This window comes from Papaver somniferum, chromosome 7 (assembly GCF_003573695.1).
Source record: "Papaver somniferum cultivar HN1 chromosome 7, ASM357369v1, whole genome shotgun sequence".
Classification (NCBI taxonomy): Eukaryota; Viridiplantae; Streptophyta; class Magnoliopsida; order Ranunculales; family Papaveraceae; genus Papaver; species Papaver somniferum.
This window is the reverse complement of record NC_039364.1, coordinates 213,532,215-213,676,393: the sequence shown is the minus strand read 5'-3', so window position 1 is coordinate 213,676,393 and position 144,179 is coordinate 213,532,215. Positions and strand designations below refer to the sequence as shown.

General features: G+C 37.0%; 1 protein-coding gene across 1 annotated transcript; it reads left to right on the top strand.

Annotated features, from left to right (window-relative positions):
• Positions 1 to 43,569: 43,569 nt before the first annotated feature.
• LOC113299517 (60S ribosomal protein L13a-4) lies at positions 43,570 to 45,519 on the top strand. Its single transcript, XM_026548535.1, has 4 exons — positions 43,570 to 43,920; positions 44,039 to 44,155; positions 44,252 to 44,339; positions 45,095 to 45,519. The coding sequence occupies exons 1-4, from the start codon at positions 43,649 to 43,651 to the stop codon at positions 45,236 to 45,238; spliced, it is 621 nt and encodes a 206-aa protein (XP_026404320.1). The 5' UTR covers positions 43,570 to 43,648; the 3' UTR covers positions 45,239 to 45,519.
• Positions 45,520 to 144,179: the final 98,660 nt, after the last annotated feature.

The window sequence follows — 144,179 nt, the reverse complement described above, 5'->3', positions numbered from 1 at the left end:
GCGAAGTGAATTTTGATTCTTTTCAAAATCTCATTCCTGTGTGGTCTTATTTTTCCTTCCTAGTTAAAGGTCTTATTATGCCACCTCTTGTCATTGCGACAAAATCGCAGGACGTCCTTGCACTTTCATGCAAAAACCCATTGATCTTGCCTTAACTTTTTTCTTTGTATTATTGCCTCTCCAGGATAGTTGCGACAATATGACAGGCCTAAATTTTCTTGCGAAAATAAAGCCTCATGACATTGTCGTCTTGCGACGAAATCGCAGAACGTCTTCGCACTATCATGCGAAAACCCATTGATCTCGTCTTATCTTTCTCTTTAGTATTATTGCCTCTTCAGGATTGTCGCACAAATATGACAAGTCTTAATACCCTTACGAGTAAAAAGCCTCATGACATTTGCGTCTTAAGACACTTTTCAGCTCCCTTATGGAGGGTGACGCCCTTATCTCCCCCCTGGTTGACCCTTCAAGGAGGCGTACCTCTACCATACAAGGTTGGGTCCTCCCATCCGGTCTTAACAACAACCAGTTATTTTCGCAGCCTCTTATCCCTTTTACCTATAGGGCTTATGGTTACGATACTGCACCCTAAGTGGGGTTTTCTTCGGGCCGAGTGAAGTATAAGCCAAGACTTGTCAAGAATGGCAAGGTACGCTCCAGACGCCCCTGGCACTCTTGACTCAACCGTGTACCTCGGCACCTTGGTCAGATTCTGCACTCCTTGGGAGAGTCCTTATTACCTTAGTCGCCCAACCTAAGTCATATGCTTAAGCTGAGAATACAAGGTGCCTCTCCCGTATGGGCTTTATTGACCCCAAATCTCCATGACTCTGGTTCCGGTGGCGGTGTAGCCTTTTCCTGAGCCATGCAACAGGTACCCCCTTATATGACGTACTTTAGGTCTTACATTTGCCACTTGCGAAATTGTATTTGCGAATTAGGGTGTACGCCATAAAGGTTCGCCCCTTTCTCTTTTGTCATTGTTCTCTGATTGTCTTTTGTATAATTCATTATCTCTGCGAGATTCTCGCACATCATCACATCGTATTTGCACTTCTCAATCTCTTTTTTATCATTCAGTAAAATGTACTTTTTGAAAATTTTCGCAACAAATCAACCATTCATACACATCTTATTTTCTGCTACTGCTTCCTTGGTAGTGGTATGTTCACCATTTCTTATTCTGAGCTAGCATTAGTTTCGCAACATTTATTCTTATTTTCGTTCGATTGCATCCACCATCAATCTCTCACTTCTTTGTGTCTCTTTGATTTTGCGTCGCCAACTTTCCTTCTTGTTTTCTCTTCCTTCGCAAGATTCTACCTCAGTTTCGTAACATTTCTTTCCTTCAACCCAATCTCCTTTTATGATTTCTATACCGCTGGGGTGAGGGAATTTGATGCACTGGTGGAAAGTTGAAGCTACACCTAGAATCCCATGTAGCCAAGGTCGACCAATTAATGCATTGTAGGGCGACTCTACGTCAACAACACATAACAGGATTTCAGAAGATATTCCCTTCAATGGAATTCACATAGTAACCTCCCCTTTAGGCTTGTTGGCAGTACCATTAAAACCATATATCTTATATATTGATGGTATAAGATCATCATCTCTCCCTCCCATGGTTTTATAAGTATGATAGAATAAGATGTTCACAGAGCTTCTGGTATCGATTAGAATCCTATTAATTGCCCATGAGTCTTCAGCTTCATCATCTTCATTTTCTTTCAGTTTTGGATTAATTTCTAATTTTACCACTAATGGATTGTCTTGTACTTCTCCACCTTCAGGGACTTCTTCTGCGGTAAAAGAAATAGTATGTTTCTGTCATTCCTCTAGCGGCGAGATTTTCGCAATATTCATAATTTCTCTTCCATCATTGTCTCTTGCGAACACTCTACTCAAAACATTGTCATGAAAATCTTCAATTGCCTTGTATGAATGTACGATAGAGTGACAGAATAGATTTTTTGCTTTTGCACCAACTTCTACGAAGAATGTTTCCTTTTCTTTTACCGTGTTTACTCTGTGATGCTCTAGTGGTGGTGGCGGAAATGGTTGAGATTGTGGATGCCCAACCAGAAAGTGGTTTAGCTTTCCTTGATCTATCATTCTCAGAATAATTCTCTTTACATTTCTGCAATCATTTGTAGTATGTCCATGGAAATGGTGATAAGAACAGAACTCATGACTTCTGTTGCTTGGAGGTGGTTCAGTTTCCATGTTCCATGGTGTCGGTATATTCTTCATCAAAATTATAGCTTCCCATATTTTCTCCACGCTTGCATTTAGAGGTGGCATCTTGATCTCCTCCCACATTATCTTGTGGCTTCCTTGTCCTCTATGATAGTTTTGCCTCTGACCTCCATAAGTTTTTGGCGGCTGATCAAGTCTTTGAATCTTGTTATTTCCACCACGATTGTAAAAATTTCTTTCTCTTTCATACTCCTCTTGATATCGGCTTCCCATAGCCACCAGTTTTTGTTGATTGTTGCCCGTCACCTTTTTTTGTTGTCCTTGCGAAGTGCTCGCCACCGTGTTTATTAGTTTGGGTAATAAGCTTGCATTTTCTTCTTGTGAACTGGTATTCGCAATTGGGTATGATTCCATCTCATTTTTCCTTTCCTCTAGAGCAATATACTCTTCCTGAAGTTCTCGCAGTTCAGTCATTGTGACGGTGTTCTTGACTCTGAAAATTTGGACATATAATAGATTGGTTGCGAACATAACATTGATAAATGACAAGATAAGATATCTCTCATCCACACGGCCAGCCATCTCACAACACATATTCCTCCACCTTTTGGTCGGATGCTTCAGACTTTCGCCAATCCTTTGTTTTAATCCAAACACATCTTCAATACCAGGTCGCGAAGAATTGTTACTTATATATGCCCCCAAGAATGTGGTCTGCAAATGATTGAAAGATGTTATTGTATTTTTTGGTAAACCTTCGAACCATTTCAACGCCTCTCCTGTTAGACTGGATGCAGAATACTTGCACAATACAACATCATGATTTTCCCACTGTAACATGCATCTCACATAGGCTTTGATGTGTTGAATTGCACAAGTTGTCCCATCAAAGATGTTGGTTAATGCGGGCAAATTGCATTTCGGAGGTATTCCTCCTAGTTTTACTTCTCTTGTGAATGGAGTTTTCGCAGCTTCTTCTATAGCTTCATCTAATTGTCTTCTGCCTACTTCTCCTCTATTATTTAGCATTCCTCTCATTTCTTCCAATTCTTTTAAGATTTGTTTATTTACGCCTGAATTTTGATCCATTGGTCTTTTTAATTTCGTCTCCCTTCTTCTGCGTTCATGTCTTTCTTCTCTCGCAAAATTTTGCATTTCTTCTTCATCATCCTCATCCTGTCTTCTCCTGCGATTCTCTTCCTCATCTCTATCTTGAATTCGCAAATGATGATGTCTCTCATTTTCCCCTCCATGATTTTTTTCATTTCTTATCAATTCCATTCGTTGTCTTTCAGCCATCCTCTGTACTCTATCATACTCTTCATTGAGATTACCGTTATTCTGGTTTTGTGTACGCCTTCTTTCTCGATTGTCGTGATTGTTCTGGAGAATTTTCTCCTGAAGCTCTTGTTCTTCCATTTCCGCTCTCAATCTTTCACGTTCGCAAATTAAACGTGCTTGTTCAGCATAGTGTCTTTCAATTTCTTCTTCAATCGTTTGTTGATTTCTTTGAGCTTCTCTCTCATGTAAAATTCTCCTTCCTTCCTCTCGATTCCCTTCGCCATCTTGATTATTTCGTCCCTGACGTTGTCCATTCTCTTGATTTCTATCATTTTGCCTATCATCAAAAGTTTCATTTTGTGGAACGTAACGATCATCAGTCCTTTCTATATCTTCGCGATGTTCTTCATTAGGGTTTGGTATTTTTTCTCGAATATTATTTCCAGCATTAACTGTGGATGAGTTTCGCCTCATCTCTCTTCTAGTCGATCTTGAATATGATCTTGTAGTACTTCTCGATCTTCTACTTTGTAGTCTCATATTTTCTATCCTCAATTCGTGATTTTGCCTTGTTAGATTTGCACGTTCTATCTTCATGTTTTCTTCGTCTCAACGTTTCTAACGCTCCAATTTCATCATCTCCATGAATTATTCCTTCATCTGCTTCTTGATTTCTCTCTACCTGTCTACGGTTCCTGGTTTGCTGCTCGTCTTCTACTTCTTCTGCTGAATTTGATCGCCAAGTGTGTACACTCACTCTATCATAATTTGTTGTTCCATTTTGTACCGGTGTTTGCTGAACTGGCGGTTGAACTTGATTTTCTCCATTATTTCTCCTTCTAGTAGATTATCCCATTTCACTTCTCTCCCTCCCAGCAAGTCTTTTACTTCTTCTTCTAGCAGTTGTCGGTTGTTCCGATACATTTCTCCTTCTAGCCATTCTTTCAATACTAAAAAATTGTAAGAGATTATGTAAGTTTTTCACCAATTACTTTGAATTCTAATAAATCACAATATTAATCTTCAACTTTTTCTAGAACAATCTTCAATCTTCAACCCCCTCCCTGTTTCTAGCGCCATCATGTAGTTGCAGGAAATCCTACACTACACTCCTCACAAGATTTCATTAACATTCAACCCATTTTTGGATTAACAATCCTAATTTTATTGATGAATCTTTAAAAAATCTTAGAAGAAAAGATAAAGGAATCAAGAATAACCTCTGCTCTAAATTTTCTCTCTCCTATTTACTTGCTTCTTACTCAAAAAAGATCTATCCCTTTCCTTTACAACTGAACGGCTATTTATAGGAAATTACATAGTGGATGACAGCTAATCTGTCCTTTATTTTCGGATATGACTTGCGACATTTTTGCAACCTTATAAATATCAATCTCGTAAACTTCCTTATTTTCGCAGGATCGTCACACTTTTCTCATGATTTGGCTTATGTCGTTTATTATGTCGTTTCTGAAGTTGTTCTGCGACACTGTCGTGTTGCGTTGTTAATAATTTCGCTGAGGCATTATTGCTGCGATATTCTGATCCTACAATAATAATCCACGTACCTTTCTTATCGTTCATTTCTACCTAACTTGATCTGTGTTTTAGGTTCTTAAATGTTTAGGTTTGAAAATAATAGTTCGGGATGTTTGGACTACATGGTACACATACCAGGTATGCATAACATCATTTAAAATCAAAATCCAGGTGTTTAAGTACGCATACCCGTTTGCATACTGCTCCAGGATACGGAAATTCGTTTGCAAACCCGTATGCATACTTGACGTCGATATTCGGTAAATTTGTTTTGGTCGTAACTTCTTCGTCCGAACTCGAAATGACCTCATTCTTTTTGAATTCTCTCCCTCTTTGAATTATCTTCAAAATGGTGATGAGAAATACTAAATTTGAATGAGTTGAGGTTGGTCTTTGTCTCGTATCTTGTTTTTGAGTAATTTGCTCCGTTTCGTCGCACTTGTTCTACTTCTGTTGGACTTGGGCACTTGGATTCTTGGAGTAATTATCTTATAAGCTCATTTGTAGCTTTTACAAGAATAATGTTGGTGAATCACAAAGAATGAAGTTCAAGAATAGGCAGTAGTACGCATTGCTATGGGATTCTTGAATGTTCACAATCATCTTATGTGAACTATGATGCATGGTCTTTAATGACTTTGTATGTTCTTCTTTGTTAAGAAAATCTTTTTATACGCCTTTGGTAACCACTCTTGGTGTAAATCCGTGCGAAAAAGATTGATTCTACCTTCAAAGGGAAAAGATTGTTTTTTGCAGTATTAATCTTTATTGGTTTTATATATTGCAATTTGTTATGGGAGATGTGTGTTTGCGTCCGTGAACTATGATTGTCCCATACGTGGTCAAAAGATATCTCCTTCATATGTCGATGTGCAAGTATTGATAAAAGATTGAATGAACTTTTGACAAACAAAAATTGAACCTTTTATGTCATTGTTTTGATGGAAGAAAGGATTAAACTTTTGTTTATAAGGACTAAGTATATTGTATGTCATTGTGAAAATAGTGATGGAAAATAGAATGAATCCTTGTATATTCCGCAGTATTGGTCGATCTCCGATCCACATTTTTGTGCATATATTGTGTTGCTCCATAAGTTTTCTTATGTTTGAGCATGACCAATTGAATTAATCATGTAGCGCCCCATTTTCCCTAAACTGAGTTTAAGACACTAATCCCATAAACAGAGGTGCTAAAAAAAAAAAACAGGTTTGCAGCAGTTAAGTTGGATACAAAAGAGATGAATAAAACACCACAAAAGTTTTCCCCAAGCTAGGCTACAAACAAAGTCTGCATAACTTAAAAAAAAATAAACTCGCTGAAATTAAAACTACTATTCTTTAAAACTGAAAACCTTCAGCACAAGAGTAAACAGACCTAAATTCAAGATAGTTATATTCATAACATTACTAACCATTTACATACGGTGTGTTTGTGATAGATATACATACATAGTTTACAATAGTTATTTACAAGCAAAAGTACATCACCCTTACTGACTACAACCACAGTACTGTCCTCAAAAAGAGACCGACGTTTGCCTCCCTATACATACATATGCCGAAAACACCTTACTCGACCTAGACACTAATCTCACCTTTGCCCAAATCAACACCACTTACATCAAAGTTACCAGCCACTAAAAGTTGATGGAAAGAGTGAGCTAAACAAGCCCAATGGATACTTACACTACTTAAATATAATCATCAAAGTTGGATTTAAAAGAATGCAAGCTTTCCTTAATCAACAATAAAACATTTAATTCACTGAAAATGCACAATCATGTATATGGACAAACCCCTTCTTTGAATTATAATATTGATGCCAATTTCACACCGAATAGGTAATACTGCGGTTTATCGCCCTAGCCATAGTGCTTAAAAAATAGATATAAGAAAATGTGAAGGAGTACATCCAATATACCACAAATGGAAATTTTCATTTCCCATAACAGTCACAAAGGCAAGTAAACACATTTCGGGTCCTTTCCAAGCAATGGAAAGGTTAAAAGATCAATTATGCATGAATTTGTTTAAGCACATCAACATATTTTTGTAAAGAGTCATCAATGGTTACAAAAAAACAATGTAAGTTCCCACCTCAACTCACAACTCAAACCTTAATCGTCGTAGCCCGCCTATCGAATCAAAAAATACCTTAAGCAAACAGAAATTAAGTTAGAAAACAGAATGACTTTATCGAAACTGACCTTTGCAAGTACTACAAACTGAACTAGTCAATAGGTACAGCCTATATAAATCACACTACAAGACACTCAACCCAACTGGAATCGTTGACAAAAGTTTCGAAAAGTTAACAGTTGGAACCTAAAGCTAATTCAAGGTGTATCATGTCAAATTCATAGAAAGCAGAACTGCCAAGATAATAACACGGTCCTTTTAACACAAGCTGACATAACTCAAATTGCATAATTCTAATTGAACATCAAATATCATGCTGGAATTGTTGTTTGAAGGAAAATCCAAAACTTATCAGTAGAGTTCTTAGGCTACATTCAAATTCATATATGTCAAAATCACTGGAAATGTAACTGCCCTAAGTGTAGAACAGTAGTCACTGAAGTAGGAACATCTCGATACGTAATAAATCGACGTGGAGATTTAATATCACATTTTCTTCATCGCACGGAGTCCTATATTTCAAAAGAAGGAACCTTTATTCCCGTTTATCACCTAAAGTGTCCTAAAGATCGAGCCAAAATGTCACCTGACAGTATATGAAAGTTTGAAGTGCTGTCGTGTATTCAAATTCAACAAATTTCATATGAAATCTAAAATTCATGGTATCAAGTATGATTATAATACATCTAACTCCAAACCTTAGCAAAGTTCAATCCCTTTCATGAATCGGCAGTAAGGGATTTTAAAAGAAAACTTCCTAGGAAACCCGAAGATTCTCGGCGTTCCACAATTTCATAGAATTCCCAAATCCCATCTTTAGTTCAAATTCTAATCCTATCATGTTTCAGATTTAAACAGAGATGAAATCCATTCCTAAAGAAACCCTAAGTCATATATACACAAACAAGACAATTTAAGTAACATCAGGAGTAATTGAATCATTGAATAAAAGTTCCCTTGTTTGCAGAATCATTAAACACGAATTCAATCAGTTGAAATAAGTTATACAAACAAGATCGAATTCATATCGTAAATCGTCGACCAAGAACGCAAGGAAACCCCTTTTAACTATCCTTCAATTTTCTACAAAGATCCTACTAATTGACGAGTTCATAATTTGAATTTTCTTTCCTTCTAGGTTGAACACAGAAACTCAACTCAAATTTCACTCTTTTCTTCTCCCTTTCCTCTTTTCACTGTTTTTTTTTCCAGAGCTACGGGCGTTGAGAGAGATTACGAGAGATAAGTGCGAGAGTTTTGACCATATCTTACTTCTCTTGCCAAACGTACCCTAACTTGAAGAACCTATGTGTCAAGATAAAAAAGTCCCCACGTGTCTAAATAGTTGTAGACTAAACTTAAGAAGATCCTATTTCGTAAAAATCTAACACGTTGCTAAGCTAATTTGACACCTCCAAACAAGCATACAAGGCTAGACACTTAACATCCTAATAGACAAAATCTATCCAACCATATGGTTGATTTTCCGCAAACATGGAGATAATAGCAACAATTAGTAATAATTATGCCATGATAAATTAATAACACAAACAAATTATAGGATCGCTACAGATCATTCTCTTGTAATCAGTTTAGTTGTTGCTCTGTAAGTTCTTTTATGACGAGCATGTTCAATTGAATTGATCACTTTCTTGTGGTTAATTTAGTTGTGAAATTCCGATTGAATTAGTCATGGGTTTTCTTGTGGTTAATTCAGTTGTGCATTTCGATTGGATTAATCATGAATTCTTTTGTGGATAATTCAATTGAATACTTTGGATTCCAATTCATGTTTTCATGTGATTTGGCTATGTCCAAAGAAATCCTTCTTTTCTTGTGAAAGTAAGGTCGCCTTTGTTGTTCTTTCGGGAATGACATTTTATGGGGGAGAGTTCTTTTTGAACTTGTATTTAATTGCCAAATCTTTGTGGCGAGTGCGGCTGTGGAATATTATATGGGTTATCTTGTATCTTTATAAACTCCTTGATGAATCCATTTAGCTTCGGCTTTATGATGGCATCTAAATAAGTTGATATGGTATTCTCTTTTGGTCATGAAGTATCTCTATGAAAATTTCATGAGGATCCCACTAGTTTTCGTACCTTTGCCAATTTATATTGACAAAAAGGGGAAGAATTAATATGTAGTGTGATACTAAAAATACATATGGTTTTCGGATCATTATGTAAGGGGGAGTGGTTTTCATGTCGAGATGAAGTATTGACTAAGGGGGAGTGATACATATCACCATAGTATTGTTGTCAAAGTTATGATACAATTGAACTTTGATGTTGTGTAATAATATTATGACACTGTATAACAATGATTGAGAGCATTTGTTTTCTCATTGTTATCGCTACGGATCTTCAACAACTATGATGCTGAACTTACAACCTTTAGGATCATGGAGTACTTGGAAGTGACGAAGATTTCGAGTCGCGTTGAAGATTCCAAGGAGATCAAGCATTTGGATGAGAAGCTACAATTTTTATTTATTTTGTAATCCATATGTGTTGATAGTTTTGTCATTAAAATTGACAAAGGGGGAGATTGTTAGAGCACTGCTCGGTCGAACTCGCATGCTTTGCTATCTCAAGCATGTTTGTCAATGTTAGTGATCAAAACTATAAGTCTTGATTTCTAGCCTATTTATAGATGTCTCGGACTAGGACATAGTTTGTGTAGTTGAGCTTAGACTTCACGGCGCTTATCACTTGAAAACGAAAAACTACTAAGGAGAGCTTGTGGAACTTCATCGACAAAAGGTATGTGGAGACTTAAACTCATCTATCACTTGGAAAGTCTATGTAAGACCGCAAAGTTTTATTTGTGTTTAATTCAACCCATTTGGGTGGAAATCAAATTTTGTCTATTAGTTGGTGCAAAAAATAAATAAATAAAATTAAAATGCAGAAGTACATTCATTTTGTGTGCGGTGCCTTAATCCAAACAATAGGTGCCTTGATAGAGCCACATGCACCAAGACACCTCATATGCACACATGTTGAGTAGGAAACGCATCAGGGGCATCTTGGTAATTCTGTTTCTTGATGTTAATACAAAAATGAGAAGAAAAGGGGGACGTTTTTCATTTCCCTCTATCTTCCATTTTCACTTATTGTTACCAGTAAGGTTCTCTAAGAAACAAATTAATAGCTCTAGAAATTTTCGTCAAATGTTAAGAATTGAAGGGTGTTATAGTTTGAGAATCATCATATTGTTGTTGTAGAGTTCTTTTTAAAGATGGAGATGCAATTGAGGTGGAGGCTTTACAATGGAATTTAGTGTTTAACAAACTTTTGTGGATATTCACTACTTTTGCTAAATGAAGAAATGGGTTCTAGTGATCACCTTGAATTGTTGATTTATGGGTTGAATTAAGTGAAACCTTCAAATTAGGGTTCATGTTGGAAAATTTGGGGGTTCTATCTAATTCAATGCTAAATCTTCACTTCTTCCTATTCAAGCATATGGGTTAGTGTTAATCTCTCCAAATTCATGTTCTATGAATTATTGTTAAATCATTTTAGTTGCATGGATTTAGTTATGTTGATTTATGTAATACATGATTTATTCTCATATGGAATGAGTTTTGATTAATTGGTGGGTTTACCAACGGAAGTTATTGAAGATTAAAGTTGGGATTTGCTAGTCTTTGAATTTTGTATGTGAATCTATGCAAGCATATAAACCATGTATTTAGCTTGTGGAATGCGTGCACTATGGTTGATATTAACTCTTTACTAATGTAATCCATGAGTTTGTTTTGGGTTACGTTCTAAATGCACGCCTTGCTCTTATGTTGATGTAGATGGTTAGGAATTGAACAAATTCTTCATTGAAATTTCTGATTTTTCCATGGAGGTAACATGCTTGATAGAATGTCTCAAATAAATATCAGAATGGCTATGTGGACAGCCTTTTGGGGGGTCATTTCTGGTGCATATCGGTGAGGATTTAGCCAACGGGTTCTTCCTCTATAGCATGTTAAAAGGGCATGATGTTTGAATTTTTAGAGCGAGAGTTATAGACAATAGAAAACTGCATGTCAGAGCTGATTTTCTGAAGGCAGCAGTTTATAGAGTCTTGTCGGATGATTCTTAACCCTTTAGACTTTGAATTAGGTTTTGGTTCCTCCTAAGAAGTTGTATTGGGTTGTGAGGGCTTTCCGAAATGGTGTGGCATGCTTCATTTGTTTTATTACCTTAGGGATTATCGCATCTCACACATAACATGCCAGTGCTGAAATTTCTGGGAAATGTGGTAATGGTTTGAGAAATGAACTTGTTTGATGTTGGCCTTAGTTTTGCTTTATTGAATGTAAATAAGGATTATGGTTCAACTGTATTAGTAGTTGTCTTTATTTTCATAAATGTAGATTTGGTGCATTTATCTGTTTTGCATTTCCTTCAGTGTGGTGTTAACTTGAGTTAACATTTATGTTTATCCTACGCACTGGCCTTCTATATATTCTTACTATGGTAATTTGGTATCTAAATTTGTTCATATCATCGACTGATCTTGAAATGGTTACATTATGGTACTTTGAGTTGGTTTCTCTTTAGCTTACAAAACTAGTTCACCTTAAGGGCGGGACCTTGATCCAAAATGTTTTTTATTGGTTTGATTGTAGAGAATAATGTTGTATTTTTGTCTCATTTTGAGATAAATGCTAATAGACAGTAATAATGGTATCCATACATGCTAGATAATTTTAGTTGGTTAGATCGGCCTACTAGTATGTTTCCTTCCTTGGTAATAAACAGTATTACCAATTGTGCACCTGTTTTAGTGTGCCTTTCCTATCCAAGTTTATGAGCACGAAAAAGATGAGAATGCACAATTTTGATACAACTAAGTTGCATCGGAGTAAGCTTTTTCCAGCTTACAGTGAATATCAGAAACATAGTTCATGTTTCTCTTCGGGAATTTCTGCCCAAAATATTTTCTTCCAAGACGATGATCTTTTCCAACTAAGGAGATATGACCATGTGGAGAAAACGTACTAATGTGATAATTCTCAGAGATAGATAAATCTCTCTTAATTATTTCAATGAGTTTTTCATGAGATTTTCTCATTTTAAGGACTTCCTTATTTTTCACATTAGTGTGATTGTCTGAAACAACTATCGGAAATTCCTGATTGTTTCTTTTGGCAAAGATTTTCCCTTTCCCTTCCTTCTGAAATCGTTCCTTATCAAATCCAGAATTATTTCGATATGGGTGCGGAGGAACCTTTTTCGAGAAGCGATTATCAACTCTTTCCTCCGACTCTTTTGAGTTGATCTTATCGGGATGTGGTATAATCTGTCTTTCTACTGAGGAATAATCTTTCAGTATTTTAAGACAAGAAATTTCCTTCAAAAATTTTACCACCGTATGTTGAAGAAGTATAAGTTTCCTGTCAAGTGACTGAAAATTGTATTCCTTACTATCACCACAGAATCGGTTCAAAGTTTCCTTTGGACAAGATTTCGTTTGATCATCAGTAGATCCAGAAGTTGGTTTCTCATCCTCTTCCAACTTGATGTAGTTAGGAAAACTACCATTATCTTTTTGATCTGTTTCAGATATGATTAAACCGGTTTTGTCACAATCTGTAAAAGTCAAGCAAGGACTTTTAGTTTCCTCATCAGAAGAAATCACAACATCATCATTAGTTAGAATCATAGGACGTGTCTCTTTATCTGTAAGAGATTTACCAAGAGCCTCTAGTTTGACAGTAAGATCCATTTTCTCTTTGGCTAGACAATTCAGTTGAATGTCTTTTTCTCTGATCTCCTGTTTAAGAATATTTGACTCTGTCTTTAAAATGAGTACTTTAGAAGACAGAGATTGTATAGGCTTTAGGAGTTTTATCAAATCTTTATCAGCATCTTCTCTTTCATCAGAGATAGACATAGATGTTTTCGTAACTCCTGGATCATGAGTCAGCGAAGTAGTAACATCTTCAACTTTTGAGTATTCATACTCTTGCATAACCTTAACTGAATCAGACATTAGATTCAATTCTTATAGGTTGGATCGCACCAAACACAGATTGTTAGATCTTTTCGTGTCTGCCTGCTCTGATACCAATTGAAAAGGCGAGGGTACCCAAATATACCTCAAGCTAAAACTTTTCCTACCTATAATTCCTTTATCCGAAAGTGCATTGTCTATGGACTGAATCGAGAAAATACAACTAATCGGTTCACACTTCTTGTGATCGTCTATAGATACAAGATCGAGACAATACAACAACGAAGTATGTTACTTGATAAAAAGGTTCGGACTTAACCAAACACAGTAGGATTCACTTATCAATTAAATAGGAATTAACGTTTGTATAATTTACTTTAATTATAATAAAACAATTATAATGCGGAAATATAAAGTAAATGACACAACAAGATTTTGTTAACGAGGAAACCGCAAATGCAGAAAAATCACGGGACCTTGTCCAGAATTGAATACTCTCATGATTAAGCCGCTACACAAAATTACACCTAACTTCGTATAGTTGAGACCAAGAAACTAAACCTATAGTTCACCTAGTTCCATCTGTATTCCCACGCATCCGACCTTAGTCACGTACTTGGAACAATTCCTTTGGTTCGTATTCCAAACAGTAAAGGAACAACAAATCTGTTTGGTAGCAACTCTATTCAACCAAGTGATATGAGTTGGACAAAGGCTCTTCTGTTTATCTTAACATAAACTCCTTCGTCAGGTTCTTAGTTTATCTTATATTCAATTACCGAAGTAATCGTTTAAGATTAAGCCAACAACACTATTAATCCAAAGAATTGTGTTGATGCCGATCTACTCAATTAATCAATCCAATCTATCACAAGGATAAACCGATTATTAATTGGATCCTCTTTTACCGAAACAAGTATTGTGCACACCAAATATTATTAACCCACAAATCAGAAATCTTCATTATCTTCTTCGTCTTCAAATCTTCTTAGATCTTCAATAATAACCTGCACACAATCACTTGAATCTCTTGTGATCAATTACGCACAGAACGGAGTATGTTAACAATGGATTATCACAAGACCGTCTTTAGAACTAACAACAGTCTAAAGATCCCTGTCGAAACTCTGAACTAGTTTGAGTGAATCTTATATCAGAAGAGAAGATTCTCAAGCATAAACAAACTAGGTGCAATCAAAGTTCAACCACCGTTAGTCAATCAAATCAATGAAAACAAAAGATAAACCGCAATTATCTAGTTTCCCACCAACGATACACGCTAGAGCTTCTCAATCCCAAAGAAGACTTTAAACTGAGTGGTCATAAGAGATTTCGCCTAATTAGGTTACTCTCCTCTCCGAATAGGCGGCTACACCAGTAACAACACAACAAAGAGGAAGCTTGTTATTACGAAGGATTAGTTTGCTAGAAAGGCAAACTTCAAGTATTTATAGACAAGGAAGTTTGGACACCAAGGAATTTCCAAAACCGAAAATATTCTCAAGATATTCATTAAAGAACAATTCGGTTTTCATAATTCCTGGAAATGCTCTGTCCAAAAATAATGATCGAAATCTCTCGGAAAATCTCTAATTAGTAAATGCACATTACTAATTCTTATTTCCCTACAAAATGAAGTTAAATACCTTAATTACAAGATTCTTAACTTATTTATGTTTCGATCCTGGAATTCTCTTCCCTTAGATATTAAGGAATAATTTTGAACAATTAAATAATAAACATTCATAGCACGTGTTCAAAGTATGTCGACATCCTTACTTTGTAAGTTCTCTTTCACACTTACAACCTTGAAACCGATTTGCCACACTTCCAAACAAGTTTAGAATTGGTTCATACGACTTTCAAGAACTATGTGATTGATCAAATAACATTCAATCACAATTATGGGTTTATAGGTTCTACCAAAACAAGTTTCGGTTCTACCTTCCATGTGAGTACTATGCATAGTCACACTAGCTTTCCAAAATTCGGTTGACTAGGTACTAGGATCGGTTCCCCACATATATATGGTATCTAACTTATACGTGTTGCACATGTCCATAGGATCGGTTCCCCTTTGCCTAAAAACGTGTTGCACATGTTCATAAGATCGGTTCCCCTTTCTGCTATAAACCTTGTTGCACCTCATACAAGGATCGGTTCCCCTTTGTGATGTACTGCACCTCTTACTAGGATCGGTTCCCGTTTCCCATATTTGGTCAGACATAAAACCACAAATCCGATCATACCATCTCAGGTGATTACTTAAGATCGGTTTCACTAATAAAAGTCATACCAATACATAATTCAGGCCTTTGTGAATAGTTCTACCAAGAACACAACAAGCCGTGAACGGTTATACTCAATCACACATATTGGTTGTTCATAAGATATGCAATGAATAACAAAACCAATAACGTCTGGCAATTTCCTTTTCGGTTCACAAACGAGTTTATGAACTTACTTCCTTAGAACACATGTAAAACATTGTTCCCTAGGATGAAATACTCACCTCATACCCATACATAATCACAATAGCATTCAAATGATTATGGCGATGTCTTATCTACAAAGTTTAATGGTTAAGCAATAAACCTCGTATTGTATTCCTTAATACCATGTCTATCTAGAGTTCAAATATTCTTCGCAGTTTTGTATTCAATATGCACGACTTTAAAGATACGTTAAGGAATGAAACAGTTCAAGTCAAATATCACTAACCTCAGATGGAAGGATGATTGTTGTCGTTGTAGCTCCTTGCTTCTTCACATCTTCGAGACTTCGCAATACTTGTAATGTCTCATATCCTAATACTTTAAAGCTAACCTATACGTAGTTGACTCTAGTACATAATCAAACGACTCTTACCATGAGTTTTGATTCACTAAAATATGACAACCAAACTTGATATACCAACGCTTGGTGGGTTCAACCGAGCAATGCTCTAACAACAGGAAAGCATACTGCTCTCCGACAATAAATTTAAAGAACTCTATACAGAGTTCAATCAATTTTGTGATAACTCACGAAAATATCCTAACCCAATTAATTTGCAAAATTAGGGTTTTGCGCCCCGCGCAGTATATCAGACCTTGCTGGTCGAGACTAAACTTAGGCAAGCTAGGCAATTGATCTGCCATGGATTAGTAGGTTCAAAATCCTACCCAAAATCAGAAAACAAGGAATAAAAAAGAGGAGCCGCGAAAAAAAGGAGCAGCAGCAAAGGGAGGTGTGGTCGTGCCATAAGCCAGTCGGCGCCACTTGCTAATGGCCACGCCCCATGCTTCTTGACCGTCCCTCTTCTTTTCCATCGACCAATCAGGTTGCTTTAAATACGCCACACGCACACTAGAAGTGTGGCCACGCCCATGCTTGGCCGACCTCTTTATATTAACCAATCAGGTTGCTCTAAACTTGTCACAGTGTTAAAAGAGGCAAATTGCGCCAGATGGTCACAAAGCCAAATGGCTTTCCAAAACCGCGCTAACATGCCAAACGTGCCATGTTGCGCCAATGAGCTGAACGGCATGCCAACATGCCACTCCGCCACGCCAAACGTGCCACTTTGTGGCAGCATGCCAAACATGCCAACGTGTCGTAAATAGCGCGCCTACGTGCTAACCTACCTCCTATTCGTGGTTAATGCCATAACGTGCTTAAATTAGGGTTTTCTAATTAGAAGCACGACTTTGCTTTAGGCGCATTAACCAAAACCCTAATTTCCAGCTGTGGCCCAAATTACGCCGCTTTGGGTCCTACAACATGCCACAAGCCATGTGGAACCCAGGAAACCCTAAAAGTGGCTCCATGCTATGGCCACTCATAGCCGCCCTTGCTCCTGTGGTCGTTCCCATATTATGGCCTTCCATAATTCCTTTAATGTGGTCATGGCACGGATTGCATAAAAACACCGCCGTGTCGCTGCCATGCCACACCGCTAATTAGGGTTTCGATATGCCAAATCCTAATTTAGATAAAGTTGACACGCCAACCAAGTCAAGTAATTCTCCTAAGGCTCTTAAGTTTGATATAGCAACAGGGGCCAATGTTGCCGGAGCCATATTTGGGTCTAATACCAATATTCCAAAATAGTTTCCGCGGCTACGCCAGGCGCCACTATGCCACTGGCATGTTTTAAATATGCCATCATACCATCGGCATATGCTAATAACGCCACTTTGCTATTATCAGATACCAAATGGAATGTGGCCATAATCAACGGCCACCCTTTCTCACGGGCCACAATCTCAGCCGTCCAAATTCGCCACGGAATTGACAGGCATGTGGCAAGTTTTAGGCGATCGGCCAAGACAAGCCTAATAACATCACATGTTATTTTCCTGTGGAAAGTCTCTTGACTTTGACTTACCACACATGGCTATCTGCTACTTAATTGGCATACAATTAATCAGAATAGCTAAGTCTTGCATACAAGACTCGTTCAATAATCTGCTACACATTTTCCATGAAAATGCTCGAGACACCTTCTTCGCTTCCCTCCCTAAGACCAAACCTTCTCCTTCACTTTGTGACCGAAGCAAGACTGGAACAACCATTTCTTGGTTTAGGCCAGGATTGTACAGATTAATCTCTCGAATCTAAAGTACTCCCGTGCAGTGCATTTATTTAAGGTTTAGGCTCGTTTCTCATCAACACACCCAAATTTACCAAAACCAGCAGAAGCAGTTTTCACCCCAAAACAATTGGCGACCACAATGGGAGATTAATCTCTCGGTTGCAATACCAATTTTCAATTTCATTTTTCAATCCCAATTTCAAGAGGATAAAGCTCAGGTCCGGGTCAGCAACAAACCCTGATGCCACCGGCGCTGAAAACGTCATTGATATCAACATTCCTTCCAGTGACATCAATGTACCACCTGTCAGCATGATCAACACCGCGGCGCCGCAGACTCTACCACAAACACAAGCGGCGTAGGAAACGTTCCCTCAGGCGTTACACCTCCGATCACCAGAGCCAGATCCGCTGCCTCCACCCCATTGTTTCTTCAAGTGTGACACTCCCAGTTGTCACCAGAGCTGTTGTCACTCCACCATCAAGACGAGAGATCGGAGGGGCTAGAGGAATCCAACCCCTTATTACCATTGCTGATTTGATGGAAAGACAAGAAGTTCTTACTAAGGCTCATACAGACATGGCCACAACTCAAAAGGAGCGAAACAATGAACATATGAATGATTAGTCAAGGGATTCAGAATTCGGGCATTAGATTGTCATAAACCAAATGTGACTGAACATCAATTGGTGGAGTTGTGCACTAATGCTTTCTGGGGACTCTGTTCACAAAACTATGTAATCTATGATAGAGCATGTGTGTGAGATTCTCTATTTCTCCAAGGTGCAGCGCCGAGATATATTTTCAGCCCTCAACTGTGTTGCGTTGGCGCTTCGACCTTTGCTCTAGGAGCCGCTTCAACATTCTCTCCAGAAGCTGTCGCTTCAATGTTCTCTCCAAAAGCCGCTCCGCTTCAACTTTTCGCTCCAGAAGCTGCTCCGCTTCAACGTTTTTCTCCAGGAGCCGCTTCAACGTTTCTCCTCCAGAAGCCGCTTCTCTTAAATGTTTCGCTCCAGAAGCCTCCGCTTCAGCTTTTCGCTCCAAAAGCCACTCCGCTTCAACGTTTCGCTCAAGAAGTCCCTGCTTCAACTTTTCGCTCTAGAAGCCGCTCCGTTTCAACGTTTCTCTCTAGGATCCGCTTCAACGTTTCGCCTCCAGAAGCCGCTCCTCTTAAACGTTTCGCTCCAGAAGCCTCCGCTTCAACTTTTCGCTCCAAAAGCCGCTCCGCTTCAACGTTTCGCTCCAGGAGCCGCTTCAACGTTTCGCCTCCGGAAGCCGCTCCTCTTAAATGTTTCGCTCCAGAAGCCGCTTCAACGTTCTCTCCAGAAGCCGCCACTCCTTCCTGCCAAGGTTCGTTCCCGTAGCCGCCACTCCTCCCTGTCAAGGATTGTGATCGCAGCCAACCAAGTCTCTTCTGACCACAGTTGCTGCCAAGAACCGATGCTGCTCTTTCGTTGATACCAGCCAGAGCTTCACCATAGAAACAACCACTACAAAGAATATTTCGTCCATGTGATGTCCCAAGCATCCCATCCAGGAGAGTACAATAAGCTTGTATCAAATCACGGAGGCGTGGATTCAAGGTGGTACAACCAAAGTAAGCTACACTTGGGTACTGAAGCCTCCTTCAGGTTTAGAAGTTTAAACGCAGTCACCGCCTTACCAGCGAATGCAATGGAAGCACATCTTCCACGCGAGAAAATAATCTCAACACTCACCACTGTGTTGCCAGGCAAACTGCCTCAACAGATTTTCCTCTTAGTGTTGAGACGTGAAAATTCCTCAACATTCACCAATGTGTTGCCAGGAAAACTGCCTCAACACATACTTCCTCTTAGTGTTGAGACGTGAAAATTCCTCAACATTCACCACTGTGTTGCCAGGCAAACTGGCTCAACACATTTTTGCTCTTAGTGTTGAGACGTTCTAATTCCTCAACACTTACCACTGTGTTGCCAGGAAAACTGCCTCAACACATTTTTCCTCTTAGTGTTGAGACGTTCAAATTCCTCAACACTTACCACTGTGTTGCCAGGTAAACTGCCTCAACACATTTTTCCTCTTGGTGTTGAGACGTTCAAATTCCTCAACACTCACCACTGTGTTACAAGGCATACTGCCTTAACACATCCTTCCTCTTAGTGTTGAGACGTGCAAATTCCTCCACACTCACTACCTTTTCAGGCATATTGCCTCAACACATCCTCCTTTTAGTGTTGAGACGTACAAATTCCTCAACACTCACTACTGTGTTGTCAGGCATACTGCCTCAATACATTATAGTGCTGACGGCTCCACCACCTCAACACTCGTCTTTGTATTCAAGGCCCGCTGCACCAACACTACATGGCACCAGTACTCCGTGGCCAAGACAGAAGCGCGCCAGCACAAAGATTGCAGACTTCTCATGCCTCTTGCCAAAAATCAATCGAATTTTCCTGGTAATCTTCACATATCTTGCCATTTCGATTTTTTATCCTTGTCTGTCACCATCTCATGCTTATCCCGCAACAATGCCACTGTTAAGTGCTAAGCAGTGGACTTAATGTTGATGGTGGTTTTTAGTTCGGGGCTAAAGTTGTAAATTTTCCGCATTTAATATGTTGTCACTCTGCAAAGAGACAGATCCATGTAATAGTGATGAGTGTTCAACCTCTTCACTGGCGCATTTATTGAGCAATTCAATATATTCACATGAAATTTACCCAGAATGGTGCATGTAGCAACAATCCCAGATGTTCTGTAAATTTTGGCGCCCTGCCTATATTATTCATTAATATAAGACTAACTGAATACTTTTCTGAGCTATGTTTCCCGACAGAAACCTTAATATTGATATGACATGACAATTAATGTTCACTCGCAACAGAGTAGCATGAATTTCCCGAAGTATCAAGGTTAAGGTCTTTGCATAAAAGAACTCAACAGGAAAGCATACTTCTCTCCGACAATAAATTTAAAGAACTCTATACAGAGTTCAATCAATTTTGTGATAACTCACGAAAATATCCTAACCCAATTAATTTGCAAAATTAGGGTTTTGCGGCCCGCGCAGTATATCATACCTTGCTGGTCGAGACTAAACCTAGGCAATCTAGGCAATTGATCCGCCATGGATTAGTAGGTTCAAAATCCTACCCAAAATCAGAAAACAAGGAATAAAAAAGAGGAGCTGCGGAAAAAAGGAGCAACAACAAAGGGAGGTGTGGCTGTGCCATAAGCCAGTCGGCGCCACTTGCCAATGGCCACTCCCCATGCTGCTTGATCGACCCTCTTCTTTTCCATCGACAAATCAGGTCGCTTTAAATCCGCCACACGCATACTAGAAGTGCGTCCACGGCCATGCTTGGACGACCTCTTTTATATTAACCAATCAGGTTGCTCTAAACTTGTCACAATGTTAAAAGAGGCAAATTGCGCCAGATGGTCACAAAGACAATTGGCTTTCCAAAACCGCGCCAACATGCCAAACGTGCCATGTTGCGTCAATGAGCTGAATGACATGCCAACATGCCACTCCGCCACGCCAAACGTGCCACTTTGTGGCAGCATGCCAAACAGGCCAATGTGCCGTAAATAACGCGCCTACGTGCTAACCTTCCTCCTATTCGTGGCCAACGCCATGACGTGCTTAAATTAGGGTTTTCTAGTCAGAAGCAAGACTTTGCTTTAGGCACATTAACCAAAACCCTAATTTCCAGTTGTGGCCCAAATTACGCCGCCTTGGGCCCCACAACATGCCACGAGCCATATGGAACCCTGGAAACCCTAAAAGTGGCTCCATGCTATGGCCACTCATAGCCGCCCTTGCTCCTGTGGTCGTTCCCATATTATGGCCTGCCATAATTCCTTTAATGCGGTCATGGCACGGCTTGCATAAAAACACCGTCGTGCCGCGTCCATGCCACACCGCTAATTAGGGTTTCGATATGCCAAACCCTAATTTAGCTAAAGTTGCCACGCCAACCAAGTCAAGTAATTCTCGTAAGGCCTTGAGTTTTATATAGCAACAGGGGCCAATGTTGCCAGAGCCATACAATTAATCAGAATAGCTAAGTCTTGCATACAAGACTCGTTCAACAATATGCTACACATTTTCCATGAAAATGCTCGAGACATCAAATATGTCACAAACTGGGGGATGCTCATCAGGGTATTGGTCTGGCGGTTTACAGCGTGCGGCGTGCAACACGCCCATTATAAAAAAGTGTTAGAAAGCAGGGCAGTTAGTGGCGGCAAGAAGTAGTGGGTGTAAACTAACCAGTTTCCTCCATAGTGGGAACGTGTTTCTAGCATTTACACATGACCCCACTTCTACATCACTCAATCACTCCCACTTTCTACGAGATGAGGGTGCATTCAATATGACTTGTATAAATAGGTTTTACCTACTTTCAACAAAAACAACAGTTTGGTTAACGACAACACAGTATTCGGAAAAATACCAAAGAACTGATGGCTTACATTCTGCAAGCCAGTTCCATATTCTGATACAAGTCATAAAATAGCCACACCTTCAGAATTGACCATTCTGGTCTCAACACCTTCTTCGCTTCCCTCCCTAAGACCAAACCTTCTCCTTCACTTTGTGACCGAAGCAAGACTGGAACGGCCATTTCTTGGTTTAGGCCAGGATTGTACAGATTGATCTCTCGAATCTAAAGTACTCCCGTGCAGTGTATTTGTTTAAGGTTTAGGCTCGTTTCTCATCAACACACCGAAATTTACCAAAACCAGCAGAAACAGTTTTCACCCCAAAACAATTGGTCATCCAAAAGATATTCAATAAAGAACTGGACCAACACATTCATGATTTCCCTTTCGATTATGAAGCAAGTTCATTAATCTACTTCCTTAAACTAATGTAATAATACATAGTTTTCTATGATGAAATCACACTTATATCTTACACATAATCAAGTAACTAAATACAAAGATTATGTTGATGTTGTATTTACGAAGTTCCAAAAGATAAGCGTTTATACTTCGTAATTCAATATACTTCCTTGACACTTTGATCATAATGATATGACCAAGTATAACCACCAGAGTATTATATATATAAAGACTTGAAAGAAACGATATAGAAATGGAACAAGTCAAGTCGTAATTACTAACCTCGAGCTGAAGGATATTGTCTTTGTTGTCTTTAATCCATCTTCAAATCTTTGTGAGTAACTGGAGCACAATATTTCTATCGTTTCTAGCCTAACCTAACGAAGTTGACTCTAGTTTACTTATTAAACGACTCGAGTTTTAGAGATAAATATAAAAACTAAACTTGACATACCAACGCTTGGTGGGTTCAACCGAGCAATGCTCTAATAGATGTCACACCAACTAAGAGTTGCTTCAACTCAATTGAAGACTTTGAACCAATCTTCCTCCCACATATTAATCCTGTATGTGATTTCCTTTTAAAATCAAATAGTTTGATCAAAGGTGTGGAAATCGATAGCAATAGACAAAGTCTAGATAAATTCAAAATTCGGACTTATGCAACCCGAACTGCAGCCTAGATTATTATTCACTTCACAAGTATAAAACCTATGGAATCAAAAAAGTTTGAGACGAATAAAACTCTGATGATTTCTATCTATCTTGATGGATGAAGCAAGCTCAACAAATAATCAAGATCAGGATACACGAGTTATCAAGGGAAGATAACTAGACCTCGCTTCACGAATCCCTATGAAGACTTTATTGTCGCTAAACCCTAAAAGGGTTAGGAAGAGGAAAACTCTATATACAACTAGGACACACCAAAAATTAGTGTCTGGATTCAAAGATCCCAGTTGCTTGAAGTTCCCCTTTTATAGACATTCAAAGCGTAGGTTGCTTTAGGTTTATGCTAAGATAGCTTTGGAACCAACCAATCAATATCCATCGTTAGATGAATCTTTGAATATGATTTACATAAGCAAGATATACACTCTGATTAGGTGAAACCGTAACCGAACCGTGTACAAATACTATGTGCAACATCGTTAGCCGAAACTAGCTGGTTTGAACTTAAAAGCTTAATCTTCATTTTCATGAACACATGAGACATTAACTCTGAGTCACAAACATGTGATCAAATAAGTCTAGTATTTTTAGAGAATTAATCAAATGCTAATTATCTCGTAGAAATAATTTAAACTCGCTTAAAAATATAATTGATATGATTAGTAGGTGTATAAGGTACAAATACCATTCCCGTTCATGAGTCGGTTCAGTCACAGTACGTGAACCGGTTTGTAAACATTTAACCAAACCAAGTTCTGGAGTTAACAAAACTATTTAGGTTTGCGTACCGGTTTGGAAACCTTAAGACTGTCACCGGTTGCGGAGTTCACATAACTAAATCAGTTTGCGTACCGGTTTGGATACACTGCCGAGTTCGGGAATACAAAATTGTTTTAGTTTGCGTATCGGTTTGGAAACTAATCCTGGTTCTGTAACCACAGTCGAAAAATAATTTGCATACGAGTATGCATATCGATATGGTTCACGAGTTAAACAGATTTTCACATGATGTGCATCAAAATATGCGCACCACAAATCTGTAAGTCGATATATAGCTACTCCGCTACTTGTACGAGTACATGTAGTACGGGTTCAGACATATAACAGTTTTCCCTGTTTCTAAGACTGATAACACTGTCTTGTATTTGAATCTATAATAGTTCTAAATTTCTCTCTAGATCAATTTATCACTGTTCCGGGCTATTTTCAAACGATAAACTTGAATCATGATTTTGTTTCCGAACAATAAATTGTCCTTAGCCGAAATTCATCAAGTATGAACAAATGTTCATTAAGCTTGTAGGATCAGAATCTCGCAAAAATAATGTCGCAGCGAAATTATCAAAGGCACAGCACAATAGCGTCGCAGAACAATTTCAGGAAGAATATAACAAACGACGTCAGCTAGGATCATGAGAAAGATGTGATGGTCCTGCGAAAATTAGAGAGCTTGCGAAATTAACATTTGTAAGGTTGCGAGAATGTCGCAAGCCATATCCGAAAATAAAGGACAGATTAGTTGTCATCCACTATGTATGTCCCTATAAATAGTCGTTCAAGTTGTAAAGAGGAGAGATCTTTTTTGAGTAAGAAACAAGTAAATAGGAGAGAGAAAGTCTAGAGCAGAGATCATTCTTGATTTCTTTATCTTTTCTTGTAAGAAATTCAAAGATTTCAATAAAATTAAGAGTTAAACCTAAAATGAGTTGATTAATAATGAAATCATATGAGGGGTGTAGTGTAGGATTTCCTGCAACTACATAATGGCGCTAGAAACAGGGATTGAAGATCGAAAGTTGAAGATTGTTGATTGAGAATATTCAAATCAAGAAAGTGATTAAATAAATCAGTGAATCAGTTAGAAGAAAGATGAATAGAATTAATGAAATGCAAAAGATTGGAGTGTAATATGATAAAAAAACGTTGATTAATGAATTCCATGAAAACATCAAAGGAAGAATACATAAACGAAATTTTGAAGGAAGGAAAGTTATGGCGGTAGAAAAACATCACCCTTGAAAGATTGGGAAAAGCAAAAAATTGCATTCATGGCGGAAGAAATACCAAAAGAAAATTTGAACCACACATTGTTGGTCATCACAGTGCCTATTACACGAAAAGAGAAGGAGACAACAAAAAATCCACAGGAGAATGGATGTTGAACAGAACTTTAATCGATACAGGAAGTTCAGTGATATAATATTTTATCACGCATTCCGGGGAATGGGATTTAAAGATGAAGAAATGTCCAGTTCAACATATTTTGTTCACGGCTTTGGAAAATCCACAACAAAACCTAAAGGAGAGATAGTGGTACGAATTCCACTTGGAGAAATCGAAACACATGTAACATGGTGCGTGGATATGGAATCGCCATATAATATGTTATTAGGAAGACCATGGATACATGCGATAAAAGTTGTGGTATCAACGTTGCATCAATGTATTAAATTCCCCACCAAATGGAATAGGTGAAATCAGAGGAGATGTTGACAATGCGAAATTATGTCATCAAATTGAAGTAAAGCATTATGAAGGACAAGCAAAAAAGAAAAATTTCGCAGCAAAAAATTGGCAAAGGAAGCAAAGAAAGAAGAAGAATTTAGAGTATATATGATAAGGGCAAAAGAAGGCAAAGGAATACCCAGCGAAATTTCGGAAGAAGGAGAAGACCTATGAAAACAATAAAAGAACCAACACCAATGGGAGAACCTAAACCCAGTTACACTGCCGCAGAACCAACAAAAGAAATAAACGTTGGGACTATAGAGAACCTCTAATATTGAGAATTGGAACCAAAATGGATGAAGAAGAAGAAGAAAGAACTGTTAACTTGTTGCGAGAATATAAAGATGTTTTCGCAGGAAGCAGGATGGAATGAGATACCGGGAATAGATCCATCAATTGCATGCCACAAGTTGGAGATTAACAAAAATGTGAGACCATTTAAACAGAGAATAAGAAAAATTGCAACAACTTACCATTCCCAAATAGAAGAAGAACTACAGAAAATGCTTGAGGCGGGAATCATAAGAGAAGCTAAATACCCAGAATGGATAGCGAATATGGTCATTGTCCCAAAGAAAAACAAAGGAATCAGGATTTGCATAGATTTCACTGATTTAAACAAAGCTTGCCCCAAAGATAGTTTTCCGTTACCAGATATTCCTCAAATGGTGGAATCCGCAGCGGGAAATGATAGGGTATCATCTTTAGATGGTACAAAGGGTATAACCAAATCCCTCTCGCTGAAGAAGATCAAGAACATACTGCTTTCTTTGCCCCTAGAGGTTTATATTGTTACACGAAAATGCCATTTGGTTTGCGAAATGGGGAGCGACATACCAAAGAATGGTAGAGAAGGTGTTCGCAAAATGGATACACAAACATTAGAAGTATACGTGGATGACATGTTAGTAAAGAGTAAAGAAGCTAAAGACCATGTACAAGACCTGAGGGAGATTTTTGAACAAATGCGGCAGTATAACATTAAATTGAATCCTGAGAAGTGTACTATTGGAGTTGCATCGGGAAAATTTTTAGGCTACATTGTATCAAAGGAAGGAATACAGGTTGATCCAGAAAAAGTGCAAGCAGTTCGTGACATGCCAACACCAGCAAAATAAAAGATGTACAGAAGTTGAATGGGCTTCTAGCTTCGCTGGGGAGATTCATTTCGCGATCATCAGACAAATGCAAATATTTTTTCGATATACTCAAGAAGGGTGCGAAATTTAAATGGATGATGAATGTGAAAAGCTTTTCAAGGAATCAAAGAACATCTTATGAATACAACTATTTTACAAAAAGCAGAATCAGGAGAAGAATTATTGATCTATCTTGCGACGACGTCGCATGCATTAAGTGTTGTGTTATTGCGAGTAGACGCAGGAGTGGAGAAACCCATTTATTACATTAGCAAAACTTTTAATACTGCCGAGAAGAATTACTCAAAGATTGAAAAGTTAATCTTAGCATTAGTTTATGCATCATTTAAGCTCCGCATATACTTTCAAGCACACAAGATAAAGGTATTAACAAAAGTACCAATTGAATCAGTGATGAAGAATTCTAAAAGATCAGGAAGAGTGGAGAGATGGAATGCACAAGTAGGCCACTTTGATATTAAATATGAAATTTTGTCTTCACCAAAATCACAAGTTGTTGCAGATTTTTGGCAGAATTTCCTTTAGAAGAAGATGAAGCAGTAGAAGAAATGATGGATGTAGAAGAAGACATGGAGATCCAAAAGATTTATTAACAGAACCATATAGATGGGAAATATTGGTAGATGGATCATCAAATGGAGAAGGAAATGGAGTTGGAATTGTTTTAATTTCGCCAGAAGGAATAAAGATGGCTTTTTCATTCAGATTGGAATTTGCATCCACTAATAATGAAACAGAATATGAAGCTGTGATACATGCCTTAAAATTCGCAATAGAAATGAAACTAGAAAATGCCAGGATCACTAGTGATTCGCAGCTAGTTATTCGCCAAATAAAAGGAGAGTATACTACAAATGAACCATCCTTGAAGAAATACAAGAAGCTGGTTGAAGAATTATCAGCGAAAATCCCAAAATAAAATGGAGGCACATTTCAAGAAAGGATAATAGACTCGCAGACGCTTTTGCTTTCATCTCAAGCATGATGACAGATCCAACTGCGAGATGCATAAAAATACAAACACTTCTGTCACCATCAATCAATAAAGAAGAGGAAGATGTGGATGTGATGATAATAGATAATGAAAAAGAAGAACAAATAAACAATGTCGCAGACTGGAGAATGGAACTTCATGCATATTTGGCGAAAGGAGAAACACCAAGAAATAGATTGGAAACACACAAGTTAAAAAGCCGAGCAACGAATTATGAATTAAGAGATGGGTTGCTATACCGAAAATCCTTTAGTGGACCATCACTCAGATGTTTGACACGAGAGGAAGGAGAAAAGGTGCTGAAAATGTTACATAGTGGAGATGCTGGCAATCATAGTGGAGGAAGATCTTTGGCACATAGAGCAAAAATGCAAGGTTATTACTGGCCATACATGCATGAAGATGCAAAACAAATATCAAGACGTTGCGAAGATTGTCAGCGGCATGGAAAGAAAATACATGCACCAGGAGCACCATTGTCATCTTCAACCAGTGTGTGGCCCTTTGGAAAATGGGGCTTAGATATTGTGGGGCCATTTTTACCAGGAACTGGACAAAGAAGATACTTAATAGTCGCAACAGATTATTTCACAAAATGGACAGAAGTGAAGGCAGTACAACATATTCGCGACAAAGATATCTTTACATTCATATTCGAAAATATCATTTGCAGATTTGGAATTCCTGCACAGTTGGTATCTGATAATGGGAAACAGTTTGAGGGGCAGAATATAGAAATGTTACTTAATGCATTCAAGATAAAATGTGGAAAGTACTCCTTTGTATCCACAAGCTAATGGGCAAGTAGAAGCAACAAATAAAACAATTGCAGATATATTAAAGAAGAAATTGGAAGGACATCACAGCATGGTGCGAACAAGTACATAATGCAGTATGGGCTTATAATACAACTAGAAGAGAAGCTACTGGAATGTCACCTTTTTGTTTAACATACGGAGTTGAAGCGGTGTTACCAACAGAAGTTGTTATTCCGACAACAAAAAGAGAAGCTTGGGAGAAAAATCTTAGTGCGGGCTTAATTTTAAACAAACTTGATGAATTAGAAGAAAGAAGAGAAAAAGCTTTACAACATATGGAGAATTATCAGCGAAGATTAGCTCGAGAATATAATAAACGTGTCAAATACGCGAATTTCAACCAGGAGATTTAGTTCTGCGAGAAACACCAATATATCAGCGAGAAAATGGTGGAAAATTAGCGAAAAAATGGGATGGACCTTACATCATTAAGGAGATAGTTGGAACAGGAGCTTATAGATTAATGGATCCAGAAGGAAGATGTTGGTCATAGATTAGACAGACCATGGAACAGGTTGTATTTAAAAAGATATTATCCGTAAGAAGCTTTGAGAAGTTATGGAATTCTGAAAGAATAATTGCAAGATTACTCATATCAAAACAAGATCATGATGTGCGAAATTTTCGCAGAGATAATCACAGAACAATGACATAAAAGAAAGGGCGAACCTTTATGGCGTACACCCTAGTTCGCGAATAAAATTTCGCAAGAGGCAAATGTAAGACCTAAAGTACGTCATATTAGGGGGTACCTGTTGCATGGCTCAGGGAAAGGCTACACCGCCACCGGAACCTGAGTCATGGAGATTTGGGGTCAATAAAGCCCATCCGGGAGAGGCACCTTGGATTCTCAGCTTAAGCATATGACTTAGGTTGGGCGACTAAGGTAATAAGGACTCTCCAAGGAGTGCAGAATCTGATCAAGGCGCCGAGGTACACGGTTGAGTCAAGAGTGCCGGGGGCGTTTGAAGCGTCCTTGCCATTCTTGACAAGTCTTGGCTTATACTGCACTCGGCCTGAAGAAAACCCCACTTAGGGTGCAGTCTCGTAACCATAAGCCCTATAGGTAAAAGGGATAAGAGGCTGCGAAAACAACTGGTTGTTGTTAAGACTGGATGGGAGGAGCTAACCTTGTATGGTAGAAGTACGCCTCCTTGAAGGGGCAACCAGGGGGAGATAAGGGCGGCACCCTCCATTAGGGAGCTGATAAGTGTCTTAAGACGCAAATGTCATGAGGCTTTTTATTCGCAAGGATATTAAGGCTTGTCATATTTGTGCAACAATCCTGAAGAGGCAATAATACAAAAGAAAAAGATAAGACGAGATCAATGGGTTTTCGCATGAAAGTGCGAAGACGTCCTGCGATTTCGTCGCAAGACGGCAATGTCATGGGGCTTTATTTTCGCAAGAATATTTAGGCCTGTCATATTGTCGCAACATTCCTGAAGAGGCCATAATACAAAAGAAAAAGTTAAGGCAAGATCAATGGGTTTTTGCATGAAAGTGCAAGGACGTCCTGCGATTTTGTCGCAATGACAAGAGTGGCATAATAAGACCTTTAATTAGGAAGGCAAAATAAGACCATATGATAAAACAAATTAATTATAAGTATTCAACAATTATTTTTGCAAGAAAGATAATGAGAGGCAAGTATGGGAATCAATACACAAGAAGCATTATCTTTCTATCAACAAAATATTAAAAGGAAAAGTTGATCCAAAGTTGTTGAAAAATGTAACTCTCAAAAGTGATAAAAATAAGACAGTTCAAGAAACAAAGCTAGATAAGAAGCTCAAGCTTCAATATTAATTCAGTAGCAGGAGATGACAAAATTCTTCGCCAATATTCTCGCAAGCTCTCCTTCATTTCGGTTTTGATCTTCGCCATGACTAGCATCTTGATTATCGCCAGCAATTACTTCTTCAGGAGAAATTTCTTTCTCATTCTGATTAACACCAGCAGATACTTCTTTAGAAGGAACCTCTTCTTCATCTTCCAAGAAATTATCCTCTGCACCGCTTTCGTAATCATAATCACTATCAGCAGGACGAGGAACTTCATCATCATCTACTTCTAAAGGATCAATTGATGTAGGAGGAAGAGAGTTGGAAATAAAATGTCATTTACTAGGACTTCAGCCCGGAGATGAACTTGGCGAAGAAGTGCTCTCTGATGATTCCTATCTTGAATATCCTTAAAATAAGCAAGATAATCAAGTCTTCTTTCCGCTCGATCGCGAGAACCAGTAAGAGTAGAGACAAGCAATGCATTTTCTTTGCGAATTTTGGCATATTTAGCCTCCAAAACAGAAATAGAAGAATGAAGATTCTTCTCAGACTCTGCGAAAGATAATACAAAATTTCATTAATATAAAGAGTTCAGAGAGATATGACAAAGAAAAGATAATTAAGGCAGTCAAACTATTATGACTACCTTCCTTTTGCGAAATAAGGTGTTGAATCAAAGACAGACAACTATTCTCCCAACGGTCCATTGCGTCATCAAATTTATCTCCAACTAAACCTTTAAGTCGAGACTGAAGATTTTTCTCTTTAGAAATAAGAAAGGCATTTTTCTTCGCAAGAGAAGAATAAGATTCTTCTAATTTGGAATATTGTTCTTTAAGTTGATTCGCCTTTACACTTAAAGCTATTCTACCTTGAATGAGTGTATCTCTTTCAGCGATAGATGACTCTGTTACTTCTTTAAGTTCATTTCTCAAAGAGCGAAGAGATTGCTCTTGGTCAGCACATACTTTTTGGAGAATACTAAGTTGTTGCGAAGATATCGCCATCTTGTTTAAATAAGTTCGCTTCTCTTGAGATAAGGTTTTATTCTCATCTGATAAAGTTTCCATCCCTAAATTAGCTTTAGTTAAAGAATAAGAAAGACGAGATACTTCATTACTTAATAGATCTTGTCTTTGAACTAATTGGGTATTTTCATTGGTAAGATTATTTATCTGATCAAGAGAATATGAATAGAGGTTATCTAATTGGTTATATTGATCCATCAAGATTTCTTTATCAACACGGGTTTCTTCAACAGCAGATTCAAATTGATATCTCTCCATTATTCGTTTATGGTTTAATGCTTAACATGCGAAAGAGGGATTTCAAGGATAATTAAACATGGGAAGGATAAAACCATCGAAAAGGAAAATTAAAGACATATATAAGAAAATCATACCTCTCAATTCATCATTCTTCTTGCGAAGATTGTCACGATCCAGCAAAACATTCTGAAGCTTCTGATTTTCAAGACGAAGAGCATTACATTCTTTTTCTAAAGCTGTCTGAGAAGCAGCTCTGTCAGAACCCAAATGCTTGCTCATAATTTTGCAAACATTAGACTTGATGGGGTCAGTATAAGACTTCTTGCCATCATCCATAATTTCAGATAAAACTTTGAAAGCAATATTTATCCCTTCCACGGTTTCTTTCGAAAGAGGAAAAGACTTGGGTAGAGAACTGGTAGAGATAGAAGGTTGAGAAATATTCTCAATGGGAAGAGAAGAGGTTTCATTCGCAGAAGGATACACAAGGGGGATTTCAATCATAGAAAGGTCAGCTGAAGAAATGAAGTCAGAGGCAACATTTTCGCGAACTGGAGATAAAGGTTTATCTTGCGAAGATGTCGCAGGAGATTTGGAAGAAATGAGTAGGTGGAAGGGAACAGAAGTTGGAACAGTTTTAAGGTGGCGAGATTTCTTGAGAGGTTTATTAAGATCTTTGTCACCCTGCGAATTACAATTCAGATAAGAAACAGAGGCACCAATATTGTTATTAGAAAAAGATAGTGTTTCTTACTACCTTCTCATTCGCATACTTTCTTTTATGTACGACAACCTTATGCTGTGATTTGGGAGTGTTAGGGTTCTGAACTGTAAATTTAGTGTTGGAGCCGCTTTTGCTGAAATAACAAGAGTATGGGAATCACATAAACAACATCAAATAAGGCAATAAACAAGATCAATTTCAAATATATCAATCTCAGCAAAACTCATAAAGAAGAAAAGAGAAGACTAACCTTGATGAATCCATGAAAAATAATAGCAGGGAGATTGTCTCAAAGAAAATTGCGAACTATGAAGATCTAGTATGAAGATGAAGAAGAACTTAAAAGATTGAAGAAGAAAGAAGAAAAATTGTAATATGGAATTTGCAGAAGAACGATGAAGTTGCAGAGAAAATAAAAAGAAAGAAAAATAGAGTGGGAATGAATATATATAGAGGGAATTTCTCCTCGAAAAAATAAACACGATTAATACGGAAAGATATAAGCGGTTAAAAAGCAACGGTTACAAAAGACGTGTCGAGAAATAAATGGAGGAAAGAATACGTGTGATAAATGCAGAATATGAAGAGGAGAACAGTTGCGGCATTTCTCACATCATTCTCTACTTCGCAGAGAAGATATGAGAAGAGGCAAGATGTAGGATCAGAATCCCGCAACAATAATGTCTCAGCGAAATTATCAAAGGCACAACACAATAGCGTCGCAGAACAATTTCAGGAAGAATATAACAAACGACGTCAGCTAGGATCATGAGAAAGATGTGATGGTCCCGCGAAAATTAGAGAGCTTGCGAAATTAACATTTGTAAGGTTGCGAGAATGTCGCAAGCCATATCCGAAAATAAAGGACAGATTAGCTGTCATCCATTATGTATTTCCCTATAAATAGTCTTTCAAGTTGTAAAGATGGGAGAGATCTTTTTTGAGTAAGAAATAAGTAAATAGGAGAGAGAAAGTCTAGAACAGAGATCATTCTTGATTTCTTTATCTTTTCTTGTAAAAATATTCAAAGATTGTCCAATAAAATAAAGAGTTTAAACCTAAAATGAGTTGATTAATAATGAAATCATACGAGGGGTGTAGTGTATGATTTCCTGCAACTACAAAGCTTAGTCATTATATTTCGAGAACTAATTATCAAGATAAACTTGACTCGAAATTCTTGTCTATGTACAATAGTCTAATTAGTTATGCGACATCGTCTCAAATCATAAAAAAGTAAACATAACTTGAGATATAGGTGGTTCAGTCTTCACTTACCTTTTGTTGGTGAAGTTCTCCAAAAGCTTCGTTTGATCTTCGCCTTCAAACGGTAGAACGTAATGATGACTGTCGTGATCCACTATTTCTCAACTATATTTCTATCCTAGTCCGAGACTTAACTAATTGTAGACTATAAATCAAGATATAGTTTTGACAACTAGATTTGAAAACAAGCTTGAGATAGCAACACTTGTGCGTTTGACCTAGCAATGCTCTAAAAATCTCCCTCTTTGTCAATTTTAGTGACAAAATTATCAATACGGATGGATAGAAAATAAAGCTTCGATTACTTCTTGAATCCAACATGTCTTGATTTCCCTTGAACTCTTCGTAATTTCAAGCTGCAATGATTCTGAACTTGTTCAACTCAGCATCGTTGTTGTTGAAGAATAGATTCCATAACGATAACAACTTTTGAAATTCTCAATCATCGTTATATAAAAAACATAGTATTATTCATTCTCCAAAGTTCAGTTGTATCCCAACTCTGAAGTAATACTATGGTGATATGTACACCTTAATCACTACTTACATCTTTTGTATAATAGGTAAAACCTATAGATTATTGATTTACTCCCCCTCACATAATGATCCGTAAACCATATGTATGTTGATGAAACTACTAAATAATTCTCCCCCTTTTTATCAATAAAATTAACAAAGGTACAAAATTTGCGGGATCGTAATGAATACAACCAAAAGATATGTCAATTTTTAAGGAAGTTTTGATATTCCACATTATTATAACATAGTTAAAATGCAACTCCTCATGTCAACTTATTTAGATGATATCACATAGTAATAAATACTTAGCGCTCATCTAGGAGATTAAAAAGATACAAGCATCCCCTTTCAAATTCCACAACCACACTCCCCACAAAGATATTGCAATCAAGCATAAGTTCATTTATAAGAACTCTCCCCCATTTGATGTCATTCCCAAGAGAACAACATGAGTGACCTTGATTTATAAAAAGAAGGATTTTGTTGAACGTTAACAAATCACATGGATTTGTATCCGAAAATCGAATTAAAATAATCTCAGCGTCAATTACGTACACAAAGATAATTTTGATCGATATGACTCAACATAAGAGAATCTTACGGAGTGTGTCAAGCAGTAAAAACACAAAAGTGTGATCACAAGTAGATCAATGCTGCGATAAAATTTCTCAAAGAGTTTGTTCTATTTTCCGTTTATAAAAAAAAACATAATAGATTTAACTTCTGAGTATATATGAAATATCAGCTCGATTCACGAAAACGTAAAGGCACATATATTTCATAAGACGTTTGCAATAATTAAACCAATAATGATTACATACTGCAAGTTCATCTTCCAACAACTCTAGAATTTAAATAAATAAATCTAAAAACATGAAAGATGAAAAACATTGGAAATAGCTTGTGTAATCACAATTTTTGCTATACCAAACCCTAGTTATCCTTCTCAAAAGTAAGAATAAATTCCCACAAGAAATCACCTAGTATTTAAAATATTTGAAGAATTCTTTATCATCTCCAAACTCTTTATCAACAACAAGCATAGGAACGGAAGGTTCATGAATGAAGGTGTTAGTTCCTGCAAACCTGGTAGGTTGTTGATTAGCAAGAGCTTCTTGAAGTTTGAGAGATTTTTGTAGAATCTTCTTTATTCCTTAGAGCACTGCTCGGTCGAACTCGCAAGCGTTACTATCTCAAGCTTGTTGTCAAGTTTAGTTTCCAAAACTATAAGTCTTGATTTCTAGTCTACTTATAGCTAAGTCTCGGATTAAGATATAAAGTGTATTTGAGCATTAGACTTCACGACGTTCATCGATTGAAGACGAAGAACTACTAAGGGGAGCTTGTGGAACTTCATCAACAAAAGGTATGTGGAGACTTGAAGTCATCTACCACTCAAAAGTCTATCTACTCTATCTCATATTTGAGACAAAAGCCGTATAACTATATAAACTTCAATTATACACATTTGATATTTCGAGCTGAGTTTAACTCACTTACATATTTCTTGAAATATGTGTTGGTAGGCTTTCGCTTTAAGCAAGTTCATCTTATATTCTTGACCAAAGTCAAAATATGATCATGTGAAAATGGCCTTGTAACATCTTACATGATTTGTGTGAGACAGTCATTTGATGTAGACTCAGAATGTTTCGTATTGATCATTCAATCACTTGAAAATTGCTTCGAAGCTAATAGTTTGAAATGGGAGTTTAGAACAAATAACCATGATTGGATATAGCACATTATGCGTACTTATATGCTAACTGTTGCAAGTTATTCCAAGTCCGGGAACCATAATATGCATACATGTATGCGTACTGGTTGGTTAATGAAGTCCGGGAACTTAGTATGCATACCGATATGCGTACTGGCGTGAGTTTCAAGTTTTGGGACTTAACTGAGTTTGGAAGGTATATGTACCCGTTCGCATACTGGCGAACCCAAACTTAGTTCGGCCACTTAGGTATGTGTACCGTTTGCATACTTGAGTAGGTTATGTTCTAAAATTGGTTTGTTCATGAGCTAATACATTTATATAATAAGGAATGCAATCTTTTGCAAACCGTGACTATAATGTTCATGAATTGATCCGAGTGAATAAAAATTGATTTTTCTTAAATTGTGTCTTATATAATTCTATGAGAATACAAACAATTGAACAACTCTAGAACCAGTTTCATTTGAGTCATTTGAACTTGTTATGGTTAAGATGAATAAGGTTGATATGAAAGTGTTCATATGACTAACTTCGGTTAACTATTGTTTAACCAACAAGGTGTACAGGTTTAGGTACGGTTACTCATCATATCTAAATGAAGTCACTTTTCATTTGTATGTAACAAGCTAAGTTCTATCTATCGGTTGAAAGATATTAGCTTGAGTCTAATCAGGTTTTAATCTAAGGGTGAATATTGAATGTTTCGTTACTGAGGTAGCATTGATTGCAAACCCTGATTTGAAGAATATATAAAGGATAACTCTAGCAACTGGGAAACCTAATCCCCACACCTCCTTTGTGATACTAGTTGCGACTATAGTCGATTCTCCTTTAACCTTAGGTTTTTCCAAAACCTTGTAGGTTAACGACTTAAAGACTTCATTTGGATTGTGAAGCCAGACCCAACTATTTTCTCTGTAGTTGCATGTTCCGATCTTGCTGTTTTCTATCATATTGAGTATTATATTCTCTAAGATTTGCTCGAGATTTAATCTCCGATGGGCAAGATAAAAAGTAGTCACAAACATCTTCGTCTCATCGTTTGTGATTCCACAATATCTTGTTTCGCTACCATACGATTAAGATTATTGTGAGGAACAAAACTCACCTTGAGTATTATATTCTCTAAGATTAAGACCGACGTATCAATTGGTTCATGTTCACCTTGATTTATCAAAAGAAGGAACAAAACTCTTAGGTATTTATGTGGGAGACATATTTATCTATTCAATAGACTTTTCTGTGTGAGACATATTGGTTTATCAAGTATTCGACTTTGGGTTGTAGCAACTCTTAGCATGTGGGTGAGATCAACTAAGGGAATCAAGTGCGCAGAGTCCTGCTGGGATTCTGAGGCGTAAGGAACACGACTGTTCCTTGATCAGTGTGAGATTAGTTAGGGATCAACTACATTCCAGTCTGAAGTCAACTTGGAGTAGGCTAGTGTCTGTAGCGGCTTAATACAATGTGGTGTTCAAATCTGGACTAGGTCCCGGGGTTTTCTGCATTTGTGGTTTCCTCGTTTACAAAATTTCTGGTGTCTGTGTTATTTCTTTTCCGCATTATATTTGTTTATTTAATTGAAATGTCACAGGTTGTGCGTAAGTTCAATCTATTGTGAATCCAACCTTTGGTTGTTGAGGAAATTGATTGACACTTGGATATTAGCTTTTGATACCGTCCAAGTTATTTCTTATATTCAATCGGTCTCGCAAATTCCTATTTGTTTAATTGCAAATTGAATTGAGAAATTGAGATACAACTCTTTGATATATTTTCATTGATTGAGTCTCACTGTCTAGTTGATTCTCTTGGAAATATATTGGAGTTTGTCCATACAGATTGCTAAGCAAAATATTGGGTGTGGTTGTTAGACCCCCGCTTTTTCAATTCCCTGGACTTCCTTCTTGGTTTTATTAAGTTATTCAAGAAGATTTTGAAACTTTTTCTGGTTGGAGTAATCCCATCTAGGTTTCTTCTGATTTTTCCTGTTCCTCTTAAAAGATGAGACAAAAGGAAAGGACATCTCTTATTCCTTTTTGGTTGGATAAGTATCAACAACCATTGGAGCATATATTCCACGAGAATATGTTGTGCTTGGAGCCTCCATGATTCGTAAGAATAAAATGGATTTGTGAAACACAAATATATGGCTCAACGGGCAAAGCTTCTTGTGAAAAAGATATGAGTCTTTAAGTAGAAGATATTTACCGTGCAGGATTTCAGAACCATAAAAGTTCACGCACTAGAATACATAAAACCTAATGAAATAAAAATGTCATTTTGATCCTTTTATAGGTTTCGTGGATCAAAATTTCCAATATCATTACTTGGGTCATAGATTAAGATGCACAGATACGAGATGGAGATCCAAGCAATGATATTCAATCTTGATCAAAAGCCCTGATGTGCACAGTTCTTATATCTTGTAAGGGCACATGAGATAAGATGCACCTTTCAACACAATTAGATTGTGTTGAGGTGAGCATTAGATTGCTCACCACTAGATTCCTGCATGGAATTAATAATATCCTTCAATGCGGAACATTTTGTCCGGACTCTTATCTTTAATTGAGATTTTACCTTTTCCTTAGAATCAATAAATCTTTTAGAAGAAGAAGAGTTAACTTTGAGTACCTCAGGATTGGACTTTTGAACAAGTTTAAGCATATTTTCCAAACAACTAGCCCTCTGTTGCAGTTTATTGATATACCTTAGTTTATGTTTGTACTTCAACATTGTGTGTGTCTGTGACCCTCACTAGAACAATAAGGACATGTCGATTTGGAAATTGATTCTGGAATAACATTAGCAACTAGACACAAGGTACCTGAAACATTAACAAAATTTTCTTTAGTATACGAAAAATCCATTACATCCTCAAATGATTTTGATGAAGAGTCATCAATTAAATTATCAAGATTGATATGAGTATTGCTACAATTATCAAAATTGACAATTTCTCCAAAGAATGCTACACTTGAACCATCATCCTCTTCGGAATCATAATGATCATATGTTTCATCAAGTGTTGCGGCAAGACCCTTGTTGCTAGTGTATTTTTTACGATCTGGGCACTCGTTAGCGAAGTGACCGAATCCTTAACACTTGAAACACTATGACATATCCTCATCGTCAATATAATTAGAGTCTCTGTTTTTGATAGAAATACGATTATGTGGCTTAGCTGACGTTTGTGGTTTTTCTCTGGAGAATCGTTTATTTCTCTTGTTAAGAAGTTCTCTAAACTTACTTGTGATCAGTGATACTAAGTTATCAAGATCTTCATCTGAAATTTCAGGGTCAACAAGATCATTTCCAAAGTTGTCAACACTTTCACTTTTGAGAGTTTTAGTGTTTTTCAGTGCCTTAAACGCAATATCCTTTCCAGCTTTGGATTGCATTTCATGATCAAAGATCTTCAACTTTCCAACAAGAGTATTTATGGAAAGAGATTCAAGGTTATTCCCTTCCATGAGGGCATGTTTCTTAGATTCATATCTAGCTGGTAAAGATCAGATAATTTTTATCACAATGTCCTTTTGGGAAATAGTATTTCCTAATGCAAAACAAGCATTAACAATACCAGACACCTTTTGATTAAATTCATAAAACGTATCTTTATCAGACATACAAAGATTTTCCCAGCCAGAATTTAGGTTTTGAAGCCTATCATCTTTCTCTGAGTTATCTCCTTCAAATACGGTTTCAAAGATATCCCAAGCATCTTTAGACTTAGTGCACAAAGTCACATGGTGCTGAATATCCGGGCTTATAGCGTGGATAATAGCGTTTAACCCGTCACAATTATGCTTTGCAGCATTTATCTCAGATTCACTATAATCTATTAACGACTTGGCAACAATGATTCCGTTTTTAATAACTGTTGGCGCCTCGTATCCAATAACTACAAGTTTTCATGTCTCAAAGTCACGGTCTTGTAGACAGAAACACATATGAATTTTCCACCATAAGTAATTTGTGCCATCAAATGCTGGCGGTACGTTTATCGAGATTGCACTCTTGTCCATATAGTTAGACTGCTTCAAACACAGACTTGTTAGGTCTTAACGTGTTTGCCTGCTCCGATACCAATTGAAAACGCGGGGGTACCAAAATACACCACTACTTTTTTCTCAGGAAATCTGTATGGACAAACTCAATGCAACTCCGAGAGTTTAACTCAATCAAGGAATATTATTTAGAGTTATCTCTCTCTTTTTCTCTCTCTTGCGATTATAACGTTTACAAAAACAAATCCGTGAACCTAATCACAAAGAGATTACTTGGACGATACCAAAGACTAATTTCCAAGAATCAATAAAGTCGTATCCAACAAACTAGGTCAGATGTGTCTATTATGACCGATCAACGCACAACCTGTGATATTTCAATTATCAAAATAAACAATATAATGCCGAAATATAAATAACACATACACCAAAAGTTTTGTTAACGAGGAAACTTCAAATGCAGAAAACCCCGGGACCTAGTCCAGATTGAGCCACTACAGACACTAGCCTACTATCAATTAACTTCAGACTGGAATGTAGTTGAGCCCTAAAAGGTATCTCACCGATTAAGGTACAGTCGCGCTCCTTACGCCTCTTGAATCCTATCAAGACTCCGCGCAATTGATTCCCTTAGCTGACGTCACACCAACTAAGAGTGCTTCAACTCAATTGAAGACTTTGAACCAATATGCCTCCTACAGATTAATCCTGTATATGATTTCCTTTTGCAATCAAATAGTTTGATCAAAGGTGTATAAATCGATAGAAATAGACAAATTCTAGCTAACCTCAAAATCCGGACTTATGCAACCCGAAGTGTAGCCTAGATTATTATTCACCTCACAAGAATAAAACCTGTGGAATCAACAAAGTTTGAGATAAAAAGAACTTTGAAGATTTTTATCTATCTTGATCGATGGAGCTAGCTCAACAAACAATCAAGATCAGGATACACGAGTTATCAAGGAGAGATAACCGGACCTGGCTTCATGAATCCCTATGAAGACTTTGTAGTCACTAAACCCTAAAATGAATTTGGAAAAGGACAACTCTAGATACAAGTAGGACACACCAAAAAGTAGTGTCGGGATTCAAAGATCCTAGTTGCTTGAAGTTCCCCTTTTATAGACATCAAATGCATATGTTGCTTTAGGTTTAAGCTAAGATAGCTTTGGAACCAAGCAATCAATATCCAACGTTAAATGAATCTTTGAATCTGATTTACATAAGTAATATATACACTCTGATTAGGTGAAACTGTATCCGAACCGTGTAGAAAGACTATGATCAACATGGTTAGCCGAAACTAGCCGGTTTGAATTTAAAAGCTTAATCTTCATTTTCATGAACACATAAGACATTAACTCCGAGTCACAAACATGGGATCAAACAAGTCTAGTGTTTTTAGAGAATTAATCAAATGCTAATTATCTCGTAGAAATAATTTAAACACACTCGAAAATATAATCGACATGGTTAGTAGGTGTACAAGGTACAAATACCATTACCGTTCGTGAGTCGGTTCAGTCACAATACGTGTACCGGTTTGTAAACATTTAACCAAACCAAGTTCCGGAGTTAGTAGAATTATTTAGGTTTGCGTACCGATTTGGAAACCTTAAGACTGTCACCGGTTCTGGAATTCACAGAACTAAATCGGTTTGCGTACCGGTTTGGATACACTACCGAGTTCGGGAACACATAATTGTTTTAGTTAGCATACCATTTTGGAAACTAATCTCGGTTTCGTAACCACAGTTGAAAAATGGTTAGCATACGAGTATGCATACCGATCTGGTTCACGGGTTGAACAAATTTTCACATGATGTGCATAAAAATATGTGTACCACAAATCTGTAAATCGATATATAGCTACTCTGCTACTTGTACGAGTACATGTAATACGGGTTCAGATATATAAAAGTCTTCCCAGTTTGTAAGACTGATAACACTGTCTTATATCCGAATCTATAACAGTTTATATTTCCCTCTAAATTGATTCGAAACATTCCTGAATAACATTAATGAAAAATATCACTGTTCCATGCTATTTTCAAACGATAAAACTTGAATCATGATTTTGATTCCGAATAATAAATTGTCTTTAACCGAAATTCATCAAGTATGAACAAGTGTTCATTAAGCTTAGTCATTATATTCCGAGAACTAATTATCAAGATAAACTTGACTCGAAATTCTTGTCTATGTATAATAGTCTAATTATATTTTATTATGCGACATCGTCTCAAATGATAAAAAAGTGAATATAACTTGAGATATAGGTGGTTCGGTCTTCAATTATCTTTTGTTGATGAAGTTCTCCAAAAGCTTCGTTTGATCTTCGCCTTCAAACGGTAGAGCGCAATGATGACTGCCATGATCCACTATTTCTCAACTATATTTCTATCCTAGTCGGAGACTTAACTAACTGTAGACTAGAAATCAAGATATTGTTTTGACAACAAGCTTGAGATAGCAACACTTGTGAGTTTGACCGAGCAATGCTCTAACACTAGATTTTGTAACTGTCAACGCAATCAATCATGGTCCCGTGACCCATACTCGAATATTGAACTTTTTAGGACCTAAATGCAACAATGGTCATAAAGTTCGAACCCGCGGTCAAAATATCCCTAAAATAAAAATAAACCAGGAAAAACTTACACAAGATGTTCAGAATTATTGCTTGGTTTCCATTAAACGGGTCAGTGAACTCTTATTGCGTAAAAAAGGGGAATTATAAGAGAGATAAACCAAAATAAATTAATGAATTTTACCTAACCAACATCACTGAGAAAAATAAGGAAAAACAATGGAAAAAGAAAAGGAAGGTTATAGGTGGAAGAAGAATTAATGAAAAGAGAAATAACAGTGCAGTTAGAGCATCCATATGGGTGTTACAGTTATACCAATACTTTTGAAAATAGTATTTTTGTGTTGTTTGGTAGTGAGGATCTGGAAGGCTATAATCTGACGGCGTTTAAAACAACCTGATGCTTGGGCATAATTTCAAACCGAGGCTAAACAGTTTTATACAAAACCTGTAGTAATTTAGACTCCAGACGGTGTTAAACATCATTTCACTTTCAGTGCATGTAAAACACCGCGTTATATTTTAAACTCGGTCCGTCAAATTTAAAAATAACTAAATTCGAATGATATATTTACCATTTGAATTTGTCCTATTTTTTTTTTAAGGCGTCGAAAGCACATCATCTTGTATAAGTTCCATTCAACAAAACAAAGTAGAAGAGTTTTATCTTACTTGTAACGATTACAACTCATTTTACATTTTGCTAGGTCATCAAATAACATTACCTCTACGAAACAACACACATTTTGCAATTCATTAGAGGGATGGATCGAAACAACAAACTTATTAGAGTTTTATTTGCTAGGTCAAACAACACTACACATTTTGCGGTACCCTTGTAATTCATTAGAGGGATGGATTGGTGTGAAAAGAAGTAGGTCATCAAATAACATTACCTCTACGAAACCCTAATCCCATCTCAAGAAAACCCGAACAAACCGGTCCCGGTTCTATTCACCTTTCTTCCTATCAATATAAATTCTTAAGACGTTTCTTGAGTAAGCCCTAGAACACCCTAAAAGCAGAACTTCTTCTCTGAGCTGAAGGATACACAGCGGCAGAAGTAAAAATGGTTTCCGGGAGTGGGATCTGTGCTAAACGGGTCGTTGTTGATGCTCGTCACCACATGCTTGGACGATTATCTTCCATTATCGCCAAAGAACTTCTTAATGGACAGAAGGTTGTAGTTGTTCGATGTGAAGAGATTTGTCTTTCTGGTGGTCTCGTTCGCCAGAAAATGAAGTATCTTCGTTTTCTCAGAAAGAGGATGAACACCAAACCTTCTCACGGTCCTATTCATTTCAGAGCTCCTGCTAAGATCCTTTGGAGGACTATCCGTGGGTTAGTAGTTTCTCTTATAAACCCTAAACCTAGTTTGATTTTGAGATTTGTTATAAACCCCAATCTTAGTTTGATTTTGAGATTTGTATTTGATTTAATGATTTTTGGTTGTTTGTAGTATGATTCCTCACAAGACCAAGCGTGGGGCTGCCGCACTTGCTAGATTCAAGGCGTATGAGGGTATTCCCCCTCCATATGACAAGATTAAGAGGATGGTCATCCCTGATGCTCTCAAGTAAGATCCGGGTCCTTTTTTTTTGTTGCATGATTTAGGGTTTTATTTGATGTGTTTTGGGTGTTGATCTGAATTATTTTTCTGTTTCTAATTTAGGGTTTTGCGACTTCAACCTGGACACAAGTACTGCTTGTTGGGAAGACTATCTTCTGAGGTTGGATGGAGTCACGCTGATACCATCAAGGTGAGATTTCTGTGCTGTATTACATTTGGTTGTCTTCATTTCTTTACTGTTGAGCTTGCATGTTATACATTGCTCGATCAATGGCACTGGTGCTGAAAAGCTAAATGTTTGGTTCTTTTATTCATATATATAAGTAATTACCAAATTGCTTTCATACTGTAATTAGTTTTTGTTTTAGTAATTAAAAGTGTTGTTTGGTTCTTTATATAAGTAATTGGGTTATATGTGAGTCACTTTTACTCTTTTAATCTGTTGCTGGCAACAGAAGAGACATCACTGCTTCTTGCAGTTCTATATTGGTTGCTTTTATTTGAATTGATTTCCAGTAAAAGTGTTCCATGAATGAATTCCTGTGATGCATGTGTTCCAGTAAAAGTTTATAGTAGTTGTTTGAATTGTTTCTTTACCCTGGTTAATGTATCTTATGGTCTGAATTCTATTGTTGATTAGGTCCTGTTTTGGGTTAAGAAGAGTACTAGTTAGTTGTTAAGCTTCTTGTTGACAAAAAGCCAAATTTTGTCAAGATTTTCATGAACACAGTCAATTATTTGATGTTGTTGTGAGTCTTTGTTTTGTTGCTGATTACAATCTTGTTAAAATGCATATTGTTGGAATATCTTGCAGTTTATGCATTTTTAGCTTAAAGCAATGTCTATGTTTGTATGGACTTCTCGTTCTTTGAAGTTGTTAACTGAGATTTCCTGGAAGCTGCTGTAAAGTTGTTCTTATGTTATCTTTGTTTTCAAAATCTTCAGGAACTTGAGGAGAAGAGAAAGGCAAGATCCCAGCTTGTGTATGAAAGGAAAAAGCAGTTGAACAAGTTGAGACTTAAGGCTGAGAAGACTGCTGAAGGAAAACTTGGTGCACAACTCGAAATTCTTGCCCCCGTCAAGTACTAGATTATTATCTTTTTTAGGTTACAATTTTGAGGATTTTGGCTCCTGCCATTTGCTTTCTTTCTGATTTTGAGACATCTCCCTTGTTTGATTGTCGGACACACTTTTAAGGTGGTAATGTTAGTATACTATGGGGCCTTGGTAAAGTTTAAGTTTAAGTTACGTTGGTTCGATTATGAATCTTTAGTGGTTTTTGCTAAAGCTGTTTATAATGTGTGCACCGTACTTTTGGTCCTTGCCGTATGAAAAATTACAGTCCATCAATTGTAGGAGAAATTACGTTATATTGGTTGGGTACTGCTTTTTTAGGAGAATTTTAGTTTGTTGGGGTTACAGTTTTAGTAGTGAAATTGTTCTGTAGCATGACACAGGTACGGATGGTTTTGAAACTTGCTTACTGTTTTGTTTATGTAGAACTTTTCCTGTGTAAAAAAGTTGTATTCCACTACAATGTGCAGCTTATGCTCATTCTATGACAACAATGAGGTAAAAAATGTGATTTTTCAAACCAAAACCAAGAGTCAACTTCTGAAGTTGAGTCTGTTATCCTGAAGCTTGTAAAGATCCAAAGTGGAGAGCTGAGAGCTGCAATAGATGAAGAAATCACTGCCTGTTACAAAATTGTACTTGGAAACTGGTGCTTGCTTTTAGTGGTCAAAATGTAGTTCGATGTAAATGGTATTGGTCATCTGAGATGCGATATATCTCAGAAACATCAGCTGGTTTGCGGTGCACTGATGGACTATATACAACAGCAAAGCACTTTTTGATCTGGCTTGAACTTTTTCCGTTCTTGAGTTCCCGTTGAAATGTCATACAGCAAAGCACTTTTTGCTGAAATAGTTATGGAGGGTTTGGATGCAGAATTTTAAAGGTGGAATTTATGGGTTCAAGGGATTTGGTGGAATTACGTTTCCCTCGGTATGTTTGGTTGTCTGAATCCTTGGAATCACGTTTATTTCGGGGATCACTTTTCCAGCAAATCCTCCATATGGAGTCCGATCCTTCCCCCTAAAATTCGCTGAGAAACTTACCAAGGGATTTATGGACCCATTTTTTTGAACTCTAAATCACACGCACTTATATATATATGCAATTTTAAGATTTGAGGGTAATACCAAATGGTACAAAGTCTTTAAAAAGAGAAAACTCTATAAATCCTAAGAATTTTAACTTAATTACCAAACACACAAGGAATTTATGTGAATCCCAGAATTTGTAATCCCATGTAATTATAAATTCCCGAAAACAGTGAATTCTGTAAACAAACCCACCATTAATGTCCTCCCTAGGATAGTGAGAACCAAATAGTTCTTCGACCTGTGGAGTAGGTGGAACTTCCCTGAAATTCTCGTCTCCGACGTCCAAGACCCAATTAGTTAACATGGATTGTGGAACAATCGAATAAGGGCATGGAGTTGCTGACCAGTGAAGAGCTGTTGTCAATTTTGTAAAGTGGTGATTTATTCGAATGTTTTGGCAGATCTCTATTATTCATTTCTTAGGCCTATTCCTATGCACATGTTTTTTTTTTGAAAGAAAAACCCAAAGATAATCATTGAGAGAAGCCCAACGGCAAAGTTACATAATACATGAAATTCTCTCAGACTCCATCTTAGAGCTGACACAAACAGGAAGATTAACACACCATTTCCTACTACAAAGATTGTTCATAGCGAACTTGGCTAACAGATCTGCCACTTGATTACCTTTTCTATTCTTAAAACAAACAACAACGCTTCCTAGACAAAGAACTAGATGCTGACATTCTCTAATGATATTACCATCTTCCCAAGGAGAGATATTGCAGAGACCATTTATGTTGTCCATAACTTTTTTATTGTCACCTTCTACTATAACATTCTTCAGTTGAAGCTGATATATCCATTGGAGAGCTTTTAAGGCTGCAACAACTTCTGCTTGGGTAATATCTCTCACTCTTTCTACCATTGTCCAGGCTTCCACGAATTGACCTGCAAAATCTCTGATAATTAGAGCAATTCCAGCAATGTTACTATCAGGAAGAACATAAGCATCAATGTTGATTTTTAACCATCCTCTTTGAGGAGGGATCCAACTGGTTATGTTAGTTCTGCTTCTAGCGGTTCTGTTGTGGTTGTTGCATAGCACCTGCACTTGGTTTAGATTATTGTTAGTTTGAATTTTATTCTCCCTGCAATAATCTCTAATTCTGTTGGTAAGACTGTTGGTGGAGCTTCTTTTGTTGTCAAAAACCAGTTCACATCTTGCCTTCCATATGAACCATAGAGTAATGACAATAAGATTAATGGCTGACTGTTTTCTGAAATTTATCCTTGAATTTGTGTCACTCCAGGATTCAATCCACTGTTGTATATCTTGAACATTTGCAAGCTCCTGAGCAACTTCTTGAGATATGGGATTCCACACACTTCTAACAAAGGTGCACTGAAGTAGCATATGAGTAGTAGTTTCCTCTCCATTCATACATCTTTTACAGCTCCTATCTTGAACTTGATAATGTCTAGCCAGTCTTTGATTAGATGGCAGAATATCTTGAGCTAGTTTCCATAAGAACATTTGGCATTTGTGAGGAATTTTGAGATGCCATAAACCAAGCCAGAATTTAGCTTCTTCTTCCTTGCTTCTCAGGTCTTGATTGTGCTCACAGAGAATTGCTTTATAGGCTGAGTTGACTGTGAAATTACCACTGCTGGTCAAAGACCATTGTATTGTATCTTCATGTTGAGTAGATGGCTTGATACAAAAATTTCTCCATCTGCTCTTGTGTAAAACAGTTTTGAAGAAGATTATCATTCCAGCTTTTTGTCTGACTGTCAAAGAAATCTGCAACTTTCATATGCAGAGGAATATCTTCTCCATCATTGAAATTTTGTTGAACTTGCTGAGCTGTATAACCATGAATCCGGTTGTCTCTGAAAGCATAAACTTTTTTGCCATCTCCAATCAGCCAAATATGAAATTTCTTGACCCATTCTAGACCTTTGCATATGCTCTTCCAAATTTCAGTTCCCTTATCAGAAATATCATCTTGAAGGATGTTGTCATGTTTGAAGTATCTAGCTTCCAAAATGAGGGCCCATTCTTTGTCTTTTTCCTGGATAAGCCTCCATGCCAATTTGGTGATGGCTGCTTCATTGTAAACCTTTAGGTTCTTAAAGCCAAGACCTCCCCATCTTTTTGGAATGGAAATAACACTCCAAGAAATAAAGTACAGACCTTTACCATTGTTCTTATTCCACCAGTACTTTCTTTGTGTGGTTTCTAACTGGTTTATTGTTGCTTGAGGAAGGATGAAGCAACCCATCTGAAATTGTGCCATGGAGTTTGTGACTGATAGGATTTGTGTGCTTCTCCCTGCCTGATTGACTAGACCATCTTGCCATTGTTGGAGCCTTTTCTGCATCTTGTCTTGGATGTTGTTGAAGCATTTTGTTTTTTCTCTGCCAATGAATAAATGTATCCCCAAGTACTTTTCTTCAAGAGGCATTAAATTCATTCCCATTACTTGAAAGACATCATTTTTCAGGTTATCATTGAGTCTCTTACTGAAGTGTAAGCTGGATTTATTTAGATTAACTATTTGCCCTGAAACCGTGCAGAACTTGTGAATGACATTATTGAGGCTTTCAATTGAGCTTCTTTTTGCAGTGGAGAATAAAATGCAGTTATCTGCAAAGAATAAGTGAGAAACTGGAAGACTTCCTCTGGCAGGGAAAACTGGGCTAAGGTTCTTTCTCTCTACTTCATGTTGTATCATTCTACTAAAGCCTTTCATGCAGATAATGAAGAGATATGGAGAAAGACTGTCACCTTGTCTTAGGCCTCTTGTTGGAGTCATAGTATCAATTGGTGAACCATTGAGAAGAATGGATATTGTGGCAGTAGAGATGCACTGATTTACAAGATGACACCATCTTTCACTGAAGCCCAATTTCTCCAACACTTTAATGACAAAATTCCATTCCATCCTGTCAAAAGCTTTTGACATGTCAAGTTTAACAACAACTGCACCATGATAAGCTTTTGTGTTCTTCATGTGATTAACAATTTCATGAGCAATGATGGTATTTTCCATCATGTTTCTGCCAGGTACATAAGCTGCTTGCCAAGGAGAGATGATTTTGTGAAGAACTGGTTTTAATCTGTTGGTCATGATTTTTGAAATAATTTTGTAAGATATGTTACATAAGCTTATTGGCCTAAAGTCACATGGGGTTTGGATGCAGTTGTTTTTTGGTATGAGGGTTTGGAAAGTGTGGTTGAGTTCTTTGAGGAGTTTACCATTTCTGAAGAATTCCTGCACCATGTTGATTATGTCTTGACCAACAATTTCCCAATTTTGTTTATAAAAGCCTGCTTGGAATCCATCTGGCCCAGGAGCTGACCATGACTTTATCTGGAAAACACAGTGCTTTATTTCCTGGGAATTTGGGATGGCAGTTAGATTTCTGTTATATTCAGCTGAAATGCATGGGGATTTAAGGTTCATAATCTCTTCATCTTCATCAGGGTTAGATGTGGTAGTGATTTCTTGGAAATGGTTTAGAAGAATTCTTGAGATATCTTCTCTTGTGTGCTTCCATTCTCCCTCACCATTCTTTAGGGAGTGTATTTGATTACACCTTCTCCTATGAACATGTCAAGCAGCTAATTTTGCCATTTGAGCACCCCATTACGGGTATGCCAACTTACCAAACTGGACATATCTGCGTAGGTGCCAAAAATACCACTTAGGCATATACGATAGAGTTTCTAACGAGTGATAGAATATCCATCGCTATATGGTCACAATATCGCTCGTTGGTCATTCCGACGCCAGTGATAGTCATGTTGTCGCTCGCTGGTTTGATCATCACTCATCAGTTCCTCATCCAACGGTGATGGGTCGGAGAACCGACTTTGTTTTACCGCAAGTGCACAGTGTCGAAATTGTAGACAACAACAAATGTGGTTTGTTCCCACGAGGAGTGTGAAAATCCCTCTAACTGATACTAATCAAAAGAAAATAAATATGTAGGATAATATAAGCGAAACAAATCAAATTATTCTGGACGAAAAAAATATCAAAGGTGATGAACATGCTAGGGATTCGGGAATTCCATTGTAGAGTTAAATTCATATGTATCCTATCACAAGAGTCTCATATTACTCATACAGGGCAGCAACACATAGCATCCTATACAGAAGATTTATCGATAAAAGGCTCAACAATAATTTTCATAAGATGTGTTTGGTCTCGACCTAAAAATGGATATCCGAAGCACTAAATATACATGGCATAGATAGTCAAAGAATTATTATAAAAAATAATCAATCAGGTCTAGGATGGATTGTTTAGTATCGAACTATGAATTATACATGGCATAAATCTCAAATACCATCAATGAGACGCTCAAACATTATTAAGCATTAAAAAATGACTTTGTTTTAGAACACAAAATGAAATAACATCTACAAGTTCATCCGTTTCCCCAACATGGAAATCTAGCAAATCATGAAGAGAAGAGAACAATAAAATTGCAAACCCAAGTCTTCTCTGTTCATGGCTCTGTAGCCGCCTCCCAAAAGAATCCCGGTCCGGCCTCCCCTCTGTTATTTTCTCTGTAGGTTTTTATGTTGTCTGCTGCGAAGAAGTGAACTCCAAAGTGAAAACTATAGGGAGACCCATTCTACAGATTTTCTACACCGTAAAACCCACGGGCGGAAAATTTCACGCGCGCACCCAATTTTCGTGAGAAAATTTCTCCCAAACCCACAATTTATAAAATTTGGTTTCTTCCTATCTTCTTCTTCTTCACGGGAATTTCTTCTTCAATTATTTTTCTTTTCTTCCTCCCAACTGTGACTTACGATCAATAATATTGATAGACAGTATAATCACATAAAGATTGGAAACAATAGATGAATGAAATCGAAAGTTAGGGTTTGAGGTGATGTTCTGAGATGAATCGAGATCTTGCTGTTTGTTATTTCCGAAAGATGTCTGAATGATTTTTTTTTTAATTAGGTATTCTGATTGAGAAGATGGATCTGAGATATGTTCTGAGATGGAGATAGGGTTTTGTAATTGTTTCAATCAAGTAGAACATGAATAAAAGTTAATTTGAGAATTAGAAAATACATGGAATAATAATAAAGCTTATTTGAGCTTGGATGATGAACAACGAAGAAGAAGAAGATGATGTTGTTATGAGCGCATAACATGTCATGCAATCAAAAAATGGATGCATAACACATTATCCGGCATCTTTGTTATTTTGTGCGAAATTGAAAATTGATGCATAATGCATCATGCAGTCGAGAAAATGGATGCATAACCTGATATGCATCCAAAATACGGCTGCATAATGCATTATGCATCGAGAAAATTGTTGCATAATATTTTATGCATCGAGAAAATTGATGCATAACCTGATATGCATCCTTAAATATGGCTGCATAACCAATTATGCATCAATTTTTTTTTATGTATGGACTTTGTTATATATAGATGCATAACTTTGTTATGCAGTCGAGAAAATGGTTGCATAATTCGTTATGCGTCTGCATAATGTGTTATGCATCTGTTTTGGAGGCTGCATAATGAATATGTAGTCAGTTTTCGAAAATTTTCCCTAAAACGATGATAACCTCCGACTTTTTCATGAATTTTTTTTTTTTTGATATTGTTGTTTGTACTCGTTGTGTAGCTCTCTTAAAAAGATTTCCAACGATATAAAATTTGTAAAATTCCAAGGCACGGATTTTTAGATATGTTATATCGAAGTTGCGTTGCCAATTATACCCCTGAAAAATTAGGCTGCATAACGAGTTATGCCTGAAAAAATAGTATGCATAACGAGTTATGTATTGATTCTTAATAATTTCGAATAATTTTGGGTGTCACGGTATCTAAAATTAATTGTGGGCCTGCCAATAAGAATATTATTTTTTTTGGGCCTGCGCCTAAGTTCCCCATCTCCAAAATACGACCTAGCCCAATGCAAGGCCCCAGTCCAATACCCATGTCTCGTATCCTTCCAAATTTGGCCATAGCACCTTATGTCCATCCCTGGCTATCTCAGTCTCGACACCAGTTCAGACCCAATACCATTTTCTGTCCGGCTAAGTTTCAGCTCCTTCCAGACTCACTTCCGGCTTCTCGTACACAGTCCAATACCGTGCAGTCGATCACCACTAACACCATTGCTGACTGCACTAATTTTCTCTCTTCATTTCCTCGTGCTCAACGAAAACACATGTACAACAACACTCATATCGTCACCGAGCATCATCAGTTCACCCTAATCATTTATCGTCCATCAGTCACAGCTCAAATCCTTCGTCTCAGCTCGAGCACCCATCATAGCATTTGTTTCCCAAACAGTCAACATTAACATTAACATCGAATCCATCTATATATTTCTTCCACCATCTGTAGTCGAGACAATCACCACTCAAGTGCGATAGGAATCTCCATTTATGCCTGACATACTCCAATTCTGTTATTGCAATGCACTGTCGCGATAATCACCATCTCCATCCTTTCCCATGCATTCTTTCATCATCAGGAACTAGGTCTCGATTAAGCACCTTGATTCTCATTTCTATACAGACCGAAATAGTTGAAAGAAACCAAAAGACACCGGCCGGCACAGGGACGGGCCTAGCAAGGGGCTAACCCGGGCTATAGACCGTCCCTAAATCTGGAAAACAATTTGTTAGGTACACAAACCAGTCGCATTTTTAGACTTAGAACTTGTTTGTTTGCAGCTGACTCGGCGTCTGAATCTGAGTCAACCCCTGACTCGGACGAGTCAGCAGTCAGACCGTTTGTTTTCCATTTTGAGTCAGATCTGACTCGACCTATGACTCAGACATAACCCCTGACTCGGACTCATTTGAGTCAGGTAACAAAATACCCCTGACTCATGGGACCAAACCACTGACTCACTTATTTCCGAGTCAGATGAGTCAGATCTGACTCAAAACAAACATATCGACTCAGATCCAGATGAGTCAGGTGATTTCACTCAGATCCAGATGATTCAGATCCAGACGACTCAGATGAGTCAGGAGTAAACAAACATGGTGTTAGCCCAAGAGTAAATAGATCATTACCAAATTTTAGCCCACTGGCCACAGTCAATACTTTATACGTGTGAGGAATAAGTTCCCCACGCGACCACCCCACTGGTCGAAATAATAAGTCGGGAATGATTTTTTTTTTCTTTGCTTGGTCGAACAATTGGTAACGGAACTTCTCTGACTCAATTTTGTTCGATTTAATATTGACGACATCGATTTGAAGTTTGTAAGAAGACTGCAGTGACGCGCAATTGGAAATTCAAGGTATTTATAGTAGATGTAGTTTTCGTATAGCTTGCCAATCTAGGGTTTTCTTTCGTATATGCTTACAAGGATAATTAGAGGACGTAAAATTCAGCTTCTTACAAAGGATTTAGCTAGTTTTAGCAGGATGTATGTAAGTGATTGTTCACTCCCTAGTCCCTTGATTTCGAATATAGTTTTTGATTGATTATTTGGTATTTTGGCTAAGATAAGCGTAGTGGCTTGAGTGTGGTTCATATGGGTTGCACTAGTGTGACGTATGTTTTATTGCTCTTAGGATGGGTGTCCTGACCTCCTCCTCCTCCCTTGCTTTAGTATTTCTCAGCTCTGTAAATAGCTTTTTGTTTCATTAATACCTCACTCTAGTTGCGAATTATGGTTCACATTTTTGTTTTGTGAATTACTCGTAGTTTTTGCTTCCATTGCTCTATTTTTGAAACAGATCCACCAATGCGTGATGTATTTATTACAATGGAAGGGTCTTCAGACTTTAAGAAGATTGGTTCTATGCTAAAGCATACGACGTTTTCATTTGTTCAACACCTCGGATGGAAACTCTTCACATATATAGTTCAAATGCTATACTTGTACTCACCTACTTACACAATCTTAATGTATACGCAACTTTTTTGTTATAACTTATAACATTTAGATACAAAGTAAAATGGATTTTAAGTCATTTATGATGTGATATCTATTGGGTTCGACACTTAGGTTGTTGTTAAACTTATGGAGCTAAACACTTGGAATTTTGTGAGGTTTATGGTTATTCTTGTTGCAGGTGATACAGTCTACCAATAGCTACAAAACTTGGAAACAGTTTGGGATTTGGTTGTTCTCCAAGATGCATAAGATATACTTGCACATCTGTAAAACTTCTGTTTTCAATATCTCACTAAATTTTTTTTTTTGCATAAGTTTAGCCCTACCCAGTAATAATTTCTGGGTCCGTCCCTGGGCCGGCAGCTACTTGAAGGAGATAAACGTAGAAGTGTATGCTTATGAAGCTTTAGAAATGAGCTGCTCAAAACATCCTTTTATTTGATACGAAGAAATGATGATGTCCGATGCATTTCTTTGTTTCCACAAGATATATAAGATGTGGTGGAAGGACTTGAGTCTTGACACGCCGTCCATTATTCCTCGACTCGACAGCACTTTGCCATCTTATTTTCTAACTTTGTAAGCCTAGCACTTGGGTGGATTTGTGGCTGAAATATCCACTTCTTTTGCTGCAGCAGGCAAGTAATGCTGCAGACATGAGCACTTAAAGTGTACGCTCATAGTTTACTCTAATTCTTTCGTGCCAGGAGATGCCTTGACCATTTTTTGTCACAAATGCTCTTCTTTGGCTATTTATTCTTCCGGATGAAGGGATTTGCTTGTATTTTGTGTAAAAGGTCTAAAACCACGTTATTAACGAAATAGTGAGGCCTGGCTAATATAGTTATGGATATAAAATGTAGCACATACGTGCTTATCAAACGGCTACAATTTCCCCTCTCTGTATCATCTAAATCTTTCTAGAATTTCTCAATCTCTCAATCTTTTCCAAATCTAAAACAATCACACATTCTCTGCACTTCTCAATTTTTTGTAATATTCACAATCTCAAAGTCAAGACAACGATAAAGGTAAAAAGGTAAAAGTCCGGGGGTGCAAAATACAACATCATATAAGATGAATGCATTTGTCGTAATTATGTTTTTTTTACCCAAGATTGTGTTGATGGTGCACAACAACATGGTAACACCATGTGGGATAACATATTTCGCAAATATGAAGAACAAACCATGAACATCAGTAGTCGTGATGCAAAAGAGTTATGAGCTCTTCATTGTAATCAGTAGGGAAGTTGCCAAATATGTTGTTGCGATAATGCAAGCCAAGAGAGGCCGAGAGAGCGGTCTTGTGGACGGTGATGTTGAAAGACAGGTTCGTACAAAATGGCAACGAAAATATGGCAAAAATTTCGGTTTCGAAAGTGGTTATCATATTTTGAAGGTGTTGAACAAATATAATCCAGATGTGTTAGCATCTAATTAATAAGTACCTGAAAGGTCACCATAAAATTATTCTCCTTCAACACCAAATTCTTCACCATTTTCACCAGGTCCACCAAATTCTTCACCAGATACCCCAAGAAATTCAAATGTCAACTTAGTTCTCAACGATGATGATGCTAATAAAAAAATTCTAGGAAAAAACAAAGCAAGACTTTCTAGAAAATTAGCTTAAGAAGGTGGACGCTCCAATGGATTTAACATGACAGAGTTTATGGAACATCAGAAGACTGTCAAGAAGCAAAGAGCGGTTGATAAGAAATTTCAAAATATGGAGAGTAAAAAAAGTCGCCTTTCTCAAGAAAAATTTGTGAATGACTATGACAAGCATGAACCCCCAGAAAAAACATTTGTGGCAAATCGAATTTGACAGGATTCGAGCATAAATTGAACAACAAGCTAGATTTAATAACTACCAACCTGGTGGTGATGACGATAAAAATGAGTTCGATGTAGTAGAACCTCTATATGGCCGATGTATATATTAATTTATGCTTTAATTTGAAGTGTTGCATTTTAATTTGATATGTTGTTGTTGCATTCTACTTAATATTAGTTTGAAATGAAAAGTTGATTAATTTGAAATATTGTTGCAGTCTACTTAAATAAGTTTCACTCATTAACTTAATATTGAATAAAACAAACTACAAAAAAATTAACAGTTTAAACTAAAATGCATAACTTAATAATTACGCCCACCCGCTCTTTCATACTCTGCCCAAAGAGTCACTCTCAGATCTTCTCTTAGTTGGTCATACAGATTCTGGTTCTGAATGTAATTAGTCATTTGTCCATAATTTCTTGCATGCAAGCCTCTTTGTGGTTTATTCTCAGGCCTCAGATCTTCATCTTCATAGTTAGTCCACTCCTTATCGCGACGGGTTTTCCTGAATTACCATGTTATGGAGAATTATGCAAGTGAGCATAGACTTGTGCATTTCACGAGGACTCAACCCACGATATGGCCCATAAATGATAGCGAACTTCCTCTTCAAAATTTCAAAAGCGCGTTCTGTTAGAGCATAGCTTGGTCAAACTCGCATGCGTTGCTATCTCAAGCATGTTTGTCAATGTTAGTGATCAAAACTATAAGTCTTGATTTCTAACCTACATAGCTAAGTCTCGGACTAGGATAGAAAAGTGTAGTTGAGCTCAAGGACTTCATGGCGATTCATCATACAACGACGAAGATCTATACAAGGAACCGTGGAACTTCATCAACAAAAAGGTATGTGGAGACTTGAACTTATCTGTCACTCAAAAGTCTATCTCTTCTATCTCCTACTTCTTATGAGACAAAAGTCGTATGCTATATAGACTAGATCATACACATTTGACATTTCGAGCTGAGCATTCATTGCTTATCTTTTATCTCGAAATCGTGTGTTGGTAAAGCGTTTCGTTTTGATCAAGTTTATCTTCACCTAGTGACGAAAGTCATGAAAAGTTTCAATCACTTTGAGAATTGCTCTGACGTGAATCGGTCTATGAATAACGGCTACATAGCGTCCTATGAGAATGTCTCAATGATTGAAATGAGAGTTTAGATTACATAACCATGTATTCCTTGAACCGAAGTTTTCGAACTTTGTTGATCAAGAGAAATCAGGAGGATTGTGGAATTGGCTTGCCAAGTCCGCGAACCTAGTTCGCAGACTCAGTCCGCGAACCTAGTTCGCAGACTCAGTCCGCGAACTGACGGAAGTTCTCGACCGAGAATTTCTGCTGGGATTTTCCAAAACTCGTTTGTGTGATAAGTTCGCGAACTCAATCCGCGAACCCAGTCCGCGAACTGGCGGAAGTTCTCATCCCGAGAATTTCTGCTGAGTTTGGAAAACTCAACCGATTAACTTAAGTCCGCGAACTTGTTTGTGAACTTAAGAGGTTATGATCTAAAGATGTGCTCTGAACATGAAATATTAAATTACTAAGGAATGCTTTATGCAGACCATGGCTATAATGTTCATGAGACGATTCAATCGAATCGAATCATCTTTGCTTCAATTGTGTCTTGTGTAGTTACATAAGATCTCATAGCATTTGAAAAACTCTTTAGCTAGTTCATTTGAGTCAATTGAACTAGTTATGGTGAAGAAGAACAAGGTTAATATGAAATGCTCATATGGTTAACCTTTTGGATTACTATGTTGAACCAACATGCACGTACACATTTGGGCATGGTTTTCACGAACCCAGTAAACGTCTACCTAAGTGTGTGTGACAAGATAAGTTTTCGATCTAACGGTTGAGAAATATTAGCTCGAATCTAAATCAGGTTTTCATCTAACGATGAATAAGAATTGCTTTGTAACTAAGGCAAAACCCTGATTTGAAGGCAATATAAAAGAGATATCTAACATTGTGCAAAACTAATCCCCACACGTCTTTGTGCTACTAGTGCGCCCGCTAGAGTCGATCTCCATTAACCTTTGATTTTCTTCTCTAAAATCAGGTTAACGACTTAAAGACTTCATTGGGATTGTGAAGCCAGACCGATACTACTTTATCGTAGTTGTGTGATCTGATCTTGCATCTTCTATCGTACGAGTTCAATCGATTGATTGACTTGAGATCGTGAGAGTTCTCCGATAGGCAATATAAAGAAGTCACAAACATCTTCGTCTCACTGTTTGTGATTCCTCGACAATCCGCTTGTGTAGTCAGGAAGGATCGTAGAGAGGTGATTGATTAATCTAGTCTGTTCTTCGGAAATATAAGACCGGATTATCATTTGGTTCCTGTTACCTTGATTTTATATCTAAAGACGGAACAAAACCTAGTATTTATCTATGGGAGACATATTTATCCTCTTATAGACTTTTCTATGTGAGACAGATCTGTTTATTATCAAGTATGTGATTTTGGGTTACAACAACTCTTGGTTGTGGGTGAGGTCATCTAAGGGAATCAAGTGCGCAGTATCCTGCTGGGATCAGAGGCGTAGGAGTACAACTGTACCTTGGATCGGTGGGAGACTGATTGGGGTTCAACTATAGTCCAGTCCGAAGTTAGTTTGCAGTAGGCTAGTGTCTGTAGCGGCTTAATACAGTGTGTATTCAATCTGGACTAGGTCCCGGGGTTTTTCTGCATTTGCGGTTTCCTCGTTAACAAAATTTCTGGCGTCTGTGTTATTTCTTTTCCGCATTATATTTTATATAATTGAAATAATATAGGTTGTGCGTTCGTGATCATCAATTGGAAACCCAACCTTTGGTTGTTGATTGATATTGATTGATCCTTGGACATTGGTCTTTGGTACCGTCCAAGTTATCTCTCTTTGATAAAGACTTGCAGATTTCTATTTGCTTGAGTAAAGATCAAATCGAGAGATTGAGATAACAACTCCTTGAGATACTTTCTATCTAGATTGAGCCTGACTGTCTAGTTGATTCTCTAGCAAAGTGTTTCGGAGTTAGTCCATACAGATTGCTAATCGAAATACTGGGTGGTGTTGTTAGACCCCCTCTTTTTAAATTGGTATCAGAGCAGGCAAACACGTTTAAGACCTAACAAGTCCGTGTTTGTAGCGATCTGACTCTATGGATTAGAAAGTCTCAATTAACGCTTCACCAGGTTTGAAAAACAACCGCAAGAAAAGGTCTGACAAACTGATATCTCTTCAAAAAAGGTTGGATGAACAAATCCGGATCAACTATGGTCCTGTTGCTGAAATTGCGATTCTTAAGGATTTGATATCCGGAAATACTTCCCTTGAAAGGTTGAAAAATCTCAGTTGTTTCTCTCTCATGAAAAGTCATAAGTCAGATTGTAATCAACGACAGGATGTTGAGAAAACTGATATGACAAGGAACCCGTCAGACAATCTTCAAAGCATAGGCTCATGTTGTGGTCCATCCGATCACATACAACAAGTTTGTATGTGCTTTCAAAAGTCTTAATGTTGCAAGTAATATTTGTAAGAAAGCTAAACAACTGTATAACTCCTTAAAAGTTCATACAACTCTACCAGGAAACTCTAAATCAAGAAGTACTAGTAGTATGGGTGCCTTTGCTTTAAGATCTACATCTCCTTTTCAATGGTTTCTTGATAGTGAATGTAGTCGGCATATGACAGGAGATCTCACTTGGTTTGTATCATCGGTTGACTACGAAGGTGGTCCTGTAACGTTCGGAGATGGAAGTTGTTGCTACATTAGCTAAAAGGGAACGATCAAACTAGCCGGTGTTCCAGAAATCCATGATGTGGTATACGTTATCTTCTTTCTATTAGTCAAATTTGCGACAAGGGCCATCGAGTTGTCTTCAATGCTTATGGATGTGACATTGTTGACAAATCCGGGAAGGTAATCTTTCAAGGAACTCGTGGTAAAAACAACTGTTATCTTCTTGATACTCAGTTTAGCAACCACTGCAATTTGACTAAGGTGAAATCTACACATCTTTGGCATGAGCGTTTTGGTTATCGTCTTCTAACTAAGATCATTAACAAAGAACTTGTTAGAGGCATTCCCAAAATCAATGCAAAGATTGAAGGTGTATGTGGTGCCTGTCAAAAGGGTAAGCAAACGAAAGTTCACCACAAATCATCACGAGATATTCTCACTAAAGCTCCACTTGATTTAATTCATATGGATCTCTTCGGACCAATTCAACAACCCACTGTTGCCGGTAAGAAGTATGCTTTAGTTATGGTAGATGATTACACCAGATTCACTTGGGTTGCATTCCTATCTCATAAGAATGAAACTCTGAGTCAATTCAAGATTATTGTTAAAAGGATCCAGAACGAACAAGGTCGCAAACTAAAGAAAATTAGGAGCAATCGTGGCACTAAATTCAAAGACACCAAGGTATTCGGATTCTATAACTAACTGGGGATCATTAAACAATACTCACCACCAATTACTCCTCAAGCTAATGGAGTTGTTGAAAGAAAGAATAGGAACATTCAGGAAATGGCCAGGGTAATGCTCCACAACAAAAACTTACCTTTAAGATTTTGGGGAGAAGCTGTCTTTACAGCATGCTACTTGATCAACCGTCTGTATTTGCGGTCTAAAACCCTTAACACTCCTTATGAGTTATGTTATGGAAGAAAACCCAATCTACACTATCTCAGGGTTTTTGGAAGTAAGTGCTATATTCTGAAAGATTGAGAATAGAAAGGAAAATTCGACACCAAAAGTGACGAAGGAATCTTTCTTGGCTACGCTTCTGATAGTCGTAGTTTTCGAATTTTTAATCTCAGAACTCAAGTCATGATGGAATCTGCTAATGTTATCATCGATGATATTAGTAACTTTCGTCAAGATAATCCCCCTGATGAATTGCCTTCAACAGAGACAATTGAGAAAGTCAAAGAAATTCCAGAATCAGTTGAAATTATTCCAACTGTTACTGATCCTGACATTTTCTAGTGACGAGGAGAAGAGCACTGATCAAGCCATTCCTGATGAACAAGTACGTGTTCCTCCACGACATCTTTGGGTTCAAAGGAATCATGACCCCAACAACATTATTGGGGGAAGGGATTCTACAGCCAAAACAAGAGGCCAACTTCAAAATATATGCAATTTTGGTTGTTATCTTTCGCAGGTGGAACCAAGGAATATTGATGAAGCTCCGAAAGATCCCTTTTGGGTGAATGCAATGCATGAAGAGTTAAATCAATTTTAAAGAAAAGATGTCTGGGAACATGTACCCTGTCCTCCAAATGTCAATATTGTGGGTACCAAATGGATATTCAAGAACAAGTCTGATGAGTATGGCACAATTGTCAGAAATAAAGCTAGACTTGTCGCTCAAGGATATTCACAGATTGAAGGAATCGATTTTGACGAAACCTTTGCTCCTGTGGCACGTCTTGAGTCCATTCGACTTTTATTGGCCCATGCCTGCTTTGTCAAGATTAAGCTGTTTCAGATGGACATAAAATCAACGTTTCTGAATGGAATTTTAAAAGAGGAAGTCTATGTTGCTCAACCTAAAGGGTTCGAAAACCCTGATTTCCCTGATCATGTGATGAAGCTCAAAAAGGCATTATATGGATTGAAACAAGCACCAAGAGCCTGGTTTGAGAAACTCACTACCTCTCTTATTAGAAAAGGATTTTCAAGAGGAGGAGCTGATAAAACATTGTTTACCAAATGGAGTGAGAAAGATGTTGTCACTGCTAAAATTTATGTAGATGATATCATCTATGTATCAACCTCTGAAAAGTTTGCAAAAGACTTTCAAGTCTCCCTTGCTAAAGAATTCGAAATGAGCAATGTTGGTGAGTTAAAAATTTTCTTAGGATTACAGATTCAACAATATAAGGAGGGTATTTACTTATCCCAAGAGAAGTACACACGTAATCTTGTGTCAAGATTTGGTCTGGATAAGTCATCTCCTAAACTTACTCCTATGCCTACTACTGGTAAATTGCACAGGGATGAGAAAGGAGCAAAAGTGGATCAAAAATTATATCGATCCATTATAGGTAGCCTTTTATATCTTACAACTACTAGACCTAATATTGCTTTCAGTGTTGGTTGTTGTGCCAGGTTTCAGGCGGATCCAAAAGAATCTCATCTTGAAGCTGCAAAGAGAATCATACGATATATAAATCACACTGCTGGGTATGGTCTCTCATATACTTTTGATACTAATGCTGATCTTTCTGCTTATTCTGATGCTGATTGGGCAGGTTGTGTAGAAGACAGAAAAATTATATCAGGGGGCTTTTACTATGTAGGTCTCAATCTTGTAGCATGGCATAGCAAGAAGCAAAATTCTCAATCTCTGTCTACATGTGACGCAGAATATATTGCTGCCGGATCATGTTGTACTCAACTCCTATGGATGAAACAAATGCTTGCTGATTATGGAATTGATACTGGAATAATGAAGATATTTTGTGATAACTCCAGTGCGATTCGAATTACTGAGAATCCTGTTGAGCACTCAAGAACAAAGCACATTGACATAAGGTACCATTTTATTTGTGATCTTTATGAAAATGGTATCATTTGTATGGAATTTGTGCCTTCCGAACAACAATTGGCTGATATTCTCACCAAACCCTTAAACACTGCAAAGTTTCAACACCTGCGACAGTCTATTAGTGTTGTTTTGGTTCATTAAAAAGTTTCAGTGAATCTTTCCCCTTTGCTTATCCTTTTCTTTTGGGCAATTGAGTCTGAAATTCCAGTAGGAACATTCCAGTTCAGTTTCTGTAGGATTGTCGTTTTTGTCTTTTTAGTTTCTCTAGTGTTTCAAAATCCTTCTTTTCTTTCGAAATTAAGGTCTCTCTTGTTGTTCTCTCGGGAATGATATCAAATGGGGGAGAGTTATTTTGAACTTGTGCTTAATGGTAATATCTTGCGGGGAGTGCGGCTGTGGAATTTTATAGGGGTTATCTTGTATCTTAAAACTCCTTGATGAATGCATTTAGCTTCGGCTATTAGATTCCATCTGAATTAAGTTGGTATGTATTTTTTCTTTTGGTCATGAAATATCTCTTGTGGAAATTTCATTATGATCCCATTCTTGTACATTTGCCAATTTTATTGACAAAAAAGGGGAGAAATATTGTAGTTCACACTACAAATACATATGGTTTTCGGATCATTGTGTAAGGGGGAGTGGTTTCCATGATCAAGATGGAGTATTAACTAAGGGGGAGTGATACATATCACTGTAGTATTATTGTTAAAGTCGTGATACGATTGGACTTTGATGTTATATAATAATACTATGACATTGTATAATAATGATTGACAATCTCGATTTCTCTCATTGTTATAGCTACGGATCTTCAACAACGATGGTGCTAAACTTACAACCTTTGGGATCATTGGAGTACTTGGAAGGACGAAGATTTCAAGGAACGTTGAAGATTAGACTATGGAATAGGAGCCACTAAAGTTTATTTTTTTTGTATTCCATATGTATTAATAGTTTTGTCACTAAAATTGAGAAAGGGGGAGATTGTTAGAGCATAGCTCGGTCAACCTCGCATGCGTTGCTATCTCAAGCATGTTTGTCAATGTTAGTGATCAAAACTATAAGTCTTAATTTCTAGCCTACATAGCTAAGTCTCGGACTAGGATAGAAAAGTGTAGTTGAGCTCAAGGACTTCATGGCGATTCATCATACAACGACGAAGATCTATACAAGGAACCTTGGAACTTCATCAACAAAAAGGTATGTGGAGACTTGAACTTATCTATCACTCAAAAGTCTATCTCTTATATCTCCTACTTCTTATGAGACAAAAGTTGTACATATAATAGAAAAGTATAGTTGAGCTCAAGGTATATAGACTAGATCATACACATTTTACATTTCGATCTGAGCATTCATTGCTTATCTTTTATCTCAAAATCGTGTGTTGGTAAAACTTTTCGCTTTGATCAAGTTTATCTTCACCTAGTGACAAAAGTCATGAAAAGTTTCAATCACTTTGAGAATTGCTCTGACGTGAATCGCTCCGTGAATAACGGTTACATAGCGTCCTCTGAGAATGTATCAATGATTGAAATGCGAGTTTAGATTACATAACCATGTATTCCTTGAACCGAAGTTTTCGAACTTTGTTGATCAAGAGAAATCGGGAGGATTGTGGAATTGGCTTGCCAAGTCCGCGAACCTAGTTCGCAGACTTAGTCCACGAACTGACGGAAGTTCTCAACCGAGAATTTCTGCTGGGATTTTCCAAAACTCGTTTGTGTGCTAAGTCCGCGAACTCAGTCCGCGAACCCAGTCCGCGAACTGGCGGAAGTTCTCATCCCGAGAATTTCTGTTGAGTTTGGAAAACTCAACCGATTAACTTAAGTCCGCGAACTTGTTTGTGAACTTAAGAGGTTATGATCTAAAGATGTGCTCTGAACATGAAACATTAAATTACTAATGAATGCTTTTTGCAAACCGTGGATATAATGTTCATGAGCCGATTCAATCGAATCGAATCGAATCATCTTTGTTTCAATTGTGTCTTGTGTAGTTACATAAGATCTCATAGCATTTGAACAACTCTTTAACTAGTTCATTTGAGTCAATTGAACTAGTTATGGTGAAGAAGAGCAAGGTTAATATGAAATGCTCATATGGTTAACCTTTTGGGTTACTATGTTGAACCAACATACACGTACACGTTTGGGCATGGTTTTCACGAACCCAGTAAACGTCTACCCAAGTGTGTGTGACAAGCTAAGTTTTCGATCTAACGGTTGAGAAATATTAGCTCGAATCTAAATCAGGTTTTCATCTAACGGTGAATAAGGATTGCTTTGTAACTAAGGCAAAACCCTGATTTGAAGGTTATATAAAGGAGACATCTAGCATTGTGCAAAACTAATCCCCACACGTCTGTGTGCTACTAGTGCGCCCGCTAGAGTCGATCTCCATTAACCTTTGATTTTCTTCTCTAAAATCAGGTTAACGACTTAAAGACTTCATTGGGATTGTGAAGCCAGACCGATACTACTTTATCGTAGTTGTATGATCTGATCTTGCATCTTCTATCGTACGAGTACAATCGATTGATTGACTTGAGATCGTGAGAGTTCTCCGATAGGCAAGATAAAGAAGTCACAAACATCTTCGTCTCACTGTTTGTGATTCCTCGACAATCCGCTTGTGTAGTCAGGAAGGATTGTAGAGAGGTGATTGATTAATCTAGGCTGTTCTTCGGGAATATAAGACCGGATTATCAATTTTTTCATGTTACCTTGATTTATATCTAAAGACGGAATAAAACCTAGGGTTTATCTGTGGGAGACAGATTTATCCTCTTATAGACTTTTCTGTGTGAGACAGATCTGTTTATTATCAAGTCTGTGATTTTGGGTTACATCAACTCTTGGTTGTGGGTGAGATCAACTAAGGGAATCAAGTGCACAGTATCCTGCTGGGATCAGAGGCGTAGGAGTACAACTGTACCTTGGATCGGTGGGAGACTGATTGGGGTTCAACTATAATCCAGTCCGAAGTTAGTTTGCAGTAGGCTAGTGTCTGTAGCGGCTTAATACAGTGTGTATTCAATCTGGACTAGGTCCCGGGGTTTTTCTGCATTTGCGGTTTCCTCGTTAACAAAATTTCTGGTGTCTGTGTTATTTCTTTTCCGCATTATATTTTATATAATTGAAATAATACAGGTTATGCATTCGTGATCATCATTTGGAAATCCAACCTTTGGTTGTTGATTGATCCTTGGACATTGGTCTTTGGTACGGTCCAAGTTATCTCTTTTTGATAAAGACTCACAGATTTCTATTTTCTTGAGTAAAGATCAAATCGAGAGATTGAGATAACAACTCCTTGAGATACTTCCTATCTAGATTGAGTCTGACTGTATGATTCTCTAGCAAAGTGTTTCAGAGTTAGTCCATACAGATTGCTAATCGAAATATTGGGTGGTGTTGTTAGACCCCCGTTTTTTCACGTTCAATATCCTTCCTCAACGCCACTTGGAGTTCGTTAAAATGCCGGTATGAATGTCCCAATGCACCGGCAGGAGGCTGACGGTAACATTGAACCAAGGTTAACCATTTTGGGTAGATAATACCCATGAGTGTACTGATGGCCGTTGATCATGAAACAGACTTGGCGACAAATTCCATACTTCAGATCTTCAAGCAGAGGTGACTTGTGCAAAACATTAATATCATTTTGTGAACCTGGAATACCAAAAAAAGCGTGCCATATCCAAAAATCATAAGAAGCATCAACTTCAAGGATAACAGATGGTTTCAGATAATGACCCTTTATATTGACCGACCCAATAAATAGGGCATCCTTTCCATACCCAATGCATACAATCAAGACTACCCAGTATTCCTGGGAATCCCCTATCCTCATGCTTTCTCAATATTTTCTTAACATCTTCCTAAGTTGGTTTTCGTAAATATGTTGGAAAAAATGATTAATTATTACTTTGCAAAACAATGAAAGGTAAGTGAATGAAGTTGTTTTTCCCATACGAAGGTACTCATCATTGGCATTCACTGGTTTTCCATAGCCTAGAATCCTTAAAGATGAAGTAACTTTTTGTTCAGGACTATGACTTCTAATATTCAGTGCATCAAACTTATAATTAAATTGAGGTTCTACTCGACAAAGCTCTTCAATAATCCTTTTCACCAGATGCCTAGGCATTCAGAATCGACGTTGGAAATCTTGATCAGAGTACACACAATTGGGAAGAAAATAATCGTGCATCAGCTTTTGGTGGTAAAATTCTTTCCCTTGATACGTATATCTTTTTGAGAATACTTCTTGTGGCTCTGGAACTCTAGGTATTTGGCTCGTATGTACGAGCATCAGAGCGTCAATTTGTTTATTATCTTCCGCTTCCTCATCGTCAAGTTCTTGCAACCTCTTTTGATGTATTTCTTGCTATAATCTAAACCGATTCATAAGAACATTCCTCTCTTCATTGGATCTCTCTATTGATGACTATGGAATTTAAAATTGAGAATGCAGATAGAGAAATTTGTGAAATATATGTAGAAGTAGGTGTGAGTAATTTGAAGAAGTAGTAAGGGCGTATATATAGGAACCGACAGGGGGAAAATAGTCGTTGCAAAACAACTACTGATCGATAATCATAATATCGCCAGCGATATTATGTAAATCGAACGATGGGTTTGATGACGCCAACAATATTCATAATATCGCTAGTGTTGTTGATAATAACGGTCGATAGAAACTCTGTCGCTCTGTGGTTTTCCCATAATTGCACAACTTATTTGCCATGGCACCTGGTATGTCAAAAAGTTTTTTTTAACTTTGTGCATAGGAAATAGCTTTAAAATATTTACAACATCGTCTGGGGAGAATTTGGGTTAATTTTTGGTGAGAATTTGTTAAATCTGCCAAGTATTTCTATTCTCTGGACTCAATGTATTTAAGATTTGACATCTAATTCTCAAATAAAAATAAAGTAGGACATTTTATATGATTTTGTTCATCTTATGTGCGGGTCTCGGGTTGCAAACTTGCAATAACTTTTGGTGTCATATTTTGTACTGGTCTTGGTTGCAAACTTGCAATAGCTTTTGGTGTCATATTTTAGCTTCAAAGCTAAAATAATTCTAAAAAATACTAATAGTTTTCCTTTCCGCAGAACGTTAGGTCCTCAGCTGTTACGAAGAACACACGTCCTCAGCTGTTACGAGGACCACACTGATATTTTCCTATATTTCCTACATGCTTTATATTAGCTTAAGTTCGAGATCAAATTTTTAAATTGTTATCAAGTCTGCCCATCCAATGCCTCTGTAAATTTTTTTTACACCTTTTGAGCTGCTCAAAGTCGTTGGCTACCGAATACGTGGTTCTTTTAATTCCTTTCTCCGCTTTACTTTTGCTGGTTTTATTGTCGTGGGTGAATTCTATCTAATTATATGTGTTTTTACTAGTTCGATACTATTTCTCCGGTAGTTTTATATGTAACCCGATCACTGATAATTATTCTGGAATGTTTCTATTCCAGAAGGTGCAAATGCGATTCCTACTATGGAAATACATCAACATCAGGCACTTAAACATAGGCTTTCTATTTTTAGCAAAACATTATTAATGAACCTAACTTACTTTGAACAAGCTATCTTCATTTACTAGGGTTGTTGGCAATTATCTTCCCCGCTTCTAATAAACGTGATTGAATCATCTTCTGGAATCATATAGCTGCCTCAAATGAGTGACTGCTCATCTGAATTGTCATAAGTTTCACCTCTCAAGTCTCAAATGCTAGCTATGGATAGCAGCCAAGTATTTATGTTCCTTCTCTCATTTTCTTCGTGTTTTTTATTTTTTGCCGTTAATGGAAAAAAAACAAGGTCAACCACCACCACCACTATGACCACCGATATGCCGTTAATGGAAGGTCCCTTAATGGAATAAACAAATATGAATCGCGACTATTCTTTCAAATTGTTCTAATTTTCTTTAAACAACGTTTGGCTTGATTACTAAATACACATGTTTGTTTTTGTTATCTTGTTGAGAGCTCAGCTCGTAATAATTTGTATAGATTGAAAAAACGGGGGTCTAACAACCACACCTAATATTTTGTTTAAACAATATTTATGGACTAAGTCCAATATATTTCCAAGAGAATCAACTAGACAGTCAGATTCAATCAAGGAAAATACATCCAAGAGTTATATCTCATTCTCAAATCAATCTGCAATCGAACAGATAGAAATCTGTGAGCCGGATTAATATGAGAAATAACTTGGATGGTACCAAAGACCAACATCCAAGTGTCAATCAATCTATATCAACAACCAAAGGTTGGATTATCTAATTGATTGAACTACGTACAACCTGTGAGATTTCAATTATATAAACAAATATAATGCGGAAGAGAAATAACACAGACACCAGAAATTTTGTTAACGAGGAAACCGCAAATGCAGAAAAATCACGGGACTTAGTCCAGATTTGAACACCATACTGTATTAAGCCGCTATAGACACTAGCCTACTCCAAGTTAACTCTATACTGGAATGTAGTTGAGCCCTAAACAATATCACACTGATCAAGGTACAGTCGCGTTCCTTATGCCTCTGAATCCCAGCAGGACTCTGCGCACTTGATTCCCTTAGCTGATCTCACCCACAACTAAGAGTTGCTACGACCCAAAGTCGAAGACTTGATAAACCAATCTGCCCCACACAGAAAAGTCTATTAGATAGATAAATCTGTTTCCCACAGAAATACCTACAAGTTTTGTTCTGTCTTTTGATAAATCAAAGTGAACATGAACCAATTGATACAATGGACTTATATTCCCGAAGAACATCCTAGTAATATAAATCAACTCACAACAATCTTAATTGTATGGTAGCGAAACAAGATAATTGTGGAATCACAAACGATGATGTTTGTGACTACTTTTCATCTTACCTATCGGAGATTGAATCTCGAGCAAATATTAGAGAACATAGTACTCAATACGATAGAACAAAGTAAGATTAGAACACGCAACTACAGAGTTTGGTCTGGCTTCAGAACCCCAGTGAAGTCTTCAAGTCGTTAACCTAATAATGGTTTTAGAAAAACCTAGGTTAAAGGAAAATCGACTCTCGTTGCAACTAGTATAATACAAGAGGTGTGGGGATTAGGTTTCCCAGTTGCTAGAGTTCTCCCTTATATAATCTTCAAATCAGGGTTTGCAATCAATGTTACGTTGGTAACAAAGCACTCAATATTCACCGTTAGATGAAAACCTGATTAGATTCAAGCTAATATCTTTCAACCGTTAGATTGAACTTAGCTTGTTATACACAAATGAAATGTTCCTTTATTTAGATATGGGTAACCGTACCTAAACGTGTACACTTGGTTGGCTCAACAATAGTTAACCGTGGTTAGCCATATGAACACTTTCATATCAACCTTGTTCATCTTTATCACAACTAGTTCAAATGGCTCAAATGAAACTAGTTATAAAGTTGTTCAATTGTTTATATTCTCACAGAAGTATACAAGACATAATTGAAGCAAAATTGATTTTGATTCACTCGAATCAATTTATGATCATTATAGCCACCGTTTACAAACGATTGCATTCCTTATTATATAAATGTATTTGTTCACGAATAAACAGATTTTAGAACTTAACCCACTCAAGTATGCAAACGGGTACGCATACTGCCGTTCACGATCGAACTCAACTTAATTAGTATGCAAACGGGTACGTATACTAAATTCCCGGACTTGATCTGTTAAGACAGTACACATACGGGTATGCATACAAAGTCCCCGGACTTCAACTGTTAAACCAGTACGCATACGGGTATGCATACTATGGTTCCCGGACTTGAAGTAACATGCAATAATTAGCATACAAGTACGCATACTGTGCTATATCCAATCAATGGTTAATTGTTCTAAACTCCATTTTAATCATTGAAACATTCTTAGAAGACGGGAATAGATGTCTCACACAAACTATTAGCTTCAAATCAATTTTCAAGTGATCAATATATCAATACGAAACATTCCGAGTCTACATCAAATGACTGTCTCACACATATCATGTAAGATGTTACCAGGCGATTTTCACATGATCATCTTTTGACTTTCGTCAAGAATAAAAGATGAACTTGACTAAAGCGAAAGCTTACCAACACATATTTTGATAAATATGTAAGAAAGCTAAACTCAGCTCGAAATATCAAATGTGTATAAACCAAAGTCTATATAGCTATACGACTTTTGTCTCAATAGGAGATAGTATAGAAATATACTTCTAAGTGATAGATGAGTTCAAGTATCCACATACCTTTTGTTGATGAAGTTCCACAAGCTCCCCTTAGTAGTTCTTCATATTCAATTGATGAACACAGTGACGTCTAAAGCTCAACTACACATTCTATCCTAATCCGAGACATAATTATAAGTAGACTAGAAATCAAGACTGTTTTGTCAACTAAACTTGACAAACAAGCTTGAGATAGCAACGCTTGCGAGTTCGACCGAGCAGTGCTCTAACATAGATAAACAATTTAGTGCAACAATTATGTAATCTTAATTTTGTTTCATGATTACCTGATTCTTAAACTTGAAGCTTAATTTTTTGTTGCTCAACTTTGAATTTTCTTCTAAAACTCAAATCAGATTTAAACTTTATTCGTAGGACACTATACAATTTCAAGTTCTCTCCTTTGCTTGAACTCTTACTGTTCTTCGATTGATTAATTATTTTGAAAAAAAATCTTGCGGATCAGATATAATCTTACTGTTTACATTGATCATCAAAATTCCTATTACTTATTTTTCTGATTAGTGCAATAAATATATAATCTTGATTGAGAACTTGAGATATCATTTCTGTTAGGAAGAGGAGAAAGAGAACTAAGAAAAATGCAGAGGGAGAGCATAACACATTTGGTTTCTCTCTAAATTTTCATCCAATTCTTACACACACACATATATATGAGAGTTCTTTTTCGGTTTTGGAATATGTTATTTTTTTCCCCTTGGGTTTGCTTTTGTTGGTTTTACTGTCGGGGGGGAATTCTATCTGATCATATATGTTTTTACTAGTTCGATATTATTTATCCGACAGTTTTATATGTAACCCGATCACTGATAATTATTTTGGCGTGTTTTATATTCCAGAAGGTGTTAATGCGACTCCTACTATGTAATTACATTAACTTTAGGCACTTAAACATAGGTTTTCTGCTTTTAGAAAAACATTATTAATGAACGTAACAAACCTTGAACATGCTATATTCATTTACTAGGGATGTTGGTGATCATCTTCCTCGCTTCTAATAAACGTGATTGAATCATCTTATGGAATCATATAGTTACCGCAAGTGAGTGACTGCTCATCTGAATTGTCATAAGTTTCACTTCTCAAGTCTCAACTGCTAGCTATGGATAACAACCATGTATTTTTATTCCTTCTCTCATTTCCTTTGTTATTTTTTGTTTCGTTGTTTTTGCTATTAATGGAAAAAACAAGATCCACCGTCACCATTCTCCAATGCACCACCACCATTATCACCACCGATATGCCATTAGTGTCCCTTCATGAAATAAACGAAGATTAATCGCGACTATTCTTTCAAATTGTTATGATTTTCTTTAAACAACTTTTGGCTTGATTACTAAATACACATGTTTGATTTTGTTATCTTGTTGGGAGCTCAACTCGTAATAATTTGTATAGATAAATAGTAAGAAAGAATGGTATTTGGTTAGTGCAATAATTATGTAATCTTAATTTTTTTTTCATACTTACCTGATTCTTAAACTTGAAGCTTAATTTTTTGTTGTTCAACTTTGAATTATCTTTTAAAACCCAAATCAACTTTGAATTTTCTCTTAAAACTCAAAACTCTTTTGTGATTCTACTATATCAGTGGGACTTTCACTATACAATTTAAAGTTCTCTCCTTTGCTTGAACTCTTACTGTTCTTCGGTTGATTACTTATTTTGAAAAAAAAATCTTGCTGATCAGATTTGATTTTACTGACTACATTGATCATCAACATTCCTATTACATCAATTTTTCTGATTAGTGCAACAAATATATAATCTTGATTGAGAACTTGAGATATCATTTCTGTTAGGAAGAGGAGAAAGATAACTAAAAAAAATGCAAAGGGGGAGCATAACACATTTGGTTTATCTCTAATTTTTCATCCAATTCCTGTATATGTATATATATATATATAAGAAAGATAATTTAAGAAATGACTAATACAAAATTTAAAGAAATGAAATCTTCATAATATCTTCATAATTAAAATAAACTTAAAAAAAAATGAAATCTTCATAATTAAAATAAACTTAAAACATAGATAACGAGTAGAGATACTTACAAAGTAGTCTTTTATTCCTTTTAGATAACACACCAAACAACTTCAGATTCACACTCAGAACATGAAAACACTCACAAACTATCACTCTCAAAGTAGGAAACACTCAGAAACTTTCACTCTCAAACTTATAAACAATGACTCTTGAAAACTAAAAACTTGCTCTTTCCCTTTCCCTTAACGGGTATTTATATAGGGGAAAGTTTGTAAGAAACAAAAGAGATAAGATTTTCTTTTTTGAGAATCCTATCTATAATTACAACAACCTATAAGTGGTAGACAAGTGAAAGACATATCTAAGGTGGAAATCTTAGATAAGATTTACCTTTTTTCTTTTTTGGAAAATATTAAACCTTTTCACTTTTACTATTTTGAAGCAAATACGTGTCCTTGATGAATAGTGGAGTCGATCCTGCTTCCTGTTGATGAAAAGTTGACCAATTTTTTGCCGGAAAATAATTAGAATTTTTCTATCTTCTTCGAACCATTTAAACCCTAAATCATTCCAAAGCAATCATCACCATTTGCATTTAGGTCTTCTGTATTTTCCGATTTTATCTCTTCTTCCTCAAAGGTTTTTTACGAGGACGGTTGGGAACCCAAATCTTCGTTATCAAGTGCCTCCAAAATATGCTTCTTAAATTCTTCCTTTGAAAAGTCCCCGTGCCTATGCTTTAGTGCGAGTATGTGGGTTGAGAATTCCATCGGCATTGAGGTGGTTGATGCCGATACCATAAGCTGAGCTGCAACAAACTGCATGTTAAATGTAGATGGTTGTAGATGTGCTGCATTATATCTATCCCACCATTTGATATATAATTGCCTTTCTAAATAAGGGATATAATCCCAATCAGGATCATTATCTTGTGGAATCGAATAATTCCATCTTAGAATCCATGGGATTTCATACAGTATAAAGAACCACTGCATTAATATTCTTATATCATAAGATTGGCTATTAGCCTTGATAAACTTATTTAACATATCTACAATATATGCAGGTAAAATCTCCGGGCATGGCCCACAGTTACTTAGCCATGCTCTGAACCAATTTGGTAGCTCTTTGATTGTATTGAGTTTAAAACCAATATACCAGGAATGAGAGAATCTCTGAGTTTGATAGCAAAAAATATGTGTCCATGCTTTAATATAATCAGTATAAGAATATGATCTTGGTTTGATATGGGGGTGATCATTGAATTTTTTTAACCCATGAGGGTTCATTCCCCAATCTCGGTATGATAATACCTTAAGAATAACAAGCTTGGAGAACGCAGGAGGACCATTACCATTACTGTTGGCCGTGTTATGTGTTAAAAGGATAGATCCTGTCTCTATGAGTATTGTTTCATAAAACTCTCTAGTTTTACCATAATGTGGTAAAATATGCTCTTTTAAGTACATGCTTGCAACTTCTGCAGGATCTCTGTTAGCATGTTCTGTTTCTACCGCTAAAAGCGGTATTGATGTGGACATTATAAATGCCGACTTTTCTTCTCAAGAAGAATATTGTTTTCCCTTATTTGGGTTTCCTTTAATCATAATAGGATTAGTTTTGTTCCTTTTATTAGGAGATGGGTAAGAAAATTGAGGAGCCTTTCCCCTAGTTATCTGGCAGTCCATGCTTCCCCTGCAAAAATTCACGAGTCAAGAAATCAGGTAGAGAATTAGTTTCACCTTTTATATATTCAATTTTGAAATCAAACGCTGATAAAATGGCTTGCCATCTTGCAAAAATTTGCCGAGAGGCTAAATTTTTAACATCCTTTACCAATACTTCCTTAGCTGCCTGACAATCCACTCTAATAAGAAATTCCTGGTTTAACAAATCACTTTCAAATTTAGTAACACAATGAATTATTGCCAATATTTCTTTTTTAATGGTTGAGTAATTTTGTTGTGCCGATTTCCATACACCTGAGGTATATCTTACTAATTGCTCTTTATTATGAATCCTTTGTTTAAGGATTCCTCCATATCCGACATCTGAAGCATCAGTCTCAACTATTTTGTAGGCTGTTGGATTCGCTATAGTTAGGCATGGCAATTCTTTAGCTTTAGCTTTGATTTTTATAACACAGTTGTATGCTCACTGCTCCAATTAGCAGGGTTTTTCCGTAATCTTGCATATAGAGGTTTGCTATCCTTAGCTAAATCCTTATAAAATCTGCTATATAATTTAAGCTTCCTAAGAATCTTTGTAATTGTTTTTTATCCTTGATTTCATCAGGAAATTTATCAGCAAAGGATATAGCCCGTTCTATAGGTATTATAGTACCTTTATTAATATTGTGACCAAGGAATCTAACCTGGGTTTGAAATTTTCATCTTTTTTGCAGATACCACTAATCCGGCCTGTTTTTATTTTGAGGAATATTGAAGTGTTTAAAATGTTGCTCAATTGATTCAGAATATATTAATACATCATCAATGTATACAATTGTAAAAGTTGAATAAGAATTAAATATGTTATTCATAATATGTTGAAATTCTGATGGAGCATTTTTTAAACCAAATGGCATAACATTCCATTCATAATGTCCAAAGGGAACCGTAAATGCAGTTTTATACTTGTTTTTCTGCGATTTGAATTTGCCAATATCCTGACTTTAAGTCAAATTTTGAAAATATGACATTATGTAATCTATCTAAAAGATTTTTTATTAGGAATTGGATACCTAATCCATCTTAATGCTTTATTCAAAGGCTTATAGTTGATGACTAATCTCGGAACTCCTCTTTCTAATTCAGCTGCTTTTTCTACATAAAATGCAGGACAACTCCAAGGAGAGTAACTTTTTCTAATCAAACCTTTATCTAGTAAATCTTGAATTTCAGATTTACATATTTCTAATAATCTATTGTTCATTTGAATTGGTCTGGCTTTTGTTGGAATCATTTTTTCAGAAAAATCTGGTTCATAAGGTAATTCTACTATATGTTGTTTTCTTTCCCAGAATGCATTTGGGATTTCAGCACAAACTTCTTTCACTAGAAGATCATTAAAATCATTGATTTGTTTTTGGAGTTTGGGCAATTTAGTTTCTCTTCTATTTGCTTATATTGAATCTCCTCTTTTAAGAAGAACAAAATTTTCTTTGTGCTTGATTTTTTCTTGAACCTGGTTAATAAATTTTTCCTAGGTTCAGAGACAAATTCAAATAATATTTTATGTCCCTGAATGAGGGCTTCAATGCCCGTATTGTTAATACTTAACGGGTATAACATATTCAAGAATGGAGTCCCTAATATGCAGGATTGAGATAAATTCTTTACCATGATAAATGGTGTCGCTAGACAAATACCATTATTACACACCGCAGCATCAGATAATTTGTAATTAATTATCAATTTGTTTCCATCTGCAGTATTAAGAACTTGGGTTGTTTTGCTAAAATACTTTGTGGGAACTAATCCTTCATTTAAGCAGTTTAGATCTGCACCCGAATCTATGAGTGCCATAGTTTCAAAACGGTATTCTTTTCCTATGATTAGGGTGACTAAGGTGTACCACTTTTGAGTGATTACTTTATCTATTATATTAATAATTGCATGTTTTCGATATCCTGGTTATTAGTAGGTGATTCTGGTTTATCTATATGTGTAGTAATATGAGCCTGGTAGTTTTGTAAAATTTCATCAAAAGAGTTTTCTTCTTGTGAGTCATACTCACAGTCTACTGGTTTATGAAGTTCCAATATCTGGACTCTTTGCTTAAGACTTCTTAATTCTTCTTTAACCTGATTAACTTCTGCCCTAAGATCATTGACTGATGGTTCTTTTTTAATGTGATGTTTCTACTCTTGCCATTATTTCCTTAAAACTATAAGGTTTGTAAGAAGTTTCGATTTTCTCTTGTTTTGGTGCTCTTTTAGCTACTTCAATATATTTTCTAAAGCTATTCGCTTTGATTCTGGATTTTCAATTTTATCAATTAACTCTAATATAAAATTTTCTTCATTGGTGAGGACATTAATTCCTAGACTAGATATTTGTTTATGAAAACAATTTTTACAAGAACAACCATCTGTACATTCATCATCCTCCAATCCTGAAATTGTCCCTGAATCATTTTCTGAGGAGGATGATTCATCCTCTTCAGATAGATCGGAGTCCATTAAGAGGACTTGTTCTAATTGACGTTTGAGACCTTCGTCTAGATTAAGCTCATTTATTTTTTGTTTTGTACGACACTTATTACTATAATGCCCAATTTTTCCACACTTGTAACAGACCGGAAGTGACTTATTAGTCTTTTTATTTAATTGTTGTGTCTTGTTGTTTTTCCTAAAATTGGGTCGTTTAGATTTCAATGGATACCTATTAGGATATCTAGTAGTTTAGGATTGTTATGGGAAGGTGGTCGAGTACCTTTCTTCCTAGATAATAACGCGGATGGTGTATTAGTGTATCCAAATTGCTCACAAAAATCACCTAACTCTTGCTTGTTAGATAATTTATTCTTTTGTATTTGTCTATGTAGCTTTATGTCTGAGCATAAAGCTAAACCTTCACATACAATTTCGGAAGATAGTTGGCCAAAAGTATATTCGCCATACTCAATACGTTGTTGAATATTTTTTGATTTTAGTCTATTTCTAACCCTTTCAGCAAACAGAGGGGGTAATCCTGAGACGAATTTCTCTTTCCAAAAATCAGAATTAGAGGAACAATCTTCTCTGCTAAACAGTTTTGAGAAGAATACATCCTTGTACCATCTATAATGGGAGAGGGTAGGACATTTAAGATTAATAAGTAATTCCCTAGATCTTTCCATTTGTTGGCTATTACTTCCTACAAAGTGCAGGCCAATGCTATAAAGTAGGGTACTAACAATATCTTCCTGAGAGTATTCAGTACCATCTTCTAGCTTGATTGGTTTCTTTGCCATATAAATGCTATATTTTGCCTGGTCGGACATATGGAAATCCCACCATCCTTTAAGTTGGCCAGTAAAGCCAGTAACTATGGATTCAACAATTTGTTTTTCTGGGTTTTTAATGAGTCTAAAAGAAGAAGCATACATCGACAATTGTCTTATGATATTTACTATTTGGTATTTTGTCATACCATCTATGTTCCACTCAACTATGGATCTTCCATCAAACGAAGTCTGATTCCAATTATAATCCTCTTCCAGTTGTAAATCTACCGGTGTTGGTCTAGGGTAATAATTTCTAGTAGGAACTGTCGGTGTATATTTATTTTTTCCAAAAGATATTTTATTAATGAATTGCATGTTTTCGATATCCTGGTTATTAGTAGGTGATTCTGGTTTATGTATATGTGTAGTAATATGAGCCTGGTAGTTTTGTAAAATTTCATCAAAAGAGTTTTCTTCTTGTGAGTCATACTCACAGTCTACTGGTTTATGAAGTTCCAATATCTGGACTCTTTGCTTAAGACTTCCTAATTCTTCTTTAACCTGATTAACTTCTGCCCTAAGATCATTGACTGATGGTTCTTTTTTAATGTGATTATTTTCTACTCTTGCCATTATTTCCTTAAAACTATAAGGTTTGTAAGAAGTTTCTATTTTCTCTTGTCTTGGTGCTCTTTTAGCTACTTCAATATATTTTTCTAAAGCTATTCGCTTTGATTCTGGATTTTCAATTTTATCAATTAACTCTAATATAAAATTTTCTTCATTGGTGAGGAAATTAATTCTTAGACTAGATATTTGTTTATGAAAACAATTTTTACAAGAACAACCATCTGTACATTCATCATCCTCCAATCCTGAAATTGTCCCTGAATCATTTCCTGAGGAGGATGATTCATCCTCTTCAGATAGATCGGAGTCCATTAAGAGGACTTGTTCTTATTGACGTTTGAGACCTTCGTCTAGATTAAGCTCATTTATTTTTTGTTTTGTACGACACTTATTACTATAATGCCCAATTTTTCCACACTTGTAACAGACCGGAAGTGACTTATTAGTCTTTTTATTTAATTGTTGTGTCTTGTTGTTGTTTTTCCTAAAATTGGATCGTTTAGATTTCAATGGATACCTATTAGGATATCAAGTAGTTTTAGGATTGTTATGGGAAGGTGGTCGAGTACCTTTATTCCTAGATAATAACGCGGATGGTGTATTAGTGTATCCAAATTGCTCACAAAAATCACCTAACTCTTGCTTGTTAGATAATTTATTCTTTTGTATTTGTCTATGTAGCTTTATGTCTGAGCATAAAGCTAAACCTTCACATACAATTTCGGAAGATAGTTGGCCAAAAGTATATTCGCCATACTCAATACGTTGTTGAATATTTTTTGATTTTAGTCTATTTCTAACCCTTTCAGCAAACAGAGGGGGTAATCCTGAGACGAATTTCTCTTTCCAAAAATCAGAATTAGAGGAACAATCTTTTCTGCTAAACAATTTTGAGAAGAATACATCCTTGTACCATCTATAATGGGAGAGGGTAGGACATTTAAGATTAATAAGTAATTCCCTAGATCTTTCCATTCGTTGGCTATTACTTCCTACAAAGTGCAGGCCAATAGTATAAACTAGGGTACTAACAATAGTACCATCTTCTATCTTGATTGGTTTCTTTGCCATATAAATGCTATATTTTGCCTGGTCGGACATATGGAAATCCCACCATCCTTTAAGTTGGCCAGTAAAGCCAGTAACTATGGATTCAACAATTTGTTTTTCGGGGTTTTTAATGAGTCTAGAAGCAGAAGCATACATCGACATTTGTCTTATGATATTTACTATTTGGTATTCTGTCATACCATCTATGTTCCACTCAACTATGGATCTTCCATCAAACGAAGTCTGATTCCAATTATAATCCTCTTCCAGTTGTAAATCTACCGGTGTTGGTCTAGGGTAATAATTTCTAGTAGGAACTGTCGGTTTATATTTATTTTTTCCAAAAGATATTTTATTAATGAATTGCATGTTTTCGATATCCTGGTTATTAGTAGGTGATTCTGGTTTATCTATATGTGTAGTAATATGAGCCTGGTAGTTTTGTAAAATTTTATCAAAAGAGTTTTGTTCTTGTGAGTCATACTCACAGTCTACTGGTTTATGAAGTTCCAATATCTGGACTCTTTGCTTAAGACTTCTTAATTCTTCTTTAACCTGATTAACTTCTGCCCTAAGATCATTGACTGATGGTTCTTTTTTAATGTGATGATTTTCTACTCTTGCCATTATTTCCTTAAAACTATAAGGTTTGTAAGAAGTTTCGATTTTCTCTTGTTTTGGTGCTCTTTTAGCTACTTCAATATATTTTTCTAAAGCTATTCGCTTTGATTCTGGATTTTCAATTTTATCAATTAACTCTAATATAAAATTTTCTTCATTGGTGAGGACATTAATTCCTAGACTAGATATTTGTTTATGAAAACAATTTTTACAAGAACAACCATCTGTACATTCATCATCCTCCAATCCTGAAATTGTCCCTGAATCATTTTCTGAGGAGGATGATTCATCCTCTTCAGATAGATCAGAGTCCATTAAGAGGACTTGTTCTAATTGACGTTTGAGACCTTCGTCTAGATTAAGCTCATTTATTTTTTGTTTTGACTATAATGCCCAATTTTTCCACACTTGTAACAGACCGGAAGTGACTTATTAGTATTTTTATTTAATTGTTGTGTCTTGTTGTTTTTCCTAAAATTGGGTCGTTTAGATTTCAATGGATACCTATTAGGATATCTAGTAGTTTTAGGATTGTTATGGGAAGGTGGTCGAGTACCTTTCTTCCTAGATAATAACGCGGATGGTGTATTAGTGTATCCAAATTGCTCACAAAAATCACCTAACTCTTGCTTGTTAGATAATTTATTCTTTTGTATTTGTCTATGTAGCTTTATGTCTGAGCATAAAGCTAAACCTTCACATACAATTTCGGAAGATAGTTGGCCAAAAGTATATTCGCCATAATCAATACGTTGTTGAATATTTTTTGATTTTAGTCTATTTCTAACCCTTTCAGCAAACAGAGGGGGTAATCCTGAGACGAATTTCTCTTTCCAAAAATCAGAATTAGAGGAACAATCTTCTCTGCTAAATTTTTTTGAGAAGAATACATCCTTGTACCATCTATAATGGGAGAGGGTAGGACATTTAAGATTAATAAGTAATTCCCTAGATCTTTCCATTTGTTGGCTATTACTTCCTACAAAGTGCAGGCCAATGCTATAAAGTAGGGTACTAACAATATCTTCCTGAGAGTATTCAGTACCATCTTCTAGCTTGATTGGTTTCTTTGCCATATAAATGCTATATTTTGCCTGGTCGGACATATGGAAATCCCACCATCCTTTAAGTTGGCCAGTAAAGCCATTAACTATGGATTCAGCAATTTGTTTTTCTGGGGTTTTAATGAGTCTAGAAGCAGAACCATACATCGACATTTGTCTTAATATATTTACTATTTGGTATTCTGTCATACCATCTATGTTCCACTCAACTATGGATCTTCCATCAAACGAAGTCTGATTCCAATTATAATCCTCTTCCAGTTGTAAATCTACCGGTGTTGGTCTAGGGTAATAATTTCTAGTAGGAACTATCGGTGTATATTTATTTTTTCCAAAAGATATTTTATTAATGTCATCAGAATTGTTGTTAATATTACTAGAATTTGATGAATGAAAAATTTCTTCCAGTTCTTCTATATCTATATCACTGTATTCTTCGTGTTTGGACAGAACATTTATTCCTTCTTTTGATTGTTTGGATGCTTTAGATGGGCCTGAAGCAGATAAGCTTAATTTTCCTAGCTTTTCTACTAGTGCCTCTACAAAGCTATTATCTGGGTTGGACAACCTGAAGACATTTGGATCTATTATTGGGTTTGGTTTAAATAATAATCCACTAGATGGTGCCGGATTAAGTTTAAGCTCATTAGGTTGTATATGTTGGATTTTATCCTTGTTTAACAAGCCTTCAATTCTTGTCGTTTGTTTTCCTATTGACTTTAAATATAAATTGGTGTAGTTATTTTGTTGTATTAACTGACCAATATCTTTATGGTTAGCTACTGAATCAGTTCCCTTATGTTCTAATTTGTATGGGGCTGCTATAACACCTTTGATATCAAGGACTACTTCTGGTGGATGGATTGACTGAATAACATTTCCATCTTTTGTCGTATAAGATTAAGCGATCTCTCATATTTATTTAAATTGTAAGTTTTGGTAAAATCTTCAAACCAGGTGAAAAATGGGTTTGGATTTTTATTATGACTTAAGTATAAAGCATAAGTTTTATATATTCTTGTTCTTCTATTAGATTAAAGTTGGATTCAAACCAAGCCCTTTTATTTGTATTTTCTAAACTATGATACTCTTTTCGAAGTTCTTGTAAATCCAATGATGGTTTTTGGATCACATTTATCTCAAATTCTAGATCGGAGAATGTCGGTTCTACTTGTTCAGGAATATTTCTAACCGTAGATTTTGGCGTTTCTACTTTATAATAAGGTTTATTAACCTGATGCGCGGTTTGTTTAACTCCTTCTATAATAATATCATTTGGGTCATTTATAAAATTACGAAAAAGATCTGTATAAGAAGAAGACGCTACAGATGGCCTTAGTGCACTTCCCTCGCCTTCTGATATCTTAAGCCTAGTTTTCCTGAAAGATGTAAACTGTATTTCCACATCTCCATCTTCATATTCAATTATTTTTTGGAGATTTTGGTTTTGGCAAGGCTTTGCTGGAACTTCTATCTGTAAAGTCCACTTTTCAGGGAGGGTAACCTGATCCCACTTTATGGTTCTGGGAATAACTGTATGGGCTTTACCAATATTGGTATGAAAAAGAGTAGTCTGACCTTTTGTGTCATAAACTTGAGCATTAGTACATAAGGTATTCATAACCTTATAATATATTCTATACACAACGGCTAAGTTCTGCGACCCTGCGACCATATCAAACCCCTGAGTTCTAACATTTAAAGTTAGAGTTTTAAGGAGTCCTGGATCAGACAGAGACACCAAAAAATTTGGGAAACAATTAAAATAAATTGGACCTTCACATAAGGTGGACTCAATAATTCCTAATAATGAATCAGTGAATTTATTGTGTCTACAATCCCTGACACATAAGAGTACAGAATTATTTAATCCTGTCCTTGTCAATGGTTTTACGGCTATTTGGATTAAACCTATATGAAGAGAATTAAATATTTTTTGTTTATGATCTTCTATCATTCTAGGAGAGAAAAGCTCAAAATTATCATTCGAATCAATTATAGATATGGTCTTTTCTACAGTTTTAATTGCGTCATCGCTTCTGAATTGAAAAGATCCTTTCTTATATACTTCATTAACTGGAACTTTAGGAATATTCCAATTTTGTAATTGTTTTTCAATGTCATGCATTATGACCTCTTCTGAATTAAGGGTTATTTTATTTTTCAAACTATTTTTCTTTGAAAACGATCTGACAAAGCTAGCCATAATTAGGGTTTATAAAGCTGTAAACGGTCAACAGGAATCAATGCTCTAATTTTTTAAAGAGGTTTTATTTTACGAGCTCACTGCGACTAATATTGAGCACTTTATCTCCCCTTTTAAATGGCTCTGATACCAAAACGTTCCCAAATTTTATATTATATAAGAAAGATAATTTAAGAAATGACTAATACAAAATTATGAACACTAATTATGGCTAGCTTTGGTTCAGAGCATTTTGTATTAGTCAATCTCCCCTTATGGCTAGTTTTCAAATATGCTATCCATAAGGGGACGTTTTGGCTAGCGAGTAGAAATTTCATTTCGTTATATAAGATAATTTAAGAAATACAAGATTTCATTTTGTATTAGACTACTTTGTAATACAAAAACAAATTCTCTACCTGTGAAATGAAATCTCAGGTAGAGAATTTGTTAGCCATAAAAGGGGCTTTACTGTTACTGTGAAGTAAAAGGGGATTTCATTTTGTATTAGACTACTTATAATATCTACAATAAGCTCCCCTTATGGATAGCTTTCATTTCTTTATATAAGAAGATTAATGCAGTGGTTCTTTATACTGTATGAAATCCCATGGATTCTAAGATGGAATTATTCGATTCCACAAGATAATGATCCTGATTGGGATTATATCCCTTATTTAGAAAGGCAATTATATATCAAATGGTGGGATAGATATAATGCAGCACATCTACAACCATCTACATTTAACATGCAGTTTGTTGCAGCTCAGCTTTTGTATTAGTCATTATGTCCCCTTTTATCCAATTACTGTATATATATATAAATAAAGCTAGGCTAAGTTTGCCTGTGTTAGTGGTGGTCAGGATTTGTCCAGACAAAGATAAATCAAGGGTTGTGGTTCTCCTGACCACCCCCTACAACTTGCACGCGTGGCATTAATTTCAATATTATGAATGAAAAATGAATAATCAAGTCAAGATATGGATTTTCAAAAATTATAACGAAGAGGTTCGAACTCATGACCTATCGTGTCATAAGAGTGGCTTCTAACCAGTGTTCCACCTTGGTTGGAATTAATAGAAAAGATAAATCAACGGTGGTGGTTTGTTCAACTTAAATATCATAATTTCTTTATTAATTAGTGTTTCACTAATTGCACATAATAAATAATTTATTTATTATAAAGTGTTCTTTAATTAGTGTTTCACTAATTGCTCATAATAAATGACTAATCATTTTTTAATTATAAATGTTTTCTGAATTAATTATAATATTTATTTCTATTAATAAGTAATTTTGATAAATAATATCAATAGACATTTTTGACGACAATGAGTAGTAGAAGAGGTGGAGGTCGAACGATTAGTGGTGGTTTAGGGCGGAGCCAAACACAATTATATTTATTTTTGTTCTTTTATCGTAAAATGGGATACAAAGTCCATTTTTCACATGTATCCAACTTTCCAAGAATTTTTTCTCCCTCTTTCCTCAAAATCCTGGCTCCGCTCCAGATTTGTGGTGGAAGAAGTAGTGACGGTGAGTGCTGGTGAGTAGTGATGGACAATACTAATTTTATGTTGTCATTACAACATTGATAACATCGTAGTGTGGAAGATGTGGTTGGTTGTTTTTAACACTTTTGATAAATCAAGGTACCATATATTTCAGGGATGATATCATACAAGACAATATTTTCATGATCGTAGTTGGATCACCCAAATGGTACCCCTGTTATCTTTGATACTATATCGTATAAATCATGATTTTTTAATGTTAAAATAAAATTGATTGCACTACAAAAAAGAATATATACACAGAAAAATAAATAATGAAACTAATCAATTGACGACATTTTGTTCAATCTAAACCTCATACATGGCATTTGTGATTGAAAATTAGAATTGCGTTCAACAACCTACATGGGGTGGGCGGCAGTGATGGTGGCAGTGGTGGAGTCAAAATTTGACATTGAGGAGGCCTACTTTTTTTTTTAAAAGAAACATGTAAACTTTGGTGGACCAAACCATAAATATATATGGACAAAGTACTATTTATAAAATAAACTAAAAAATTTATGTAGTTGTTAAAAATTTAAGGGGTTAGAGCCAGGTTAATAAACCCTTAGCTCTGCCACTAGGTGGTGGTGGATAAAAAAATGGATTCTTATGGTTTTATGGTGGTGGCGGGTATTGGTGAACAAAAACATATTATGTTAATTTCGTAACGCCAATATGTAACGTTATATTATAAAATATAACACGTGGTTGATCATTCTAATGTTAAAATAAACTTGATAAAACACATGTTTAAAAAATTGGTGCAATCTATTGCCATTAATAACTAAATGAACGACACGAATCAAGATCAGAACATATGAAATATTTATTATCGATTTGTCTATGGAAAGAGTGGTCAGGATTTGTCCTTGGAAAAGATAAATTTACCGCTAGGGTTTGTTCAACTTAATCATTTTTAAATGTTTTATTAATTAGTGTCTCATTGATTGTTCATAATAATCAATTAAATTTCTATTATAAATATCCCTTTAATAATCTAACATAAATACATAATTTTATTAATAAATAATTTTACTAAAAACTATATTAATTCTAACGGTGGCGGGTGTTTGTGAATGGTGGAGGCGGTGACATTACTATCGGTGGAAGAAATAGTGGCGGCGGATTGTTTTTATGGTGGTGGGTGTTGGTAATAGTAGTGAATAATAATAATTTTTTGTTTTTTAGTGAGTTTTATTGACCGAGTAAAAAAAAAATCTTCACAAAACATGCAACACTGTGTTGTGAAAGATGTAATTGGTTGTTTTTAGCACGATTGATAAGGACAAAAACCAAATATATCGAGGATGATACCGGAACGTATAAGACAATATGATCATGACTGTTGGATCACCGAAACGGTATCCGTATTATATAAAGGCAATTGGTGTACCCGCGTATAAGAGAACATTATCGCTCTCTCAAGTACTATTACATTCTTTTTCCTGAAATACCATAATGTCGAGTTGTTTCGCGACAACTACCTACAAAGACAACAACGTACTTTCACTCAATTCCCGATATAAAACCTTATTGACCGGGAAAATGTATTTACATTCTAAAATATTTGTTTTAAAATTATGTTTGTTCATCAAAATCATCATAAAAAACTCTAAATCATAAATCTAAATTTTGCCTCCGATGTTTATAGAATATTTTTTATATTTTACATTCTCAAATCATGCGACCTCTTGATTACAAATCAACAATATCAAATTACGGATCAATATGTATATATTTCATTCACTGGGTTAGAAGGTATAGTAGATACATATGGGTAGATTACACAAAGCAGAACATGATTGAGAATAGTTCAATAATTTGGTCAAGAGATAAGGTCAAAAATTTAAGATTAACTTTCTATAGGACTAATTAGATCGGCTTCGATAAGAGCCGATTAAAATATGGATTAATAATAATTTCCACGTAAGACAATTGCTAAACATAGTTTGGCTAACTCTGCCTATGTAAAGAGTGGTCAAGATTTGTCCTTCCTCAATTGCTATGTTATGTGAGAAGAAGGTGATATCTAAGATTGAGGTACAATTCAAATATATTAGATTCATACCATTTACAACTGGACGCCTTGAAAAAAAATGACGTGTTTTTATTATTATTACAGTTAAGGGATACATTGACCACACTTGCGCAAATAGCTCACTTCGCAAATGATTGGTGTTGCATGTACTGTCAAATTAATTAAGTAAATAAATATAGTTTCCTTAGTTACAACACATTTCTCATATTCTATTACAATTTAAAAACCCTTATCATCTAAAACACCACAAAAAACAAGATTTTTGCAGATGTCCGGAACATGAAGAGCTTCATTCAAAGTGAAAGTCTTGCCAGAAGTGAGCTTGAGCCCAACTTTGCTTTTTCCTACCCGAAGCTGCAGATGAGTTACCCATATAGAGTTTCTCGCCTTCCCCTACCTTATTATGAGAGATGAACATATCTCTGTTTCCACAGATATGTTTGGTAGCACCATAGTCTACCCACCAGTCTCTCACATTTGTTACCAAATTTACTTCAGACACCGTGCCAGAAAATTCATCTTTGTTGTTTTCAACCAAATTAACATTGTTTTTCTTTTTAAGGTCCTTACAGTTTCTACAGTGAACCACCATATGTCCAGGATTTCCGTAAGCATAGAAATCACCCTTAAGGCCAGAAGCAGTGTCCGGAGTATTTTGGATATAGTAACTTAGACGCGATGTAAGACTTATGTTCTTTTTTTTTTTTTTTAGTTTTTCCGCAATCTATTTATTTAAGAAAAATGAACATTGCAAATACATAACATCAATAAAAACTGGACAGATTGCGTTTGACAATAATGGCTACTGATGGTCCAGAAACGGCAAAAGAAAGGAATTGTTGTAGAAGAATTGTTGGGATATACAATGGATTACTTGATACGAATGAAAGAGGTATAACTATTTCGATTCTGAAATCACATAAAGTTCACAATAGAAGATGACATAAAGTTTAAAGTTAGTAACAAACATAATATGGCTAACTAAAATGTTAAAACCGAACAGGATATATAAATTTAGAAAGTCGTGGGACTTGAAGAGGCCAATTTTGAAAACTACAATCTTAGAAATCAACGATCCACAATACCATAATTTGTTTTTTTATAAATATTCAACATAGAAGATGTCAACTTTTTGTAAAGGATCTATTCACAACCTATTAATTTGAAATAGGATCAGGGAGTACAATATGTGGTCAAAGTTCTTTATGAGGTAATGTGTCGCCAGATTGTATTCCAAGTGAAGGTAGGAACATATAGAAGTGACAAAATGTCCAAGACTTTTCAAGTTACCAAAGCCTTCGTTAAGACGAGCTGCTGGGAACAATACTTTGTTGAAGATTTAATGGCAGAGGTTCGCATATATACAATCCCTTCGAAAAGGTAATGGGTACACATTTTAAACATTATCATCTAATGGATGTTGAAAAATTACAGGAAAATCATGTTAGATTGGAGAGTTTGTATCATCCATTCGATGCAAAAAAATACTATTCTTTGCCTATTTGGAGGATCGACAACATGACCATGATAGATGAGTCAGCTGGAGCGAAATAGGAGCATGGGGAGACTTTTATGGACGATATTAATTTGTTGATTTCACTGAGATGAGCGATGCTGACGACATATTTCCAAAAAATATTTAAACTTCCATGTTCATGTAGAGCATTATCTCATTATAAGCAATGAACCTAAATAAAAAGTGTCTGGAAGTTAAGATTATATTTCTTTCGTTTGAGCAAATCTCCGGCGGTAAAATATTAAAGGAAAAAAACAAGAAAAAAAGAAAGGAAAATCCCAACTATTTTTATGACAAACCCATATTAAATCATAAAGAGTTGATAAGTATTCGGGACACAAATTATACAATATATTAAAAATGAACCAACATCATGGCCCGTGCCATTACAGCACGGGTTAAGGGCTAGTATATATATATATGAGAGTTCTTTTTCGGTTTTCGAATATGTAGTTTTTTTCCCCTTGGGTTTGCTTTTGTTGGTTTTACTGTCGTGGGTGAATTCTATCTAATTATATGTGTTTTTACTAGTTCGATACTATTTCTCCGGCAGTTTTATATGTAACCCGATCATTGCTAATTGTTCTGGCGTGTTTCTATTCCAGAAGGTGCTAATGCGACTCCAACTACAGAATACATTAATATCAGGCACTTAAACATAGGTTTTCTACTTTTAGCAAAACATTATTAATGAACCTAACAAACCTTGAACAAGCTATCTTCATTTACTGGGGATGTTGGTGATCATCTTCCCCGCTTCTAATAAACGTGATTGAATCATCTTCTAGAATCATATAGCTGCCGCAAGTGAGTGACTGCTCATCTGAGTTGTTATAAGTTTCACTTCTCAAGTCTCAACTGCTGGCTATGGATAGAAACCATGTATTTTTATTCATTCTCTCCTCTCCTCACCTCTCCTCTCCTTTGCTTTTTTTTTAATAGTCATAAAAATCGTAATTTGTAATTTTTTTTAAAAGAAATAAAATATGACTAGTAAAACAAATCATACAAAATTTTTGGTTGGTAACCTACCAACAAGCTGGGTTCAAACTCCTTTTTGAATAACAATGCCTAATCTATAAAAAATAAAAGTACCAAAATCACTACTAGCGTCGTTGCATTAATGGAAAATACAAGATCCACCAACACCACTATCAACACCGATATGCCATTGATGGAATAAACGAAGATTAATCGCGACTATTCTTTCAAATTGTTCTAATTTTGTTTAAACAACGTTTGTCTTGATTACTAAATGCACATGCTTGTTTTTGTTATCTTGTTGAGTGCTCAACTCGTAATAATTTGTATAAATAAACAATAAGAAAAATGGTGTTTCGATAGTGCAACAATTATGTACTCTTAATTTTGTTTTCATACTTACCTGATTTTTAAACTTAAAGTTTAATTTTTTTTGTTCAACTTTGAATTTTCTTCTAAAACTCGAATCAACTTTGAATTTTCTCCTAAAACTCAAATGCTTTTGTGATTCTACTGTATCACTGGGACATCCACTATACAATTTCAAGTTATCTCTTTTGCTTGAACTCTTACTGTTCTTTAGTTGATTAATTATTTTGAAAAAAAATTCTTGCTGATCAGATTTAATCTTACTGTTTACATTGATCATCAACATTCCTATTGCATCAATTATTCTGATTAGTGCAACAAATGCATAAGCAAGATTGAAAACTTGAGATATCGTTGTTGTTAGTGTAGGATCATAATCTCGCAGCAATAACGCCTCAGCGAAATTATTAGCAACACAGCACAACAGTGTCGCAGAACAACTTCAGAAATGACATAATAAACGACGTCAGCTAAATCATAAGAAAAATGTGATGGTCCTACGAAAATTAGGGAGTTTGCGAGATTAACATTTATAAGGTTGCGAAAATGTCGCAAGTCATATCCGAAAATAAAAGAAAAATTAGCTGTCATCCACTATGTAATTCCCTATAAATAGCCGCTCAGTTGTAAAGGAAAGAGAGAGATCTTTTTTGAGTAAGAAGCAAGTAAATAGGAGAGAGAAAATCTAGAGAAGTGGTTATTCTTGATTCCTTTATCTTTTCTTGTAAGATTGTCCAAAGATTCATCAATAAAATTTAGGTTGTTAATCCAAAAATGAGTTGAATGTTAATGAAATCTTGTGAGGGGTGTAGTGTAGGATTTCCTGCAACTACATAATGGCGCTAGAAACAGGGAAAGCAAATTGAAGATCACCCTAGAAAAGGTTGAAAATTAATATTCTAATTTGTGGGAAATTAGAATAACCGGTGAAGAATTTTACGGAATCTCTTACAATTCATTAGTATTGAAGAAATGGCTAGAAGGAGGAATATATCCGAACAACCAACAACAGTTAGAAGAAGAAGTAAAAGACTTGCTGGAAGGGAGAGAAGTGAAATGGGAGAATCCACTAGAAGGAGAAATGATGGAGAAAATCAAATTCAACAACCAGTTCAACAAACATAGGTACAAAATAGAACTATGGATTATGATAGAGTGAGCATACATACTTGGCGATCAAATTCAGCAGATGAAGAAGAAGAACAACAACCGAGAAATAATAGACAAACAGAGGGAGGACAAGAAATAGTTGAAGGAATAATTCGTGAAGATGAGGAAATTGGAGCAGTAGAGATGTTGAGACGAAGAATGCATGAAGAAAGAAGAGCTGAGACAGAAGAGCGTGCAAATCTAACAAGGCAAAATCACGAATTGAGGATGGAAAATATGAGACTACAGAGTAGAAGATCAAGAAGTACTACAAGATCGTATTCAAGATCGACTAGAAGAGAGATGAGGCGAAACTCATCCACAGTTAATGTTGGAAATAATATTAGAGAAGAAATACGAAATCCGAATGAAGAACATCGCGAAGGTAGAGAAAGGACTGATGATCGTTACGTTCCACAAAATGAAACTTTTGATGATAGGCAAAATGATAGAAATCAGGAGAATGGACAACGTCAGGGAAATAATCAAGATGGCGAAGGGAATCGAGAGGAAGGAAGGAGAATTTTACATGAGAGAGAAACTCAAAGAAATCAACAAACGATTGAAGAAGAAATTGAAAGACACTATGCTGAACAAGCACGTTTAACTTGCTAACGTGAAAGGTTGAGAGCGGAAATGGAAGAACAAGAACTTCAGGAGGCAATTCGCCATAACAATCATGACAATCGAGAAAGAAGGCGTACACAAAACCGGAATAACGGTAATCTCAATGAAGAGTATGATAGAGTACAAAGGAGGGCTGAAAGACAACAAATGGAATTGATAAGAAATGAACAAAATCATGGAGGGGAAAATGAAAGACATCATCATATGCGAATTAAAGATAGAGATGAGGAAGAGAATCGCAGGAGAAGACGAGATGAGGATGATGAAGAAGAAATGCAAAATTTCGCGAGAGAAGAAAGACATGAACGCAGAAGAAGGGAGGCGAAATTAAAAAGACCAATGGATCAAAACTCAGACGTAAATGGACAAATCTTAAAAGAATTGGAAGAAATGAGAGGAATGCTAAAATAGAGGAGAAGTAGGCAGAAGACAATTAGATGAAGCTATAGGAAGCTGCGAAAACTCCATTTACAAGAGAAGTACAACTAGGAGGAATACCCCGAAATGCAATTTCCGCATTAACCAACATTTTTGATGGAACAACTTGTGCAATTCAACACATTAAAGCCTATGTGAGGTGCATGTTACAATGGGAAAATCATGATGCCGTATTGTGCAAGTATTTTGCATCCAGTTAACAGGGAGGCGTTAAAATGGTTCGAAGGTTACCAAAAAATACAATAACATCTTCAATCATTTGCAGATACATTCTGGGGGCATATATAAGTAACAATTCTTCGCGACCTGGTATTGAAGACGTGTTTGGATTAAAACAAAGGATTGGCGAAAGTGAAGCATAACCAAAAGTGGAGGACTATGTGTAGTGAGTGGTGGCCGTGTGGATGAGAGATATCTTATCTTATCATTTATCAATGCTATGTTCGCAACCAATCTATTATATCCAAATTTTCAGAGTCAAGAACACATCACAATGACTGAACTGCGAGAACTTCAGGAAGAGTATATTGCTCTAGCGGAAACGAAAAATGAGATGGAGTCATACCCAATTGCGAATACCATTTCACAAGCAGCAAATGCAAGCTTATTACCCAAACTAATAAACACAGTGGCGAGCACTTCGCAAGTACAACAAGAAAAGGTTACGGGCAACAATCAACAGAATCTGGTGGCTATGGGAAGCCGAGATCAAGAGGAGTATGAAAGAGAAAGAAATTTCTACAATCGTGGTGGAAATAATAAGATTCAAATACTTGATCATCCGCAAGAACTTATGGAGGTCAAAGACAAAATTATAATAGAGGACAAGGAGGTCACAATGTAGTATGGAAAGAAATCAAGATGACACCTCTGAATGCAAGTGTGGAGAAAATATGGGAAGCTATAATTTTGATGGAGAATATACCAACACCATGGAACATGGGATCAGAACCACCTCAAAGCCGCAGAAGTCATGAGTTCTGTTCTTATCATCATTTTCACGGACATACTACAAATGATTGCAGAAATATAAAGAGAATTATTCTGAGAATGATAGATCAAGTAAAACTAAACCACTTTCTGGTAGGAAACCCACAATCTCAACCATTACTACCACCACTACCAGAGCATCACAGAGTAAACACGGTGAAAGAGAAGGAAACGTTCTTCGTAGAAGTTGGTGCAAAGGCAAAGAATCTATTCTGTCACTCTATCGTACATTCATACAAGACAATTGAAGATTTTCATGACAATGTTTTGAGTAGAGTGTTCGCAAGAGACAGTGATGGAAAAGAAATTATGAACATTGCGAGAATCTCGCCACTAGAGGAATGGCAGAAGCAGACTATTTATTTTACCGCAGAAGAAGTCCCCGAAGGTGGAGAGGTACATGACAATCCATTGGTGGTAAAATTAGAAATTAATCCAAAACCGAAAGAAGATGAAGATGATGAAGCTGAAGACTCATGGGCAATTAATAGAATTCTAATCGATACCGGAAGCTCTGTGAACATCTTATTCTATCATACTTATAAAACTATGGGAGGAAGAGATGATGATCTTATACCATCAACATATAAGATATATGGTTTAAATGGTACTACCAACAAGCCTAAAGGGGAGATTACTATGCGAATTCCATTAAAGGGAATATCTTCTGAAATCTTGTTCTGTGTCGTTGACGTAGAATCACCCTACAATGCATTAATTGGTCGACCTTGGCTACATGGGACTCTAGGTGTAGCTTCAACTTTCCACCAGTGAATCAAATTCCCTCACCCCAGCGGTGTAGGAATCATAAAGGGAGATTGGGTTGAAGGAAAGAAGTGTTACGAAACTGAGGTAGAATCCTGCGAAGGAAGAGCAAACAAGAAGGAAAGTTGGCGACACAAAATAAAAGAGACACAAAGAAGTGAGAAATTGATGGTGGATGCAATCGAACGAAAAAAAGAAGAAATGTTGCGAAACTAATGCTAGCTCAGAATAAGAAATGGTGAACGTACCACTACCAAGGAAGCAGTAGCAGAAAATAACAAAGAAGCAGAGAATGGCAAAGGTAATAAAAATAAGAAGTGTATGAATGATTGATTTGTTGCGACACTCTCGCAACAAATAAAATTCTCAAAAATACATTTTACTGAATGATGAAAATGAGATTGAGAAGTGCAAATACGATATGATGATGTGCGAGAATCTCGCAGAGATAATAAATTCTACAAAAGACAATCAGAGAACAATGACAAAAGAGAAAGGGGAGAACCTTTATGGCGTACACCCTAGTTCGCGAATACAATTTCGCAAGAGGCAAATGTAAGACCTAAAGTACGTCATATAAGGGGGTACCTGTTGCATGGCTCAAGGAAAGGATACACCGCCACCGGAACCTGAGTCATGGAGATTTGGGGTCAATAAAGCCCATCCGGGAGAGGCACCTTGGATTCTCATCTTAAGCATATGACTTAGGTTTGGCGACTAAGGTAATAAGGACTCTCCCAAGGAGTGCATAATATGACCAAGGCGCCGAGGTACACGGTTGAGTCAAGAGTGCCAGGGGCGTCTGGAGCGTACCTTGCCATTCTTGAGAAGTCTTGGCTTATACTGCACTCGACCCGAAGAAAACCCCACTTAGGGTGCAGTCTCGTAACCATAAACCCTATAGGTAAAATGGATAAGAGGCTGCGAAAACAACTGGTTGTTGTTAAGACCGGATGGGAGGATCCAACCTTGTATGGTAGAGGTACGCCTCCTTGAAGGGGCAACCAGGGGGAGATAAGGGCGGCACCCTCCATTAGGGAGATGATAAGTGTCTTAAGACGCAAATGTCATGAGGCTTTTTACTCGCAAGGGTATTAAGACTTGTCATATTTGTGCGACAATCCTGAAGATGCAATAATACTAAAGAAAAAGATAAGACGAGATCAATGGGTTTTCGCATGAAAGTGCGAAGACGTCCTGCGATTTCGTCGCAAGACGACAATGTCATGGGGCTTTATTTTCGCAAGAAAATTTAGGCATGTCATATTGTCGCAACTATCCTGGAGAGGCAATAATACAAAGAAAAAAGTTAAGGCAAGATCAATGGGTTTTTGCATGAAAGTGCAAGGACGTCCTGTGATTTTGTCGCAATGACAAGAGGTGACATAATAAGACCTTTAACTAGGAAGGCAAAATAAGACCACACAGGAATGAGTTTTTGAAAAGAATCAAAATTCACTTCGCATATGATTGCGAAATTATACATAAACAACTGCGAAGATGAGACACAAAATAAGAAAAATCTGCAAAATCTCTCATTTGGATACAAATAACAGAGGCAAGTATGGGAATGAATGAAATTAGAAAATGTTATTTGTCTCCACATGATAGATTTACGCAAAAATTCAAAAATTAATGATTATGTTATTAACCGTATTGCAAGGAAGAACTGTTTTAATGAATGCAGGTCGAAATGAAAGAAACTCATATATTAAGGAATATGGGGAACCAAAAGAATTCGCAAAAAGAAGGAATAAATGTACAAGTATTACAGAAGATCAAAGAAAGAAACAAAGACTACTTCTTAGTTGATCCTTCATCATCTTCATCAAATTTGTTCTCTTCTTCGTCTGCATCAGAACCTTTATCTCCATCAGAACCTTCATCACCATCAGATTCTTCATAATCAGCTTGGCTATCAGAGATGGTCAGACTAGGAATGTTCTTTGGGATCTTCTCCAAGAGACAAGGATAATCAGAGTGAGGAATACTATGGTCATCACAAACCATTTGAATAGTTTGATTGCGAAAATGCAATGCGTCGTTCTTAAAGTTCGCAACAATGATCTTGATTTGATTCTTTAATCTAGAATATTTGTCGTTGCGAGAAGAAAGATTCTTTGCGAGTTCCTCCTTTTCAGCTTCAAGTTCCTCGACTCTTTGGCGATATCTACTTTCAGATTCTGCGAAACATATAGCAATTAGTCAGTAACTTGATAAAAACTCGTGAAAAACCAAAGATTAATAAAGGAAAACAGTTAATGACCTTCTCTCTCAGAAATCATATCTCTAATCAAGGATGTATGCTCAACTTGTGATGAGTGCTAAAAAGTGCATATATTTATCCCTTTTTGTTGGCATTTAACTCATCCTTTGTGCATTAATTCTACATTTTATCCCATATTCTGTATTTTCATTGTTTTCAAGAATAAATATTTTTTTTACTTAATTTTATATTTTTAGGTAATAAATAAAGTTTGGATGAATTGCGGAGCGGAATAGAGCAGAAAAGTAGTGAAAAGCCGGGAGGAGTTACGCAAGGAAGCCGCGAAGAACGTTGTGCACAAAACCAAGAGGCTAGGAATGGTCTTGAAGAAGAAGAATTGTCCTTAAAGAAGATATGGGCTTGGCATACCCAAGGCCCAAAACCCTTACTCAAACACATTTCCACTATCCAAGCCCGTCTCGGATTTCAGCCGTCAGATCGAAGCATTTCAGCATCCTACGGTCGCTCCATCATCGCACATCAAACTCCGAAGCCCCCGCTTTACATCGCAACGCCCATCTCCATCTTGGGTCGTCCGTTTTGCTACATCCCTTCATCCGACGGTCGCTCCACGCTTACCTCCGTATCGCCGTTGGATCCACCTACCATCTTCCCATCCATCGCTCCTTGTCACAGATCATCAAACCTCGCTGCACCCGCCTAACACCCAAATATCGAACACCCTATACCCCTAGCCAAACGCCCCCTAACCCTAACTCTATCGACTTCTTCTTTCTTCTCCATCTCTTCTTCCTTCCCCCGTCTGCAGAACTCGTACCACCACCATGTCCGCCATCATCACCACCAACTCCACTTCCACAACCACCACTTCCACCAACTGCCAACAAACATCATCATCATCACTCACAAATCCCTCTAACGTGCCCATCATTTCCTATTCACTGATTTCCCCTAGTCTAGGGTTTTGAAAATTAGGGAAAAAGAATTGATGGACATGGAAGAGAAATTAGGTGAAGCTAGAGACAAACTGACACATGGGAATGGAGTAGGAGAACAAGAGGAAGGATGGGTCAGTGTGGATTGAAGAGAAATCGCATCAAAGAAGGTAAAATCCGAAACCCTAATTTCTCTGCCAAATTAGGTATTTGGGAAATTGTCCCCAATTTTCAATTGAAAAAAGCATGGAGAAAAACAGAGATGATAGGGGTATGGTTGAATTAAGTGAATTAGGTGAGAAACCCTAATTATGTACTGTTTGATTTTGGGGATTTTTGGGAAAGAACCCTAATTTTGTAGTTTTGGGAAATTGGGTCTGTGGGTATAAATAGGAAGTGTGGGTGTGTATGAGAGGGTATGCCTGGATTAACCAGAGCATCAGTAGAATAATTTAGTTTTGTTATTTCCATGAACTGTAGCTTTGAGGGTTTCAATCTTTTCAATTCCATGATTCTCAATTCAAATGCATTGTTAATTTTAGCTGTTCTGAACTCCAACATGTATTTAATTTGAGTGTGTGATTGTTACATTTTATATCAAGCTCATCTTCATGTTTATCTTGATGCCTGTTTTGTTTGAGCAATGGGAAGTAATCAGTGTTCTGGTATGCCTGTGATTGACTGTGCTGTCAAAAGACAGTCAATACTAGGGGCATATCAGTGAGCAAGCTGATTTTCCTCCCATTCTAATATATTGCATTGCTTTACTTTCTGTCACTAGAAACGTAGAAACAACACCAGCTCCCTCCTTGCCCCTGTGGACTTCCCCTGCTTTTCATTATCTACTATCTGACCCTGTATACTTGCAGGTGTAAATATAACCATAGTTTTAGGTTTAATTCCTTAGCTATCAAGTTTTTGGCGCCGCTGCCGGGGACTCGGTAGCGGTGCTGTTGCTGTTTGCTCTTATTTTCTGCATTTTACTGCATACTTTTCATTGTCACTGCATATTTGCACTTTCATTGCATATCTTGCACATAACCTCATTCTTACATCTTCATCTGTCACTCTTGCTGTCACTCTTACAAGTTATTTCCCTTTGCTCATTTGCTGCTCACTTGCTCTTCTAGCTTGCTGTGTAGTCTCTCCTGTACATATGCATTTTTAGCTCAATCTTCACTGTTTCCATTTTTTTGCATTGCATTCCATTGTCCTGTAACATATCCTGTAAGATATCTCATGTTGTAACCCTGAGTTTCCATGTCCTGTAACACATTGTTTTCTTAGTAGTGTTTAAAGTTGTGAAGCCATTGTTCTCTTACTGTCTTGACTGCCATCCTGTAGCTGTATCTTATAGTAGCTGCATCTTAGACATACTTTTGAAGCTGCATCAATTCATACATCTTGTCCTGTTTTTTTTTATTGTAGTGTAACTGAAGTTCATATCCATCATTTCCCTTTTTCTGTTCTAGTAGTTGTAAGTATTTTGTTGTGTGTCTTGTTTTGCTAGGTCACTTCTCTTTTGCACTTTATCCATAACTGCATATTGTGTCAACCCCTTTGTCAGTCCAAATAACTCATTGCCATGCAGTAAATTACTCTTAGTTGCTTACTGGTATCAATATTGTTTGAAACTGTCTCAATTCCAAATTTTTGAGAACTCATTCTCTTCTTTGAGTCACCAGGTACCTGTGGTGCTGCTGCTATTGCTGCTGTGCTCCTGTTGTTGTTGTGCTGCTGCTGCCTGCTGAAGCTGCTGCAGCTGGTGTAAGATAAATCCCAACTGGGCTTGTGAAGTGAACTGATTTGAACCAAGCCCAACTGGGCTGTAAGCTGCAGAAGGAGAGGAAATTGAACCAAGCCCAACTGGGCCTTGAGTGTTGAAGCCAAAGCTAAGGATGATCCAAAGCCCAACTGGGCTTTTGCAACCAAACTGAACAGCTGGGCTGTGCTTCAAAGGTAAGCCTAAACCCATTAAGAGAACCCAACCTGTGGGCTTCCATTTTTAATCTGTGGGCATGTAATAATTATTTTAATTTTAATTTTATTTCTTTCTTTATTTGGGATTGTAATAATTTTAGTTTTATTTTTATTTTCTTTTTTTGTGGGTTTGTAATAATTAGTTTTATTTTTATTTCTTTCTTTATTTGGGCTTGTAATTTAGTTGTTTGTTAGGCTTGTAGTTTCTTAATAGTGGGCTTGCTCTAAACTTAACTTTTTGGATTTTGGGCTTGCCTCTTTTGTGAACCAAACTTAACTAAATTTTGGGCAAAAAAAAAAAAAAAAAAAAATTGCTCCTAATTTCGAAAACCAAATTTTTAATCCCATAAAAACCAAAGTTTTCGAAACCCATAAAAACCAAATGTTTCCCATCAAAAACCAAATGTTTTTCATTCCCATCAAAACCAAAATTTTCCGATAAAAAAACCAAATTTTGAAAACCCTTTAAAACCAAATAGTGGGCTTTGTGTCTTTTCAATATGGGCCAACCTAGTGCTCTCCATGAATACATGTATCCCACAATAAAAATTCCATTATCATGTATTGTCTTACCTCAAACCAATAACCCTTTTAAAATAAATGCAAGCATGATACAAATACTTCCTTTATTTCGAGGGTTCGATTCTGAGAACCCCTATACTCATGTAAGAGAGTTTGAACAAATTTGTCGGACTATGCAACCTGATCATATGTCCGAAGACTCTTTGAAATTGCGTTTGTTTACATTTTCTCTAAAGGAAAGGGCCAAAACATGGTTTTACGGTTTGAGACCACAATCAATCAACACTTGGGACCAACTCACAGATCTATTTTTCAAAAAATTCTTTCCACATCATAGGACCATCGCTATTCGTCAAAGTATCAATTGTTTTGTCCAATTGGATGAGGAAACTGTTTTTGACTATTTTGAACGTTTTAATGATTTGTTGAGCGAATGTCCACACCATGGCTTTGAGAAGTGGAGACTTGTCGCTATCCTCTATGAGGGACTAGACTTTAAATCTCGAGCCATGGTTGAGTGTATGTGTAATGGTGAATTTCTTGATAAAACTGTGGATGATGCATGGAAATTTTTAGCTGAGATTGCAGAGAGAACCCGTCACTGGGAATCCATTAGGGAAACTGAGACACTGTCACATGATATAGGTGGTAATGAATTGAACTTTGGAAATATCATGTCTAGTCCTTCTCATGTGTATGATATTGAATATGAACCTAATCTAGAGGAACATGAGTTGACTAATAACACCACAACTGCTAATAGGGACAAGTATGCATATTACTATGATGATGATGATGATAATGTTATGTTAGAAGAACATGTCTATGCTGAAAATGTTGTGGAACCTTTGGTTTCAAATACATTAGGCTTTTCTGCCCCGACCTTCATGAATGATATTTCTTCTAGTATTTCATATGCATGTGATGTTGATACTGATTTGGATATTGTGCAATTATCCTGTGAAGAGCATGACTTAGGTAAATCTTCTGTTGACACTAATGATCCTATGCATGAAAACATAGTTGATGTGTCTGATTCCATACTTAAGCCACAATATATTGCTTCTTTTGATGATAATTTGAATATACCGGATAACCATGATTCTGAATTAGGACTTGTGCAAATTTTTTGTGATGATGAGCATGCTACACATCTTGAGTGTGACTTAGATAATGCTGATGTGACCGATAATACTGATATTCTTGATCTCATGCATGTGAGACACTTAGATGTCACTTTCTTGCCTAAGTCACAATCTGATACCCTTCCACCCAACCTAGAGTTGGTTTGTACCCATATTGTCAAACCAATTTTTCTGAGAGTCCCTAATCTAGGTTTGGAACTGTGTGCTTCCCAAGTCCTTTTGGACTATTTTGCATCTAAGTATAATATCTTTGAGGAACCACAGTTGGAATTAGCATGTGTACCCGTCCCTAGCAAAGTTCATTTCGAATTAGACCTTGTGCATGATGAACCCCCAAAACTGCGAGATTTTGTATCCAAAATTTTATCTGTTGAAAAATCCAGGTTTGGGGGTAGCTCATTTTGTTTCACAGCTTCACTTGCATGCCTATCATATTATTATTGTGTGAAGCTGTTGAAACCTCTACACTTTGTCTTTTGGGTTGATCCTCAACTCTTTAGATTGTTAGTGTATGGTGAATTTTTTTGTATATAATCCAGTAGATAAAAATTTTAAAAACCCTTTTGTTCCTTTTGTATATATTTTGCTAATCCAATATGATCTCGGCTGACATATGTTGGATTCTTGCCCTGAATAACGGAGTTCTAATATTACTTTCGCCGAAATCGGGTATTCTCTTTCCTTTTTCTCTACTCAACATGATCCTCTTCATATGTTGTATTATAATTTTGTTCATATTTTGAAACATTGAGGACAATGTTTAGTTTAGGTTTGGGGGTGAAAAGTAGATACTTTGATAATATGCCATAATTGAAAACAAGAACTCCCTCTTTTTGAAAAAAATTTAAAAAATTCCAAAAAAATTAAAAAAATGAAAAATCATAAAAATGGAGCTCATTTACCTTGAAATGTTGACTCTTGTGCAAATATGTAATTTTTAGGAGTCTTAGTCTAGATATTTAGGCACCCTGATTCTAGCACAATTCACATAGTGATAAGAAATTTGCACGCGCACGATCTACCAATACATGTATAGCCTAGATCTTCAAGGTGTTTGATAGGAAGTTAGATTGCCAATCACTTTAGAATACTGAATGAGACTTGACTAGCTTGTTCTTTGGTTGGCTGGGATAGAAGTTGGAGGATACGTTAAGAAAGCAACCATAGAATTTGACCGGATGCATTCGATAAGGGCCACCTCTTGCTAAGAGTCATGTAATTATGTTTTTTCTTTTGTTCATGTATCAAAAGTGTCATTATGTTGTAAAGATCAAAGTTTTTTTTTTAAAAAAAAATCAAAAAAAAATCAAAAAAAAATCAAAAAAAAAAAAAAATCAAAAAAAAAAAATCAAAAAAAAATTCAAGTATTTATTCCATGTTTTGTCATGTTAAAGACAATAGTTCTCTCTTGTTCCAAAAATAAAAGAGAGTAATCAATGTAAATAAGAGTCATGTAAAGAGTAATCTTTTTGTTGTAAATAGTCTTGTAATAAGCAAGGAGGGTGCAGCCATCGATGTATAACGCGGGTAAACTGAAATATCACCAACTCATTGGGTGAACATTCACAATTCTCGTAAAGCCGGACAGCTAGCTTGGCTTAGAATTCGGTTCTTAGCTTAAAAACTATCTCTTGGTGGTTAGTAGTCATAACTTCAGGTCATTCTAGAAACATGTGTAGATACACTTTACACTCTTATCACATGTCTTTTTTTGTTATCAGTGCTAGGATTGTGCCTTTGATAGCTAGATTGACATCTCCATTTTGCTGCGAGCTTAAACTGACTTGCACATGTCACATTTGATGGAATCTGAGCTTATATTTTGACCTAGAAGTTTGTAGGTACGTTCTAAGCAAACCTTCACGAGACTTCACTCGTCCACTAGGGACACTTAGTGGTTTAAAAGGCTTAGTGCATACGCTAAATGCATTCGAGAGACCAGCGACAGTGGTATAGGTAGGATTTCCTTAGTTTTGTTTTACTTGAGGACAAGTAAAATTCAGGTTTGGGGGTATTTGATGAGTGCTAAAAAGTGCATATTTTTATATATTTTTCTTGGCATTTAACTCATCTTTTGTGCATTAATTCTACATTTTATCCCATATTATGTATTTTCATTGTTTTCAAGAATAAATATTTTTCTTACTTAATTTTGCATTTTTAGGTAATAAATAAAGTTTGGATGAATAGCAGAGCGGAAAAGAGCAGAAAAGTAGTGAAAAGCCGGGAGGAATTACACAAGGAAGCCGCGAAGAATGTTGTGCACAAGACCAAAAGGCTAGAAGTGGGCTTGAAGAAGAAGAATTGACCTTAAAGAAGATATGGGCTTGGCATACCCAAGGCCCAAAACCCTTACTCAAACACATTTCCACTATCCAAGCCCGTCTCGGATTTCAGCCGTCAGATCGAAGCATTTCAGCATCCTACGGTCGCTCCATCATCGCACATCAAACTCCGAAGCCCCCGCTTTACATCGCAACGCCCATCTCCATCTTGGGTCGTCCGTTTTGCTACATCCCTTCATCCGACGGTCGCTCCACGCTTACCTCCGTATCGCCGTTGGATCCACCTACCATCTTCCCATCCATCGCTCCTTGTCACAGATCATCAAACCTCGCTGCACCCGCCTAACACCCAAATATCGAACACCCTATACCCCTAGCCAAACGCCCCCTAACCCTAACTCTATCGACTTCTTCTTTCTTCTCCATCTCTTCTTCCTTCCCCCGTCTGCAGAACCCGTACCACCACCATGTCCGCCATCATCACCACCAACTCCACTTCCACAACCACCACTTCCACCAACTGCCAACAAACATCATCATCATCACTCACAAATCCCTCTAACATGCCCATCATTTCCTATTCACTGATTTCCCCTAGTCTAGGGTTTTGAAAATTAGGGAAAAAGAATTGATGGACATGGAAGAGAAATTAGGTGAAGCTAGAGACAAACTGACACATGGGAATGGAGTAGGAGAACAAGAGGAAGGATGGGTCAGTGTGGATTGAAGAGAAATCGCATCAAAGAAGGTAAAATCCGAAACCCTAATTTCTCTGCCAAATTAGGTATTTGGGAAATTGTCCCCAATTTTCAATTGAAAAAAGCATGGAGAAAAACAGAGATGATAGGGGTATGGTTGAATTAAGTGAATTAGGTGAGAAACCCTAATTATGTACTGTTTGATTTTGGGGATTTTTGGGAAAGAACCCTAATTTTGTAGTTTTGGGAAATTGGGTCTGTGGGTATAAATAGGAAGTGTGGGTGTGTATGAGAGGGTATGCGTGGATTAACCAGAGCATCAGTAGAATAGTTTAGTTTTGTTATTTCCATGAACTGTAGCTTTGAGGGTTTCAATCTTTTCAATTCCATGATTCTCAATTCAAATGCATTGTTAATTTTAGCTGTTCTGAACTCCAACATGTATTTAATTTGAGTGTGTGATTGTTACATTTTATATCAAGCTCATGTTCATGTTTATCTTGATGCCTGTTTTGTTTGAGCAATGGGAAGTAATCAGTGCTCTGGTATGCCTGTGATTGACTGTGCTGTCAAAAGACAGTCAATACTAGGGGCATATCAGTGAGCAAGCTGATTTTCCTCCCATTCTAATATATTGCATTGCTTTACTTTCTGTCACTAGAAAAGTAGAAACAACACCAGCTCCCTCCTTGTCCCTGTGGACTTCCCCTGCTTTTCATTATCTACTATCTGACCTTGTATACTTGCAGGTGTAAATATAACCATAGTTTTAGGTTTAATTCCTTAGCTATCAACTTGGAGACTAACATTTACACCTAAATCTTTTCTGGCGTTATCCAAGATTGTCGCGGCCCAAGCGAACTCATCATCACTATTTATGAGAAGACGAGAACGAACTTGGTTTTCTCTCTCGCTAAGCACAACATTTTGACGATTGGCTTCATATCGTTCAAGTTGAACCTCAAGAAGAGTTTCTTGGAATTTCGCCAAAGCCTTAACACCTTGGTCAGAGATACGATCTTTATCATCTATAAGTTTGCTAATCTTGGTTCTTAATTCATTGATCTTCTTTTTAGAATTGAGATAAAAACGTTTAAATTGGTTGGCTAAACCTAAACTAGATCTATGATCAATCTCTAAGAGGAGAAATTTGGATTAAGTTCATTCAAAGGCAGAGATGAAATTTTATCATTAGAGAAACTATTCAAAGATTTATTAAGATGTTCAAGAAGAGTGTCATTATCTAGGGCATCGGGAAATGAACGAAGAAGAATGGCTTCATCAGAAATACTATAAATGTCTGCAAAAAGGATTAATCAAATAAGATAAGACAATAGGATGAATGAATGTAAGGAAAGGAGAAAAATTGCATACCATAGAGCTGATCATTAGCTTTTTGAAGAGTAGAAATTTTGTTCCTTTTCGAAGAAGTGTCGGTTTCCAGTTGTTTGTTCTTCTCGCGAAGACCTTTAACTTCATCTTCTAATTGTTCGTTCTTCTCACGAAGACCCTTAGCTTCAGTTTCCAGTTCTTCATTCTTCCTACGAAATTGAAGATTCTTCTTTTCAAGAATTTCGCGTCTCCTCTCCAAATCTGAGGAAGCAGCGAAAGAAGCTTTTCCAGCCTGCGAGAAAATGTAAAAAGTATTAAAATAGAAAGAGATTTTGAGTTACAATAATGAAGAAGTAAAAAGACGAAAGCATACCAGACTATTAAGAGAATGCAGGAAGTTGGGAGTCACCGATCTAGAAACTCCGCGAAGAGAACTATCACCATTCAATAAAGGAACATCGCAAATCATAGCGAGAGCTTTGCAGGTATTAGCGAGTTGACTATCTCCCATTCCTTGCCAAGAATCAGAAAAGATTCCAGAGAGCTTAGCCATAAAATACTCAGATGGAGAATCTTCATTTGCAGCAGAGTCATCATTATCCTCATCATCCTCATCACTCTCGGAGTTTTCATGAGAAGGAGTATTTGAAGGAGAGGAAGAACAGATTTTTCTCTTTTTTGAAGGAGGAGCAGTTGGTTTTCCCCTGCTAAGAGCACCTTTTCCTTTATCACCAGTCTTCGCGACATTGGTAGGCTATTCTATTTCAACGATAACCTTCACACACAGATAGAAATAAGAAATAGAGACAACAATATATTGTTTAAAATCATAAGAGAATATTTCTTACCTCATCTGTGTATGAGTGAAGAGCTAACAAGGTATTAGCCTTCCCAGTCCCGCGGTAGCTATCTTTCAATTTCTGGATCTGTAGAATGTCGCAAGAATCAGCGAACAAAAGAATAAAGAAAAATAAAGAAATGTAAAGTGGGCTAAACTGGAAGAAACATACCTCTTTCTTCTTCTCGGGCCAAGAGAATACCCATGGTTGATAAGTAGCGAGATTCTCAGGAAGAAATTTGACCCAGCAATGTAAGGTCCTTTCAACATCAAGGGAAAAACGCATCATTTATCATCTTTGGATTGGCGAGGGGTTGTGTTCTTACCAGAGTGCCAATCAATGTCATGCATGAGCATTTTATCTTCAGCAATAACATCCTTCCTTTTCAAGAAAATACCCCAGCGAGTATTCTCTTTCTTCATGGATATTAATTCATAATTTTCGAAGAAATTCGCTACTGTATACTTCTCAGCAATTATCTCTAGATCTACGAATTTAGGATCCCTAAGTTCTTTGGAATAAAGAGATCCTTTACCAGCACCACGGTTAGCGAACTCCAGCATCAGACGGATGCAATCCCCACTCAATTGGAAGATAGCTCGCGAAAATCCCGAGTGAGCGAGAATTTCATAGAACAGAGGAATATCTGGGTCATAAAGAGGAATGGGGAGACCTGCGAGAATTTGACCCAACGAAACTATGATTGAATGATCATCACAGTGTTGATCAGAAAAAAAGTTTAATAGAAAGAATTGATTTGGCACTTTCACCAGTAATGGTAGAAAGTGTAAAACCTCTCTCGTCGAGATCTTTTTGGATTTCCTTAAAAGTTTTCTCATGCTTTTGACCGCTTGGAGGCATATCTGAATATAGGGTATGGGAATAGATGAAAAGTAAGAAGATTGAAGAGGGAAGAATTACAGTAGCAGAACTTACGGAAGAACAATAGAGTTGCAGAGATGAGAGAATAAAAAGAGAAGAGAAAGTAAAAAAAATGGAAAGAAGAGTAAGAAGAATATATAGAGAAGATTTTTTTTACTCGAAGAAATAAACACCATTAATGCGAAAATACGTGAGCGGTTGAAAAGCAGCGGTTACAGAAGACGTGTCAAGAAACAGATGGGAGAAAAGATATGTGTGATAAATGCAGAATATGAAGTGATGGATAGCTGCGGCATTTCTCACATCGTTCTCTACTTCGCAGAGAAGATATGAGAATAGGCAAGATGTAGGATCAGAATCTCGCAGCAATAATGCCTCAGCGAAATTATTAGCAACACAACACAACAGTGTCGCAGAACAACTTCAGAAATGACATAATACACGACGTCAGCTAAATCATAAGAAAATGTGATGGTCCTGCGAAAATTAGGGAGGTTGAGAAATTAACATTTATAAGGTTGCGAAAATGTCGCAAGTCATATCCGAAAATAAAGGACAAATTAGCTGTCATCCACTATGTAATTCCCTATAAATAGCCGCTCAGTTGTAAAGGAAAGAGAGAGATCTTTTTTGAGTGAGAAGCAAGTAAATAGGAGAGAGAAAATCTAGAGTAGTAGTTATTCTTGATTCCTTTATCTTTTCTTGTAAGATTGTCCAAAGATTCATCAATAAAATTTAGATTGTTAATCCAAAAATGAGTTGAATGTTAATTAATCTTGTGAGGGGTGTAATGTAAGATTTCCTGCAACTACAGTTAGGAAGAGGAGAGAGAAGTAAGAAAACTGCAGAGAGAGAGCATAACATATTTGGTTTCTCTCTAATTTGGTTTCTCTCTAAATTTTCATCCAACTCCTGCACACACACATATATATACAGTAGAACCTCTATATAAGAATACTCAATATAGGAATAACCTCCATATATGAATAAAAATTTCTGGTCCCGATTTGGTCCAGTTGTATTTAAGAATAAACTCCATATTGGAATAAGTCATAATTTTTTTCGGTCCCGTCTTAAGGAACTTACCTCCATATAAGAATAATATGTAATATTATATAGATAATATAAGTCATATCGTACATCAAAGTTTAAGATGAAAAGATTCTTTTAACCAATTTGAAAAAATCCTTTTATTTCTTAGCGGGTGTGATGTTTTTTTTTTGTAGGACTCATTCAAATATCCTTGATCATATGATTTTATTTGTCATTTTTCTATATCATCGTTGAATTTTGTGTGGATTGTGTTACATAGCAAACTTCGTATATTTTGACTAATATATGTGAAACTAAACAAATTTCACATGTGAAACTAAACATTTTTTTTCCTAGGTATCGTCTAGGTACATTGTGTTGCATAACAAACTTCCTATATTTAACTTGCGTATCATACATGTGAAACTAGACAAAATTTAACTAATATTTGTATTGCCTAGGTACATTGTGATGTTTGTTGTGCGTAATTATGTTTTCTCCTAGATACATATGTAGCAAATTTTTATTGATTGTTTCAAGGTAGACCTCTATATAAGAATAACCTCCATATAAGAATAATTTGTTGTGGTCGCTAGAATATTCTTATATAGAGGTTCTACTGTATATATGTAGGAGAATTCTTTTTCGGTTTTGGAATATGTAGTTCTTTTCCCTTGGGTTTGCAGGGAATTAAGAGTTTGTACTCCTTTTTAGTTTAATAATTTTATGGAAGATGAGCATCTTACTTCCATGAAAATCAAAATTCAGAAGAAAAAAATAAATGAATGAAATGTAAAAGAGATGGGGAATATTAAGGAGGTTGTGGGAACACGTAATAGTTGTATTGGGTTGTGTTTTCTGAGTCAACAAAAACTTAAAGAACGGTTTTTCGGGGACCATGGTTATTTTGGGGGACCATGATTTTATTTTGGGTAAAGACATTAGAAGTAAATCTAGGTCACCCCTTATCTAGATATTTATATTAATACCTAAATTACCCTCTTGATTATTTTTTTGGTAATGATTAGTTAGTGTTAGTTAGTGTTAATAATAGTTAGCGTAGTGATTAGTAAAATGATTAAGCAGAATTATTGAGAGAGTAAAGTTGGAGAAGATGAAGAAGGAAAACATGAAAAACAAAGGATTTTACCAACCACAACCGAAGGAAGAGTATTTGGGTACCAAGGTATGTTTCAAACTTAGATAATGTTGGTTGAATTGCTCTAAATTTTCAAAAAACTGTAAATTTTTTAGGGTAGATTTGGGCTTGTTCGGTTACCTTATGTGAAGAACAGGTTACCGAACTCATTTGAAAGTGTAGTTCAGTTACCTTTTCCATATACGCAGGTTACCGAACTCGTTCTTTAATGAAGGTTTTTAGTTGTTCGGTTACCTTTTCCATACACGCAGGTTACCGAACTTTGTTTATAGGACTTACAGAGTAATGTTCAGTTGGTTCGCAAACTTTAACCCAACAACATATCTAACCGAACTCCACATGTATGCAATTAGTGAAGAGTTCGGTTTGTCAAGATTTTTTGCGAACAAACCGAACATAGTGGAACAAGTTCGGTTAAATTGAAACTCAACATAGTAGGCAAAATAACACAGTTCGGTTATATTGGAAAAAAATTTTCTTTTTGGAATATAAGTAGAGTTCGGTTACTAGATAGTTTTAGAAATTTTTGCGAACCAACCGAACAAGTTAGGTAAAGTTCGGTTATATCATAGCTCAACATAGTAGGAAAAATAGCACAGTTCGGTTACATTTTTTGTTTGTATTATGGGTAGAGTTCGGTTACTAACTAGTTTTAGAATTTTTTGCGAACCAACCGAACTCGGAGTTCGGTTATGAAAAATTAAATTCGTGATAACCGAAGTGTTCTTCGTGTTCTTGGTTTCAGAATGTTCGGTTACAAAACTAGTTTTTTTAAAACTATTCCTAACCGAACATGCCACTTTAACATCCATTTAAACCATATTTTGATGATTTCTACTCAATTTTCCTATCCAAAAACGAATTAAAAAGATTGATGGGTTTTTCAATCGAACGAGGAACGTCAAGGAAAGAGAGAAGAAGACGAGAATAAACTTTTTTTCAAAACTAAAAATTTTCGATTGCTCTTTTAATTTTGATTTGATTTTGATTTTGGTTAATAAATTCATTTAGATTAGATGTATATGATTAGATTTATATAGTTATTAAGTTAGTTTTAATTTAAAAAAGTAAAGGATAAATGGGTATTTACCTAACTTTGGGACACCCCTTATAAGTATAGGAAGGTTGGCCTAATAAGACCATGGTCCCCCAAAAAAACCATGGTCCCTAAAAAATCGTCCGTTCAACTTAAAGTACCAACACCTATTTTTTTTTAATAACTGGGCCGCAAATAGTACTAGACAGAAGTCTAACACCAAGTCTTGGTCCATTATCTTTTTGTATTCTTCATTTCTAGACTTATATGTTTTTATGTGTTTCTGCAGTCTGCATTTGCTCCTGAGTACCACCTCAACCCCAACAAACGCCCTGACGAAACACATGACACTCTTCCTTGGTGCGGAATCCTGCTCATCCTTATATTTCTAGCATTATTTTTCATCTTGATTTTTGTTGGGTGGAAGACTTGTAAGGCACACAAAGAACTTGTACGGACACCAGACAGGCGGAGCGGTGGATTGATGTGATCTCAATAATGTTGTAGTAATAAGGTTCGTTGAGGCTTGTGAAAGCAATGGATTTTTAGACTTATAAAACTTAAAAATAAAGAAATATTATTACAAAATTGACTTCAAGATATGAGAAAATAACCAAGATACTGATTCCACTATTACACATGAATTAATGATGGTAAATAATCCAAACTCTAATTATCTTTTAAGTCCTTTATATCTTAACTCACTAATAATCAAGCAAATTCTCAAAAATCAATTGTATCCCTTAAGCATAGATTATCTAAACAAAGCATAACCTATCTAATTGAATCACAACTGATTAGGAAAATTACACAAACAATTTAAAACTCTGCAAAAGCAGTGATTGAGTGAATTATAATTAAATATTAGAGAAAATAAAATAGTTACCAATTATTCATGCGTAAATAGCTTCCTCATTGCCTTGGTTGTAGGAGAATTAGCCGCTCATCATGTTGGAAACACACTCAAAAATAATTATTATTGCTCAAAGGGTGTTTACAAATGGAGAAATAATTCAAAATCGGGTTTTGTAACAAATATATTTGTTACAAACCAAAAAAAAAGACGATACAAAGGATGTGTCACTGTTACCGTTGCTCTAAGACCCACGGCTCTGTGTCGCAAACGCTGTAGCAAATAAGTCTGCCTCTGATGTACGACCCCACGGCTGTGAGTCGTTGTTACTGTTGGAAAACGACGGTCTTGAATGGTCCGTTCTTCGTGTTCTTCAATGGCAGCAACAACAGGTCTCTCTGCAACTTGGTGTTTCGACTCTGTGGTGCTCTATTTCTCTCCCAAAATCTCCGTCCCCTTCTATGCTACCCCAGGATGATATTTATACTCAACAGGCGAAGAAAATCCTCCGTAATAACTCACAGTAATCTCTCTTTATTCGGAAGTGAAGGGTAATATTCTCGGAATATTTTCTTTCCAAAAATCCTTCTCCTACACGTCTGCTGCTGTTGAATCTACCTTAATTACCTCTGACACGCTCCAAACTGTTGTTCGAGCCACCTAACATGTGTATAACACGCTCGAATTCTCCAAAACTCAAGCAAACCCGTGAACTACTCCTCCGGTGAACGTGTTGCTCTGTTTCACTCCATGACACGATTGATCCAATTCTGATTCAAACGAACACCCATACCAGCTTTATATTGTCATATCACGTCTACCCATGAAGTTTCAGCGATTGAGTTAACCTCTAACCCCTCCAAATTCCGATCGAAAAATCCACAGTTTGAGAATGAAAATTTCCCGCCAAAACAAATTCAAACGAAGAAGAAAGGGTTGTCCCTTATCCAACAGCTGGGGTGTGAATAGCAAAGAAGGTGCCCCTTAGTAATTGAGGTGCCCTTTAACCAACGGTGAGATTCCGAATAACACGTGTCCTCCAAGGGTGCCCCAGGCAATTTTTCGAGCCGAAATTTCCAAAAATATTTATTTCCAAAAAATACCTACAAACACACAAAACACCATAATAAGGACGAAAACGAGTACTAACAATACAAAACATTGAGGAAAAATTAGACACATAAATGCGTCTATCAAATACCCCAAAACTTATTATTTGCTAGTCCTCGAGCAAAACTAATAAAAAATAAAACCGAGTTAATCTCGGGAGGGTTTACCAGAGGTGTACCCACAAAACCATTACTCCAGACCCTAGCTATCTACGCAGAACCTTGGAAGGCACTAAAGAATCTCCTTGGTTGGCATACAATCACTGACTACAGGAGGAAGTACCCTGATGCGAAATTCCAATTGATGTACACGAGTTTGCACTCAAGCATACTAAAATTCATATAAAGTGACAGAGCTCTACTCAGATAGTTTCTGGACATCATAACCGGAGTCAACCAATCACATGGAAAGATTAAGAAGATGGATAAAGAAAAAGATGGTTTAAAGTGAACGGTGTTTCCCATATCTGTCTGAAGGCCTCTGCCAAGATGAACCTATCCTAATGGACTGAGATACCGGTCTGACTAATATCAACACAACTGGCATATACAAGGGGACCAGTGGTCGATAAACCTAACTCTAGGTCAACACAACTGGCATATACAAGGGCACCAGTGGTCGACTTTATTGAATTTATTCCGGTTGGTCTGATGGTCTGGTCTTTTTTTTTTTTTTTTGGTATCTCAATCACCCTATTTCACCCTAGCAAAGGTAACAACTTGAATCGTGTGCCCCACCAAATCACTTAAAAAATAAAACAGAAGGATTAGGATTCAACGAGATATGGCGAAACTACCATTTTTTTTTTAATTCTAACACCTGAGCTCTGTGCTTTTATGAATAGACTCTTTAGATGTTTCCATCTAATCAGATTGGTTCCTCAACTCCTACAACCAAGATGTTCCCATCCACTTAGATTGGTTAGTGCCAACCTTAATAAGCATAAATTTCTAGGCTCTGGAGTTTATTTATTGCAACTAAAAGCTAAAAAGTTTCTTCCCCCCCAAACTTAAATCTAACATTGTCCTCAATGTTTCTAATGAAAGAGCAATACCAAAAAGTAAAGTAACACGAGGAATCAGTAAAGAGAGAAGTCGGAAAGATAGTACCTGGGTGAAGAGAGAAATCAAAATCTAATATACAACATACAATCGCCTCGATGGTCAATCAAGGGTAAACAGGGTCCTCCAGAGGGACCTCCTCAACATCACCTGTAGGAAAGGGCTCTAAAAAGGGTTTCAATCTCTGACCGTTAACCTTCGAAGAACTACTACCATCCGGTGTCTCAATTTCAACAGCTCCATGAGGAAAGACAGTGCGAACAATAAAAGGACCCGTCCACCGAGAACGTAACTTCCCAGGGAAAAGATGCAAGCGGGTATCATACAGAAGAACTTTTTGACCTGGAGAAAATGACTTCCGTAAAATATTTCTATCATGCACAAGTTTCATTTTGTTCTTATACTCCTTCGCACTATCGTAAGCATCTATACGAATCTCGTCCAACTCATTGAGCTGGAGTTTCCTATGGGCTCCTGCCTTGTCAAGTGAAAAATTTAGCTGCTTAACAGCCCAATAAGCTCTATGTTCTAACTCAACAGGTAAATGACATGCCTTGCCATACACAAGCCGATAAGGCGACATTCCAATGGGGGTCTTAAACGCAGTACGGTAAGCCCATAAGGCATCAGTAAGCCTAGACGACCAGTCTTTCCGATTAGGATTAACTGTTTTCTCTAATATACGTTTTATCTCCCTATTGGAAACCTCAACCTGACCACTAGTCTGAGGATGATGGGGTAGCTACCTTATGTGTAATACCATATTTCTTCATCAAAGCCTAAAAGGTCCATTACAAAAGTGCGACCCTCCATCACTAATTATAGCTCGCGGTGTACCAAAACGTGTAAGTATATTATTTTTCAAGAACTCAATCACAACCCTATGGTCATTGGTTTTACACGCAACCGCCTCAATCCACTTAGAGACATAGTCTACACGACAAGGATGTATAGGTTACCAAAAGAATTAGGAAACGGACCCATAAAGTCAATACCCCACACATCAAAGACCTCAACAATTAGAATCGGGTTCAAGGGCATCATGTTCCTACGGGAAATGGTTCCTAATTTCTGGCAACGTTCACAAGTAACACAGTAACTGTGGGAGTCTTTAAACAACGAAGGCCAATAGAATCCACACTGCAATATCTTAGCAGCAGTCTTCTTAGCACTAAAGTGACCCCACAAGCATGATCATGACAAAAGGAAATAATACTGGACTGGTCACTCTCAGGTATACATCTCCTAATAATCTGGTCTGGACAATACTTAAACAAATAAGGATCATCCCAAAAGAAGTGCTTAACCTCGGCTAAAAACCTAGAACGATCTTGTTTACCCCAATGTTGGGGCATTCGACCAGTAACAAGATAATTCACTATATTCGCATACCAAGGTGCTTGGGTAACAAAGAAAAGTTGTTCATCAGGAAACTATCCCTTATAGGAAGGGAATCATCAGGGGAATCAACAACTAGCCTAGACAAGTGGTCTGCTACTACATTTTCGGCACCCTTTTTGTCTCTAATGTCTGGAGAAAACTCTTGCAACAAAAGTATCCACCTAATCAATCTAGGTTTCGTATCCTTCTTAGACAAAAGATATTTCAAAGCAGCATGATCAGTATATATGACGATCTTAGAACCTAAGAGATAGGGTCTAAACTTGTCTAAGGCAAACACAATGGCTAACAGTTCCTTCTCGGTAGTGGTATTTCAACTGGGCATCATTCAGAGTTTTGCTAGCATAGTAAATCACATGAAGTAATTTTTTTCTCGCTGACCTAGCACAACACCAATAGCATAATCTGAAGCATCACACATGATCTCAAAGGGTAGGTTCCAGTTGGGTGCCTGGACTATGGGGGGTGGTAGTGAGTAAAGTCTTAAGCTTCTCAAAAGCCTCTAAACAAGCATCATCAAAGACAACTTAACATCTTTTGCAAGCAAATTGCAAAGAGGTCTAGAAATCAAGCTAAAATCCTTAATGAATCGACGATAAAAACCTGCATGCCCTAAGAATGACCTAATATCTCTTACGGTTTTTGGGACCTGTAAAGTTTAATAAGGTCAACTTTGGCTTTATCTACCTCTATACCCTTAGAAGATACGATATGCCCTAAAACAATTCCTGACGAACCATGAAGTGACATTTCTCCCAATTAAGCACTAGATTCTTTTCCTTACACCTAGTCAACACTAATGACAAATGATGCAAGCACTCATCGAAAGACGAACCAAACACTGAAAAATCATCCATAAAGACCTCTAAAAACTTTTCTACCATATCGGAAAATATGCTCATCATGCAACGCTGAAAAGTCGCAGGGGCGTTACATAGCCCGAAAGGCATGCGTCTATACGCAAAGGTACCAAAGGGACAGGTAAAAGTAGTTTTTTCTTGGTCTTCTGGGGCAATAACGATCTGATTGTAGCCTGAGTAGCCATCTAGAAAACAGTAATGACTATGTCCAGCTAATCTCTCTAGCATTTGGTCGATAAAGGGAAGGGGAAAGTGGTCCTTCCTAGTGACCTTGTTCAATTTCCTATAGTCAATACAAACACGCCAACCCGTGGTCACTCGGGTCGGGATTAACTCATTGTTATCATTCTGGACTACAGTAATACCGGATTTCTTGGGAACAACCTGAACGGGGCTGACCCACTTACTGTCTGAAATGGGGTAGATAATGCCTGCATCTAACAGCTTAAGAACCTCGGTTCGAACTACTTCTTTCATATTAGGGTTTAGTCTTCGTTGCATCTCCCTAGAGGTTTGGTATCTTCCTCTAAATAGATCTGATGCATACAAACAGTAGGACTTATACCCTTAATGTCAGCTATGGTCCACCCTAAAGCTTCCTTTGTTTTGAAGGACGGTCACTAGCCTACTTTCCTGATCACTATCCAAGTCGGAAGCAACAATCACAGGTAAAGTCTCAGACGGGCCTAAAAACACATACTTCAGGGTATCTGGCAATGGTTTTAGGTCCAACTTAGGAGGCTCTTCTAACGAAGGAACTAGGGTAGACTTAGAAACTGGTAGTGGTTCGAACTTAGGTTTCCATCCGTTACTAGTGTCTAACAAAGGGGTTGAATCTAACAAAGCATTCACCTCATTAATCACATTATCATCATCGAAATCAATCCCAAAGTGAGCTAGGCATTTCTCTAACGGATCTTCTAACAAAGTGTTTGGTAATGACTCCTCGACTAATGTTCCTATCATGTTTACCTCTTCTATGCTCGAGTCATCTAGTTCAGAGGGTAGCTTACTAATATGAAAGACGTTCAGCTCAATAGTCATATTACCAAAAGACAAATTCATAATACCAGTTCGACAATTAATGATCGCATTGGATGTTGCTAAAAATGGGCGACCTAAAATCACTGGTATCTGGTTCTCTGGGTCAGGGACAGGTTGGGTATCTAGGATAACAAAATCCACTGGATAAATAAACTTGTCGACCTCAATAAGAACATCCTCGATCACACCACGAGGAATTTTAACGGACCTATCAGCTAACTGAAGTGTCATCTGGGTAGGTTTCATATCACCAAGTCCTAGCTTGAGGTACACATGGTATGGAAGTAAATTCACACTGGCTCCTAAGTCAAGCAAAGCTTTCTCAACACGGTATTTACCTATTGTGCAAGAAATGGTAGGGGACCCTGGGTCTTTATACTTAGGAGTAGTGGTATTCTGAATAATGGAACTCACGTGACTAGCTAGGAAGGCTTTCTTTTGGACACTAAGCTTACGCTTTCGTGTACACAAGTCCTTAAGAAACTTAGCATAAGCGGGAATCTGCTTAATCGCATCCAACAATGGTAGGTTGATAGTACCTGCTTAAAAACCTCCAATATATCATTAAAGTTGGACTCCTCTTAGTTGGAACTAGCAGCTGGGGAAACGGGGCTCTGGGAACAAAGCCGGGCTCAGCAGGACCCTCATTGGTCTCTTTAGAGACTCTATCAGTCTCCTCATTTTCTGGCTCAGAAGGGTGAACTACAACATGTTCACTATCAGGCATGGCAACCTTATTGTCAACTTTCTTTCCACTCCTAAGGGTTGTAATAGAGTTCACATGATTGTACGATTTCTCTGCTTTAGGATTGGGTTGAGTTTGACTAGGAAACTTACCTTTTTCCCTCAAAGATTCATTTATCTGACTAACCTGGTTTTTTAACTCAGAAATAGCTTGGGAGTTAGCATAACCTATATTTTTACTTTCTTCTATCCCTTGAGCAACCATTAGGTAGATCTTATCAGAGTTTTTAATAAACGAGGCTAGAGGGTCTTCTAAACTTGTGATCTTTTTATCCGAAGGGTTCTGAAACTGGGGTTGACCTGAAGAGTTCTTAGCATAACCAAAACTTGGGGGAGGCTGAGAATTACTAGACTGACCTTGATTCTAGCCCTTAGACCAAGAAAAATTAGGATGGTTTCTCCAACCAGGATTGTAGGTTTCTGAGTATGGGTCAAACTTCTGACGGTTCTCAAACCTAGCATTGTTATAGACAACATGGGCTTGTTCTTCACTAACATGACCTTCTCAAAACGAGTTATTTGGCTCTACTCCACAACTAGAGACTTGAGCGGCTCTAATCCTATCATCAGGTTCAACAAGATACCTATAATTAGGTTGATTCAATTCCAAATCTTCTAACCTTCTAGACAAAGCAGCAAACTTAGCATCTGACTCGAAGCTTGTATCTACCACATTGGTGCTACTTCTATTGACCAAGAGCCTTTTAGGGGGTTCAACACAAGACTCCCACTATTGGGATTTTTCAGCAATAGCTCCTAAGAAGGTAAAAGCATCATCAACATTTTTACTGGTGAACTCACTAGCGCACATAGACTCGACCATGGCTTTGGTCGAATAGTCTAAACCATTATAAATAATCTCAACAAGTTTCATCTTATCAAATCCATGGTGAGGACACTGGGATAGGAGATCATTGAATCTTTCTAAAAACCTATAAAGAGACTCTCCCTCTTGTTGCACACTAGCACTAATTTTCTGCCTAACAGCTGCAGTTTTATGCTTAGGGTATAATTTCATATAGAAAGAAGCAACAAGTTCCTGCCATGTTTCAATGGATTCAGATGGTAGGTTGTTCAGCCAGGTCTTGGCTTTATCTCTCAGGGAAAACTGAAACATCTTAAGTTTCAAAACTTCATCAGTGAGGTCTTTTATTCTAACTGTCCCACAGATTTCCTTAAAGTCCCTAATATGAAAATAAGGGTTCTCATCATCTTTTTCTAAGAATATAGGGATCATCTGAAGAATACTAGGTTTTATCTCGAAATTAGCCGTATTGGCTGGCAATTTAATGCACGAAGCTCGGTTGGTCCTAGTTGGGAACATGTAATCTTTCAAAGTTGCCATCGCTGGCACAGCTGAAGTACTAGGGGTACCTTCCTCACGAAGAGAAAGATTTTCAAAACTGAAGTTTCCAAAAACGGGGCTCTCAAAAGAAGAGTCTTCGAGCTCCCCACCTTCACAAGAAGAACTACTAGGTTTATTACTAATCAAACGACCTAGAGTGTTTCTTTTCCAAGCCCGCTCTCGAATAACCTTGGGTATACACTAGAAAAACAAAAGAAAAAGAAAAATCCTAAAAGGAAGGGAAGTTCTATGCAAACACAAACAAGGCTGACTCCACCACAACAAACCTACTGATTTCTAGCAAACAAAAAGCATGATGGCGCCACTTAGATTGTTTCTAGACCAGCTTCTAATCCTTCGAATGGGAATTCGTTATAATTTGAGAAAACCCCTCTAGAATCAATCCGAATCAAAGTAAGTTGAATAAAGGAGAGGGAAGCTGCGTAGAGCTTTGATACCCAAGGCCTCACCGCATTCCAAGGCGGCGCAGTCACGCATTTAACTCACAGAAACCATCATGAACTTCGAAGTATGCTCAAAAGAGTAACCAATATTTTTCGAACGACTTTCCTATTAAGCTTGTTACCCTATAGGTCTCGTTTTATTCCAAATTTTAGGTTTAGGTTCGCGTTTGGTTTTGTTTTCCTAAGGTGGGCAAGAAGAGAACGGTGATGAAATCCGAACCCTTATCTTGTATGGCCAGTCCTTGCCTTTTACTAGGAAATTAAAGCAGCCGTTTTCAAGTCCTCAGCATATATGCAAACGAAGTAATACAATAACTCGCTGACAGGGGATTCGCGAGTGTTTCGACAAACTTACCTCCCGTTCCAGACGGGGGATGAACCGCTGAAGTCGACTCGGGCCACAACTCCAATGTCGTGTAAGAACCCGAGGGGCCGAGGTGATATCGTAATCACCGTCCTTCTCTGCAAACAGTTTAATATTTAATACTACCCTTCCGTAGGGTTTAAAAATAAAAGAATGTCCAAATGTCCAAGTCCAAAAGAAAAGGAAAGTCTAAAAAAAATGTCTCTCTTTTTTCTCTCATTTTTAATAAAAACAAAAAAAAATTCTTCTTTCGCTCATTTCGCTCCTTTCGCTTTGTCTTTTACTCCAAGTCTTTAAGTATTCACCAAAGCTTTGGAAAAATTTTCTTTCGCTCCAAATTCCAAAATCTGTAAGGAAAAGACAAAAACCCAAAAACGTAAAGAAGAACAAATAAAATAAAAACAAATAAAAACCTAAAAAATCTAAAAACTCTAGCCTAAAGACAAGCCCGCGCCGGCGACGCCAAAAATTGATGTGATCTCAATAATGTTGTAGTAATAAGGTTCGTTGAGGCTTGTGAAAGCAATGGATTTTTAGACTTATAAAACTTAAAAGTAAAGAAAACTTATTATAAAATTGACTTCAAGATATGAGAAAATAACCAAGACACTGATTTCACTATTACACATGGATTAATGATGGTAAATAATCCAAACTCTAATTATCTTTTAAGTCCTTTATATCTTAACTCACTAATAATCAAGAAAATTCTCAAACATCAATTGTATCCCTTAAGCATAGATTATCTAAACAAAGCATAACCTATCTAATTGAATCACAACTGATTAGGAAAATTACGCAAACAATTTAAAACTCTGCAAAAGCAGTGATTGAGTGAATTATAATTAAATATTAGAGAAAATAAAATAGTTACCAATTATTCATGCGTAAATAGCTTCCTCATTACCTTGGTTGTAGGAGAATTAACCGCTCATCATGTCGGAAACACGCTCAAAAATCATTATTATTGCTCAAAGGGTGTTTACAAATGATGAAAATGGAGAAATAATTCAAAACCGGGTTTTGTAACAATTATATTTGTTACAAACCAAAAAAAAAAGACGATACAGAGGATGTGTCACTGTTACTGTTGCTCTAAGACCCACGGCTCTGTGTCGCAAACGCTGTAGCAAATAAGTCTGCCTCTGATGTACGACCCACGGCTGTGAGTCGTTGTTACTGTCGGAAAACGACGGTCTTGAATGGTCCGTTCTTCGTGTTCTTCAATGGCAGCAGCAGCAGGTCTCTCTGTAACTTGGTGTTTCGACTCTGTGGTGCTCTATTTCTCTCCCAAACTCTCCGTCCCCTTCATTGCTACCCCAGGATGATATTTATACTCAACAGGCGAAGAAAATCCTCCGTAATAACTCACAGTAATCTCTTTTTATTCGGCAGTGAAGGGTAATATTCTCGGAATATTTTCTTTCCAAAAATCCTTCTCTTACACGTCTGCTGCTGTTGAATCTACCTTATTTACCTATGACACGCTCCAAACTGTTGTTCGAGCCACCTAACATGTGTATAACACGCTCGAATTCTCCAAAACTCAAGCAAACCCGTGAAATACTCCTCCGGTGAACGTGTTGCTCTGTTTCACTCCAAGACACGATTGAGCCAATTCTGATTCAAACGAACACCCATACCAGCTTTCTATTGTCATATCACGTCTACCCATGAAGTTTCAGCGATTGAATTAACCTCTAACCCCTCCAAATTCCGATCGAAAAATCCACAGTTTGAGAATGAAAATTTCCCGCCAAAACAAATTCAAACGAAGAAGAAAGGGTTGTCCCTTATCCAACAGCTGGGGTGCGAATAGCAAAGAAGGTGCCCCTTAGTAATTGAGGTGCCCCTTAACCAACAACGAGAGTCCGAATAACACGTGTCCTCCAAGGGTGCCCCAGGCAATTTTTCGAGCCGAAATTTCCAAAAATATTTATTTCCAAAAAATACCTACAAACACACAAAACACCAATAATAAGGACGAAAACGAGTACTAACAATAAGAAACATTGAGGACAAATTAGACATATAAATGCGTCTATCATGGATCACCTTGGCTACAGTGGCGTACAGACAGAGTGGAAGTTTAGAGTGGCAGGTTTATGAACATGGACTAGTGGGTTTGGCGGTTTGTAATTGCGTTTTTTTTTCCCCTCTCTTTGAACATTAGCAAACACTAAATTCAAATAAAAATTGATTTGGGCTTATCTGGACCCTTATACCTCGTGAAATTTAGGTGTCAAATTAGATTATTTAGATCAACAAATGCCTGCAATATTTACAAAAGGATCAGTACAAAAATATATGTCATAAACTAAAATGACGAAAGATAGATATGAAAGTTGAACAAAAGTTAAGGGTTCAGGAATGTACCGTTTGAATGGAGGATAAGCTTAGCTCTTTTTTACTTCAAGTTGATGTTGGATGGATTTAAAAATAAGTTTTCTCTTTAAAAATAAGTTTTCCATCAAGTACATCTATTTTTTATTTCCTGAGACCAAACAAAAAAGATAGTGAAATGCATAAAAGTATAGCAAAAATTAATTTCTGTAACTATTGGCTTGTCCTACCTAGAGAAATTGTTTGTGGTCTATGTTTGATTTGGAAAAATAATATGCAAATAGATATATCGTGGAACACCTCCATAATCGGATAAATGTTAATGTTTAACCAAACAAAAATAATCCCAATTGGATTCTTACTTGTTTTTACGGTGGTCCATATAAGACTCCTAAACTTGATTCGAGTAGCATTCAAACAAATCACACCTAACATTGGCAAACCTAAGATTGTCATAGGAGATTGCAATGTTATTCTACATAATTAAGAAAAATATATTATGCATCCTTATAAAGATAATCAAGCAACAATTTTCAATAACCTGATAAATAATTGTGGGCTTAGGGATTTAAGGTTCATTGGTTATAATTTTAGCTTTCCTAATTCTAGCTAAATAGTTGGAATGACTGCAGGAGTAGGTCGTGCTTTGGTTAGTTCAAATTGGAACTCTTAGCTTTCCTAATTCTAGCCTTACATATTTAGGTCATGATCATCTAACCGTGTGCATTTTGCTTAAATACCCATAACACTTGGAATGACGGGCCATCCTTTCAAATGCTTTGGAGATTGGATTAAACATGAACAATGCAAGCCTCTCATGCAGGAGTGTTGAGCACTAATATCTAGGCTCTCCTGTTTTGTTGTAAATAAAAAATTCTCTAAGGCCAAATTTATTCTTAGCTACATATGGCAAAAATATGCATCTACCAACGAATGACAGCTGGAACGTTCAAGTGCAAATCTATCATGCATCTCCAAAGATCTGAAGTCACGGCATGGAGTAAAGACTCGAAGCCGCGATTCTGAGTTCAGGATTACGGGCGAGACCTAATCATGTGAAAAACATGGAATATGGATGTGGAAGCTAAAGGCATAATTGTTATTTCCTAGCTAGATAACCGCCTTGTAAATGTCTAAATACCCACTTGCAAAAAAAAAAGTAATGGATCTTCTTTTTCTCTAAATTATTCTTTGTAGAACTTTATCTCTCCCAAAATTAATGAAACAATGTAAACTCTCTCTATAGCTCCAAACCTCCATTAATATAAATCACCCAAAACCTTCATAGATGTAGGTCATTCATGACCGAACGTTGTGGGAAGTTGTCCCATTTACCTTTGTGCAATCTAACTCTAACCTCGTGAAGATATTCAAAGATGGTATTTTTATTGGCGCGAGCGCGACTATAACCCCTTTTCACGAAATCTAAAACTTTATCTTTCAAAAAACTTTGGGGAGAAACACCATTTCTCTACCAAGCCACCTATATGCTTTCATGTACAGATGTTTTTGGGATGAAAGAAAAGAAACTTGTAGATGGTGAAATTTAAGCCAGAACAAGTCTAGAATCTTCAAATTCTCGATCAGAAAATGATTGTTCATCATCAAAATCATAGTTTTTCTATCATTTATCCAAAAACCATCTGTGGATTCATGACTCATAGCAAAAAAAAACGCGCTCTTGAAGAACAACTCTGTGATGATGGTGAAGTATTATCATCAACAACAACCGAATCTGAAGAGAAAATCATCAACAATGATTCCGAAACTTAAGTTCAATCCATCTTAATCATTTTATTTCGATTACAACTGTTGAATATTTGATTCAAGATTGGTTTCAAAACTTTTTCCTTAGGGTTTTGAAAACCCAAATCTTCTATTTTATCCAAAACTTCATGATCAATTGATAATTAAAGCTTAAATATGTAACCAACTACTCTTAATCTATCTTTTTAAATGAAAATATTGAAAAAATCAATAATTTTTTTAGGGTTTCTTTATTGAAAATCAAGAAATATCTTTATCCAAAAAAATCTCAGTTAAAAATTAATTTTAAATTCATAATATTTGTTAAGGATTTAACCTATTTTGATTTCGAATTGATTTGAGATTATTCTTAATGGAATATGTCTAGTTAGAGAAATGCTCGGTCGAACCCACAAGTTTTGCTATCTCAAGCTTGTTGTCAATGTTAGTTAAGACTACTAAGTCACTTGATTTCTAGTCTACTAAGTCAAGTCTCAGACTATGTTAGAAAATTTGGTAGTTGAGTATCATACATCACCCTCGAAGACTGAAGATCGATGAAGGCATTTGAAAAATTATGTATCAGGTATATGAAGAATGAACCATTCTATTTTACTCACTATCTTACAATTCTATCTGTTGAGACTATGTCTGAAAAAGCGGGGGTCTAACAACCTCACCCAATATTCCGCTTAGCAATCTGTATGGACTAATTCCAATATGCTTTCAAGAGAATCAACTAGATAGTTAGACTCAATCTTAAGAAAAGTATATCAAAGACTTATATCTCAATCTATCAATTCAATCCGCAATCAAACAAATAAGAATTTGCGAGCCTACTGAATATAAGAGAAATAACTTGAACGGTACCAAAAACCAATGTTCAAGGATCAATCAATTTCAATCAACAACCAAAGGTTGGATTTACCAATTGATCGATTCAACCACACAACATGTGATATTTCAATTATCTAACAAAATATAATGCGAAAAGAAATAACACAGATACCAGAAGTTTTGTTAACGAGGAAACCGCAAATGCAGAAAAACCCCGGGACCTAGTCCAGATTTGAACACCACACTGTATTAAGCTGCTACAGACACTAGCCTACTACAAACCTAACTTCGGTCTGGAATATAGTTGAACCCTAATCAATCTCACACCGATTCAAGGTACAGTCGTGCTCCTTACGTCTCTAATCCCAGCAGGATACTACGCACTTGATTCCCTTAGATGATCTCACCCACAACTAAGAGTTGCTACGACCCAAAGTCGAAGACTTGATAAAAAAATCAGTATCACATAGAAAAGTCTATTGAATAGATAAATATGTCTCCCACATATATACCTACGATTTTTGTTCCGTCTTTTGATAAATCAAGGTGAATAGGAACCAATTGATAACCCGAACTTATATTCCCGAAGAACAGCCTAGTATGATCAATCACCTCACAATAATCTTAATCGACTAACGAAACAAGATAGTGAGGAGTTACAAACGATGAGACGAAGGTGTTTGTGACTACTTTTCTATCTTGCATATCAGAGAAATAAATCTCAAGCCAATTTTACGATTGTGCTCACACACGATAGAAAACAGCAAGATCAGATCACACAACTACAAAGAAAATAGTTGAGTCTGGCTTCACAATCCCAATAAAGTCTTCAAGTCGTTAACCTACAGGATTTCGTGAAAAACCTAAGGTTAAAGGAGAATCGACTCTAGCTTATACAACTAGTATCACACAGGAGGTGTGGGGATTAGGTTTCCCAGTTGCTAGAGTTCTCCTTTATATAGATTTCAAATCAGGGTTTGCAATCTAAGTTACCTTGGTAACAAAGCATTCAACATTCACCGTTTGATGAAAACCTGATTAGATTCAATCTAATATCTTTCAAACGTTAGATCGAACTTAGCTTGTTATACACAAATGAAATGCACCTTCATTTAGGTTTGAGTAACCGTACCTAAACGTGTATACTTAGTCGGTTCAACAATAGTTAACCAATGGTTAGCCATATGAGCACTTTCATATCAACCTTATTCATCTTCGCCATAACTGGTTCAAATGACTCAAAAGAACTAGTTAGAGAGTTGTTCAATTGCTTAGATCTCATAGAAGTATACAGGACACAATCGAAGCAAAATCGATTTTGATTCACTCGAATCAATTCATGAACATTGTAGCCACGGTTTGCAAAGATTGCATTCCTTATTATATAAATGTTTTAGTTCATGAATAAATCGATTTTAGAAAGTAACCTACTTAAGTATGCAAACGAGTACGCATACCTAAGTATCCGGACCAAGTTTGGTTACGCCAGTACGCGTACGGGTGCAGATACCAATTCACACTTCCAAACTCCATCAGAAATTCACGGACGTGAAACTTCCGCCAGTATGCGTACGGGTACGCATACTTGCCCAGATTTCCAACAACCGCCGGTACGCGAACGGGTACGCATACTTTAGGTTCCCTGTTTTGGACTTTTACACAAATATGAGACACACTATGTTTATATCCAAATATGGCTACTTGTTCTAAACTCTCATTTCAGTCATTGAAACTTTCTTAGAGGATGTTAAAATAGTCGTTATCCACAAACTATTTTCATCAAAGCGATTTTCAAGTTATTGGAATAATCAACATGACTTTCTTCACGAGAAAAGATGAACTTGGCCAAAGCGAAACCTTACCAACACATATTTCGAGAAATGGATAAGCGATATAAACTCAGCTCGAAATAGCAAATGTGTATAATTGAAGTCCATATAGCAATACGCTTTTGTCTCAAAATAGGAGATAGAATAGATAAACTTTTGAGTGATAGATAAGTTCAAGTCTCCACATCTTTTGTCGATGAAGTTCTACAGGTTCTTTGAGTAGTTCTTCGTCTTCATTTGATGAATGCCGTGCAGTCTAAAGCTCAACTACACTTACTATCCTAATCCGAGACTTAGTTAGAAGTAGACTAGAAATCAAGACTTATATTTTTGGCAACTAAACTTGATAAACAAGCTTGAGATAGAAACGCTTGCGAGTTCGACATAGCAATGCTCTAACAATGTCATATGACTTCTATAAAGAAGAAATTTCGAGTCAAACTTGTCTTGTTAAAATATCGAAATATGATTATTACAAAGATGTTGAAAGGTCCTTAACATTTTTAGTTCGAAACAATTTATTGTCTGTGAATTAATTTGTGGATCAATTGAAAATCGCCCATACAAGTGATTTTATCATTTAAGAATGTTTCAAAAATCATAAGGGAGAAGTTCAGAACTTCTGATATTTCCGCTCAGGATAGGTTGGCGATCCAGTTCGCAAACCACAAATATCTGAATTATAAAAATACAGGGAAGGTTGGGGAACCAATTCGCAAACCGTAAGATCAGATTGGGACAGTTCATGAACCCGGTTCATGAACCGTAGCGAACTGATTTTTTAAGATTGGTATATAAGGTTAGAATTTGGCGAACCTGATTCACGAACTGTAGCACCCTGACTCATGAACAAACCTTACGGTTCACGAACCGTTTTACCAATGGCCCCAGGAAAACTTAGCAGATTCTCAAATACTTATTTTTTTTAAACATGTTTAGCATTGCTATGATTCTGTCAAACACTTCTAATTTGCCTTACCAGTGTCCTTTATGAGGTGAGGCGGTAGATATATTGATCTTGATGTAATCATCTTTTGGGACCTTACCAGTATATCTTATTTTCCTTCATATCTTGCAATCGCCTCCTACGATGCTTACACGTGGCGGTCGGATATTTTACCCTCACAAACTCCTTGAAGAGGAGATATAAAGATGAAAAACTAGGTTTTCTTTTGTTGTTGTCTCCGGGAAGAAAAATTTAAGGTCAAAACAACTAGGCCTTCACAGTTAGAGGTTATTTTCTCCGGATCAGCAAAGAGATTAGATATGCACTAGAACTCCATAATTTCATCAATTTCGTACGAAGGAGAAGATACGTTTATGTTTTTGTCTATCTAGGGGGTATGAGAATTTAGAACATCTGATGGGGTAGGTAGATAAGTGTTGTCGTTTGGTTAATAAAGAGGTGTCATTAGTTTTTTTATGTGGTGCACAAAGAAACGCCCATTTGTAATTGGGAGGTGGTGACTAGCACAATCAAGCAATTTTTTGTTTCTAAGTCACTTTTTTGGTAACCTAGATCATTTCTTAATAAATTTGCCTTTTGTCAAAAAGAAAAATGGTGGATGCCCCGTCACCTGATTTAGTCAAATGTAAAAAGGAAAACCACCGTAAAACACCTTTTGCGCGCATCTAGAAAAGAACATGTATAATGTTACTCGACATTCATGGACATTACATAGACTTTATTTGTCTCGTTTGAGACGTATCAAAAACATGTAGAACAATAAATTAAGATACAAAAATTCTTTTTAAAATATATTCAAAAATAAAGAACCGATTTTGAGATAACTTGATAGAGAGAATGCTAAACCTAGTCACCTAGTTTCGAAAAAAGTTTTGAAAGAATTGGAATGCGAACTAGCTACATGGAATAAGATAGACAATATTTATTGGATTGAAAACAGTAGGAATAAATTTTTTTAATGAACAAGATAGGCATACTAAATATTTTCATGTTGTGGCTTCTAATAGGAAAAGGCACAATACGATTCATACGTTTATAGAAAACTCTGGCATTTGGGTAAAAGGAAAAGCACAATTAGATCTTTTGAAAAAAAAATAATTTTTCCAATATTAGTACTACTGCAGGAAATTCTATTAATCCTATTTTTGATGTTGGCATACCTAATGTGATTATTGATATTGAAAATGATCAGTTGATTAGGACTCCTGATAGTGAAGATACTAAAAATGTTTTGTTTAGTATGAATCCTTGGGGATCCACGGGTCCGGACGGTTACCCCTTAGTTTTTTTTTCCAAAAACATTGGAATGTGATAGAATCCTATACAGTTACATTAGTGGTAATTTTTTTTTGATTCTGGTAAACTTCCCGAGAATTTGAATAAAAACTTTATCTCCTTCATTCCAAAAAGTGAGAAACATTCCACGCCTGTAGACTTTAGACCTATTAGCCTTAGGAATGCGTTATATAAATTTTGAAAAGACGAGGGTACCTAAATACACCACCATTTTTTATTTATCAACCTATAAGTCCTCTACCTAATGTGATCGACTACAGACAGAGTCGAGATAACACAACAAATTCGGTTCACACTTCGCGTGATCATATATGGATACGAGATAGAGACAATACAAGAACAAGGTCACTTGTGTGATTGACTATGGATACAAGATCCATACGACACGACAACAAAGTGTGCACTTGATAATTGGTTCGGTAATATCCGAATCTCTATAAGATCAATATCAAGTATTACGGAATTAACATACAAGTACAATTTACTTTAAATTATATAAATCAAATATAATGTCGGAATAGTAAAGTAAATGGTACAAAAATATTTTGCTAACGAGGAAACCGTTAATACAGAAAAACCTGGGGACCTAGTCCAGTTTTGAATACTCTCAGAATTGAGCCGCTATACAAAATCTAATACCAACTTCGAATAGTTGAGACCAAGCATACTACCCATAGCTACTTAGTTCCCTTAGTATCCCTGCGCCTTCGACTTCTAGAGTCACGCACGTGAATAGCAAGTGCTTTGGATCGTATTCCAAACAACAAAGAAAGAATCTGTTTGGTAACCACTCTAATCAATCTTGCCAAAGATATTTGATGAGTTGTTAACAAAGGCTCTTATGCTTAATCTAATAAACTCATTTGTCTGGTTAGATCAATCTAAATATTGATTACCTAAATAATCAAGTTCTAGATTCACAATCAATCAATATAGATCTCAAAGAGAAACTATAAAGCAATGCTGATCTCACGCAACTAATCAATCAAGTTTATCAATGATAAAACGATTCTAGTTGGATCCCAGCCGATCAAGGTTTTTGTGCACTAAATCCACAAGATACAAAAATTAATAAGAATTCTTATTCGTCTTCAAATCTTCTATTGCCTTCAAATACCTGCACAACAACACTTGAATCCTCTTGTTATCAATCACGCACGGAACGAAGTTTGTTAACAATGGATTATCACAAGATGTTTCTAGATCAGAAGATGGTTCTAAAGATCCCGTCGATACTTAGATCTAGTTTGAGTGAGCCTTATATCAGAAGAGAAGGTTCTCAAGAATAAAAAACCAGGTGCAATCAAAGTTACAACAACTGTTAGTCAACCAAATCAATAATCGAAAAATAATAACACTGCAATTATCTATTTTCCCACCAATGATACTCGTAGAAATTCTTGATCCCACAGAAGTCTTTAAACAAGCGGTCGTAAGAGATTTCGCCTAATTAGGGTACTTTCCTCCCTGAATAGACAGCTCCACCAGAAACTACAAGAAATGAAGTTTGTCTGGATCTTAGGATGGTTTGAAAGAAATACAAACTCAAGTATTTATAGATGTGAATGGGGAAAAACGATTTGCTGGTTTTTACGGAATTGAAGAGTCGACCGTGTGGAGACTCCTTGAACCGAGCAAAATGTTGAACCTCACACAGATACACTGCAAGAAAGGAGTGATTTAAGTTCGAGAGATCAATCTGTAAGACCCCGGCCTTAACCAAGAACAATGGCCGTTCCAGAGTCAATTCGGTCACAAGAGAGGATGGGTTGATCTGTAGGAGGGAAGCTGAGAAATGCGTGAGATCAATGGTGATCTGAGTTTGTAGGTGTGTTGTGAATTCAGCGTGAAAATGCTCTGAATGATTGAATTTTGTTCAATTGAGAGTAATTTCTGTGAGTTCGTGTAGACGAAAGATTGTCTGTATGAACTTTGATGAGAAATCGCTCGTTTTGGCGAATGTTGTTCTATTGTTCGAAAAAACTCTTTTTTTTTTCAATCCGGATTCAGAGACATTTTATAATGCCGGAGTTGAAAACACCATGATCCCATGAAGTGTGACAGTTGCTGGAATGAGAGAGTGGGAAATGAGGAAATCGTGTTAAAACCAATTACTCATCGTGCGGAGACTTGGTTAACTTTCCACCCACTACTTTGCTGACTCTTCCAACTGATTGCACGACTTGCTCACATTCTCGTCGTGGGTGAACACACGTGCCGTAGACCGCCAGACCAAGACCCTAGTTAATATCCCCCCATGTGACACGATTGAAATCTCGTGATTGTGGAGTCAGTTCCTGACTTTATGGGACGATGAGTCCATGTAGCGCTGAGTTGAACATGATTAGAAATTTTTTCGAAACTCATGAATTTAATGTGTTTGCTGAGACGAGGTATCATTATAACCTAAGAAGAGCAAAACTGTGTTGCTAAATTGTCGAATATTGGTAGTTGAACCATTATTCTTTGATTTGAGCAAATATTGCTAGTCTGAGCGAATATTGCTAATTGAATAAATATTGCCGGTTCGAGCGAATATTGCTAGTTCGAGCAAATATTGTTCTTTTGATGAATTGTTGGTAGCTGGACCAAATAAAATATTAATTTAAGTTACTGACTGCTGGGTCGAGCAAAATAAATATGAATATCAATCATGGAATCAACATAAAATTATCAGAGTGTTCGAATCTGCACAGAATCACGTTTCTGCAGAGCTCTGGATTCAAAACCCTAATTTTACCGAAATGATGATTTATTGCAAATCAACATGGGACCGGCTAGATGGGATGACGGGTTCACCATATAACGCCCAGATGCTCGAATGAGCAAAAAATACCAAAGTCTCTTGAGGACCAGTTGGTGAAAGAATGATTAAATGCTGGTTTAATCATTTACTGAAATAATGCTCGTGTGAGCAACAAATCATAAAACCTGATGTAGAAAATATGAGGGGCCAACCAAGAGGTCATGAGACCGGCTCTTGATGGTCGTGGGACCAGTAGATGGTCGTTTGAGCGAACTTCCAATTGTTTGGAAAGAATTCGAACCTAATATGAGCAACTGAGCAAATTAGGTTAAAATCATTAAAACATGCGGGACCAGCTGTTTGCAAGCCTCAGGGTCACCCTTGGTCGGTCAAGGGGATGTGCCCGCGTCACCATAGTGTCCGTGCTTCATAAAATAGGAAATGGGAGTGTGGGACCGGCAATGGCCGTGGCATGGCTGGCGGGCCAATGGGCGCGGGCCCCAAGGCACTCTTCCCAATTTTATGTAATTTTGATGATTTTAGATAATCTTTCATAAAATCAAAGGGATTTGTTGAAAACCAAGATATTTTGTTGAAATCAGGAAACCAAACACCAAATAATAATAAAATAATGGGCATGTGGGACCGGTTAGGGCATGTCCGGCCGGCTAGAGCCCGGTCCCACAAGTTTTCCTAATTTTTTTAATAATTTCTATGATTTTAGAGAAAATACATGAAATTAGGTAATTTTAAGGAAAATTCATAAAATCAAGGAATTTTCATAATTTGAGAAGGAATAATAAAATAATGGGACACGAGGTGTGGGACCGGCCACGACAAAGGCATGACCTGCCGGCCGGCGGTCCCGCGACACCTTTCCCTAATTTTATTATTTTTTGATAAAATCATGTGATTTAGATAAAAATACATGAAATTAGGTAATTTTCATGATTTTAGGGAAAATTCATAAAATCAAGGAATTTTCATAATTTGAGAGAAATAATAAATAATGGAGACGTGAGGTGTGGGATCGGCCACGGCCAAGACCTGGCCGGCTGGTGCTCGGTCCCGCGACACCTTTCCCTAATTTTATTATTTTTTGATAAAATCATGTGATTTAGATAATTTCTTTGAAATAAAGGAAATTTGCTCGAACGAGAGGATTTTCATGAGATCGTGAAAATAGTAAAAATATGGTAAATATAAAATTGGGCGCGGGACTAGTCACGGTATGACTGGCCGGCTGGTGAGCCTAGTCCCCTGGCGCTTTTGTTTAATATTTTATTATTATTAATTTCCCTTTCTATTTTGCATAGGTTGCTCGTTCGTTCGTATTTTTAAAATGCTCGTTCGTGCATTCAAAATGCTGGTCTGTGTATTATCTGCTAATTACACTTGCATCATTTTGTCAGGGCTTATTCGATGCCCAGATGCCTGTTTTGTTGAATATTTATTACTAACCTGTGGAATCCTGCTGGGAAGAACCACAGATTGAAGTAACGAAATATAACGAGGAATCGTAGAATATTGTTGAATATTCAGGCGATTAATTGACGACTCGTAGAATATTGTTGGATATTCAGACGATGGATCGTAGAATATTGCTGGATATTCAGAAGATTTAAGATAATTAATTGCTGGCTCTGTACTAGAAGGGCTTCCTGTCTAGGAGCATTAATTATCTGAGGGTTGAGCAATATGAACTTGCTGGAGCGTCATATTCCTCTTGCATAGTCGGGGAAAATCTGGTTACATCCCGAAGACGTTGTCGCTCTATACTAGAAGACATGCTGTCTAAGAGCCGCCCAATCTTTCGATTCTACACAGTATGAGATATGCCGTGGCCTCAGCTGAGAGACTGCACATCTTCATCTTCTCTGAGAGACTTTCTCCATCAGAGGTGGCATGAGATTTCATGCACAAAGACATGAGTCTAGATACTCATTCGATTGCCGGATCCGGAGTAATTACTGATATTGCTCAGTATTCATGAGATGTGTCGTGGCCTTAGCTGAGAGACTACACATCTACACGTACTTTGAGAGACAGCCTTCTCAGTCAGAGATTTATGACATGATATTTCATGCTTTAATGAGAGACATGAGTCTCAATAGTCATCCGGTTGCCGAATTTGGAGTATAATTTTACAATTCTACCCTTTGTCGAAAATCCACCATCTACATTAAGTCCACTGCTTAGTGAGGAACAGTCATGTTCCTCAGTCAGCATTTAATGGTGATTTTCAAGGTATAAATAAAAATAAGTAATTGAACTTAGTCATAAGATAAGATATTACCGGATTTCGACTGAATGAGCAAACCATGGTTTGAGTGGAAACCCCTGTGGAATAATAGAGCGTCATCCAGTGAACATAAAACCGTGTAGAACCGCTGGTTCGATGGTGGAACCTTGGTTGGTTTAGGATTCACGGGTCGGGCCCAAAAGGGAAATCCTTATGGAATTAGGTTTTGGAAATAAAATTAGGTATAAAAGGGATTAATTCTCTTTTTTTTTTATTCTGCTTCCCACGACCACCAACCTATTCATCACCTTCACGTCCGAGCTTGACAGGAGCAGGAAGGATTTTCGATTTTTATGTAGTAAACTTATGTCCAGTGATAAAACTTTATTTATGAGCTTTCATGAGAGTTAGTATTTTATCACAATAGGTGTGATCTTTCACAAAACTAGCATAAACCTTCGTTTTTAATAAAACACTAATACGAAGGAAAATAGATTTTTTTTACATGTAGTCGTGACATATTTTATGTGAAACATGATGACGTATTTTATTCACATGGATTTGTTCTTATTAGATAAATTCTGAAAATTTATATGAACAAATTGCATTAATTATTGTTTTGTAAAATCAAGACACGAGTTTTGAGTAACCTTCAAACTATACAACTTATTTGTGATGAAGTCATGTCTTATTGTAAATATCATAGTTCAGTTGTGTGAATGTTCACATTATGAAAATTATGTACATGATTTTATGAGAAAATCATTTTCCATGAACTAATGAAGTGTTGTTCGTTATTGCAGGTTTCAAGGAACGAATTGATTTCGTGTGTTAACTCTTTTATTGCAACCACTATTGTTAGTGAAATTGAAAGAGGTGGAGTTCAAGATTTACCGTTTGTAGACACCGGCGTTTTAATTTGCATGATTCCATCATCTTATTGAATTCGCGGATGATTGAAACATTGTGTGGATTTCACAGCAGCTTTTCGACGATGTCTGATTCTCCAGCCAATGACACTTCCAGAGATGAAAGGTGTGCAGATGATGATATCTCCATAGAGGAAACATGCACGGATGAGACTTCCGTTGGTGAGGAAGACGAAACACCTGGAGTCAAGAATGTTTGAGGTTCAGAAGCCCGAAAATCGTCTCAAGTCCCCGGTATATCGCCTTTTGATTAATCCCAGGACGGTCACTCAAAAGAAATTGGTGACTCCTCGTGCTGCTATTCGGTTCTGTCTTGAACGAGGATTATTCCAGGATTCAATGATTGAATTCAAGCTTTCTCGACGCCCTTTAGAGAAGTTCTCGGGATGGTCTAGACACATGCTGGGATTTCCTCGTGTTAGAGCTGTGCTGGATAGAGCACAAATTACCAGGGCCGTTCAAACATATAGAGATTTGTATATCTTTCATGACACACGAGGTATTGTATCTCTTCTTGCTCGCTGGTGCATCCCAACTCATACATTTATATGCAGCTGGGGAGAGTTCACTATTACCTTGGAAGATGTAGTTGCTTTGTTGCATCTTCCAATTACAGGTAACTTTCCTGAAGAACTTTGGACGGCGGAAGAGAAAGCAGTTTCCAAAACTTTAACAGCTGAGATGGATATAATCAACAAAGTTTTTGGTAAAGGTTGTTACGCTCATTGGTTGACACATTGGTGGCCACGAGACGCCCCTCTTGATGAACCCGACGGTGTGTTGTCTATTGCTGCTTTCTTGTGCTTATGGCTGTCCAGAGATGTGTTTGAAGATGCTGGTACCTTGTTGAAGCCGTTTGTAATTCCTTTCGCTATTAAATTGGCTCAAGGTGAACAACTTCCGCTCTGTAGCTTATTCCTGGGTTCTTTATATTCTAACCTGGACTCTTTAGTCGTAGACTCCAGTGTTTCGAACGGCTTCATGAAGATTGAATGATACGCTAATACGATGTTCCTCCAAGCTCTGATGTGGGAGCGTTTCGGAAACTATGCACCCATTCCCCGTAGTGTCTTACAAAGTCTGAACTCTGCTGATGCTCGACGCATATTCCATGAGAAAGACAACGCTAAGATTATGCGACGGTCTACGAAGCAAATTCAGTCCAAGACACGCTTCATCGACGTATTAGATGACGAGTCTGAGTTCAACTTCCGTCCTTGGGTGGTGGTTCCTCCTCACGTTTCTCAATTGAAGACTTTCAATGCTGGAAAAAGTGAGTATTTGAAATCCGGTGTTGATTTGAGTGATGGCGAAAGATCTTTCATGCTAAGTTGTACTCCCGGTCACATAATATCAGCAGCGTATGGAGATTTTTCGGTGGAGGAGTATAATATTGACAGAACCGCCCGTCAGATGGGTATGAACCAATGTGTTCTAACCTTCAGAAGGATACGACCATCAGTGGAACAACTTAAGACTTGTTTAGATCACACACATGATGAAGGGAGCTCCTATTGGTTCCCTTGTATTGATCGAACCACGTACGTGACTCCAGGTTACATGGAATTCTGGGATCAGCAGCTTGGGCGTCTTAATGATTATGTGACGGCCTCCCAACCTTTAGTGAAGGATCCCCATTCTTCTGAGATGAGTGCTTCTCGTCCCAGACTAAGAAATATTTCTGGTGGTGACAAACGAAAGACATCTCCAGGAGGTTCACCGATATGTATTCTTTTGCATATTCCTCATACAACTCGTATAATCGTCTTTAATTACTACATCAATTTATTTTGCAGGAGGGTCGTGATGTGAGACCTCGAATTTGAAGTGAATTTCTCAGAGGCGGAGGCAATTGCCCACGGTGGAGAAGGCATGAGCAAGAATTGAAAGTTGTTGCCCAACACCATAAAGTCCCCAGCCGCCTTTTTTGTGAGTTGTTGATATTTTTCCGCTGTGACTTCTTCCATCCGCATTATCAGGATCTCAAAACCAATATTTGTTATTTGTTTATAGGACTTTGCTCCGTCTAGTATTGAAGGTCTTCGATTCTCTGCTGCTGGGCAGACGACTTCTGATTTGAGCGTTGAAGAAGAAGTCGCCGTGAGTAATTTCCTTTACCATCGGACATAAAAGTTTCATGTGAAGATGCTAATTACTTGATAATATGTCCAGGAGGATGTCATCATGGAGGCGGAAAGTGCTGATGTTCGACCTTCCTCTGAGAATATAGATGAAGGCGCTTCCAAAGATTCGGAGCCAAATAGAAGTAATGAACCCCTTGTCGTTAATACGGACGATCATAATTCCTCGAGTACTTCGGAGACCTCCAAAGTAAGTATATACCCTGTACCCTCTTCATAGAAGTATGAAAGTGCTGATTTGTGAATGAATGAATGAGAATCTATGTATATATGAAAAAACTTGGTCGAACTTCGTCGTCAGAAAATTCAGAACCCAGTTTTTTACCAAAAACGCCGTAAAATCTTCATCTGGAGTCGGATTTTCAATATCTGCATATGTATCCTCAAGCCCAGGAAATTTCCAAGCTTTAAGAAGATTTTTAAGTTTTGAGCACGTTTAGGGCCTGAAAAAGACGAAATAGTAAACTTCCAGGAGACTTTCAGAACTTTTTTCAGATTGCATGTTGCCCGATGTTTTGACCACAGCTCCTAGCTCGTTCGCCCAATTGCCATGAAATTTTGACATGTTGTAGAGGACTTCCATACGAAGAAATGGTATATGACCCAACTCTAGACCATACCAATTGCTCCCAGTTCGTCATTGAACACAGGGAGTGTAAAATTTCTTCAGCTGAGTTTCTTTGAAAACGTGTTTCATGACTTTGATGCTACTTGTACACGTCTTAGATGCATGATAAGGAACTTAGATGATGTTAGTTCACTTACTTTTAATTTTATAATCGTATTGGATTTCCATCCTTGAATCATTCTAATCCCATGTAATCTTCGCATTAGGTGCCGAATAACGAAGTTGGGAATTATGAATCCAGTAATGATGGTTTGGGAATCCAGGAGTTGTCGGTGACAAGACTTCCATATGTGCCTCAAGATGATGAAGCGCTGGTCGTTGATGCCGTGGAGGTAGAAGAAACTCTAATTGTGCCTCAGACGGTGGAACCCGAACCCGAAATAGCGGAAGCTACTTCTCTGAAATTGTCTCTATGATCACCGATGCTGCTCCAGTAGTTGAGAACCAGATGATAGTGCATGAGTATCCGACTGCAGGGATTTCCTTTGATCCTCAATTTGGTGAGTTACTCCCGTATCACCAGCTTGTTGGAGGATTTAGCGTTCCTATCGGATATGCTGCTATGTACAAGGAACTGTGGGAAATGTATGGACACATTGTTGTCACTCGGGATCCAGAACGCAGTTATTTTCTGACGAAACAAGTGGAGGCTATCTTGTCATAGATGATATCCGGATTACTGCCAGAAATGTTGTTACTCAAGATGTACTCTTTGATTGGGAATACAACTTGAAGAATGCTGAAGATCTTGGCTTCAATCTGAAGTGGCTCCGTCAAAGACTTGAAGTTATCAGGAAAGCAGTAAAGGGCGATGTTCCCTTCCCTACCAGTGATGCCTGTTGAAGAAGATGAATGAAGTTGCTGATCTAACCAGGAAGCTGGAGGTGGAAAAGGCGGCTCTGAAAGTCTTGGAGGAGGCAGAGGAGCAGAAATCTTTCTTCGATGGTTTTCTTTAGTTTCCTTTCCATAATCCCATGAATTTCTGAACTTCTGAGAGATGTGAGGTTTTCATTTGGGTTTTGATATTAGCTGGTTTTGGATTGCTAGATGGTTAAGGATTTTCTTTTGGATTTGATTGAGATTTTCCTTTAAGTAAAGTGAACTGAATTTTTGATAAATTGCTGAATTCAAATACTGATTGCAAGTATTGCAAACGTTTTGGAGGAATTGAAATACAATGAAAGAAAATCCTAAATGCCAAATCCAGACATCATGAGTGCTCAAACGCTCAGTACCTCAAATACCCAATAATTTCAGACAAACGCCTTAAGCCAATTCTCGTGAATTACTGGCAGGGTTCTGCCATCCGTGTTGACCAATTTGTAGTATCCTCCAGTTATGGACTTAGCAACCATAAATGGTCCTTCCCAATTGGAGCTCCTTGCGGAGTGGAGATCTCGTTTAGCCGCCTTGAGAACCAAATTCCCTTCCTCGAATTTGTTCGGCTTAGTAGTTCGCGCCTTGAATATCTTTTGTTGATTCCATGGTTGTGGCACGTATGGGCACTCATGTAGAGGAGAGTACCCAGCATACTGTCTGTCGTGCTTAGCCAGGTCTTCAGCAATAAACCTCTTGATAGAATGACCGACTTGGAGAAGCTCTGAACCCAACCATTGGGTATAATATTGGCGGGGTGAAGTTTCCATTCATAACTTTTGGTAATTGCTAAATCGTTTGTAGGGAGAAGTCCTTGAATCAAAGCATCATATTTGAACATTGGTAATATTGGAGCACGAAAAGGAATAAGACTTGCCTGAGCTCGAAACCTTTTGACAAAGGTATGTGGATTTTCCCCAGGTTCTTGCGTAAGTCCCATCAAGGTTTTTACTTCCTCCAGATGCTCGAACGGTGGGGTGTCCTCTGTTTCCTCTTCCAACTTGGAGTCTTTGTCGACGACAGAGCGTGTTGAAAGCTTTGAAATTACCCTTCCAGCATGAATCCAAGTTCTTCCAAGGATCATGTCATATCCAGGATCTTCTCGAATTATGTAAAACTTGGTCTCAGTGCAGACCAAATTCTCTGTGACTTTGAGAATGATGAAGCCGTATGCATCTCTGGAGATTCCTTCGTGGTCCCTGATTGCTATGGGAGCATGAGTAGCCTCTTGTCGAGTAATGCCAGCAGCTCTGAGAGTTTTCAAAGGGATGATGTTGACGGCGCCGACATCAACGAATGCTCTTTTGAACTCATTTCCTTTAATATGCACGGTGGTGAGCAGTCCCCAGTCATACATTTCTTTGTCGGTGGCTGAAGGTTCAGGAGGTACTTCTGGAATCAATAGGCGTTTCCCAGTCACTATGTGGTTCAAAGCTGTGAACATGTCTCCCTTTGTGCTTTTGACAGATAGAGCAATTCACAACATGCTCTATCAATGACTGAACCGCTTCCTTGACTGGTGCTTCAGAAATGGAGAAAGTCCTGACAGGAAGAGGATCTCTGTGTACTCCTTCGGCTCCAAGGTTAAGTTCTCCTGACTCAACTTTTCTCTGAATATGCGTTTCAAAACTTTGCAGCTACTTGTGGGGTGATTGACGAACCTGTGGAATCGGCAGTAACGAGGATTTTCCATGTCTTCCTCAGTTGGGTCTCTCCTGACATATGGCAATTTGATTGCACCATCTTGGATCTAGGTGTCTAATAGTTCGAAACTCTCTCCAATTGGAGAGGGAAAATCAGGTGCATCATCAGGAGCTTCTGTGCGGTGGCCAGGAGCCTGTGTTTCTGGCTTGTCCTTCTTTTGCGTCTTTGGAGGAGCTGCAGTATGCTTGTTCGGGGATTCTGCCTTGCGCTTGCTCCCTTCAGCAGCGTTTGCAGAGGGCTGCAGGTTGTACTGCTTGTTGATCAGGCGTCTGCTTCCTCGAGTGTCACGTGATTCCTCAGTCTTTGTGGACTTTGCTCTTTCTAACAGGGCAGGTGCAGTGGTTTCTGATCTCTTCGCGGCTTCGTGAAGCTCTGAGAATTCTCCAATAGAGCTCTGTAAACCGGGAGCATGCCGTTGATACACAAATCTACCAGCTGCTGCTCTGTGACATTTCGGTCATGACAGTACAGGGCCTGAACTCTGAATATTTTCATGTAATCATTGGGATTTTCACTGACCCTCTGAAACATTCTTCCAAGATCAGAGAGAGTGACTTGCTCTGACACGAAAAAGTACTTCCTGTAGAAGGCGTTGATCGTTTCTCCCCAATTGTTGATAGTCCCCGGTGCGATGTTGTTGTACCAGGTGTATGCTCTGCCTTTCAAGTATTTTGAAAACTCCTTGAGGCGAACAACATGGTTATGTTCATGCTCTCCCAAGGCTTCGAGGAAACGAGAGACATGTTCTCGAGCATTTCCAGTTCCGTCATACAGAGTAAAAGTTGGAGAAATGTAACCTTTTGGAAGGGGAATCCTATGCGTAGCGGCAGGATAAGGAGGTTGGTGACGATGGGCATGTGATGTCTTGTCTTTTCCACGGTTCTCCAGAAGGCGATCCACGTTTTCCCAAGTAATGAAATTTGATGGTTCCTTTGCTGACGAATCTGCAAATTTGCCAGTTTCATCATCATCCACTGTATGGATTGGGATTACTTCAGGATCAGCAGCATCTGAGGATTTCTCCTTCTCTTTTCCCTTTTCTTGAGTCTTCTCTGTCATCTTATCAGTAAGAGTTTTGAGATAATTACACAGCTCCTTCTGTGTAGCATCCATGTCAGTCTGATTCTTTGCGAGAGTCTCCTGCACTTTGATAAGATCAGCAATGGTAGGTGGTGGATTACCTCTGACTTTCTCAGGGTGTCGACCGAACAGGGGATGACCTTCAGCGTGAGGAGGAGTAATGTCACCACCATCAGGTTGGAGGCCGGAATCGTTTCCGGGATATTCTGATTGTCATTGTTGTTGTTGCTAGTACTAGCGTCGTTTGTGTTGGAACCTGTAACTAACCCAGACCTAAGACCATCCATCTTGTGAAATCGTGAGATTGCAACCGAGATTAACCTCCCACTGTGGTCGCCAATCTGTGATGGGGAAAAACGATTTGCTGGTTTTTACGGAATTGAAGAGTCGACCGTGTGGAGACTCCTTGAACCGAGCGAAATGTTGAACCTCACACAGATGCACTGCAAGAAGGGAGTGCTTTAAGTTCGAGAGATCAATCTGTAAGACCCCGGCCTAAACCAAGAACAATGGTCGTTCCAGAGTCAATTCGGTCACAAGAGAGGATGGGTTGATCTGTAGGAGGGAAGCTGAGAAATGCGTGAGATCAATGGTGATCTGAGATTGTAGGTGTGTTGTGAATTCAGCGTGAAAATGCTCTGAATGATTGAATTTTGCTCAATTGAGAGTAATTTCTGTGAGTTCGTGTAGACGAAAGATTGTCTGTATGAACTTTGATGAGAAATTGCTCGTTTTGGCGAATGTTGTTCGATTGTTCGAAAAACTCTTTTTTCAATCAGGATTCAGAGACATTTTATAATGCCGGAGTTGAAAACACCATGATCCCATGAAGTGTGACAGTTGCTGGAATCAGAGAGTGGGAAATGGGGAAATCGTGTTAAAACCAATTACTCATCGTGCGAGACTTGGTTAACTTTCCACCCACTACTTTGCTGACTCTTCCAACTGATTGCACGACTTGCTCACATTCTCGTCGTGGGTGAACACACGTGCCGTAGACCGCCAGACCAAAACCCTAGTTAATATCCCCCCATGTGACACGATTGAAATCTCGTGATTGTGGAGTCAGTTGCTGACTTTATGGGACGATGAGTCCATGTAGCGCTGAGTTGAACATGATTAGCAAATGTTTCGAAACTCATGAATTTAATGTGTCTGCTGAGACGAGGTATCATTATAACCTAAGACGAGCAAAACTGTGTTGCTAAATTGTTGAATATTGGTAGTTGAACCAATATTCTTTGATTTGAGCAAATATTGCTAGTCTGAGCGAATATTGCTAATTGAATAAATATTGCCGGTTCGAGCGAATATTGCTAGTTCGAGCAAATATTGTTCTTTTGATGAATTGTTGGTAGCTGGACCAAATAAAATATTAATTTAAGTTACTGACTGCTGGGTCGAGCAAAATAAATATGAATATCAATCATGGAATCAACATAAAATTATCAGAGTGTTCGAATCTGCACAGAATCACGTTTCTGCAGAGCTCTGGATTCAAAACCCTAATTTTACCGAAATGATGATTTATTGCAAATCAACACGGGACCGGCTACATGGGATGACGGGTTCACCATATAACGCCCAGATGCTCGAATGAGCAAAAAATACCAAAGTCTCTTGAGGACCAGTTGGTGAAAGAATGATTAAATGCTGGTTTAATCATTTACTGAAATAATGCTCGTGTGAGCAACAAATCATAAAACCTGATGTAGAAAATATGAGGGGCCAACCAAGAGGTCATGAGACCGGCTCTTGATGGTCGTGGGACCAGTAGATGGTCGTTTGAGCGAACTTCCAATTGTTTGGAAAGAATTCGAACCTAATATGAGCAACTGAGCAAATTAGGTTAAAATCATTAAAACATGCGGGACCAGCTGTTTGCAAGCCTCAGGGTCACCCTTGGTCGGTCAAGGGGATGTGCCCGCGTCACCATAATGTCCGTGCTTCAGTCCTGAGAATTTTGATATTTTCTGATGCACGTTTGAGCAACATTTGGAGAAAATATGTAAAATCCATGGTTTTGTTGAAACCGGCAAAAATACATGAGATGATGAAAATAATAAATAAACAAAGAATCACAAGGTGTGGGACCGGCCACGGCTAGGGCATGGCCGGCCGGATGACACTCGGTGCCACATGCTTTTCCCAGTTTTATGTGATTTTATGTATTTTTCTATGATTTAAGGGAAATTCCATGAAACTGGAGAGTTTGGCGAAATTAGGGAACTTCTTTGAGATGAGACACATAAATTAAAATATAAAATAGGGAATGGGGTGTGGGACCGGCAATGGCCGTGGCATGGCCGGACGTCCAATGGGCGCGGGCCCCAAGGCACTCTTCCCAATTTTATGTAAATTTGACGATTTTAGATAATTTTTCATAAAATCAAAGGAATTTGTTGAAAACCAAGATATTTTGTTGAAATCGGGGAGTTTTCATGAAATCAGGAAACCAAACACCAAATAATAATAAAATAATGGGCATGTGGGATCGGCTAGGGCATGGACGCCCGGCTAGAGCCCCGTCCAACAAGTTTTCCTAATTTTTTTTAATATTTTCCATGATTTTAGAGAAAATACATGAAATTAGGTAATTTTAGGGAAAATTCATAAAATCAAGGAATTTTCATAATTTGAGAAGGAATAATAAAATAATGGGACACGAGGTGTGGGACCGGCCACGACCAAGGCATGACCGGCCGGCCGGCGGTCCCGCGACACCTTTCCCTAATTTTATTATTTTTTGATAAAATCATGTGATTTAGGTAAAAATACATGAAATTAGGTAATTTTCATGATTTTAGGGAAAATTCATAAAATTAAGGAATTTTCATAATTTGAGAGAAATAATAAAATAATGGAGAAGTGAGGTGTGGGACCGGCCACGGCCAAGACATGGTCGGCTGGTGCTCGGTCCCGCGACACCTTTCCCTAATTTTACTATTTTTTGATAAAATCATGTGATTTAGATAATTTCTTTGAAATAAAGGAAATTTGCTCGAACGAGAGGATTTTCATGAGATTGTGAAAATATTAAAAATATGGTAAAATATAAAATTGGGCGCGGGACTAGTCACGGTATGTCTGGCCGGCTGGTGAGCCTAGTCCCCTGGCGCTTTTGTTTAATATTTTATTATTATTATTTTCCCTTCCTATTTTGCATAGGTTCCTCGTTCGTTCATATTTTTAAAATGCTCGTTCATGCATTCAAAATGCTGGTCTGTGTATTATCTTCTAATTACACTTGCATCATTTTGTCAGGGCTTATTCGATGCCCAGATGCCTGTTTCGTTGAATATTTATTACTAACCTGTGGAATCCTGCTGGGAAGAACCACAGATTGAAGTAACGAAATATAACGAGGAATCGTAGAATATTGTTGAATATTCAGGCGATTAATTGACGACTTGTAGAATATTGCTGGATATTCAGACGATGGCTCGTAGAATATTGCTGGATATTCAGACGATTTAAGATAATTAATTGTTGGCTCTGTACTAGAAGGGCTTCCTGTCTAGGAGCATTAATTATCTGAGGTTTGAGCAATATGAACTTGCTGGAGCGTCATATTCCTCTTGCATAGTCGGGGAAAATCTGGTGACATCCCGAAGACGTTGTCGCTTTATACTAGCAGACATGTTGTTTAGGAGCCGCCCAATCTTTCGATTCTACACAGTATGAGATGTGTCGTGGCCTCAGATGAGAGACTGCACATCTTCATCTTCTCTG

Excerpts from the sequence above, each read along its gene's own strand:
- LOC113299517 (XM_026548535.1), top strand. The coding sequence starts at position 43,649 with ATGGTTTCCGGGAGTGGGATCTGTGCTAAACGGGTCGTTGTTGATGCT. Across the intron at positions 43,921-44,038 it reads CTTTGGAGGACTATCCGTGG|TATGATTCCTCACAAGACCA; the intron begins GTTAGTAGTTTC and ends GGTTGTTTGTAG. Across the intron at positions 44,156-44,251 it reads GTCATCCCTGATGCTCTCAA|GGTTTTGCGACTTCAACCTG; the intron begins GTAAGATCCGGG and ends TTTCTAATTTAG.